Consider the following 140801-nt stretch of genomic DNA (forward strand, 5'->3'; position numbering starts at 1 on the left):
CCACACCACACGCAGGGGTGGCCCGTCCATCTCCCAGCCCATCTGTTAAAAGGCACCTTGATGATACCACTCAGCAGTCTGAAACCAGCTGGTGTTGCCAGGGAGGTGGCTGGTGACCTAGATGAAAGCCGGAGAAACCCACCTTGGCCGGCACAGGGCCCAGCCGCCCTCCTTCTTCTCCTGGAGGGTCCACAGTGTCCCCCAGGAGGGACACGGTTTGCCCTCAGTGCCCACAAAGACTCAAAGGGAGCTCGACCCCTTCCCCCCACATCAAGAAGAGAACATTTCAAAAAGGTTTTTATTTAATTAAAAAAAAGACAGAACTAACAACCCAAAACCAGTAGTAGGTAACAGGATTCACAGGTGCTTAACGGGCGAAACACACAGGGGCTGGTTGGAGAGGGTGGTGGGATGGGAGGAGGTGGGCACAGGCCCCTGCGTCCCCCTCTGGGGACGCAAGGTCTCAGCCTGACAGGTGGCAGGGAGCCAGCTCCGCCCACTTCCCCAGGCGCCCCTGGCTGAGGGGCGGTGCGCAGAAGGGTGGCCCCGGGCAGAGGGTCCGGGAGCCCGGGCGTGGTGGGGAGAAAGGCTGTGAAGACCAGGGGCTCTGAGGTGGTTCTGCTCCCTGCTCTTCTGTCCTTCTTTGTTGGTTCTTTCTACTCTTTCTTGGTCCCTAGAGTGGGCCCCACATTCTCTGCCTGGGACTGGGCGAGAGGTAGGATTCATGGGAACACAGCTCTCTGCATGAAATGACAGAAACTTCCGGGGCAGCAGGGGAGGAGGTGACTTATGTGGAAGAAACAGCACGGCTGCCTTGCTTTGGGAAGTGACAGAAGAGTCTGGGGACCTGGCGGGGTGATGGGTTCCCAGATGTTGCCCCCTTTCCTTCGAGCCCGGGAAGATGGGGTCACAGATGGGGGGGTGGGGCACCAAGGGCGGTCGGGTTGGGGGCAGGACGGGACGGGGTTGGCCCCCAGCAGGGCAGGCCACGAGCCCTGACACTCCAGCATTCACGGCTGCACATGCTTGGACAAACCACCACACAAAGCCAACCTCAACGGGAGGAAGGGTTTCGGGCAAGCGCGGAGGGTCCCCAGCACACCGCGCCTTGGCTGGCCAGCGCTCCGGGGCAGTCAGGCGAGGGGTCCCCGGGGAGATTTCCTCTCCGGGGGTGAAGGAGGATGGCGATGACCGTGACCCAGATCTCAACTCCTGGGGGCTGAGTCCGCCCAGGGGGTCGGCGAGCAGGTGGCTGAGGTAAGAATTCGCTGGTCACTTCTCAGGATGACAGCTACCGGGACCACAGGCGACCGCTCGAGATCGGACGACCAAGTCTCAAAAAGTAAGAAAGGATTTGTCTTTAGAAAGCGCGTGTTTTATATAAAAGAGGGTGAGCTCCCTGTTCCAGAAAGTTTGTCTTCTGAACCCACACTCGCGTCTGCGTTCTCCGCTTGCCTCCGGATGGGAAGAGATGGTTGTGGTCGGAAGGAAACGTCCAGCGCGGAACCGCCGCCTCGGTTCCAGAGCGCCGAGATGTCCCTCCCGCGAGGAGGGAGGCAAACACAGCGCGGCCTTTTCGTCCAAACTGCCCGAACTCCCTCGGCTGAGCCCTTCGGGTGGTGGCAGAATAAATGACAAGAGTGGGTGTGGGGGAGGGGCTGCTGCTGCCGTTGTCTGGACGGAGAACCGGGTGTCACTTGCTCCCCTGGCCTTCATTTGCAACCAGTCACGATCAATAACCACTTAGGAAACGGATGTTTGTTCTGATGTGTTGGCCGCTGTTCACCCTCGGGTCTCCCTTTCTCGAACAGAAGTTCAGGCTCCTGTTGCCAAACGCCGGTGGTGGTGGGGGTCTGCCCCTTCCGCTCCCCAAGAAGGGACAGAGCTGCTCTGAGGAGGGTCCGTGGGGAGGGGCACGGCAAGAGGCCATATGGGCACCTTCTTTCAGACCCGTGGAATCTTCCAGACTCTCAAGTACAGTCAGAGCGCCCTGCCCTTTCTGTGTACGGCAGAAACTTCTAGAAGCAGACCAGAATGCCAAGCCACAGACTCTGGGTTTACCTCACACCCAGGCCAGCGAATGGCCTCCTCCACTGCGGATTCTTCCACAGGCCTTGGTCTCCTCAGGTCGAGGGAAGCCGGCCCCAGGATAGCACAAAGGCCAAAGCACCAGTTGGCCACAGGGGCTTTCTCCTCAGGATCACTGTTATTTCAACAACCGGCCACTGCCAGAGAGAAAGAGAGAGAGAGCAAGAAACAGACAGGAAGGGGGCAAGTTTCGGCTTCCTTGTTTCCCGCTCACAGACCCAGAACCTCAGGTCAAACGGCACCTGACCAGTGTCCAAAGGTCCCCGTGTACCTGGTGAATCCCTCCCGGTGGCCCCTCACCCAGGCAGAGAGGGAGGGCTCTGAAAGCCCGTTCTTCCGGCAAGAATTGTTTCCAAGAGGAGACAATGGCTCGATTTTGTTTTCCCAGGTTGGTCAAGGCCTTGCAGCTCAGGAGATCTCGGAATCCTGGGCCGTCAAACGCCCCTCTGGGGGACAAAGTCAGCCTTCGGCTTCCAACTCCCGTCTCCCAGCGCTTCGCTCCCAGCCAGCCCGTGACACTTTCTGGAGACGAGGGAGGGTTGGGTTTTGGCTTCAGTCCATGGTCGGTCCAGCCTTAAGGGTCAGATGCCCTCCTGTGGGATCCAAACAGCTGTTCTGGGGAGAGGCCGGTGCAGAGAGGGGGGTGGCTCACACGGGGGTCGTCCGCCGGTTCAGCACGCTGACGCGCAAGCCTTCCTGTAGGTCCTGCTGGAACAGGTCATGCAGCTGCAGGAAGCCGGGCTCCTGGTCGGGGCCGTAGCTGGCGGCGGTGGTCACCTTGAGGGGCTCCCTGGACAGCGTGTACATGGACAGCTCGCCCATGGGGATGGCCCCAGTGATCTTCAGGCCCACCGGAGACGCCGCCCTGGACGGAGAGGCCTCGGTGGACCTCGAGCTGGACCGTGAGCGTCGTCGCCGGTACCGATAGCTCGGCATCCTGGCGTAGGGAGACGAGGAGGGGGCCTTGAGGAACTCCCGTTTGGTCTTAAATCTCAACTCTTTATTTTTCTCAATGTAAATGTTTACGGCCAGGACACCCACGGTCTCGGCCACGATGAAGGACAGGGCTCCAAAGTAAAAAGACCAACCGTAGTTGTAATGGTTTTTTTTGTCTTCATCACGTTTGTCGCTTGGGTCACCTGCGTTGCTGGAAATGTAGACGATGATGCCTATGATGTTACTGAGGCCTGAAAGAGAAGCAGGAGAGGGGTGGGAGGGAGGGAGGCAGACGTTAGACCCACAGCTGGACGAGGGACAGGAGGGCGGAGGAGGGGCTGGTGGCCACCCCCCCTTGGATAGGTATTGCTTTATTCCGGTTGCCGACTTTTCTTTTAAGGAATTGGTTTTGAGGTAATAAAGCAAAAGTTCCGATGAGATGTAAAACACAGGCACTTGGCTACCTAGTTCCCCTCCTGAAGGCTATTACTGTTATCTTCTTTCTTTTTTTTTTTTTTTTTTTTTTTTTAAATGTTTTCAACGTTTTTTATTTTTATTTTTGGGACAGAGAGAGACAGAGCATGAACGGGGGAGGGGCAGAGAGAGAGGGAGACACAGAATCGGAAACAGGCTCCAGGCTCCGAGCCATCAGCCCAGAGCCTGACGCGGGGCTCGAACTCACGGACCGTGAGATCGTGACCTGGCTGAAGTCGGACGCTTAACCAACTGCGCCACCCAGGCGCCCCTCTTCTTTCTTTTTTTAAAAAAAAGTCTTATTTATTTTTGAGAGAGAGAGAGAGAGAGGGAATATGCAAGTGGGGGAGGGGCAGAGAGAGATTGGGGGGGGGCAAAGGATCCGGAGGGGGCTCTGCACTGACAACAGGGGGCTTGAACTCACGAACTGTGAGATCGTGACCTGAGCCGAAGTTGGAGGCTTAACCGACTGAGCCACCCAGGCGCCCCTGTTATCTTCTTTCTTATATTATCGTTGTATCTAGTCTCTCTCCCTCCCGCCCTCTCTGTTGCTCTCTCTCTCTCTCACACACACACATCTCTTTCTTTCCTTGCACAATACTCTTTGTCCTCTTGCCTTGTCACTCAACAGTCCACCTGGCAGACGGTTCCATGTCAGGCCACGGAGAGCTGTCTGTCTAAGTGCATGTAGCACCCACTGCATGGATATCTAACCAGGCCTCTGCTATGGGCGTCAGTCAGGTGGCTTCCGGCCTTCCGCCAGGACAAAGTTGCCACGGACGTCCTTGCATCCACACCGCTCCTCACACGCAGGAGTACGACTGTGGGTGTCAACAGCCTATAATTTATTGTATCAACGTGCTGGACCTTTGCTAGCCTGAGAGGTGGGATGTAGTCACCTGTTGTGGTCTTCATTTAATTTCATCTCATTATAAGTGAGTTTGAGTAGAGCCAAGCTGCCTGCACTTGAATCCTGCTTCTGCCAGGGCCCTGGAATCCACAGCTTCTCCAGTGACCCGGGACATCTGGATATGGCTTTGTATGGCTCCCCCTGGGGAAATGGGCAGCTGCGGAGGGCACCTTTGGAGGCCAACGGCCGTGGGCACAGCCTGTGTCTTTGCCACCACGTGACTTCAGGGAAGCCACCTGGGCCACCTGACTACCCCCTCAGAATCTGGGATGATGTGGTTGTGCTCACCGAGCCCTGGGGCCACGGCTGTAGTATGTGGTAGCTGGTGTTATGCAAATCTTTCCCTTCCTCGGGAAAGGAAGGGGTACGGGATTCAAACCTCACAGCAGGGACTTCTTTAGTGGTCCCCACCTTCAGAAATCTGGGGGCTCGAAGGAGGAGAGAGAATGGGGTGTGGCCCTTTCCTCCCACCTCTGCCTCTGGAGGGGACAAGAAGCAAAGGGATGGGGACGTGGCCAAGAAGGAGACCTGACACTCGGGTACTTCTTGCTAACACACACACACACACGCACACCACACACCCTTGACACACATACAGCCCCCCCCACACACACTCACACATTATCTGTTGCCCTGGAAGGACGCAGAAGCGGAAGTAATGTAGAGGAAGGACCATAAGAATCTGGCTGAAAGATTTTGAACCAGTCCCTTAACTGCGTTGGGAAGTCGCCTTCCCTCTCTCCGAGAGACCGTAGGAGAGGACAAGACGCGGTGGGGCCCTGTGAGGCCCCTCCCCATCCTCAAAAAGGAAGCTCGACCACCAACCACCACCTTTACTGGGATTCTCATTATCACCCTCATGGGACTACTGGACCGTTTTAGGATGCAGAGACCAGGCCCATCTAGGGTCGCCTCACCAGACTGGGGTAAGACAAAGGATGCTTTGAAAGCAAAAACACTGATAAGGCGGTGCAAGGAGCTCTGTTAACAACCTAGGAAAGAATTACTGAACTTTGTAACCTCTCTCGAATTTACTTACTAGAAGGCCTAGGACGTCAGGCACGTCCTGCTTCTCCTGACAGGGTCCCTTGTTGCGAGTTTATCTGACCTCTGCAGGTGCTGCCTGGAGACTCCAGGATGCCACCGGCCAAGTTCTGCCCCGTCAAGATTCCCCCGGAGACCCAGGCCGGAAAACCCGACTTCTCCACCCCACCATGTATGTGCACCTGCCGGCCGCTAGCCAGCTGTGAGCCCACTTCCGGCTTGACTGCCTCCACGTCTGCAGTGGCGAGGCATGCGCTGAAGTCTCTCCATCGAGGCCCGGAGGAGTGCCAGCGTCACGCCAGTTAGGAGGGCATGTGTTACTGTCACCCGCAGCTCCGTGGGTCTTCACTGGGTCGCAGAGGGTGACTCTGATGTGCACCCTTGCCCGTTCTGCCCCCTTTCACCCTGTCCTCCTCCGCTCCTTCAGGTCTTGGCTTCCGTGAGTCCCTCGGGGTACCCTCCTGGCCCCCCCGAGGCAGCCAGGCTCATAAGGCGCCGGCACTGCCCCTTTGTGACACTGTGCACACTTAGACTTACTTATTTTTGTGATTGATGTGAAATCCACATGGCACAAATGAGCCCCTTCAAGTGCCCACTTCAGCGGCATTTAGTACATTTACAGTGTTGTGCACCCCACGCCTCTAGTTCCAGAACGTGTTCGCCGCCCCCAAAAGGAGACTCCGTGCCCGTTGAGCAGCCGCTCCCCACCCCCGCGCCAGCCCCCTCGCACCCGGACCTTTGAAGTCAATTACGAGCAACGACCTCGCGTCGGCGCCCCCAGCCCCGCGCACGCCCCGGGCGCGCGCCCTGTACCGGCGGAACGGCTCACCTGCGGCCACGAAGAGGATGCCCGCGCTGAGGACGATGTTGTTCTTGCGGCTGTAGAACCTCCCGGCGCCGATGCAGAGCCCGCCAAGCAGCAGCAGGATGGTGCTGAGGATGGGGAAGACGCTGGAGGCGCGCACGATGCCTGGGCCGGGGCGGGAGACAGAGCAGAGGGCGGTGAGGGCGGCCGCCGTTCTGGGCACGGCCTCGGCCTCGGGCGTGGGCCGGGAGCCCCGACGCTCGAGGCCCTTCTCCTGACTTTGAAGGTTCCCTCCCATCAGGCCCTGCAGACCTCGGCGGGTTGGGAGCTGGCCGGGCGGGGGCAGCCTGACCCCACTCAAGCGACGGCTCAGGCCCGGAGTCACGTCTGCCCACAGCAGGCTCCCCCTGCCAGCCCGAAGGCAGGAGGGCCCCTCAATGGTATCTGGGAGCCCCAGTAACAGCCATGAAAACGCTGGTCTGCCTTCCATTCAGACACCGCACCCTCACCGCTACACTGAGCCTTTCACGGACGCGGTCTCTAAGGAGCCTCTGGAAGGCTGGGAAGTGGTGATGGGTGGCTGAGGACGCAGCCTTTGGCATCAGGCGGGGCTGGGTCTGCTCTGGGACATGCTGGCTATTTTGTCAGGCCGCTTCACTTAACACTGAGCTTCCCCGTTTGTGGAAAGCAGCTGGGAGCAGGGACCCACCTCCTCTGGTGGGTTTTGTGTGTATTAAGAGGCTTAGCACAGGGCCTGGCCATTGCACATACTTCTGAGTGACAGCCTTTATCTCCACTGCCATCATTGCTGTCATCGTCCCCCTCCCCCCCCCCCGCCCCCCCGGGGACAGACCAGGGCCTCCTGAGGTCACGGGGCGGGGTGTGGTGGCTAAACACGGTGGGACATGCGTGGACCTCGCTGTCCAGCCAAGCTGGACTCACACACTTGCTCTGCCACCGACCAGGGCGGCTAACTTCTGACGTCAGTCTCCTCTCTTTTTTTTTTAGTTTGCTTATTTATTTTGAGAGAGAGAGAGAGAGAGAGAGAGAGAGAGATAATGCGAGAGCATGAGCTGGGGAGGGGCAGAGACAGAGAATTCCGAACAGGCTCCACGCTATCAGCACAGAGCTCGACGTGGGGCTCGAACTCACAACCTGTGAGATCACGCTCTGAGCTGAACACGAGAGTCGGCCGCTTAACTGACTGAGCCACCCAGGCACCCCAAGTCTCCTGTTTCGTAACCTGGGGAGACTAGTATTAAATACCTACCTGTAGGGGTTGAATTGCACCCCTCCCCCCAGTAGATATGACCAAGTCCTAATCACAGGTATCTATGAATGAGACCTTATTTAGAAGAGGGTTTTTTTGCAGGTGTGATTAAATTAAGGATCTCAAGAGGACACCATCCTGCATTAGAGTGGGTCCTAAATCCAATGACAAGTGCCCTTGTGAGCAGAGGAAGAGACACAGGCAGGGAAGAAGTCGTGTGAAGGCAGAGGCAGAGATAGGAGTGAGGGGGCCCCACGTCAAGGAGGGTGGGGAGCCGACAGGCGTCGCAGGAGACCCCTGGGCGCCGTGGAGGGAGCCCAGCCCTGCCAACATCCCATTGAAGACTCCAGCCTCCGCACCGAGAGAGAGTAAATTCACAGTAAATTCCTGTTGTTTTAAGCCACCCGGCGTGCGGCCCTAGGAAAAGAATACACTTTCTGCACTTGGTAGGGGCTTAGGGGATATGGGTCCCCCTTAGCATCTGGCTGGAAGGGCCAGGAGGAAGGGAAATGGGGCTTCAGGAGGAGCCCTGAGCTCAGCCTTCCTGATGGGCCTACAGGTCTCCCAGCCCAGTAGAAATCCTGGCGACATGGACCCTTGGTGGCCCCGGCGGGGGATAGCGAGTCGGGGAGCCCTGGCAGGCGCCGACTCCTGAGCCAGCTGAGCCGGTTTGTGGCCTTGCAGCCTCTGAAGGCACTATTTGTCTCCTTTCCTGTAAGCCCACCAGTGTGTGCCCTGCTTCACAGAGGGGGCTTTGTTGGGGGCATTAAATAAAGCTCTTCTCTCCAGCACCTCCTCCTCCTTCCTCTGCCTTCTTGCAGCCGCAGGCTCTGGGAGGAGGTTTCCCGTGGGCTTTGGAAACATGCCTCAAAGCCATGCTGGCCAGAAAATCCGGGGTCAGCTCCCCCTGGAAGCCCCCGTTCTGCAGACGGGTCAGAGGGGCCGGGGAGAAGGGAGCCCAGTGCCTCTAAGGTCGCTGAGGCCAGACCTGGCTCAGAGCCATCCATCCTGCCCACGTCAGTCATGTGCGTGCCTGTCCCTTGCCACACAGGCTCATCCCAGGGCTCTGGATGTGCAGAAGCCAGCTGGGGTTGCCGTAGACAATGGTGCAGCGTGGGTCTTGCACAGAGCTGAGGGACGAGCAAGACTGAGGTCCGGGCCGTGCCTCAAGGCCAAATCAAGCCCTGGAGAGAGTCCGTGTCTTGTCTGGAGCACGGGTACCTCCTTCTCACTCACCCTCAGGCACAGGGGCCTCCCAGCAGCCCTGACATCAATGCTGCGAGCCTTAGCACCCAAATCGGCTCCGTGATGGGAAATGTGGCACCCGGAAAAGGGACCCCAGGACCAGGGTGGGATGGGTGGGAACCTCCCGGGCCAGAGGGGCCGGTGGAAAAGACACAGCAGGCTGTGTGTTTGTGTGTGGGGTGACCGCTCAGACCCCACACCTGCCTGTGGATGTACAAACCAGTGGGGGCACTGCCAGAGCCCCCGGGCTGGGGAGGGGGGAGCCCCTCTGACAGCGATGGAACTCAATGCACAAGCCTGGTTTCTCGGGAAGACTTCAGAATGCATGGTGGGAAGGTTGACTTTGTTCTCGAATTGTGGAAGGCAGGGTGTATGAGAAGCCCGGCCTTGGACCTGTCAGGGTCGATACCCCTCGCCCGGATGGTTAAGCTGCCACTCCCACAGGCAAGCACCGTGGAACCTTCCACGACCTTCTCTGACCCACTGGAGCATCCGCTCCGCCGCTGCAGTGACATGTGTGGCTAACACAGTATCTGGCATGTAATAGGCCCAAGAATAACTTTGTGTTAAATGGGTGAATAAATGAACTCTCATGACCCCTCCTCTCTGTCTCCTGTGCTTCTGCGTAGTTTGGGGGTCACAATACTCTGGGGCCCAGAGGGCCAAATACTGGGAATTGTGGGGGACGGCCGTGGTGACCGTGACCTTGGCCCCCCCCCCCCCCCCCCCCCCCCGCCCCAGTTCGAGGATGTTGCCTGCTCCCTCTGGCTGAGGCTCACAGGTACCTGTACTCCGAATCTCGTTTCGGGGCCAGCTCCTTTTTCCGCCAGCCCCCGAGTGGAAAAACACCCCCTTGTTGGAGGGTTAGCTCTGCCCTCCGCCCCAATTCCATCAGCAGCTTGTGAATGAACCCGCCGGGCCCCCACAGAGCACACTTGAAGAGGGCGTTTCCTTCCCAAAGGATCTTTCGTCTGTGCTGTCCCCATCGATTTGGGAAAATTGCTGCGGGGCCCCTCCTAGCCCTCACGCCCCCCCCCCCCCCACCTCGGGCACCGCAGGTGGAATCTGGGGACAGTGGGAGCCTGAAGCTGGAGGGCAGAGTGTGCTGCACATCCCCGACTTGCCCCTCCCGGTCCTCCTTCGAACTTTCTGCGTCCTGCCCTGGGCCCCGGGAGGCCGCACCATGCACCACGCAAAGGATACTTGGGCTCCGTTGCCTCTGGCTTTGGGAGGAGCGTGCAGGGAAACAGCATTCCCCGAGCCTCCTTCCTGAAGGCTCCGGTGAGGCGAGGTGACTGTCTTCCCTCCTAAAAGCCCCAGCGCCTGCCGGGCAGCCCTGTCCTCCCGGCTTCCCTTCTCTAGGCTCCCATGCCTGCTTTCCTCACCTGCTCAGGCCCCGGAGTGCAAGGGCTCCTGTGGCCACTAGCCCTGCTGCTCTCCCCACCCCCTGCAAGCTTTCCTTAACCCTGACCTCACTTTGCAAATAGTCCTTCACTAGACACCCTTCGTTCACCGCATCTGAGCATGCCGTCTGCTTCCTGCTGGAACCCCAGAAAGCTACATCATCTGACCTCTGGGCCGACGCTCATGAGCCATCCCAGCTGGGCTGAGCACCAGGGGTCGCCCCAGATGGCTGTGCAGGCCGCGCACTGTGCAACTCGAGGGGTGTCGTTTATACCACAGTGTAGGTGAGCATGTGCGTAAACCGCACGGCCATTTGCGGTGGCCCTATGGAATGTCATTTGCTTGCTTCAGCGTTGGCCCCAGAAAGCAGAAAGGAAGGAGAGGCAGGAGGAAGAAGAGAAGGTGAGGGAGGCAGAGCTGGCCAAATTTGTTCCGGTTCTGGGTCTGGCCAGAGCCTCCTGACACTTCCCCAGGCTCCACGGGAACCACACGCTGTACTGTTTGACCAGACGACTCACAACCCAAATCCTTTCTCTTAGAAGAAAACGATCCACAAGCAGGTGCAGAGTGAATTGCGCTCCCTCTGAGGACGCTGCTGTCGATTCTCCATCAATGAAGCCGGGCCCCGGCCCCCGAGGGCGACGCCGTGAGCAGCTGTGTGCGTGTTCTGACTCATGGGAAAGGGGGAAGCGGCTTCAAGGGGTGCTGTCCTTTCATTTCCAGGCACCTTCTGTGGCTGTGGCCCCCTCCTTTCTCCCAGGGTGGTGTTCACAGGCCCAGGGATGAGATCTGGATTTCCCGTGTGGGACGGGTTTGTCCTTGTCCAGTATATGCTGTGACTTCCAGTCTGGGGGTCAACCCAACCACAGGACAGGCAGGGGCAGAGGCGGTGGCTCCCCACCGGACCGTCTGATTTTTCAAGAACAGAATGCTGGGTACGTGGGGGGTGGGGTGGGCGGGTCCAGGGCCGGGAGGGCAATGTACTTGGGGTATCACAGCCCCCTAGGGACGCTTGGCCTGGGCAGGCCTGTGTCTTTAACCTCCTTGCGCCAGGCCCCATGGCAGCAATCAGCGACTCTGCAGCTCGCCGTGACCAGCAGTCCTGGCGAGCAGAGCGCCCACACCGTCACCTGCTCTGGCTGGGCCTCAGTCTCCCCAGGCATGGGCCTGGGCGCCAAGTAACCCCACTGGGATACCCAGCATGCCCTGGCAGCGTTGGACATAAGTCCATCCTCCAAACTAACAATTCTGAATCAGAAAGGGAGAGAAAGAGCATCCAGAGAACAGCACCCCTTCACCCTCACGGGGCCCGTCTTTCCTGCAGCTGCCCCCCTGCCTCCCACACATACAAGGAAAGCGAAAGATGCTTGGCACTTACGGAGGAGATACTCTGAGCTGTCGTGGTCGTAATCATTGTCCTCTGGGAAGTGATTGATCCGGAAGCAGTGGCCTTTATAGATCCCTGGAGACAACGAGAGGAAAAGAACATTCTAAGTGTTCCGTGCGCTCACGTATCCATGGACTCCAGCCCCACGTGCCGCATGTGCGCCAGGCTCTGTGCGGGCCCTGGGCACGGAGAGGGGAGAAATCCCCGCTCTGGCATCCCTGGTCTGGCGCGGGGATGGGCACACAGAGAAGCACCAGATGGAGGGCGGCGTGCCCCAAAGGTGACCGTGGTCTGTGTGTGAACGTGTGTAAGAGTGATAGGCACACCATCAGTCACCAAGCAGGGACAAGGGGCATCAAGCAGGACATGCCATCCCCTGTCCAAGGCGACTGCAGAGCCATCTTGAGAGATGACAAAGAATTTGCCCCTGGGAACAGGTGGAGGGGACTCCCAGGGAGAGGAGGAAGCCGAGAAAAGGCAGGGCTGGGGTCAGAGCCTGGGAAGCGGCGGTTAGTTTGGTGGCTGGACTCAGAAGGCCCCGTAGAGGGGGCGGGGCTGGGGGCCGTGCGGCGGTAGGTATGGGTCTGGGTCAGGGGAGCTGGGATAAAATCTGCCACCATGGTGTCTGTGTCCTTCCCCTTTCTCTCTCTTTTTAATTTTTTTTAATGTTTATTTATTTTTGTGAGAGAGAGACAGAGCACGAGCTGGGGAGGGGCAGAGAGAGAGGGAGACACAGAATCCGAAGCTGTCCGCACAGAGAGCCCAACGCGGGGCTCGAACCCACAAACCGCGAGATCATGACCCGAGCTGACTCACTCAAGGTGATGGAGGGAAGAGAACCTGCAGCCAGAGAAACTTCCAGAAAGGCCAGGACCACCCCCCTGCCTGGTTTCCCTTCCCTACTCTGAGAAGTAGCCTCCGCAGAGAGGGAGGCAGGACGTCCTGGGTACTTTCGTAACTGCAGGAGGAGAAGCCGGTCGTCCCTTCCAGAAGCTATCGTCCAGCTCTCCTAGCAGCTGCTCCCCTGCAGTCTGGGGGCACCCAGCGCAGAAGCGGACACAGGCGGAGAGCGGGGCACACAGGGCTCCAGGCCCCGCCCCGCAGGCTAACCCCCTCGTGCCCGGTTCAGCCTCTCCGCTTCGGCAAGGAGCTCCTCTTGACGACACCGTGTGGCTGGGGTTGGGGCTGTTTCCAACTGGGGCCAATTCTTGCTCTGCAGCTGTTGCCAAGCGTCCTGCTGGCCTCCCGCAGCCCAGCCTGACCTCCCGGTTGGAAGCACAATGTCAGAAGCAGGGTCTGCGCCCGACTGGCATCCGTCTCTCCATACTTCCCATTGAGAGGGCTCAGGGGACACGGCCCTCCCACCCGTTGGCCGGTTAACGGGCCAGACGTTCCCCTCTGTCGATTTCCTTAGCTGCCACCTCCAGAGGGCGGGGGTGCCGGGTGAACACCCCTGCCTCCTGAAGGCCCGCGGGCCTCAAGGGCCATCGGTGGGAGGGCCGGGTTTGGTCAGGGGACGGTGACGCCCCCAGTGGGATACGCTTCGACGGTGTTCTCCGTGCCAGGCCAAGCAAGAACGACCTCATCTCCTCATCTGTAGAATGGGTACAACCACAGGCTTCCTCTCCTGGGGCTCTTGGGAGAATTGCAAGAGGCAATGCTTGAAAGGCACTCAGATGATTCTTGGCCCCTGGTGACGGCTCAGGGAAGGTTCGCCAGTGCTGGACCCAGAAGTCACCCCCCGCCCCTGCTCTCTTCCCTGAGTGCCTGGGGTTGGTGGAGAGCCACGAGACGCTGTGAGGGGCAGGAAAAAGCATGACGGTAGGCTGGTGGTGTCAGGGTGGCCGGGAAGCGGGACACACGGAGGCCAGAGTGGGCCAGTCACGCTCTCCCCCAGATCCCGATTCAAGACGTTCGTGGAAATACAGAGCAAGGGTTTTCCAGGCATGGCTGTGGGCCAGGCGGAGCTCTTGACGCCTTCTCCCTCTCCCCACACACTGTTTGGGGGCTACCTTGTGGGTCTGAACAAATTTACCAAGTCACACACACGCCTGTTGGAACAAGTCAAATACTTGAGAGGCTGACGCGAAAAGGTTAATCAAATCATCTCTTTCCAGACTCGTTTTCCAGAGGCCAACCAGTCTGCTGTGTATCTTCCCACACCTTCCCGTGCTCACACCTACTCGTGAACATGTATGTGAGGCTCTCCCCGCTTTTCTAAGTTTATTTTTTTATTTTGAGAGAGAGAGAGAGCGAGCTTGTGAGAGAGTGTGCAAGTGAGAGGGGGAGGGGCAGAGAAAGAGGGAGAATCTCAAGCAGGCTTCTCCCGCTCAGCACAGAGCCGGGGGGCTCCTACTCACCAACTGTGAAATCACGACCTGAGCCGAAACCAAGAGTCAGATGCTTAACTGGGTGAGCCACCCAGGGGTCTCCGCCATTTTTTTTATTAAAAAAATTTTTTTTCAATGTTTATTTATTTTTGAGGGAGAGAGAGACAGAGCATGAATGGGTGGGGGGGGGGGAGACACAGAGAAAGAGGGAGACACAGAATCCAAAGCAGGCTCCAGGCTCTGAGCTGCCAGCACAGAGCCCGACGTGGGGATCGAACTCACGAACCGTGAGATCATGACCTGAGCCGAAATCAAGAGTCAGATGCTTAACCGACTGAGCTACCAGGTGCCCCACGGTTTGTTTCTTTTTATTGAACAGCAATATTGCACAGCATGGATGTACCACAGTTTGTGACATCTGATTGTTACTAGTGATTATACCTATGATGTTCAGCTATTTCTAATAATGTTGCTATGAACATTCACGTACACGTTTTGGGGTGAACCTAACATTCTCATTTCTCTGGGGTAAATGCCCAGGGGTACAATTGCTGAGGTTCGTTTTATAAGGGACTGATAAATGGATTTTAAGGATGGCTCTATCCCTATTTTTTGAACAGAATTATTCACCACCCTTCACTCCATAACCTGCTTTTTTCATTTAACGACACATACAAAAATCTTTCCAGGTCAGAGCCTATAGATTTGACTTAGAGAAAACCAACTTTTGTGTATTAAAAAATTTTTTTAATGTTTATTTATGAGAGACAGAGCACAAGTGGGGGAGAGGCAGAGACAGAGAGGGACACCCAGAATCTGAAGCAGGTTCCGGGCTCCGAGCTGTCAGCACAGAGCCCGATGCGGGGCTCGAACCCACCAACCACAAGATCATGACCTGAGCTGAAGTTGGATGCTAGGCTGAGCTGCCCAGGTGCCCGAACTTCTATTTTTCATAAAAAAAATAAATTGATACTCATCCAACAGTTGCTGAAAACCCTAGAGAGAAATACTAAAGAGCCTAGGGAAATAAAGCTTGCTCCAACACTGCTAATGTGGAAGAGAAATATGCTTTGGCAGAAATGAGGCAAGAAATATATTTATATATTCCATCGGAAAGCAAAACTCAGGTTTTGAACTGTTAGCTTGCATACAGATGCCCTGGCTCCAAATGTCCCTTCAATTTTGCTGAAATCAAACTCTACATTTAGGAGGGCTATTTTGCATTGGATAGAAATTGTAAGCCGTAGTCCAACATATTGCCTGTTATTTAAGACATATTCTTTTTAGTGGCTGCATAGCCATCCATAGTTACGGAGTATCAGTTCAGCTATACCGTGCAATCCCTTTCTCGGGGCTGTGTGCACACGCTGTCGATCACACGTACATACAACTGTGCTCGGAGATACATTGAATACCTGCATGCAAGTCTCACTCTTCCACTAATAAACTCCTTCCCCTTCCTTTCTTCTCTCCTCCCTTCCTTCCACACCCAGCTCTTATGCACACGCTGAAGGAATGGGCATCACTGTGGTTGAATTATATCCCACCCCACCCCGAAGGATGTGTCGAAATACTAATCATTGGTACCTGTGAATGTGCCTTTCGTTAGAAACAGGGTCTTGAAGATGTAATCAAGTTAAGATGAATCCGGGGGGAGGGGGGCCCTGAACCCAGCGACTGTCGACCTTATTTTAAAAAAAAAATTTGTAATGTTTATTTATTCGAAGGTGGGGAGGGGCAGAGAGAGAGGGAGACACAGAATCCGAGGCAGGCTCCAGGCTCCGAGCTGTCAGCACAGAACCCGACGTGGGGCTCGAACTCACGGACCGCGAGATCATGACCTGAGCCGAAGTAGGATGCTTAACCGACTGAGCCACCCAGGCGCCCCGCCAGGGCATTCCATTTTTCAACGGCTTTAGTGTTGAAGTTCCTGAAAGATCATCTGCCTCCATAAAACTCCATCCACTGGTGCGGTCTATAATCCCTGGGAATAAGACCATCCCTCTATCACGGGTGGGCCCCTCAAATCACTGAAGGGAAGAATTGTGTCCTGCCGGATGGAAGCGAAACTACTTGCCGGCTGCCCGGGATGCGCAGGTGAGGCCCAAAGCTGAGGACAAGGGATGCCCTACCAGCTGCCAACAGCTGGCACTAGATGCTTCCCCAGCCACACCTGATTAACAGGCAGGAAGCTTGACCCCACCCCCGGTCTAAAGAAGGGGGGCTGTGGAGAAGAAGGCACCGCCTGTCTTTGGTACGCGGACAGTGAAAGAGATTGCTCCCTTCCCCAGAGTCAAGAATTTGGGTTATTTTCCCTGAATGAACGTCTTCTCCACATCCAACATCTTCAGTTCCTTCAATCGTGTCTTCACTGATGTCTCCAGGAGGCTTCTCCAGCCTGGCCCCCTGCTCTGGGTCAGCTTCCAACTCTGGGTGCCCAGAAGCACGGCTCCCATCACCAAGCCCAATGTTTCAGAGCACAGTGGAGCCGTCCCCTCCTCTCTTCTGGACTCTATGCTTCTGTTGATGGGACCTGGTGTCGACTCAGGCTCCCAGGAGTTTTTCCTCAAGAACTGACTCACGTTCCCCCAACCTGTTTTCTCTTGAGTGGAGTGTCTATTCCTAAGGACTTCACATTTATCCCTGTCAAATTTAATTTTGTTTGTGTTGGCCCAAGGCATCTGATAGGAAGAAAATTAATGGCTGATGTGAGAGGGAAGAGAGAAAGTCATTTCCAGTCCACTTCACGTGCGTTCTCTCCCTGTGAGCAGGCTGTTTGCCATGTTAGCTATTAAGTGATATTTACGGTGGTTAATTATGACGTCCTGAATGGGCCACACTGCAGGAATCCCGAGCCACTCCTGGGGTCGCCGGCCTGTTCTCCCAGAGACACGGTGGCCCTCTCCCTCCTGAGGGTCAGGAAAACCACTGGGGTGAAGAGGCTTTGTTAGTCACATGGCCCCAGTTATTTCTTCATCTGTAACACTCAGGAATTGGGCTGGAGGGAGGCTCTCCTGCTCTGAGATCCTAGGACTCCTTTGTGTAGAAAAGATATGGGGGTGTGTGCATATGTTAACGCAGCCCTTTGTCTACGGGCATCATAAACCACTTTTGTGAGAGGTATTTCTAAAGGCATAGGAAACATCTGGAAAGAAATATGCTTAAAACATCCAGGGTTTTATTTCTGGGTGATAGGGTTATGTGTGAATTAAAGCTAGCTTCTTTACGTCCCCCCGCCCCGCCACCCCCCCCCCCCAAGTTTCCTACGATGTCTGAGGACGAACCATCAGGGCTTATTGAAGGGAGGAAAAAGAAAGGGAACCTTTGATTCTTAGCGAAAATGTAACAGCCCTCCTGAACTGGCCACAGATCCGCTCAGACGTGGCAGCGGGTTGAGCGGGGTGGGAGCCGTGGGGGCGGGCACGGCGCGAGAGGCATTGTCGCCTCTCATCGGTGAGTATCCCCACTGCCCTCCTCCCAGGGTGTGCCCCCCTCTGCAGCGAGGGCGACCGGCCCCCACGACTTGGGGACTCTCAGCGCTGAAACCGCAGAAAGTCCCAGGCAACGCAGGAGGAGTAGGTCACCACATGAGTCATTTCAGGAATGCTAGCATCTGACATAAGCCTCCGTCTCGGGCCACTCCAGAGGCCTCTTGTAATTAGGGGAATCCCGGACAAAAGAATGGTAGAGGGCGCCACTGATAACGGTGATCATTCGCGTGCTCCTTGATCGCTTGCAAAGCATTTTCCAGAAGTCTGACTTCATCCGATCGTCGCCAACGCTCGAAGCAGCCACGGACACCTGTTGAGAGCACAGACACCCTTTGCCCCACCTCCCACTTGTCCGCCCATCTCTGACTGGCCACTCATGGAGGCAGGGACCAGCTCTGGGCAGGCGTCTCCTGCTGGCACCTCGATTCAGCCACACCGGTTATTTCTTGCTTTTCGCCCTGGGCCCTGGGTCGGCTGCCTGTGGGGGGAGCTGCCCTGCACGCCCCCACGGAGAGCTGGAAGATGGAGGGGTGAGCCCCCCGCCCAGGGTAACCTGGGAGCTGGCGGACGGATGTGCCCGTCTCCCGACCTTGGGGTCCGTCCCACCTGCTTTCTGGGGCGGCTCCCCGCAGGACCCAGCCGAGTGACGGTCAGCTCAGGGACGCCCCGGGCACCGGCTTTCCCTCTGTGTCCGTCCCGCCCTCCCCAGCCTGTGCCCTCTCCCTAGGACCGTCGCCCAAGGCGCACCGCCAGCACGCAAGCCCTGGGCTCAGGCAAGGAGGAAGACGCTCCAGTGCTGAGCGCGTTCTGTGCATCAGCCCATTTCGTCTTCGCCACGTCGCTGCTTTGAAGACGGGAGGAAGAGGCTGAGCGATGTTGGAAGGCCAGCCTCACTGCAGATGCCCAGTTCCGAGCCACCAAGCATTCGGCCTCAGCTGGTGAGTCTTCTTTGCTCCCTTTTAGAGACGAGGCCTGGTGTGCACGAGGCAGAGCGGCGGCCCCTGGAATCCACCTCCTTGGCGTTGCATCCCTGCCGCTCCCTTTCCAAGACCCCTCAGCAAGCGCGGGAGGCGCTTCTGATGCAGTGTGGGCCGCTGGTCTGCCGCCCCGGGACAGATGAGGACGGGCAGCCACACGGCAACCAAGAAGGCGGGGTGGGCTTCAGGGAAGCGGTCTCCTGACGCCCAAGCCACAGGCGATGGGATCTCCAGGCCGTGGAAACGGCCGCTCTGGCTCGGCAGGGACGGCGGGGAGGCGGGAAGGCGGCCTGACACGGCCAGGCCCCTTTGGGCCCAAAGACAGGAGGGCTGTGAACATCCAGCACAAGGGGCACGCGGATGGGGGTGCCGAGTGGGGCTTTTTCTGCACCACTCGTCCCCCAACGGTATTTTCACCGAGGACGCTGTTGTGCCGGACGTGTTCACTGAGCCACAAGGTCTCAGTGAGGCAACGTCCTCGCCCTCACGGAGCAAGGGCCTGGGGCACCGACGACACAAGAAGATAAGAGAAATGACCACTAGTATCGTTTCGGGCGGTGGCAATGGGCTGGAAGGCAGGGGAGGGCACCAGAGGCGCTTGGATTGTAGGCTTCTGTCCTGAAGTTATGGCTGGACTCAAAGCTGGGGTCGGGGGGGCGAGTGCGGGGTCCTAGATGTCCCTGCAGGGCTGTTCAGACACAGGATGGCACGGCACCCTCATCCCCGCCGCCCCCGCCTTCCTGGGTCAAGCTGCCCCCAGCCTGGACCCCAATTCCCGTGGGAAGGGGCGGGAGCAGCTTGTAGGACAGAAACGCTGTATGTTTCCAGGAGGATACAGGCCATTCTGGAAAGGACCCAGGACCTCGGGAAGGGAGTGGAGAGCGGAGGGGAGGCAAGGCTTTGGCCAGGCTGATGGGCGGGGAGGTGGGGAAGAGTATTATCCTCACGGATAAAAAAGGAGTATTATCCTTTTTTTTTAAGAATAGCAGCAAGGATTTACTTAGCGCCGATCAGGTGCCAGGCACTAACTCAAGTACCTGTCGTTTATTAACTCAGTCCATCGTCAGAGTGACCCCGCGAGGTAGAGAGGATAAGACCATTTGCTACTAAGTGTCCTAGCTGGGATTCAAACCAGGGCCGCCCGGCGTCAGGGTCCATGTCCTTGCCTCCCTCACTCTGGAGGCAGGAAGCGGTATGTCCTCAGAGCTACAACTAGTTCCGGTCGGTTGGAGCATGATGTGAAAGTGCGGGTCCCCATCCCCCTCTGGTGGCAAGACAGCTTGTTTTCCTAGACTTTGGGGCGAAAGGCACCGGCTGATACTTGAGGCCGGAGGGTGGGGTGTTCGGGCTGGAGGCAGGGTAACCCAGGGCCCTAGACCGGTCAGGACGGTGGTAGCGGGGGGCAGAGCTTGGCTAAGGCTGGGATTTTGGCTTTTTTTTTTATTTGAGAGAGAGAGGGAGAGAGAAAGAGCCTTAAGCAGGCTCCACGCTCAGCACTGAGCCTCACTTGGGGCTCGTCGATCCCACAACCCTGGGATCATGACCTGAGCCAAAACCCAGAGTCGGTCGCTCAACCGACTGAGCCACCCAGACGCCCCAAGGCTAGGATTTTTGAGGTGCACTGATATGTACACGGGAGACGCTTTGGTGAACAGCACAAGCCAAAGGCACAGAGAGGGGCAAAGGTGTGCAGGGAGGCCAGCCTTAGGTTCTGGAACCTCAGACGGTGTGGTCTGGGTGGAAAGCAGCAGTGGGGGAGGCGGAGGCAGAAGAGGCCGGAACTGGGTGTGGGGGTCCCACTGGAAAAGCTGAGGAGATGGGGCTTTACTGCACGGTCCCCAAGGGGGTGACCCCTGGTGGGCAACAGCCACTCCAGAAGGGAGGCGCATGGGGTGAGGGTGGCGAGGGGTGGAGAAAGGAGGCTGCATAGGGCAATGCAAGCAGTGCACTTCATTTGGGGAGGCCCTGTTTCCCGTCCTTTGATGTGTGTGCAGATGAGGGAGGGACCAGAGGTCCGGCCGGAAGTGACTTGGGCACCATCATGCCAGCTTGGAAGGGCAGTGTGTTCCCATTCCCGGGGCTGCTGTAACAAAGTACCGCAAGCTGGGGGGCCCGACCAACAGAAATTCACCGTCTCTCAGTGCTGGAAGCCAGAAGGCCAAGGTAGGAGAGGGCTCTGAGGGAAATCCATTCTGGGTCCCCCCCTAGCGTCAGCGGTTGGCAGCCATCTTGGCAGTTATCAGCCTGTAGAAGCATCACCTTGATTTCTGCCTTCAGCTTCACACAGTCTTTTCCGTGTGCAAGTCTGTCTCCAAATTTACCCTTTTCTTAAAAAAAAAAAAAATGGTTTTTAACGTTTGTTTATTTTTGGGGGGGGGAGGGGCACAGAGAGAGAGGGAGACACGGAATCCGAAGCAGGCTCCAGGCTCTGAGCTGTCAGCGTGGAGCCCGACGCGGGGCTTGAACCCACGATTCATGAGATCGTGATCTGAGCTGAAGTCGGACGCTTCACCGACAGAACCACCCAGGCGCCCCAAATTTCATAAAGATGGCAGCCATACGGTTTAGGGCCTATGCTCATGACCCCATTATAACTTGATTATCTCTGTAAAGACCCTACCTCCAAATAAGGTCTGACGTACTGGGGGGTAGGACTTCCACATCGGAATCTGAATTCTCCCCCGCAAGCTCCTCACTTTCCCCACCTCCGGCTCCCTTGATCCGTCCCCCCCCCCCCCCCCCAGACTTCTCTCCTGATTTCTTCCACCTCCACGACTGCGTCTCCAGAGAACCCTCCCGATGGCTGTGATTTCCCACTTGGCACACTCTGGTGTCCTCCCACGCGCTGGCCTCTCTCCAGCTGCAGCGAGGCGGGCTGTTGGGAAACCACTTTATGGGCTCCCGGAGAGCAACTGCAGGCTTGAAGAGGCAGCGTGGGCTGGACTGGACTTTCCTGGGGGTGCCCCCGCCCCCCAGCTTGTGAGTGGCTCTCCGTGAGACCCCCCTTAAGCCACCATGACCTTCCGTTTCTTCATCCAGCTTGTGTTTAGTGAGCACCTGCTACGTGCTGGACGCTGGACCCTCGGAAGCAGGAGTGCCTGCTCACCAAAAAACTCACGTCCTCTTTTTAGTGGATGCAGGGCCGCCCCGTCTTCCTCGGCGTCCTTTGCAGTCAGATGCGGCCGCGTGACCGAGCCGGTGAATGGAGTGCGAGCGGAGGTGATGCGTGTGCCCTTTCTGGACAAATCTCTGGAGAAGTGGGTGCAGCCCTCCATCTCCATACCCCCTCCCCCACCAGTCACGCGTGGCTCCACGCGTCGGAAAGGGCTCGAGTCCCCGAACCCGATTGTGGAGGAAAGCTAAGAGGACTGTCCACTTTGAACTGTGACACGAGCGACAAATACACCTCGATCATGTTGAAGGCACTGCCCGTTCGGGTGGGTTTCGGTCGCTGCAACAGCAGTACAAGAAGAGAACAAGGCGGATGTGACCTCTGCCATCCCGGAGCTTTCCAGTTACGTCGGCAGTTACGACTGAGGGGAGAGGTCTGAACGAGGAGTCCAGAGAGCGCTTCGTTGAGGACCTGACCTGGGCTGCCGAGTGGATGTCGGGAAAGCTTTTCCTGATCCGGAAACTGGAGAAATACTTTTATGATCTTTCCGAGCCAGAGTGAGGCCCGATGAGACCCATGTGGGCCAAAGCACTTTGAGAAGGATACACCCTGGTGATGTTGAGGGCGAATATATAGTTTCTCGGGGTTGTCTTCAGACCGGACCCGAGCCTTCCGTGTCCTCTCCACGGCCAAGTGCTTGGGATGCAGAGCCTGGGCAGTCTCTTTGGGCTTCATGACACCTGCCACCAGTGCCTGGGGCACATTTCACACATGTTCTTCCTTCTTTCCACAGCCTTAGCTCAGAGTCATCGCGGGTGCCTCCTTGCGCCTACAGGATCCGTTCGGGATCTTTCCTTTGACGGAGACCTGGTCCGTCCATTCGACCCTTTGCCCATCCTTTCTTTTAACTCAGTATTCGTGGATTGAGGCCAGGCCCCGTGGGAGCCCAAAGACGTGGCTCCTGCTGGCAAGAACTTACAGCCCAGTCGGGGAGGTGAGTGCATACATCACCTGAAAGCAAGTGAGCCGGTGACATGTGCTATGAGGGAAGTTGGCGGGGGGGGGTGGGGTGGGCGGTTCATGGAGTTTCAAAGGATTAAAGAGACGTGCTGGATGGGGTGTCTGGGACAGCTCCGGGGAGTGAGCTTCTGGAAGAAAGCGCACATGGTGAGGGGAAACTGAGGCTGAAAAGGGTAGGCGGGGCTCCAGTCATGGAGGTGTCTGCATCACCCCGTGAGGGGACTGGGTCTCACGCCGTGGGCGCCGAGGCGGCCCTGGGAGCTTTCCTGCAGCTGGAGTAGGCCTCCTCCTGACTAATTCAGGGAGCCCGGGTCCCCGGGGGCTCTGCGTGTCTGTGATCTTATTTCCCGCCTGGCTGGCTGGACGGTGACCTGTTAGGCTTGCGCCCCGGCCCAGGGGCCCCTTGGCGGGGGTCTCCTGTGCCTCCCAGAGGGGCCCAGCTGCTGGGGGAGTGCAGGCTCCGCTCCCCCGGGGTTAACAGTCTCCCCTTCATGCTCCCCTCACATAGACGCCTTGTGAGGAGGGACGCATTTAAACTCTGGCCTCAACTCGCAGCTTCCTGCAGCTGCCAGGAGCGTGAGGCGGGGAGGCCGTTGGGGGACCCGGGCCTCCGCCTGCCTCGCCCCTCGCCCACCGTGGGCCACAAGGAGAGAGCCACGTCGAGGGGTGACGGGTTCCGACCGAGAAGAACGGCTTGCACAGCAACTTGGACCCGGACGGGCCTCCTCCCTCGGCTCTCATCTGCATAACCAGATGGCGGGGGCAGGGGGGGGGGGGCGTGGGGCTCTGTCTCCAAGACGCTTCTTCCTCCTCCATCTCACAGGCGAGGTGAGCTGCGAGGTCCAAAAGGGTGTCTCCCTGGAGTAGCAGGGTGTGGAAGCGGGGCCGGTGGCGCATTTGTGACAGAGGTCCCTCTGGTCGTCGGCAACGGAAGGAAGACGGCACCTGTTTCGACGGGGCGAGACTCCCGTTCAGTGCCTGCTGGGCTCCGTCTCACGTTCCTTCCCCCAGGCAGTGGGGTTCCCACAGAGAACTCTACCTGTGCCCTCACACCCTGTCTCTGTAAACCAGGGACCCGGAGAGCAAAGTTACTCTGGTAAACTGAGGCAGCTCTTTAGACCTGGATTCTAAGGATCTTGGGCTTGCACAGCTGGGCAGTGACTCGGGGTGGGGGAGGATGGGGACAGGAAGGGCGGGCCACGTGCCTGGCGCTGAGCCCATCCCGAGGCTGTGATGTACCTCCGGAGCGTACCTGTGGAGGGTGTCTTTCTCCGGGATGGGTCCCTCACACAGAGTTCTCCCCGGTGGCCACGCTGGATGGCTCTGTCCCCGGCCGGAAATCCTGGGCACACAGTTGGCCCAAGAGCCGGGCCAGTGAGAAGCTCTTTTGAGAGTCCGGATTTGGGATCAAAAGCAGAGGAGACCCAGGGGCCAAGGGACCTTGGGGAGCTCACGACCAGGGTGTCCTCAGTGGCCTGCTGTTAAACCGCCTCAATCCTTTAAAGTCTCTACATCCAATAAAGTCCTCTTTGGGGAGGCAGCCGGAAGAAGTTGGTTTCTGTGGCTGCAACCAAGAGAATCCCAACCCCCAGCCAACTGCGCCTTCATCGGGGGAAAGAGATTCCAACCCAGTTTTTGTGGGCTCCGGGGGCCGGTCATTCTTCATTCTTCTGGGTAAGCGTGCAATGCTTTGGCAAGACACGAAAAGGAGCCCAGGCTCCTGGGAGACCAGAGAGCCCAGGGGACAGGAGGGACACTGCGTCGGCAGACAGGAATGCCGAAGGCCGGGCCCCGTGCTGCCAGGTGGAAGTCGTGTGTCCTGTGAACTTCGCCCTCTCGAGGCCTCAGTCCCCTGGGAGAACCCTCATCAGGCCAGTTAATTATACAGCATCCCTGTTTCCTCATCTATAAAGCAGGGATAATGGACCTCACACAGTTGCCATGAGGAATAAGGAAAGGAGACCGCGTGAGGCCACCATGCAGAAGGTTCCCCATAAATGGTGGTGTCTCCTCCCACCTACTGGTGGCCAATAAACCAAAGTCTCCTCCCCCATGAGCCTTTTTTGAGGACCCCAGAGATGGCTCTTGGGCCCCCAGGCTCCACCTGCCCCCGCACCCTGGCCCTCTGGCAGGAAATGGGAGCCTGGCCTCCCTCACGCACCATCCCGAATCTCTCCTGTCACTTGGTGAGTTCTTCAAGAACCCAAGCGCCAGCCTCACGCCTCCTCCAACCCTTCGCTCCAGGGCGGGCCGGGATTTTCCAGGCTTCCTGCCGAGATTCATAATTGAACAGGGCAGGGAGATTTCCCCAACCAATAGCTCGTTTTCTCTCCTAACACAGGGAAGTAGGGGTTCAGTTATCGTCTCTGTGATTTTTCTACTGGTATCTGCTTCGTAACTGCTGCCTGGATGAAATCTCAGTACCGAGGTTCAGTGTTTGTTTATTTTTTTCTTTCTTTCTTTCTTTTAATGAGGAGCAAATACGGAGCTCCAAGGGGGGCGAAACAGCTCTCTGCAGATTCCAGGCCTTTCCGTTGGTTTGCCTCTGCAGATTTCTGGAAAGTTATGCTCCAATAACTTGAGGGTTTTAATTGAAGGGCCTGGGAGAGGGAAGGAGAATCAGAGTGGGGAATCATAAACTTCTAGAAGGGATCGTTCGGACCATCTACTTCATCCCATACACTGGACACATTAAGAACCTGAAACCTGAGGAGGCAAAGGGCTGTTGCTATGGTGATGGGCTGGTTGGTGACGGGCAAGCCTAGAACTCTGTTCTCTTGACTCTGAGTTCGGTGCTCTTTTGCCCATCCCCCGTTGCCTGCTGTAATGCAAAGGTTCTCAACCGGGAGCGATTCTGCCCCCCAGGGGACCATGTCTGGAGACAGCTTTGATTGTTGTAATTTGGGGGAGCTCAGTGCCACTGGAAACTGGCGGGTAGTTTCCAGGGGGCCAGGGAGGCGACTAGGCATGTTATGATGTGCAGGGCAGCCCCTGCATCACAGAATGATCCTTCCCAGTCAACGATGCCAGGGCTCGTGATGAGGAGGTGGCCCGCACAGAGTTGGGTCCTCCCTTCTCAAGTCCATCGCAGGCATTGCTAATCAATCACAGTACTTTTCTCCCCTGACCACAGTCTACGTTCTTCTCAACGTAGTGCCCCATGCGCTGCTAATGTTTTCTAAAAATTTTTAGCATTTCTTTCTTTTTTAGAAGCAGAGACAGAGCACGAATGGGAGAGGGGCAGAGAGAGAGGGAGACACAGAATCCCAAGCAGGCTCCAGGCTCAGTACTGTCAGCATGGAGCCCGACGCAGGGCTTGAACCCACGGAGCGTGAGATCAGGACCTGAGCTGAAGTCGGACGCTTAACGGACCGAGCCACCCAGGTGCCCCTTCCATGCCCTACTGTTGATCATCTTGTGACCAGATACCACAGAGACGGTAGGTTATGAAATCCTTCGGCTTGGGTTTTAGTCCTGGCTCTATCACACAGCTGCGTGATTCTGGGTGCAAATTCACTTCCCTGTGCCTCATTGTTACCATCTGTGAAATGGGATCATCAACGGGGAAATCTTCAGAGAGCTGTCGGGGGGAGTAAACAAGTTAATGCAGTCTTCAAACTGTGTCAGGAACACTGTAAGTGTTTAAAACATGTGAGCTGTTATTATACTCAGCTCTGCTCTAGTGGTAAAGAGACAGCTGGCCCTACTAGAAGGGATCGGGCCAGGTTTATCTCCTATCAGGACTCACGTGGATTCTCCCTTGTCTGCGTATATGTATGCTACTGCAGTTTTCAAAATGAACAAAACTTTCCTGACTCGGTGACTCTGTTTTCTCCTAGCCCCGTTACCAAATTACAACAAAGTTGTCTCCAGACTGAAAAGGGCTGGCCTCAGTTGAGCACCCACCTCCCCTGCAAAACCCTGTGCTAAGGGTTTCCCGTTTTTTCTCATTAAAGCCTTGAAATAACCTATGGAGTAGGAGCTCCTGTGAACCCATTTAACAGATGAGGAAGCCAAGGCTCTGAGAGGGCAAGTAAGTGCCAGAGGTAACAGAGCCCCAAGCAGCCAAGCCAGGGCTCTGTTCCTATCTGACCCTGGCACCAGAGTTCCCATCACTGTGCCACCCTGCTTCCCTCTCCTGCTTGAGAACAGGACAAGGGACAGAGGAAAGATGGGAGGCAGAGAGAGCCGGAGTCCTGGAGGGCACACAGCTGCCAGGCCACAAGAATTTTCTTTTCTTTTTTAAAATGTTTATTTTTGAGAGAGAGAGAGCGAGAGCGGGGCAGGGGAGGGGGGCAGACAAAGAGGAAGACACAGAATCCAAAGCAGGTTCCAGGCTCTGAGCTGTCAGCACAGAGGCCGACGTGGGGCTCAAACTCATGAATCATGAGACAATGACCTGAGCCAAAGTTGGATGCCTAACCGACTGAGCCACCCAGGCACCCCTCACCAGCATTTTCTGATGGTGCAAGTGAGCAGGTTTGTGGGGCAGGCTCCCGGGAGCACACAGAGTATCCTGGGTGCTGGGGGAACAGCTCATCCTGGGCAGCCAGAAGCCAGATTGAAACCCACTTTTTAAGACCTGTCTCACTGCCTCCGGCGCCTGTGGCCCAGGGCATCAGGTTGAAATTCTCCCTCACTTGCTGGAACCCTGGTGCTTCCAGGTTACTTGGTGAGGATGCACCAAGTCGTGGGCTTAGACAGGCCTCAGAGTGCCTGGGCTAATCAGGCATAGCTGGTGGCCTGTCCCTTTGTCCCCAACCCCCAGAGCTGGATGTCCTGCCTGGCAGCTTTCCAGGAAGGGCTTCTCTAATTTTGGACCCCGTCCCTTCCATTCTCTTTGGAGCCAGAGAGAGCATGTCAATTCCATCCCCCCTGTGCGGGCCCCTCAGGTCCCGGAAGAGAGGCTGAGTATTCACGGCCATCCAGTTCTCCTCAGTTCGGGTCTATACCCACGTTCCGAGAGCCCGCCCTATGCCAGGCTGGGCGCCGGACTACGGCGGGGAGTGAGCCAGAATCAGGGAAGCAGAGTCAGGGAAGCTGCCCATGGCACTGACCCTGCAGCTGAGCCCTGAAGGAGGATTCAACAAGAAGAAAGGCAGGGCAGACACTGCAGACAGAGGGGCCTGCACGGCCGAGGCCCATGGGGAGGTCAGGGCATGTCTGGGGAGATACACGGAGGCTTACGTATGTGGCTGGAGGTGGAGGTGATGGGGAGGAGATGGCAGGTGGTTGGGCCTGGGGGCCGCAGGGAACAGTTGAAAAGTGTACAACCAGTTATCGGACGTAATAAGGTTGCTTTAGAGGGAGGTCTGCCTCTCTCCAGGATTGGAGGGCAGAGTGGAGGCAGGGAGGCCAGCTGGAATCCAGGCTCTGGGACAGGAGCCTCACTCGAGGTCACCCGCTGACTTGGGGCAGAGAAGAAGGATTCCCCAAGGCTAATCTGGGCCCCCATTCTTACCCGTCTTCAGACTAACCAGTGATCCCCTCTGGAAAACAGCCCTGGCTTGGGAGACTTGGCCCCCAGCCTTCACTGGTCCTCCCCGGTCAGTCCCAGAGGCCACGCCCACACCCATCCAGAGCAGGGGCCCTTTCATTCCCAGGCACAGCTCAATCAGCCTCAGCTTCCTCCAGGAGGTCGGAAGCTAAGGCCTGGGGCTTTCGTTTGCATGGAAAAGAAAAAAAGCATATAATACAATATAAAAGTTAGCTTCCCTCCCTCCGAGGCACAGCAGGACCCACAAGGGGGGTGTTGGTGGGCTGGGACAGGGCTGCTGTGAGCTAGTCGCTCACTAGGTTGGAGGAACCCCCCCTACCCCCCCCCCCCCCCCCCCCCCCCCCCGCCATACCCCACCTCGAGGAAGAGAACAGAACAACCGTCATCATGAGTCAAGCAGACCGTTTATGGGGAAGATCAAAGTCAATGGGAAGCCATACCCCAGCTTCTCACCATTAAGCAAGAGAAATGCTGGAAAAAGACACAAAGAGAGAGAAGAGGCCCCAGCTCGCAACAGGATTCTGCTCGCCCGCCCGGAGCCCAGGGCGAGGCCGGGTGGAGGCAGGTGTCGAGGAACCACATTCGTCACCTGATTGGGAAGACACTCAGTGTGTTTGCACGTCACCAATTCCATGCCACCTACAGGGGCTTCTAAATCTATCGCCCACCATCCCTTCCCAGGTCCACCGAAAGTCAGTTGGGGCGGGGGGGCCGGCCCTCTCCCTAATTCCTCTGAACAAAGCCCTCTCTGCGGAGGCCGCCCCGCCTGCCAGCCTGAACTTGGAGGCCCCTCTATCCTAATGGTGCGCAGGTGCCCTGGTTTCTTGCCAGTCTGCGGAGATGGGCGAGGGACACAGGACCAAAGTCTGCAGAGGGGAGCCCCTCTGGGGTCAGCAGCTGCTCCCATGCTAACTACTGCCATCGCTACAATAGTGACCACTCACCACGAGCAGCCAGTGCTTATGGAGGATCTCACTGCCCCAAGCGCTTTATGATTTAACTCGTTTAGTCCTCCTGTCATCCTCTCGCGTGGGTGCTGCTATTCTCATCTGCTCCATTTTCCAGATGAAACGAACCGAGGCCCTGAGAGGTTAAGGGACTTGCCTGGGGCCTGCCCGAATCGTAACAGCAGAGCTGGGATTAGAACCCAGGCAGTCATCCTTCGGAGCCCGCGTGCCTCCATGCCCGGCTGTACCACCATTACAGACCAAAGTACGTTCTGGCACTTGCTGGCAATGGCAACGCAGGGGCGGAGGGAGTCCGACTCCATCTGATGGAATGTTCCATGAGCTACCTGGGCCATCTCGGGAGCACCTCCTTCTCACCACCTTCTGCATGTAGCACGCGGGGCACCCAGAGGGACTGACCACCACGATGGCTGTGTCTCCTTGGAAATGTGTGCTGAAGAGCTCAGCCGGGAGGGAAGGCAGAGCCTGGGCGGAGAAGGATGTGTGGACTGCCCACGGAAGCAATGGACTTGGAAACGGAGCTCGAGGCAAGCAGCGGGACTGGGGGGGCACTCCACGCACCCTCCCAACTTTCCTCTGACTGTCCTTCTCGCTCTCTTCCATGGGCTCCTCCTGCTCCCCCCCCTGCACGGGGTGCCCACCCTCTGTCTGCCCCCATGTCCTGTCTGTCCTACACCCCCGGTGACATCCCACTCTCTGTAGACTGTGACTCCCCAGGCCACACCTTCCCCGATTCCAGACTCGGCGGCCAACCGCCCAGTGGACACCCCCACCTGGATGGCATGGCTCACACTTCAACTCTCATCCCGCCCTTGGTAGCCCTCTGCCTCCTCCCCCTGTCTTGTTGTCCCCACCCTCTGGAGGGTCCTCGCTGGAGGGCGCCTGGGCTCCTCCCTCTTCTTCCCCTGCCTGCATTTCAGCCAGCAGCCAGTCTCGCCACTTGGCTGCCTCGCGATGCTTCAGACCCATCCCTCCCCTCCATCCACATGACCCGCCCTGGTTCGGGTTTGCGTGTCCTTTCTCTTAACTGGTATCCTTGTCGCTGCCTCCCTCAAAGTCACCTGCCAGGGTGACCTGGTGACAAGGGACTGAGAATCTCAAGCTCAAGTCTGCTTGATCCATGGTGGCTGAGTGGCACTGAACTTCCTCTTCCAAAGGGGGTTTCTGTGGGACTGGGGACAGGGCAGGAGGAGTCACTGCTCTCTCCTGGCCCGCTGGTTCCATGCCCACGCAGGAAAGGTGAAGAGAACACCTGCTTCACCCTCCCATCTGTCTTGCCCACCAGCAGGTGAAAATTCCCAGAAAAGGCACAGAGGGCCCAATGACGAAGCCGCAAGGCACCGACAGGTCTAGCAACGGTTGCTCCTTCCCATCAACTCTCCCAAGTCAACAAATCTTGGAAGCACGAGCCGATTGTAATATGACAGATACAACCCATCTAGAGGCGAATCCTTGGGCGACGGTCTGAGAACCACAGCTGGGGACCCAGCGTGACCGGCTGTCAGACAAGCTCCATTTTACCCAACTCTTATAACCCAAGTAAAGACTGCTGCCTCATGAAACAGGCTGAAGTGACAGCAACGAAAGGAGAAACCCAGAGGCCCGCCTGGACCCCCTTTGCAACACCACACACACGGCCATAACTTCCCGGTCGTGACGTTTCAGAAGAAGTGCGGCCCATCCCAGAGAAGGCGCCGGCAAGCGGAGGTGTGGGCTCACGAGCCCTCGCGGGGTCGACGCCTGCACGAGTCTGAGCCTGTCGTCCGCCCCTTCTGACACTTGTCCCCCTGCCCCTCCCCCTTTCTTAGCCAGAGCTACAAAGTCTGCGCTTCCTCAGGCACCCTGGGAAGCCACTGCCATGTGATGGCAAAGCTTTCATTATTCAGTAAGCCATTTTTCCTCCCTGTTGAGATCCAGTTCCCCGGCAGAACCTTTCCCTGTCTGCGGACAGCAAGCTCAGGACCGCATTTCTGGGGCTTCAAACCACAGCTGGAAAAGGAGGCTTGTCGAGGCGCCGGGACCTGGGTCAGCGGCGCAAGCCGTGGCCGGGAGCCAGCACCGTGTCCGTGGAGGCCTGAATATTTTACCTCTAATGGCTCTGAGTTATAGGCTTTATACCTTTAGATACCGGAACAAACCTGAACTGAAGTTGGCCCAGGGGAAATTTGTTAAAGAGAAATAAAGAATGTCGCACGGAGTCTATCGCACTGTGCAAGGTGGCTCTCTCCATCTTCGTTCACGAGGCCACGGATTTGTGGGTAATCCAGGCGGCCAATTGTTCCAGGCCTCCTCACGTCAATGCCATGGCCCCCTGTTCCTTACCCCCATCCCCACCCTGGACGTTTCACTCTTTCACTGGCGACCTGCCCACCAGTCACCCTCCAAGAAGGAGGGAAGGGGCAGCTGAGAGTGACTTTGTGCGGGTACCATGCCATGTTGCCCTTATATTTATTGCTTGTGCCCATTTTACAGAGGAGGAGACTGAGGCTCCAAGAAGCCGGGGAGAGGACCAGGATTTGAACTCACTTATCTGGTTCCAAAGGGCAAGCTTTTTACTTATACGACACCCCGCTTAGCGGTCAGCAGGACTGGGCCACTTGGGGGCCAATTTAGCAGTCAGCTGAGTCCGTTATGGGTTGTTCAGATCTGGTGAACCGCTCAACCCCTCTGTGCCTCGTTTCCCTGCTTCAAACCGCCAGGATAACCGCAGGACCTGCCTCCGAGGTGAGGATTAGGTGAAGCACGAGCCCTCGGCACGGTGCCTGGCGGGCCTTCTCTCCGTGTCTGCCCTCCGTGGAGAAGCACTGTACCAACTTCAGCCCCCGACTCAAGACACCAATGTCCCTGAATGACCGGATGTGTCAGCCTGTGCGTGTGTGGACAGGCATGTGGGTGGGACGGCGACGGGGAGAAGGTGGAGGGACAGGTGTGCACCTGTCACAGGGGCCCGGAGCAGCCCCAGCAGGGGTGAGAAGCTGCCTTCTGCCCCCACATGCATAGGCTTTACTTCCAGCTGCCTTTGTGCCAGCCTCTCAGAGCCCACATCTCCAACTGAGCCCTAATTCACAGGGCCACTGCCAAGGCTCATTAATAAATGAGAGCGAACCTCTCTGCAAATGTCGAGCCCTGGTGCGGTGCTGGACCACCCCCGCCTCGGGCCTCGGGTCCACACAACCCGGAGCCAGCCGGCCTCCTCCGGGTCAGCGAGGCCAGGCAGGTGGCCTGCAGGGCCCCTCGTGGGCGGGCACGGGCTCCCCGACAGCCAATCAAGCCCCGGTGGGCATGCTGGAGGTGGAGGGGGGCGTTCCCTCTGGGATTTCCTTCCAGGGGAGCCCAGAGGCAGCCAGGTTTTGTGGGGGGCCTGTGTTTGCTTGGCACAGATCAGGATGACTGGCTGGAGGCTGAAAGGTCAGCCTGAGTAGTGCGTTTCCAGCTGTCTGGGGGGCCAGAGAATAAAGTAAGGAAAGGAAACGTTCTCACAGTCCTTACTGGGGGACACCCTCCCTGGCCTGGGGACAGTGAGGTTATAGGATCAGCAGACGGGCGTTAGCCTGGATCCCCCGTTCTGCCCTTAGACACCAGCTCTGTTTCAATGCCAGAAGCTCTCTGTCTCTGTCTCTGTCCCCATACAGCTTGATTCAGGGAGCCCGGCTGGAGGAAGCGGGCTACCCACAGAGGTCTGCGTTACATTCTGGGCCCCTGTACTTTCTTTCATAAAGGGCCTCTCAGTGCCCCCCAGACAGGGACCCCTTCTACCTGAGAAGTCCTGCTTGGGTGATGTTTACTTCTACAGTCCTATCAGGAACAGATGCAGCTTTTTTTGGGCCCTGAAGTTTGTGCAATGAGACAGGCCCCCCTAAAGAAAAAGGACACCCAAAATGAGGCAAAGGAAGCAGCCGTGCAAGGGAGGGACTGAAGCTTCTTAAGCATCACGATGAGTCTGCCTTGGGGCGCACTCAGGCCAGGGGTCCCAGGCCCCGGGGTTGATCTTGTTCAGAGAAAGAAATGGGAACTCCGTAGGCCCCCTCCCACTTTGTTACCTTTTCAAGAAGCCTCCTGCCAGACCGATGGCCTTTACATCTCCGGGAGCCTTGGGATGCCTCAGAGGGGCTCACATGGGTGGTTCCTATCTGACCCCCTCCCCCTCCACCTGTGGAAGGCAGGCTGCTTCAAGCTGTGTTCTCTGTCTGAGAATGGTGGGCATGGTGGTGGGCAGGGCCGGGTCCCTTTTGTGTAGTTGCGGGGACTTTCTCATTTGACATAATCCCCTGTGCTTGGGAGATCCGGTGCTAGGTTGCATGAATGAATGAATAAACGAGTGGATGGATGGATGGATGGATGGGGTTAAGGTTTCATGTGGAAGACTACCTCCAAGGTAACTCTTGAAGGATGGATGGAGTTGGGTGGGCAGTGGCTCCCTCTGGGGAGGGTCCCTTGGCATCCCAGCCGGCGTGGCGGGAGGTGAGGCTGGACATGTTGAGCAGACAGTGGAATTTCAACCCGGAATTCTCCTTTGAAGGGGCAAAGAAAGCTCAGTCTGCAGATCTGTGCCTCCATACCTCTGATTTCCGTACGCTTCGACGTCAGGGCCAGTCCTGGTCCTCAGTTTCCTGATTGTTCACCAACACAAGAATCACCAGCATGTGCTTCGAGCCGACGGGTCATAGCCAGGGCTAACACTTGGGGGCTGCGGACAGAGGCGCATTCCCTGTCTAAGTGAGAACACCCTGGCCGGTACGAGATTCTTGTGAGGGTCCTGACAGAACATGCTGAAAGTGCCAGATGGACCAACAGGCGACCCCACGAGGCGAACGACATCTGCCCCCAACCTGCACAGCCCCTGCTGCTCAGCTCAGCACCAGGAGAGGAGGGCACCCTTCCTATGGGATCTGGCCTCTGGGCAGAGGGAACCGTCCCTCCCGCCGTATGCCGAGGAAGATCTTTCCGAAGCATTTTTCGTTTTTTTGGTTTGGGGATCTTCATCTCCAAAGCTACAGTGATTCTTACCATTCAGGAGAAGGCGAGGCGGGCAGCGGAAACGGTGGGGCCGGACACGAGGCTGGAGCGCAGCTACGCCTTCTGGTTCCGGGACCAGGTGCCTCCAGGCATACTGCCCGTGCCGTGTTTTCCACTGTGACTGAACCACGCTTTGCAAAGGGAAAGGGGGGAGCTGCACTTACTGGGCTCCTAGCAACTGCCATGCCTGACGGTTTAACTGATCTAATCCTCCGGGCAGCCCATCGGAGTCTGGTATTATTGTCCGTCCTTGATAAATGAGGAGACTCAGAATCAAAGGGTGTGGAAGGAAACTCTCCAAGCTCATACCCCACGTCAGAGACACAGCCGGGACTCCCAAGTCAAGTTCAGGGGAACTCGGTGGGCAGAATCCTAACATGGTTCCTGAAATCCCCACCCCCCCCCCCCCCCCGTGGTGTGCTCCCCTCGAGTGTGGGAGGAACCTGTGAATTCGATGATGAGCTCACATTATATAAGACCCCACTCTGGCAGGCTGGAGGGGGAGAAGTCAGAGAGCTGTTCCTGCTGGCGGGGAAGAAAGCACGGTGCCATGTTGTGAACCACCAGGGGGGCCATGTGGCAAGTAACGGTGGGCTGAGAGGCCCCTGGCGGGTGGCTAGCAAGAGACCAGGGCTTCGTTGTACGTGGAAACCAATTCTGCCAACAACCGGTCAGCTTGGAAGAGAACCCCAAGTTCCAGAAAGCCCAGCTGGCCCGCACTCCCGATCCACGGAAACCGTGAGATCATAAATCTGTGTTGTTCTAAGCCCCTAAGCTTGTAGGTGATTTGTTAAGAAAAGCCTAGAAAGCTAATACATTTCTCGTCTAAACAAGTCCATGTAGCTTTCAGCTGCTCCGTCTGGTCTTGAAAATAGCCATTGACCCAGAAAGAAATAAAAATATTCATGTTGCCTTGGAAAATTATTTCAGCTCTCTGAGAGTCAGTTTCCCCAGTTGTAAACGAGGGCAGTTAGCGGTGCCGACGTCATAGGGTTGGTGGGGTGGGAGGGTTCAATGAGATGATGCGTATTCATGCTTAGCCTACAGAGTGAGCTCTCGACACACAGCTGCTAACAAAGTCACATTTCTTTTATTTCAGGTTACCCACTCTTGGAGCGTGACGCGAGAAACATTTCGGGAGGCTGGCTGACTCGGTGGTTAGTGGCAAGGCTGAATGGGTTTTCCGGTTTCATTTCCGAGGCCCTCTGTAACAGAGCACAACAAACAGGATGATTTAAAACCAAAGGGATTGATTCTCTCATAGTTCTGGAGGCCAGAGGTCCAAAATCAAAGTATCAATAGAGCTCTGCTTTCTCGGAAAGAGCAAGGGAAGAATCTGCTCCGTGCCCTTCTCTTCGCTTTCGGAGATTTGCCTGCAATCCTCGGTGCACCTTGACTTGTAGCTGTGTCATCTCAGTCTCTCCCTCCAGCTTTACGGGACCTTCTCCCTGCGTGCCTCCTCTTCTTCCAAGGACCCAGCGATGTGACTCACGTCACACCCCAATGCTAAAGACCCTGGGAGCAAAAGGCCCTTGACCCCCTCTCTTCTTATCCAACTCTCCAGCCTCTTCGATGCCTTGCATATGATGGAACCAGAAATGGGAAGCCTCCGCCAACGAATTTCTGCAACCTTCTGGCCTGAGGGAGGCGCTCCCCGCAGTGATGTCCCGTATGTCTCGGGACTGACTGGAGAGCGGCAGGGACCATGCGCAGTTCTCCTGCTGTCGGAGTGGCAAGATTCAAGAGCCAAACGAGTGACGGAGGTGGCAGGAGGCCAGGCTACGTGCGGGCTCGAGGGGCAGATGCCACAAAGTCCCTAACGACGGACATGGATTTCTAAGGAAGACAGTAAAAGCTGCTTCCTCACTTCAAAGAAAAACGGGCGCTGCAGATTCCGGGGCTTTCTCTCTTCCCAGCTCCTCTACCCTCTGTCGCGCTGAGGGCAGTGGAGGAGGAAGGTGCATCTGTCCAACGGCTCCGATGAGCAGACCGACCGAGTCACTCTGAGCCCTGATGCTTGTGCTACAACGTGGTTCTTCCACCATGGCAACGGGAGGGGCTGGGCTGCATGCATCATGGGCTGCAACGTTGCTCTCTCCCTCGGTGCAGACTTGTGGCATGCACAGACCGGGGCGCGTCCACACAGCAGGCAGGTGCCATACGTGGACCAACGATAAACACTGCTCACCACCTACACCGGCAGCTGAGAGGACCGCTGCATCCCAGGGAACTACACCTCCCAGGCTCCTTTGCCCATGGTTTTCTGGGTCGTTTTGCCCAATAGGAGGCTCTGATGGAACATGAGAAGGTCCAAGGAAAGAAGTCAGGGTATTTCTTTCTCTCTTCTTTGGACAGTGTTGGTGACGGCTACTGGATCTCCTCTGGGGGTCCGGTTCCTTCTGGAAAGTCCTTCCCTTTGTGGTCCCAGTTTCCCCCAGGAGCCAAGCACCTGCTGGACGGGCTGGCCTCTGGTAAAACCACCTCCGTGTGTTTTCATTTCATGCAGGGGTGGAAGGTGTTTCCCCTTGTTGCTCACATCTGGATGCCTCCTGATTCCCCCGCTTGGCTTCTCAGCTCTTTGATCACCTGGGAAATCGACTCGCTTTATTAAATTTCCTCCGTCCGAAAGACACAGAGTTGCTTTGGTTTCTCCTGGATGGACCCTGACTGGTAGAGTAACAACAACGACCATTTATTAGACACTTAGAATGTGCCAGCAACTCTTCCGTGCATTATCTCCTTGAATTCTCACAGGGGTAGAGGATAAGGATGATCTATTGCTTCCGTGTTGCAGACAAAGAAAATGAGGCTCAGAGAAGTTCGTTAACTTGCCCAAGGAGAATCCTCCATTTGGGCTCAGCTGTAAGGGAAAGAACACAAGCTTTGGGGCAAATCTCATTTTACCCCCTTGGTAGCTCTCTGAGCTCAGGCAAGTTAGCTCGTCTCTCTAAGCCTGCTTCCTGGTTCTGGAACATTGTCATCACCCCAAGTGAAGAACTTCACTCCGTACCCACTAAGCAGTCACGTCCATCCGCCTCTCCTCTGAGTCCCTGGAAACCATTAATCTGCTTCCTGTTTCCGTGAATATGTTAGACATTTTATATAAATGGAAGGATACAATATGAACCCGTTAAGAGTTGAATTGTGTCCCCCCCCTTTCCCCAAATTCATATGTTGAAGTTCTAACGCCCCAGAACCTCAGGATGTGACCTTGTTTGGAAAGAGCTATTGCAGATCTAGTTAAGAAGACCATTAGGGTGGGTCCCAATTTGATATGACTCATGTCTTTATAAGAAGGGGAAATTTCGACACAGGCACGTGCACATAGGGAGCAGGCCATGAGGGAGATAAAGACCGAGATCTACAAGCCAAGGAACACCACAGATTGCCAGCAGAAGTGGGGTTGAGGGGGGGGGACCACGGAACAGATTCTCCCTCCCGTGGTCGGGACAAACCAATCTGGCTGACACCTTGATCTTGGACTCCAGCCCCCTGAACTGCGAGGCGATGAATTTCTGGTGTTCAAGCCTCCCAGTGTGTGGGACTTGGGTACGGGGCTGTGGCTTTTGTGGCTGGCTTCTTTGACCTCACATAATGTTTTCAGGGCTCACCCATATTGTAGCGTGGCTGGTCTCCGTGTTCCGGGCTTAGCTCGAGAGTGTTGATAGCGAGGGGTCTCTAGACAGTAAGTGGGCAGCGACGTCCTCTCTGCTCAGGACGGAGACGTGACTAGGGTGGGGGCGCCCAGCTGCCATGTGCGAATTCACCAGGGAACGTAGCTGAGGCCACACCTACGGGATCTTGGGGTGCAGAGCTACCCACGTCTCGCTGAGGAAAGGTATCGGCCCGTGTGGCTCCTCTCACCCCCCCCAGAGATGTTCCCGGCTCTCACCTGCATCCAGGGGCTGGGGGTTGCCAGTGTGGAGGGCAGGAGCGTGGCATCCAGAGCCCGACTGCCTATGTGCAAATCCCAATGCCAGCCCTGTCGCTTACAGGCCCTGCCACTTGTGACAGTTACTTCAACTCGCTGTGCCTTGGTTTCCCCATCTGCAAAAAGGGGATCATCAAGTGGTGAAAAAATTAGCGAAGGCACCAGAGCCTTGGTAGGGTCTCGTCCAACCTATAATGGCCTCGCTATTCCCCGTGTGTCCCCGTGCTCTGGCCTGGAACTGTCCTCGGAGGCCGTACTCACAAAGTCTGCTGTTCCTCCCAGGGGTGCTGTCCTCCTTGGTGACACATCGTTCGCCCAGCACCCCACCCCTTGCCGTGATGGGTTCCCCTCTGCATCCCCACATCCAGTCTGTCTCCGAGATGGGTGGGATCTCATCTGCGAGATCTCTGCTCCATCCCATCATCCTAAGTCAGGGACCATCACCCTGGTCTGGACTTTTCCAGTCTTTTCCTATCAGGTCTCCCTGCGTCCAGCCATACCCCGTCCACTCCATCCTCTGTGGCAGAGCCACCGTGAGCTCTCAAAACACAAGTCAGAATCTAGACGCCACCCCCAGTGGAAGCCTTAACGGGCAACTCTTGCCAGGAGGGCCAAATGCCGGGTCCTGAACATGGTGTGCGGGACTCTAGCTTCTGGCCCTTTCTCCACCCCACCCCCCACCCTGATCCCAGCTCCTGGGTTTCCTCTCATATTGGGCCTTTTGTTTCAGTGGTCCCAAATTTCCTCAGCATTCTAGAAAACACCCCGTGTTCTGTGCACCCCCCGTGGCTAGCTCAGGACTGGGGACACGGTAGGCACTCAGTGACTAGGGAATGCCTGTGTGCCTGTGCTGGTACTCTGTCTAGAACCCTCTTCCTCTCACGTTCTTAAGGAACTCACGTCCATCTTTCTTTTTTTTTTTTTTTTTTTTTTTTTTATTTATTTTTGGGACAGAGAGAGACAGAGCATGAACGGGGGAGGGGCAGAGAGAGAGGGAGACACAGAATCGGAAACAGGCTCCAGGCTCCGAGCCATCAGCCCAGAGCCTGACGCGGGGCTCGAACTCACGGACCGCGAGATCGTGACCTGGCTGAAGTCGGACGCTTAACCGACTGCGCCACCCAGGCGCCCCACGTCCATCTTTCAAAACGGGCTCAGATGACCTTTCGTCTAGAAAGACTCCTATGATCACCCCCAAGGTGTCTGAGGGTCTTCCCCTCCCCATCCTGAGTGGTGACAGCTCCCTGAATATGCATTGATTATCACACTTCCACAAGGAATTCTAATGCATTTGGCTGCCTCTCTGTCTCTCCCCTCCCTGTTGGGCACTAATTTCCCCTAGGAACAGGCAGGACTCTCTTTTTCACTCAGGTGCTCAATAAACTGCTGAAGGATGAACAGAGGAGTAAATGAATGTGTGAATGTGCCTTTGTATGGTCAGGTCCCCCCGACTGCAGGCTCCTACATGATCTGCAACACACAGCCAATGGCACCACCTCTGGGAAGCCTTCCCTGACTTCCTCAGACTGATGGGGGTCAGGCCCCTCTGGGATTGATAGACCACGCCAGGGATCCCAGCAGAGCCCTATCCACTTTGGGAGCAACCCAAGCGCAGTCCTCGTGGTGGCCAGAAGTATCCTCTTGGAACCCAGGTGAAAGCCGCTGCCCCAAGCTCTCTGGTGCTTGGGTAAAAGGTCAAATCCTTATTGGTGGCCACAGGCCCTTCTCTGACCAACATCGCCTGCTCCCTGTTCTAGCCACTCAGGCCTCAGAGAGGCTTGAACAGGGCTGTGATGCTTGCTGCCCCCTCTGCCCTAAACGACTGTCCCCGAGACCTCTGTAGAGCTCACCTCCTCACCTCTTGCAAGCCTACTCAACTTCCTCCTCCCAGTGGGGCCCTCCCCGCCACTCTCCTGAGTTTTCTTGCTTATTGTCTCCCGAGACAATATAATCATTATGCGAATTGCTGTTTTGCTCACTGCTGTGAAGGAAACTTTGCCCACCATCTAGAACACTGCTTGGTGAGTACTAGGCACTCAGTAAACGTTGCTGAATGAATGAATAATCTTTGAGTGCCCAGCACTCAGTCTGGGCTCTGGTTTTTAAATTGTCAGTAAGTATTGGGGGGCGGCGAGGAAAAAAAATAAATTCTCAGTAAGTAGTTGATGGATTTGAACAGGGACTCGGAAATACTACTGGTGGGGCACTGGGGGCACATGGGGCAGGATGAGGGCCGGAAGCACTGGTCCTCCAGGCAGGGCAACAAGTGATCTCTCAGAATCCCAGTTACCTGGCCGAGAGAGAGAACGGTTTCAGAGAAGCAAAGTCACTCTTGGCCCCTGGGCCAGACCCTCCTCACCCAAAACATATCAAGCTTCTGCCACCCTTAGGACAAGCCCTTGCTCAGCAGGTGTGCTGGGCTCAGGGAAACATCTCTGTAAAGATGAGGCCTGTGTGGGGTGAGTCGGGCACCCTGGGGTGGGCACAGACTCTTCTCAGAGGAGGTGGGCACAGCACCGTGTACCGAATGGTGCACAATGCAAGTTCAAGTCAAACTCCGCCTCCCCTGCTCTGCCTTCTGAGGCTGACAGAGCCCATGTCTCTGCAGGGTTGAGAGAGTTCCATGAGAGACTCTAGATCAGGAGGCATGCACAAGTGGGAGGCCTCGTCACCTCCGAATCATGCAAGCCCCTGATAGGGGAACATCTTTTTCGTCTAGCGGGCCCAAGCAGTGTTCCCAAAAGGCTGGGTGCAAACATAATTGCTGAATGAAAGAACAAATGAATGAATCACTGAGTCTCCAGAACGTAGCAGGGGCTAGGTGCACAGATTCTCAGTGAGTATTTGTCTGTTGGATTGACTAGACCTGAAGAAAACACAGGCCAGCAGGTGGGGATCAATGGTGGCAGGTAAGGGCTGGTGACAGGCCACCCGAGGGATCTTTGTCACCCCTGTATTTGTTTTTTTTTTTAAAGCTTCTTTCTTTCTTTCCTTCTTTCTTTCTTTCTTTCTTTCTTTCTTTCTTTACTTATAAGGGGGGGAGAGGCAGAGAGATGGGGGGACAGAAGATCTGAAGCAGGCTTAGTGCTGACAGCACAGAGCCCAATGTGGGGCTCGAACTCATGAACCATGAGATCACGGCCTGAGCCAAAGTCGGTTGCTCAACCAACGGAGCCACCCAGGCGCCCCTGTTTTTTTAATTGAGGATAATACACAGAGACCGATCCTGAGCGCAGCTCGATGAACCTGTGTCTACATTCATGTAACTTCCATCCAGATCAAGATACAGAACGTGGTCACACACATGCCTGGGGCTCCCTCTTGCTCCCTCTTGCCCCAGCCAATTCTCCACCATGAGGAGGCACGTCGCTGACTTCCATTGCCCTGGATTAGTTTCGCCTGCATCTGAACTTGATATGAATGGAAGCCTCCGGTCTGATCAACACTGTTTTTCTCTCCGCTTTTTGTGAGCCAGCAGTTGCCATGTGAATGCCAACAATCGGAATCTGGGTGTGAAAGTCTGCTGGCAGGTGCTATCCCCTGCGAAACGCGGGCTGTGGGGGTTTGAAGCACATGGCTAATGTCTCCTTAGAGGAGCTGTCTTGAGCAGAATGATTTTCAGCTTCTCTGCTGAGAGCCCCCGATCTTGAGAGCCGCCTTCGGTCTGACAGCAGAATCTTCCCTCTCCAGGCTGCATGAGTCAGACTCAGAGCCCGGCATCGTGCACCGTTCCGGTCACGATGCTGTGCCCACCTCTTCCGAGAAGCCTGCCGTGCCAGCCCGGCTCACAGCCAGCATCTGGGAACCACCGAGCTGCAGCTGGGGGCCAGGTCCTGCTCTCTCTCGACATCCAGCCCTCCTCGCCACCAGCGGCACAGCAGCCTGGGTTTTGGCCCCTAGGCCCCCAGGCTCCTTATGGACAGTTTGGGATATTTACAGGACACGGAGCCACCCGACGCCTCCTCTCAGGAAGACGGAGGCTGCTCTCTGCCTCGACATGCGGCAGGCATGGGACAGTTTTTCACGCGGGGCCGTGGAAGGAGCTGGAAGCGAGTCTGGGGAGGCAGAGAGCTGGGCGCACATGTTGGCCTGCGTCCAGGCCAGTGAGCCTGCCTTAGTCTCTCCACCCCCGCAAGGGAAGTGTTACACGCGCACGTGCTGTAAGGAGACGAACTCCACAAAGTGCCCACACATTACAGGTTCTCAGGAGTCGCAGCTGCTGCTGTCACAGCTCCGCGATGAAGGGGATGGGATGCGAAGCTAGACCGCCCGACTTCGAATTCTGTTTTCACCACCTGTTGGCTCTGGGGCCTACGGCAGCTTTCTCAATTTCTCCACACCTCAGTTTCCCCATCACTACAGCAGAAGCAGTGACGGTACCTACATCACAGTGAGGAGTAACTAAGTCAGTGTATAGAAAGTGCCTTGGGGGCGCCTGGGTGGCTCGGGCGGTTAAGCCTCTGACTCTTGATCTTGGCACAGGTCATGATCGAGCCCCGTGGCTCGTGGGGCTGAGCTCCATGTCGGGCTCTGTGCTGACACTGCCCAGATTGGGATTGTGCTTGGGATTCGCTGTCTCTCTCTCCCCCCTCCCCCACTCATTCTCTCTCTTTCTCTTTCTCTCTCATTCAAAATAAATAAGTAAACTTAAAAAAAATTTCTAGGGGCGCCTGGGTGACTCAGTCGGTTAGGCGTCCGACTTCAGCTCAGGTCATGATCTCATGGTTTGTGAGTCTGAATCCTGCGTCAAGCTCTGGGCTGACAGCTCAGAGCCTGGAGCCTGCTTCAAATTCTGTGTCTCTCGCTCTCTGCCCCTCCCCCACCCCCACCCTCTCCCTCTCTCTCTCTCTAAAATAAATAAACTTAAAAAAAAATTTTTTTTTTAAATTTCTAAAGAGCTTGGGACAGTTCCTGGCACATAGTAAGCCCCAAGTGAGTGTTTGTGTACACGTGCTCTCTCTTTTTCTCTGTAATATACCTGATTAACCAATGGCTCATTAAATAACTACGTAAATAGTATTAAACCATAGCTGTTATGATGATGAGATGAGATAACATACGGAAAGTTCTGAAAAGGATACATTTAGTGCCTGGTACACAGTAAGTGTTCACTAGACGTTCACTCTTATTTAAAAAAAAAAAAATCGTAATTTGGATCCTACGCAGAGAAGTAGGAGGGAGAGTGTGGGGTGGGTAAGCAGGTGAGAGGAGAGGGCCCCAAGGGCACCCAGGGCAGGGAAATGCTGGTCTGACACTTCATGGGCAGCACAGCACCCTGTGATAAGTGGGGAGGGTCTCCCGAGGGTCTCTGGACCCCAGCCCCTCCCAGAGCGCTCTGTACCAGGAGCCATGCCCGGAAGGCTTGTTGACTGAAAGCCAGAAACGGTCTAGAGAAAACAACCAGGTTTAACCACAAAGAAAACAAACAAACAAACAGAACCAGGTGAATTTCCTTCCCGATCCTTCAGAGATGGGAGGATTGAGGGTGGACATAAACCCCGCTTCCAAGAGCATAAAGGACTTTTAAGGGCAGAAGACGAGGGCTTTGTTTTCAGCTCCAGGAAAGACTGCGCGAGAAGGAACAAACATCACTATCAGAGGCGCAGCGATTTTGATGAGGACCAAGGAATAATCGTTCCGTCTAAGACTGGGCATCTCAGCCTTGGGCCGCTGGGCTTGGGACCTCATGTTTGCCTCTGGGCATCATCTTGCACCGTGATCTTAGCTAAGCCGCTGCCAACGGCTAAAGACAGCACTGATGAGCATCTGGCCGCAGGGACCCCTGGGCACTGACAGGCATCGCCTGGCATTTGAAGGGCCAACTGACTCACTGCCCCAAAGAGCAAGGCGGTAGCGTGCAGGTCACAGTGGGAATCGCCTTTCCTCCAGTATTTGCCGCGCAAAGACTTTTTCTAAAGAATTTACACGAACGGAATTGGCAGTGGAAAATATTTGAGACAGAAGAACCCTTTATTTTAAAGCATTTTGAGGACTTCTTGGTGCAATGAAGCATGTCTAAACTTGCCATAGGGGGATTTTTCGGAAAAGGGAAGAGAAGGGGAGAGGAGGGAGGGGAGGAGAGGGGAGGGGAGGGGAGGGGAGGGGAGGGGAGAAAAGAAAAGAAAGGAAAGGAAAGGAAAGGAAAGGAAAGGAAAGGAGAAGAGAAGAGAAGAAGAGGAGAGGAGAGGAGAGGAGAGGAGAGGAGAGGAGAAGAGAAGAGAAAAGAAAAGAAAAGAAAAGAAAAGAAAAGAAAAGAAAAGAAAGAAAATTCTGTTCAAATGTCACTGGATTCAGATTTTCAAAACCTTAGCCAGCCTGACTCAGGCAGAAAAATCCTCCCAAAGGAACATTGCATGACACAGCTTTTTATATGAAGTATTTAGTTTTACATATGTGATAAAAGTTTGTCAAAGCATATATCTGGGTTTTATTTTCTTTTCGCTCACTTTTGGGGTCAGTTCGGGTACTTTTATGGCATGAGATGGATTTCTAGGGATGGAAAGCGAGTGTGTAAATTGTGCTTGTGGGAAACAAAATCTCAACTATGGACAGCTCACAGAGGCTTTCGTCCAGGAATCAATTTGGTTAGTAGTCAGGGGTGGCGTGTAATAAAACACTGACAAAAGGTGACTGGGCATGATGCCGGGGAGTGTGTGTCTGGATGAGTTGAAGAATAAAGAGAACAAATACCATCAATGCTGAATGAACCCACGTACCCATTCGTCTGTCTGAGGGCTGGAGACTGGACCCGGTGCTTTTTAAATTTAAATATCAGGTTTCTATGTTCCCCTCCACCCCCTGCAACATAACAGAAAATCTGAAAAAGATAGAAGGAGGCAGAAGAAATCACGCCTAGTTCCCACGACCACTACTTTAACATACTGGTGAATTTCCTTCCAATATCTTTTTTCTGGCCTCCTAGAATAAACCGAGCCCTACTCACATCTATTGTACCAGATGACCTTTCCAGGTTCCACATCTATGGGTTTTTGACTCACTCAATTTGCTACTTAATAGAATTCTCCCCATGTTTAATAAACCTCCCCCAAATCACAGACTTGAGATAATACATTTTTATCTACTAAATGCCTCAAGAACTTTCAAAAGCCTGCCTTGAACAGAAAGTAGGAGAGAGTTCGTGTGCTTTAAATATGGCACACTCTTGGGGCACCCGGGTGGCTCAGTCCGTTAAGCCTCTGACTTCAGCTCAGGTCATGAGTTTGTGGGTTGTGGGTTGGAGCCCCGCATAGAGCTCTGTGCTGACAGCTCAGAGCCTGGAGCTTGCTTCGGATTCTGTGTCTCTCTCTCTCTTTGCCCCTGCCCCACTCATGCTCTTTCTCTCTGTCAAAAATAAATAAATGTGGGGGAAAAAATGGCACCCTGCAAAGGGAAAGGGGAAGAAATAGAAATACAAGGCAGAAAGCAAGGGAGGGAGGGAGGGAGAGAGGTGGGAGGAGGGAGAAGGAGGGAGGGAAGGTTGGGGGCTAGGAAGAACAAAAAGCTTGGGACTGGTGGGATGCTCAGAGAAGGGGACCCACAGGTTGGCCGGGTGGGTGTGGTGATTGTGGGGACAGTGGGAGTGGCTGCAACCCAAACAGGGACCCTCGGGACACAGCCACCAAGTAGGAAGAGGAACTGATCCACGTGAAGGCGGAGGACAGGCCAGGGGCCAGGACGCACACCTCCCGGAGGGACCGAACCTCAGGGCCACGGGCCACAAGGGGCCGCCAAGGTGGAAGGACAGAGACCCTGCACGCGGTTAAGCAAACGGGACTCTTCGCCCACCAGGCATCTGGCCTTGCCTCACACGCAGGAATCCGTGGGCAGAAAGACAACAAAAGCTATTTTTCATGCAAGAGGAGTTGGACATCAGGAAAAATCAGAGCCCCTTTGTATGACATGCCAAATTGCTGAAGCGAGAAAATGTCTCGGGCGAGGGCTCAGATGCGAGCCGCGAACAGCACGCTCGCCCAGGGGAACCCGGCCGTCAATGTGCGCTTGTTATCGGGGCTTTTCAGAGCGAGGGCCGGAAGCGAGCGCGGGGCGGCCTCCCCCCATCGCGTGGCAAAGATGAGCTGGTGACACGGCCTTGGCCGGACTGTCTGGCCCCTGGAAGGGAGCCTGGGTGTCCTGAGATGTCCCCGAGGAATCTTCAGGGATCCGTGTTCTTCTCCCTGCTTGTGCTTTGGGGTGGGGGCTCGGCAAAGACTCTCTTCCTCTGAGACCCATCCTCACGGGTGCTGGTGGGGGTGGGGGGACCCCTTCCCGTCGCCCCCACGTGCAGGGCATTCTCTGGGTTAGTAAACGCCAATCACTACCAGGCATTGCACACTTTATTCCTGGCTCATCCCGGCTCCTGTGTGCAAATCTGCACGGAAGGTGTTGCTAACACCCCATTTTGCAGAGAAAGCAACTGAGGCTCACAGACACTGTGAAATGACCGGCTGGTGGCCCCACAGTTAGCAGGAGGCGGAGCCTGGCTTCAAACCCCACTCACTCCCGGGATTTGAACCCTCTGCCCCGCCCCCATGCCCTCCTTCCTCTCCAAGAGGCCGCTTATAACAGCTGCTGGGTATTTCAAGTCCATTGTGAAGCAGATGTGTGTGGAACCCCGCGTGTATTTTCCTCTCTGGATCCTCCTGATGACCCCATGAGACAGGTCTGGTTAGAGTCCCCAGGAGGAGGACCCCACAGCCTGGTGTGGTCTGATGCTCCCCACACCCTGCCCTGTATGATGCTGCCCTCTTGCCTCCTGTGGGGTTCCCCGGAACCAGAGGGTAAATTCCCCAAGGGCTTTCTGTACCCACAGTGCGAGCACGAAGCCAGGCACTCAGCATATGCCCCATAAATGCTTAACAGTGACGGAGTTTTAAGGAATACTGCCCTCTAAGGCAGCCCCTGGCTTTGAGTAGCATTGGGGGTGGCCCTTGGAAGAAAAAAAGACAAGAAACAGGTGAGGTCTGGTTCCAGCACCCACCTCCGCTCCCCACCCCAGCCGCCAATTTCAGTGCAACCCCAGGACCCTCCAGCACCAGCTTCCCTGTCCTGTTTTTCTCATCAAAGCCTCTTCTCAGGGCAGAAGGACACTCAGGAGAGGCTGTGTCATGTATGGGGTCCGGTGCAAAACGACAAATGCAGACCCTCTTGTTCAAGAGTGATCAAGAATTCAAGGAGGGTGTCAGCAGAGCTCTGAACACACAGACGAGCTCCGAGTCCCCAGGTCCCCAGCCCTCGAATACAACCCTGGTGACAACAGTCATTTTACATCCTTTGCACATGACCTGCTACTGGGGTCTGGATTTTTCTAGGACAGTCTTGATTTTAAACAGTCTGGATCTCCCCCCTGCCCCACCAACTCCTCAAACAAGCAAGGAGTGCCGAAATTTCAGGACCTCCGTAACACCTCCTGTGTTACCTCTTACAGCCTCGACAACAACAGAAAACCTGTTGCCTGCTTTTTATCGAGTTTGGGTTCAGAAAATACAAATGTCGCAGTGCCATGGGTCCCGTGGGGGAACCGAAGGCACCGAGGTTCAACACTGACAGCCTGACATCTCATCACAAGGGGGAACTGTTTTCATCCACCCAGCAGATGATTTCCACATCTGTGTCTCCGGGCCCGCCCCGCCTCATCCCTGCAGAGTGGGGTGGTCCCCCACCCTGTGCACTCAGTCCTTCCGTGTCCAGCTCTCCTGTCTCCAGTCCCCCTAGGCTCCTCCACTTCGGTTCTATGTCTCGGGGAATGGCTCCACTGCCTGGGGCGGGTGTCTATCATTGTATCCCATTTTACAGATGAGGAAACTGAGGCTCCGAGAAGCTAGGGAATTTGCCCAAGGCCGCAGGGAATGCAGGGTAGAGCGGGATTCGGATGCACGTCTCTTTGACCACCTTCGCCAGCCCCCGTCCTATTAACCATCACGTGGACTTGGTCCAGATATCACCTTCCATCACTCTTTTCTTCTGGACAGTGAGGCTCCCGATGGGGGCTGTCAGAGAGGCCAGTGGGGCCGTATCTGCAGGGTTCAGACATCAGGGAATAAGCATGACTTGACCACAAGTGGGATGCGGGCCTGTTGAAAGGTGGCAAGCTGGGGAAGGATGTCCTCTGATTACAGATTTTAATTTTTTTAATGTTTATTTTATTTTTGAGACAGAGACAGAACATGAGCGGGGGCGGGGCAGAGAGAGAGAGGGAGACCCAGAATCCAAAGCAGGCTAAGCACCGAGAGGGTGGGAGAGGAGTCGTGGAGAGACCGCACTGGCCACCAGGAGCACATCTGACACGTGAGCAGCCACCTGCATGTGGCTCCTGGCCAAGGTTGTCAGGGTGAAAAGAGGCCAAGCCAATAATGTTTCCACGAAAGGCTGCCTGAAGTCCTGTCCCCTCTGCAGTGCCTCTGTGGGAACCGCCACTGTGTCTTAACAGCACCTTCCCAAGTCTCTTCTTCACATGACCCTGGGAGGGAGGGGAACAGACAGAGGGATGAGGCAGGCAAGAGGGAAGGAGGAGAAAGAAGGGAGGGAAGGGGAGGCAGAAAAGATGGAGGGAAGGATAGGTATCGTTTGCCCATTTGCCAGACAAGCAGATGTGAGGCTCTAGGAGGTTAAGGGACAAGCAGAAGACGGCTCAGATGATCAGTGACAGAGCTGGGATCAGGCCACGGGTCTCCTGACTCTCATTCCAGTGTTCCCACAGCCCAGCAGCCTGTCCTCCTGCATCACAGCCCGGATCCCGCCACCCTGGAGTTCACGGCCGTGGCCCCATTGCCTGCCAGGAGGTGGGAAGGGGGGACGCTCGGCCTGGGAGGCTGCTATCCTCGCCACGGGCACCACCTTGACGGCAGACCCTATGTCGACTCCTAATCGAGATCCCCCGGGTTCCGATTTCATGGTTCACAGCAGCCCCTCGGAGCGGTTCTGCCTCTGCGAGATGATGGCACCACGCCGTGCTCTCCACTGGCCCGAACAACCCCGGGGAGGCCCAGCGTCTCCTACTCCCAGACCCTGGGGGACGCTGAGCGGACCCGGGGCCTCGCTCAAATCGGCTGCAAACTTTTTTCTTCTGGGAACATCTCCAAAGTCCGGGACGCATGGGGATAGGGAGAAGGCCATCCCGCCTTGAATGTCTACAAGATGCCAGGCACCTTGAAGGTAATTCTGCACATAACCCTTGGAAAGATTTCCCATGCGATCTTTGCAACGATCCCAGGGGCTAATATGCCCACGCCCCTGTCTTACCATGAAGGAACTCTAGTTTAGAGGTTGTCTGACAAGTGGCAGAGGCTGGGCTCAAACCCGGGTCTGTGCAACTTCGGGCTGGCCGTCCGATGCTGCCACTTCCGTGTGGCCTAATGGGGGCCCGAAGGGTGAGCTGGGATGGGCGTCCAGCCCTGCGTCTCTCCCCGGGGGGCGAGGAGGTGACAGAGAGCAAGAACGATGGCAGGTGAGCCAGGGAGGCCGAGCAGCTGTAGTTAATCGGTTTTCTCCCAGGCTCTGAGCTGGGCTTGAGTCAAGAGATGCCCCACGCCCACTCCACACTCTCAGAGATGGGACAGTGGCCTGGGAGGAGGAGGGACAACTGGAGAGCACTCTGGAGTACCTCTACGTCTGTGGGCTCTGCGTGGTGAGAGGCACAGGAGGGTGGATGTTGTGTGACAGGCCTCGCTTCAGGTCGGCAATCCTTCGAGGTGGGGGAGGGGGGAGGTCGGCTTCAGTTAAAATCCAAAGCCTGGGGCGCCTGGGTGGCTCAGTTGGTGGGCGTTTGACTTCGGCTCAGGTCATGATCTCACGGTTCGTGGGTTCGAGCCCTGCATCAGGCTCTGTGCTGACCGTGTAGAGACTGCTTAGGATCCTCTGCCTCTCTCTCTCTCTCTCTCTCTGCTCCTCCCCAGCTTGCACCCTCTCTCTCTCAGAAATAAACAAACATTGAAAAACAAGTTATAAAATCCGAAGCTTTACGAGCCGGCGCACAAACTCTGCGGCTCGGGGCATACGTGCTCAAAGAGCCCAAGGAGGGAGCTGGGGCTTGCTTCTTGGGGGAGGCTGGCTTGAAGGATGGACAGAAGTCAGGGGTGGGGGAGAGTAGTGGGGTGACAGAGAGATCCTGATGTTTAGGGTAGCAGAAGCTATCAGAGGATTCTTTTGACCCAGGACCCCAGCAGGGCGGCTCCCAGGCCCCATCCCGGCCCCAGGGAAGCAGGAGGGCAGGAGGAGGCCTGATGCCAAGGCCACTTGAGGCCAAGTATGGAGTCACAGTCTGCCGTCTTTCAGTCGGGGTCATGCAGGGGAGGTGCTGTCTACTTTGCAGAAACCCTGGAGCTTCCCTCAGAGGGTCGTCTGGACCCCAGCCCTGTCCTGACACTGTGGGGTGCCCTTGAAATGCAAAGGGGCAGGGATGGCTAGCATCCAGCGAGAGATATAGCTACCAGGTGAAGGATGACCTTCAGGCCTCCTCACAGCCCCCTACTGGAGGTTGGCAGCTACATTCATCTGGCTCCTGGCCTACACTCAGGAACCTGGTGGAATACAGAGGCCAGGGGCAGGCCCCGAGTCTCCCCAGGGCTGTCCTGACGAGCATCGTATTTGGGGAGCACCTACTCCGTACGTGTGCACTGGCTACTTTCACATCTGCTGTCTCATTATCTTATTTTCCGGACACATGAACGACTCAGAGAGGTTAAGTAACCTGCCCAAAGCTGCACAGCCACCTGGGAAAGCTGGGATTTGAACTCAAGTCCTCTCTCCCCAAAACCTGGCCTCCTGCCTCTACCCCACGCTGCCTTTTCAACAGAGTCTATTAGGATGCAATAGAAGGAAGGACACATCGAATACATTTCTCCCAGGGCTCTGTAACAGAGACGATCTGGCTTCCCTTCAGCAGTGATTTCCTCTATTATGTGCACACTGGCACCTTACAGTTGGTCACGCTCTCCTCTCTGTCCCGGCCCCAGGAAGTTCAGAGACAAGCATGTGGCCCATGTCCAGCAACACGGCCGGCCTTTGCAGCAGGCACTTTGTGTGCTCAATCAGACTCAACCATCACCTTATTTTCCTGCTCTTGTTTCTACTTCTGTCCTAGTGCCTCACCTACTTTGCTTTTTCTTTTCTTTTTTTTTTTTAATCTTGTCCCTTTCTTCCTTGCTCTGTTTTTTGGTTGGAGGAAGAACTACTAACCAGGGGAGAATCACGTGATGTCGTTTTCACAGCTTTGAAAAGTTTCTCATACGGAGAAATTGATGCGTGAGGAAAAGAACGTCTCTCATCTGGCATCATGTCCTGACTTGCAGCTCAGGAGAGATGTTCTCTCGCAGCGTCTCCCGGAGCGCCACGGGGGTGAAACACAAGAATTGCGGGGGGCCTGGGCCTGGCCCTGGGGTTAGGGCCAGTCTGTTCTCTTGGTGAAGCTGTTCCCGGGGATCTGGCCCGTGCACAGGCGTCTTTATTGGAGTGTGTGTTTGTGGGTTAACTGTGACGGAGCCGGTGAGCTGTGCCAACGAAGCCCTAACCAGGCCGCCCCCACACCCTCTCCTGCTCCGGGGGCTGTTACGAACGAACGAGCCAGCCGTGTGACCTTGGGTGAGTCACTTTGCCTCTCCCGCCTCGAGTTTCCTTTGCGTCTTTGCTTCCAGCGTGCGAGGATCAGGGCACCTGAGCAGTTCCCATCCCCAGTGTGGACACATGCTGGGGTGTCACAGGCAAGGTAAGGTGGGTCACCTGCAGCTAGTTATCTTAGGAAGAGAAGGGAAGTGGGCATCACGTAGGCAGAGGCCAGCTCCCCCTACCAGGAGGGTTAGGCTCCCTCCACATTTGTTTTCTCGAAGAAAAGAGAAACAGGTGGAACTCCTACTGGCTGCCGGGAACTGGGTCTCTCCCTTCCCCCCTCGGAAATGACGCTTCCCTTAGAGCAGTGGTTCTCTGCAGGGGGTTGATTTTGCTTCCCCCTCCCCACCCCCCTCCCCACACATGCCCAGGGGACATCCGGCAGCGTCTGAAGTATTTGTGGTTGTCACAGCTTGGTGGCGAGCGGAGGGGGTGGGGGTGCTTCTAGTAGGCAGAAGCCAGAGAGGTTGTTAAACATCCCGCACCACGCAGGACGGCCCCCACAACAGAGAACGATCCAGCCCAAAATGTCGGGGTACTGAGGTTGAGAAACCCTGCCCCCGTGGTGAGGGGTAGCTGATGATGAACCCGAGCCCGAACCCTCGGGGCTGTGATGACTCATGGTGGTCCTCCCGAGTTACTCTCCTTGGTACTTTCCAGCATGCCTCTTGGAGGTGGGCATGCTGCTGGCCAGTGCCAGATGTGGAACCCCTAGGGGTACATGCTCGGTTTCCCTTCTCGACCCTGCTCTTTCCTCCGGACGCAGCACCACTGTCCCGCAGCTGCCGTGGCCCCAGATCCAGGCGGCATCCTGGATTCCTCACCTCCTCCTCCCCATCATTCTCTCCACTTGTCCCCACCTCTGCAGCCGCCACTTGCCCCCAGGCCGCCAGTCTGGTTCTCCGCAACCATGACCAGACCGGTCTCCTGGTGGCCTCCCCTGCCTTCCAGAATCTCCACTTTCCACGTGCAGCCGGAGGATCTTCTAAAATCATAAATCAGATCACTTTACTGTCCTCCCCGAAACTCCCCAGAGCACTGATCCTAGTCCTGATCTCGAAGCCTCTCCTGAGCCCCCACACCCCCATACCCTCACACGGTGATGGAGCCTTGCCCAGCGTCTCCTGCCTCAGGGCCTCAGCTTGCCTTTTCCTCTCCCTGGAAGGTCTCCCTGCAGTCCTCCAACAGCTCTTTCCTGTCCCCTTGACTGACCGCAGCCCTCCCCAGCCTCTCCCAGCACACCCTCACTCTGTTTCCGTCCTAACCCTCACTAGTACCCGAAAGTGTCAGCTTCATGGGAATGCTGGCTCCAGGAGAGCAGAGACTGAGTCTACCCCCTCTGCGGCTGTGACCAAGAGCCTCACACATCTGACACGGAGCGGGTGTTCAGTGAGCACGTGTGGAACAAAGGAATAAATGAATGGATGAATGAATGAATGCATCAATGAATGGAGCCACCCAGGCGCCCCAGGAGACTTATTTTAAAGCGTTGCTGGTTTCCTACTGAGCCTTGCTGAAGCCCCTCACACGGGGGTTCTCCGAAGCTGGCTCTGTGGTGAGGGCACTGAATCAGATCACCAAGATCCCCAAAGTCGTCTCGCTAGGTCAGCTGGATCTAGTTAAAAGGATATGGTTTTCTCTTACAAGAAGAGAGGAAGCAGTGAAAGAACAAAGCAGAGCATTAAGGGAAGGTAGACAAGAGAAGGACTGCCAGGACTCCTGCCTGTATGACTAGAGAGTGAGCACCTGTTAGGGAGCAGGGACAAGAATGCTGATGTTCCCCTCCACATTCGTATGTTGAGGCTCTAACCCCCCACCGCCCGCCCCCTGCCCCTGCCCCTGTGGGATTTGGAGGTGGGGCTTTGGCGGTGAGTGACTAGGTTTAGCTGAGGTCTTGAGGGTGGGATCCTTATGATGGGATTTAGCACCCTTATTAGGAGAGACCCAAGAGCTAGCACTCTGACCTGAGGGCAGAGTAAACTAGGGGACCACCTGCAATCCTGGAAGCCGGCGCTCACCGGGGACCAAACCGGCTGGCACCTTGATCTTGGGCGTCTAGCCTCCAGAACTGTAAGAAATAAATGTTGCTCAAGTCACTGGGTTCATCGCATTTTGCTCTGGCAGCCTGAGCTAAGACAGCCCCTTACTTGCCCCTTCCCAAATCTGTGTGGTTCAAACAAAGGACATCCTCTGGTTGGTGGAAAGCCAGGCTCATCAGTCCGGCCTCCACGGTGATCCAGACAGAAGACATTCTGTGATCCTCAAGAGCTGTGACCATCTTAAGCCTCATAACCTCCATCTATGAAAGACAGATAATATTCACCTCGAAGCGTTGACCATTACAGGAACTAATGCAGTCCTGCCCAAAGGTCAGCCCTAAGGGATGGCTGTTATTATCAACACCGGAGGGCAAAGGGGAGCCCTGGGGAGAGGGGACTAGCTGGGGAAGGCCTGTTCTGGCTGCTCTCACTTGCCTGGGCCTCACTGGACAGGCTGCCTGTGAGTTATCGCAAGAGAAAATGAAAGCAAACACAGGAAAAGTTCCCAGGCTGGGGCCTGGAGCGCAGTGGGTGTGGAAAGGGTGTTATTTGAATCAAAAGCTCTCTGAAGGGTCCTATGTTGGGAGTTTAAGGCCAGCACCTGCCTTGAAAGGGTTCCAAGGGCCCTGGAGGAGGAAGCCCCGCCCCCAGGCCGCTGGGCAAGTGGGCGGGGACTGGGCGGGGCCTCGGCAGGCAGGAGCCCCCGGGTAGTCCCCTACGGCTGTCCCATCTCTCTCCTGGCCCCAGGGCGCAGTACTCATGGTTTCTTTTTCTCTGTGTGCCCTGTTGTGAATTCAGTCTGGGTACACTGGTGTGAGAGATGCTGCCCAGGTGAGGGAGGTGGACATGACCGGGACATAGGACTCTCGCCCTCAGGGTGGAGAAGGTCGAGAATCTCTCTGCACCTTCTCCCCAGCCAGTGCCCAGGACAGAGCTGGCACAAAGCAGGCACGGGGGTCAGCCTGGTGTCAAGGCTGCCACCTTCAGGCTCTGACAGAGCTGTGCGTGTCTGGGGTGGGGGGGCAGCTTCACTTCTGGGGAGCTTGGGAGGGGAGGGGAGGGGCGGGGCTGAGGCTGAATTTTGCCAGGACCAGTTATTCTGGGCCCAGAGTCCTCCTGATGGCAGTGCAGTGTCTGGGTCCCTCATGGACCCTGGCCTCCAGCGGCCCCAGCGAACACCCCAGAGCTAACAGGGGGCATGGAGGCTTGGGCACGCTGACATTCGCTGCTTCCCTCTGGGCCCAGTCACCTCCCCTCCCGTGTTTCCATGAGGTTTTCGTTCCCAGCACACAGTACGTGCCCCATGACTCTTGCTTCCACTCTATACCTTGCCTGATTGCAACACGCATGAGAGCTTGAACAAATGCTGCTTGGTGATACTTTTGACAGAAAAGTCCGCAAAGACTTATTACTCCTTTCCTATGTCCACCAGCCTGGGGCTGAGTGTCGCCAAAGACACAGAGGAAGAATGAGGTGGGGTCTTGGGAAGGGTGGGAGCAGGAGGCTGATTGTGACGAGGATGGGCTAGTCCAGGATGTGGTGGAAGAAGAGAAAGAGACAGAAACAGAGACAGAGACAGAAATAGACAAGAGAGAAGAGGAGAGAAACGGAGGGAAGGGGAGAGGAGAGGGGAAGAGGGGAGGAAAGGGGAGGGGAGAGGAGAAGAGGGAAGGGAAAGGAAGGGAAGGGAAGGGAAGGGAAGGGAAGGGAAGGGAAAGGAAAGGAAAGGAAAGGAAAGGAAAGGAAAGGAAAGGAAAGGAAAGGAAAGGAAAGGAAAGGAAAGGAAGGGAGAGTATGTTATACAATTTGGGCATCACTTGTACATTTTCTCTTCTGAATGCCTTCATGCTGCTGGCAGCCCAACCTCAGAGCTAGGCTCCACTGGGTAGTCAAGTACTTGGTTCTATTTTTAATGGCAACCCAGAAGCTGTTTGGGAAAGGGCAGGATGACATGGTGGGAAGAGCTTTGTTGTGAGACAAAGGCTCAAATCTAGCCCAGCAGCCTCCTACCTGGGTACCTCTGGGTAAGTGCCTTGCCCTCTCTGAGCCTCTGTACCCTCGGCTGCAGATGGGGCTGAAGACAGCACCCTCTCAGGGCTGTTGTGAACGTGCCATGTGGTAACATGCACAGGCTCGGCACTCTCGAGTATTTTGACTTGTCCGATAGACGGGCGGAGGGGTGAGACCCGGCTCTGGGGGAGCAGAGAGAGGCTGGGGCGAGGTCGGCCCTGCTGAGGCTGTCAGACTGCACGGATGCCTTAAACACACAGAGGCCTGGGCTCTCCTGGCCCAGCAACATCATTTATGGGAAACGACCGGGAAACTGAATCCACTGTTTGTGAGTTGCCAGCAAGAGCTTCCGAGTCCCACGGTCACATCCAGGGCTTTGCTGGCTGCCTGCTGCAACATTTCCAGTTTCAGCTCAGAGGTTTGATCTTTGCATTGTTTTCCCCACGTACAGCTTTGGGGTACTTTGCTAGAGAACAGGTGGAAATCATGCATTTGACACACAAAGCCAACACTGGGGTGACCAGACCCCCGGGGAGTGGCTTGGGCTTACTGGGCTGCCTGGACCCCGGCCGGCTGGCAGGTGGAGGCATCGCAGACGTCAGGTGACTGAGCTTTTAGGAGATAAGCTGGCGGCTTCCACCCAGGTCGAGGGACTGTCACGATAAAGCCAGCCACAACAAGGAATCCTGAACCTGCTCTCCTAGCCCTGGGTTGGTCCCAGGGTGTTCTAGCCTTTGGATGCGGCCTGGTTTGGCCCTCAGAACCCCTGACCTGGGGGAGGGGGGGGGGGACAGAGGCAGCTCAGTTCTTACGGTGAAGTCCCCCAGATGGCAATTCCCCACCCTCCCTCTGCCAGCGGAGCCAGCTGCCCAGATCAGCTTGGGGCTCTCTTGATGAACACTGAGTGCAAACGCTCCAGGCAGCTGGCAAGATGCTAAGTGAAGCATCAATCCTAATGAGGATGAGGAATTAATAAAGGAGGCATCCCAGCCACTCTGCAGAGGCCGGGCTTGCCACCGAGGAGGAGTGAGTTAGTACCAGTCTCCGCCGGGAGACTGGAAGGCCTGGGGTCCACGTGCGCATCTGGGTGGTGACAGTGACATGGCTCACTGCGCCACGCAGAGCCTGTGGGGTAGAACGTGGGGGCTCTGCAGCCCCTGTTCTGTGTCTAATTCAGGTGCCGTGGCAGGTAGTGACGTGGGTACATTCTCCAGATGAGAAGAGTAGGTGTTCGTGATCTGAACAACTGCACACCCAAAATGATGTTTTTCAAGAGAAAAGAGGAAGGTGTGATCGTGGGCCCACCGATCCTTTGTGTGCCTGTGTTTGGCAAACTATTGACTGCACATGCCCGCTCCTCCAAGATACCACTTAGCCCTGGCATTAAACTCCAATTGCAAAGGGCAAGGCAGCCTCGCTTGGGAGAGGATGTGGGGGGCGGAGGTGGGCAGGATTCCTGTGCGTGCAGCCTAGGGGGAAGGAAAGGGAGCAAGTTCAACCTCGCCGAGCCGACCCAGCTTTACAAAGCCTCTTTTTAGCTGACTCCAAACGCGGCCAGGAAAAGGGCCATCTCCCCTACCAACCTCCACCAAGATCCAACCCCGCTGAACTATCCGCAGGGGCTGTAGCTGCAGTAAGGCAGCCTAGGTGTGTGGGAGAACTCCCCGAATAACCGAGGGGCGGAGTTAACGCACGGGAAAAGGTTACAGAGAAAGAACGAGGAAACTCTGTCCAAGGATATCTGAAAGGAACGCTCCGCCAACTTCCCCCACTCCTTCTCCGATCTGAAAGCCAAGCCCGAGCGGCAGACCCGTCCACAACCTGGCTGGGACCAGACCGCCCCTCCACAGCCACCTGTTAGTTCCAGTCCCGCAGCGGGGCGGGTGGGAGGCGCAGAAGTCGGGCGCATTTCGCCATTGGAGGCGTCCGGGCCCCCTCCCGCGGAGGGAGCGGTCCCCACAGTCCCGGGACACCCAATCCCGGCCCCCAGAGGCATTCCAACCTTCGAACACCTTCTACTCGGCCTCCTCGCGCATCTAGGGGCGCAGCGCCCCGCCCCTCTTGCCCCGACGGGGTGGCCACGCCCCTCCCAGGCAGTTCTCGGTCCTCGGGTAGCCCCTGCACCCGCCAGTGTCCGGCCGAGGTCTCCCGCAGCCTCCCTGCCGAGGGACCAGGGCCGAGGGCTTGCTCCCCTAGTCGGGGGGGGGGGGGCGGGGGGCCTCGGTGACGCACCCCTCCCCTCCCCACCGAGCAGGGAGGAGCGGGTCGGGGCCCCGTAGAAGAGTAGGCGGAGGAGCAGGGTCTCGGCGGCGTCAAGATCCGGCGACCCGGTTCGCCCCGAGCCGCTCGGAGCCCAGCCTCCACCCCTACCTCTCGGCCCGGGCCTGGAGCTAGCGAGGAGCGGCCCCGGCGCTCCCCGCCCCCGGCCGGCCCCGCCCCAGGATGGCCAGTTCCCATAGCAATCGCACAGACACCGGTTGCCAAGCAACCCCTCCCCCTCCTCCTCCCCTCCTCTCCGGTCGGCTCCCCCCAACCCCAGCCTCCTCCCGCCCCCACTCCATCCTCCACCTCCCCCGGGGGCTCCGGCGCGGCCCCTCGGGATCGCTCCGGTCTCGGGCCGCACGCGCGCGCGTGTGAGTTTCGGCGTGTTTCATTGTGCCTGCGTGCGAGGGGGTGTGCGTGTGCGAGGAGAGTTTGTGGGGTCGGTTGAAGGGACCCCGAGCTGGTGCACAGCTGGCCGCGAGGGGACCCGCCCGTTCGCTCCGGCTCCTTTGTGTGTCGCGCGGAGCCAGTGCCGCGCCCACCCCCTTCCCGGCCGGCACCCCGGGCAGGGTGTGCGTGCGCGCGTGTGTGTGTGCGTGTGTGTCTGTGTGTTGGGGGGTGGGTGGGTGCCCGGGCCGGACGTACCTTCGATGCAGCACACCCGCCACAGCCCCGAGTGGGTGAGGTCGCCGCGGGCGCGGCGGGGCGCGGGCCCGTCGTCCATGGTCAGGTTGGTGCCGTTGCAGATGTGCGCGCTGGAGTAGAGCCAGTAGTCGGTGCCGATGGCGATGGCCATGAGCGAGAAGGCGGCGAAGGCTCCGGCCGTGGTCAGCAGCATCTGCAGCCCGCGGTCGCATCGCACCATGGTGGGCGCCTCATAGTCCGCCGCCCGCCGGCCCGGCCCGCCGCGCCCGCCCGCCCTCCTCCCTCCGCGCGCCGCTCCGGGGGCGCCCGGGCTGGGGTGGGGGGGGCCGAGGGCCGGGGGGCGGCGCCGCGCTGCGCGCTCCGACCCCGCGCCCCGGGCGTGCCTGCGCTCGGGCCCCCGCCGGGGCTCAAACTCCGAGGCGCGGCGGCGAGTGAGGGCTGCGCGGGCCGCCGGGCGGGCTGGCGGCGGAGGCCGGGGGCTCCTCCCTCTCGGCCCGCCCTCCCGGCTCGGCCCGCGCCTCCGCCCCGCGCCCTCCGCGCCTCCGCCCGCCGCCCGCCGCCCGCCGCCGCCGCCGCGCTCCGGGCCCGCGCCCCGCTCCTCTCGGCGCCGCCCCTCGCGCCTCGGCCCCCCCGCCCGGGTTGGCCTCCCCTCTCTGCCCCTCTCCGCCCCCTCCGCCCCCTCCCCCCCAGGCCCGGATTTTCTCTTCCCCCACTCCTCTCCCCTCTCCGCGCTCGCACGCGCTCTCGCCTCCTCTCCCAGGGTTCATTCACATTATTAGAGCGAAGGAAGCCGAGGCACGGGTTCCCCGGGAGGACGGAAGGGAAACCGCGTTGCCAGCCACCTCGCTTACTCAACCCGGGACACCCAGCCTTCCCCTTAGATGGCCCTGGGGACTCTTGCATTTGTGGAGTGTGAGTGTGCGGGTGATGGCCCCCCCCTTTCCCCGGTGTACATATCTGTGCCTTTACCTGGCGATGGATTGTGTAGGCGCAATTTGGAAGTGGGGGTGTCCAAGTCAGATGTCCAGAAGCCCCAGATGTGGGTCACAGCTGACAGACACTGCAGGCCAAGCCAGCACCGCCCCCCCCCCCCACCTCCGGCCACTTCCCTCCCCCACCCGGGTGTCTCCTACCCCCACCAGCTCCTCCAGGGGACCCAGACTTTGGGGTTGAGGGGAAAGAGAGGTGTCAGCCAGAGGTCATTTGGGAAGAACGCAGGATCCCTGTTTTGCAGAGGGGTGATGAGGTCGTGATTGAAGAGAGGGATCCCCTCCATGATTACATTTCTGATGGTCTATTACCTTGAGTCCAGGAACACCCCAGTTGGATCGGATTCAAACCTCCAGCCCCCAGCCATTTCCCTCTTTCTTCTAGCTTCCCCTTGAATACCTTTATTTCTTTTTGCCTTTCCCTGTACACGAGCTTAACTGGCTTTCCCTCACCTCCCTTTATTGCCAGCTTCTGCCTCAAGCCCTGCTGGCTTCACTTAATTGCCTTTGCTGCTGGCATGATCCCAAACTGGACACACTCCCTTCTCCTCGGAGCCGATCCAGGCTCTTTCTCCTTCAAAACCCGGTTCCAAACTCTTCCCTCCAGGAGGTCCTCAGAGACCAGCACCTGGATGTCCCGCGTGCCTTTTATTCATCCCTCCCCGAAGTTCGTGTCGTTGGCATCCTTGATGGCTGTCCTGGACCCCTCAGGAGAGTCAACGAGGTATACCCAAAGTTGCTATTCTTGCAAGATGCAGTTTAAATTTCACCTCCTTACTAACACCTTCCCTGGGCCCCACTACCCAAGGAAAATTAATGACCTCCTCCTGGAATTGCTGGTCTCTCTTCCGTGAGACTGTAAGCCTTTCTCATGTCTGACATATATGGTAAGTGCTGAAGAAATGTTTGCAGGGTGAGAGGTGTTTCTTGTCCCCTGGAAAATGATAGTCTGATTGGGGGAAATCGAGCATATGAATATGACCCAAGATAGCATAGCCCAAGGACCAGACTGGCTGCATTGATTCATATTTGTGACCCCTTCTCCTGCCTTTGGGGTGTCTGTCCATGCCTCTCCAAAGTCTCAGGGGACAAGAGCTGTCACCTCCATTTTCCTGGCACTCACCTGCCACCTGATCTGGGGCTCTGCACACAGCAGGTGTCCGATTATGCCTGGAGGTACACACCAGGTAGGAGATGGCTTGGTCTGCTTAAATAGGGGACCCAGAGTACCCTTACTTACCCACTTGCACCACTCCCAACAGCCCCCAAAGCACCCCTGTGGACCTAGGGTTCCACGAAATATGGTGTGAAAACCAACAGCCTGGGCCAGCTTCTGGGCCCCTCAGGGACATCCCTCGTAGCCCGTCCCGCTTGCAGTCTTCCTCAGGGACTTTGAGAGAAACAGATGGAACCAAGATACATGGATCTTATTTATCCGCAGTGTGAAGCAGTGGGTGAGGAGTGTCCCTCGATCTTTTCTTAGGTCTGGGAGGTGACACATGGGTGGTGGGGCAAGCGATCCTGACCTCACGCTAACCCCATGGAAACAACAGAAATCTTTATTCAGCAGAGCCCAGTTGGACCGGCTCCCACCAGCTCTCAGAGGAGCTGCAGAGGAGAGGAGAGGAGAGGAGAGGAGAGGAGAGGAGAGGAGAGGAGAGGAGAGGAGAGGAGAGACGAGACAGCACTGGACTAGGAGGCCAAGATGTCAGCATTTCATGCTGGCCCCACCGCTACCTAGCAGGTGATCTTGGACAAGCCGGAACCACCTGGGAGAAAGACCCCTCTCCAGTCCCTGCTTTCAGAGTGATTTTGAGGGTCAAAAAAAGTAGCCTTGCACATCGTATACACTTAGTGACCATTTGTGGAATCAGTAGTAAGTGCTCCCCTTTCTACTTTTTTTTTTGGAGACGGTGAGCAAGACACTGTCCAGCGGTTATATATTATTACATCATCTGTTATTCTCACTGTTATCTGCCTTACGACACCTGGGGAATCCGAGGCACAGAGAAGTTGAGTCACTTGCTGAAGTTCTCACACCTGGAAAGTCTTCAGCTCGGATCCTGATGACTTCAGGCCAGAATTTTCCAAGGACGCTCACCAGCCTCTTTGTCCTTGTCTTGTGCTGCTTGATGGTGTTGTTATGTATTACCTGCTAATTTGGGGGAAGGGGACACTAGTGGGGCTTGGCGATTTACCTTTCTATCCGTGGACACCCAACTGGCTACCATGCTGAGTCCTGAGATCGTGAGGGTGTAGACTGTGGAGTCACATGAGGACTTGACCGCCAGTGAAGGGAGCTGGAGCAAACTCAAGACTGTCTGGGGCCGTTCATCATGCCTGGGTGAGCACAATTTAAATCTGGAAATTTCTGCTCAGCCGGATTAGAGGACTCTGAATGGCAGTATTTAACTGCGGCCTGAGGTCCCTGGAGTTTCTCCTGTGTGACATTTCCAGGTCTGAGGAAGGCATGTGTCTTTTGCTCAGGAGGAGGCTCTGGGTTGGTCTTGTCCTGGGGAGGCTGGACACTTGACATCCTTTCCAGGGAGGCACTCAGTGTGAATTCTACTGTCGGGGGAGGAGACAAGTCGTCACGCATATTCCCACCTCTCTGGACAGCTGAGCTGGTGGAGATATTTAGACCTGTCCTTCAAAGCCATCTTTTTCAGCACAAGCCTCTGTCTTTCCCTCTCACTGGATCATGTGGGCAATTACTACAATTTTTCACTTTACTTTGGCTGCGAAGACAAAGCTTTAAAATGAGCTCAGAACCCTCCGACAATCCCAGCTCCAGGGTGAGGCGGCCGGCCGGTGGCTGCGGGAGAGGAATATGTATTAGACGACTCTCGCTGTGTAACGTGCATGTCAAAGCCACTGAGGAAGCTGCATTTGCAGTCAGGGCAAGGAGGAAGGGAGAGGCCCTCCACCAGCGAGGACGGGGTGGGAGGGGGGACGTGGTTCCGAAAGCCTTTATTAAAAGCTTCGCTTTCCCCCTTTGTCCTCCTGAAATAATGACCTTTGTGTATTACTTTTTGTAATATCTCATTTCCGTGCCCAAAGCAGATGGTTCTGCTGATTTCAGAAGACTTAATGGGGGAGGGGGGTATTTGGAGAGCCAGGGAGATATTTCCGGTGAATAGACATAAAGAGTGATTTTGAGTTTCTATAGCCAGAGGTTGGGGATGAGTCTTAGAAGGTTCCGGGGCTTGGCTCAGTGTGGAGGCTTATCTGCGGCCCATCCAAGCTGCTCGGAATCCAAGAAGAATGCCTCCAGATCCTGGTACGGACAACCTCCCCTCCATCAGATTACGTACGCCGCCAGAACGACTTTTTTCTTTTTCTTCCAATTTCAGTAGGCTCCTTTGAGGAAGAGCGCGGATCAGAAAATGCTTCTTGGCTTTGTGTATTCAAGTTTATTCCATTTCATTTGCTTATCACTTCTATCCCATTCAAGGTGGTTGGCACTGGATACACAGCCTTCTTTCTCAGCTCCGCGGTAATAAAGCCGTGGTGTGCTCACTGTCTCCACAGCAGGCCAGCCCCTAGAAGTGCAGAGGGGAAGGGAGGCAGCATTTAATGAGTGCCCTCTGTGCGCCAGTCCCTGCGTGTGCATCGTTTCATTTCATCACGGCAACGACTCCACAAGGTAGATGCCTTTGCCCCCCCACTTTGTAGAAGATGAACTTGCAGCTGAACAGAGTAGGCGCCTGAGCTGGGGTTTGAACCCTGAACACAGCCAGGGTCTGCTGGCTCCCGGACGGACAGTGCTGAGGTTCAGGGTCTTCAGAGTCCCTCTGCCCACATCTGCTTCCTCCCCGGCTCCTTTTTTGTGTTTTTATCCGGAGGAAAGTAGGTTCCAATGACTATCAAAGTCGGGGGAGGGTGGGGAGGTTAAGAAAGAGGCTGAATCTTGCAACCCAGGTGGGATGGAGTGCAGTCCCCATTTCCTGGGTGGGTAGGGTGATGTCAGGGGCTGGAAGCCAGCCTTAGTTGCCCACCCTCTTCCTCCTCCTCCTCCCCTCCCCCCTCCCCCTCACCCCCCACTCCTCCTTTTTGGCTCTTACTCCCAGTGCCTGTCTGGTGCTGGCCCGAGTGGCGGGCAGAAGGCCGCCCCTGCTCTGGGTTCCTCTTAGACCCTCTGCTCCACCCTGTCCTGGGTTTTCTGTTTACTGCCCGGGGGAGGGAAACGCAATGGCCTGCTGTCACTGTTACATAGGGAACAAAGCAGCCAACTGTGAGTGAAGTCCGTGTGGGCTTATTCAAGACCTGTGTGTTTTCAAACTGGATCCCACCAGGAGCTGCGCTCGGTTGCCGGCTGGGCCGTCTCCCCTGCTCGAGTTTGTTCCAGAACCAGCCCCGCTGATGAGCATATTGATATTAATGGCCTGACTTGGCCAAAGCTTCCGGCGCAGCACGCTTGATAGTTAGCCGGTTATTCTGAGAACATTCTTTTCAAAACACTCGACAGGACAAACAGGCCGAGAGGTTCCTTTGTCCACAGCCAGCCTCTGAAACTGAACCGACTCTCAAAGGATTGAGAAGAACACTCCAAGGAAGAAATCGGTGGCACAGGAGGCAGAAACATTTGAAAACGGGGGGTGGGGTGGGGAAGACAGTCAGCGGCTGTGCATCCAGGAACTAACGTGGATCATTTGTGCTTTCGCCAAAGCGGAGCTTTTAATTCCTAAAATATAACAGCCCTGTGCCGGAGCTGGGAGAACAGGCAGCGTTTCATGCAGAACTTTGCAGCTAAGTGCCCTTGTGCGGAGTGCAAGGTCTGGTTCAGGGTCGATCTGGCCACTTTCTGCTTCTGAGGGGCGCTGTGCTTTTCATCTTCTGCCTCTCCGGCTCTCTCGGCTGCCCGCTGTGGGAGGGGGGCCGACTACTCTAGGCCCTTTGGAGCTGTGCTTGCTACTGAGTGGAGGGCTTGCTTTATACTGCAGATGTCTTTCTGGATCATGGATATCAATGGAATGTTTGCACTCTGTCTCCTCTGCTGGCTGTTACCCGCTCATTTTGTTATTGAAGGGCTGCTGGGTCTTGGCCGGTTTTCTCTCCGGGGCTTTTCCTTATGAACAAGGAAAGGGAAGGTCACTGGCTTCAGGGTGACCCAGGTTTCCGGTCGTGCCGCTGTGTGGCCTTGGACTGGTGGCCGAGGCTTTCTGCACTTCTGGGGACCCAAACACCTGCCTCACGGGGATGTACAGATTAAAGAAGACACTGACCCAACAATGCTAATAGCGGGTGTTTACTGAGCATTTCATAAGCACAGGGCTCCATTCTGAATGCTTTACATACCAATGTATATGTACATTATACATAACTCATTTGGTTTTCCCACAAACCCTTTGAGATCAGCATATTACTGATTTCATTCTGCCAAAGAGGTAAGGAAGGCACAGGGAAGGTAAATCACTCACCAAGGGATGTACAGTACGGGGCCCGATTTTGAACCTCAGCTTTCAGACTGCAGAATTCACACTTACAATTTTGATTTGATATGTACTTAATAAATGGTAGCTCTCATGATCTTGCTCATTAATATCTCCCTAACAGTTAAGTTTTTTTTTTTAAGTTTTTTTTTTTAACGTTTATTTATTTTTGAGACAGAGAGAGACAGAGCACGAACAGGGGAGGGGCAGAGAGAGAGGGAGACACAGAATCGGAAGCAGGCTCCAGGCTCTGAGCCATCAGCCCAGAGCCCGACGCGGGGCTCAAACTCGCGGACCGCGAGATCATGACCTGAGCTGAAGTCGGACGCTCAACCGACTGAGCCACCCAGGCGCCCCCCTAACAGTTAAGTTTAAGTGACTCAGTATCCACATCTACCAATCATCACTGACTTCGCAGACTCGAGCCTCCTTCACAAGAGGGGCCAGTCCCTGTTATATCTGTTCCAGTCCAGAGACACTGAATTTTGCTCAGTGGGGCCCTCTCGGTTGGTCCGTTTTGCCCTCTGGGTACCGACAAAGGTGGATCTTCTGGGCGACAAAGACTATTGAAATCATTGCCATCTGTTGCCGGAACTCTCTTTGAAGTCTTGTGGCCGGAGGAGAGCTGGGCCCGAGGCAAGCCGTGTGTAGGACTCAGAGCTGAGGCAGGTTACTCGGTTCTGCCCAGCTACCACATGGCACAGTAGTACCCGCCCTGGGAGAGCCGTCGCAAGGTTGAAAGATGATGGGCGGGGTGTGTGGCCCCAGCTGACTCAGCCAAGGTGGTCTGACATCAGCAGGTGTCACTGGTAGATGCACATACTAGGAAATAAGAAATAATATTTATCATAGGAATGATCGATACATCTAGGACTTTGGGGTCCTCTTCCGGCGGTCCGTAGAATCTCTGGGGTCTTCTCTGATGTGTCCGCCCAGAAGACCCTGCTCCCTGGCATGGCCTCTGTGCACCTCTGGGCCTCGTCCATCCCTCCTCGATCAAGGCAGCACCGAGCAGAGTGAATTCTCAGACACTCCCATCTGGCTCCACACTCGGCTGCATCTGATAACAGACCATTTCCAGATAAACAGGGGAGGCAAAATGAATTGACTTCCTAGAGGAAATAAGTTAAATGCTTTAGATCTTTCTAAACCCAAGGAGAAATATTCTCTGGTGCTCTGTCTGCAGAGAGCGTTGTCACGTGGAAGCTATGGCGCCTCCTCTCCACCTCCCCTCCTGCAGCCCCCACCCAGAGGGGACACCCTGAGGCCGTTCCGCAGGTAGTGGTTCTGAGCATCCTGGAAACGGGTACCGCTTCCCTCGCCTCCCTGACCCACTGCCCCGTTGGGCTCCTCTGCACACCGGATCCCGACCGTCTCTTGTCCCACATGATGGGTTCGTGATACAACGGGATTAGCAGCAGCGCTCTGTTATTGAAATGTTACGTGGGGCAGGGCGCTTTATAACAAGAAAGGTGTTGTTACCCGCATTTTGCAGATGACGAAATAGGCTTTAAGAGGCAAGTACCTCGGGGCACCTGGGTAGCTCAGTCGGTTGAACGTCCGACTCTTGATCTCGGCTCAGGTCATGGTCTCACAGTCCATGAGATTGAACCCCAGCCCCACCTTCTGTACCGGCAGCACGGAGCCTGCTTGGGATTCTCTCTCTCCCTGCTCTCTCTACTCCTCTCCCTGCCCCCACCTGAAAATATATATATATATATTTTAAAGAAGGTAAGTAACTTATTCAAGGTCAAGGCTAGTAAATAGCAAAAACTAGGATTCCAGTCTAGGACTGGCTGTTTCCAGGGAGCACATTCTTCCCATAGCTCAATAGTTCTCAACCCCGGGCCCTTTGACAACGGCCTAGGGGGACTTTAAGAATATACGGGGCGCCTGGGTGGCTCAGTTGGCTGAGCGTCCGACTTCGGCTCAGGTCATGATCTCACAGTTCCTGGGCTCGAGCCCCACCTCAGGCTTCCTGCTGTCAGTGCAGAGCCTGCCTCATATCTTCTGGCCCCCTCTTTCTCTGCCCCTTCCTGCTCGTGCTGTCTCTCTCAAAAATAAATAAAACATTAAAAAAAAAAAAAAAGGCTAGGTACCCCCCTCCCAGAGATTCTGACCACTCTGGAATGGGGTTTGAACATCAATATTTTTTAAAGCTCCCGAGTGATTCCTCATGTACAGCCCGGGAAAGAATCGGGGCACAAAGCCATGATACCTTTGGACACAAGTTCTCCTGACACACAGCCCAGCTCAGTCTCTGTGGTAACTAACTAAATAATGGGGGGGGGGGGGGCTGGGGGCTCCTGGCATCAGCTTGGCTGGCTGTGCCCAGGGTGAGTGGGGAAGGCAGCTGTTAGGCTGGTTAAGATCTGGGAGATTCTACAAGGCTTTCGGTGCCACTTCTAGCCCTGCAACCATGCTGACTTGCCCTGTCCCCAGCGTGGGGCTTGCTGTCCTGCCATTTGTCTGCTTTCCCACCCAGCAGGCAGGAGATGCCCAGCAGGGAGAGCAAGGCGGGGGCGGGGGCTGGGTGCTCTGACTCTGCCTACAGAAGGCCTCCTGGGACAGGAGAGCCTGGCGATGCAGGGACCACACCAGCACCTTCTTCTCCGGCACCTTACCCCCCACTGGTAACTGGAATGTGCTGTGGGGAAGCCGGTCACCCCCCAAGTGGTTTAGCTGGGAGAGTCAGGGAGCTTTGGCGTCAGACTAGAGGGCATGACGGATGGCACGTGGACGGGGGGGTGCTCACGAGGGTCCTGGGCCTGGCTCATACGGGGGCGTTGGAACTGGGGGACGTCAAGTGGCAGACATACTTGGGTCTCTCAGGATGCCCCAGCCCCGTCCACTCCTCCCTCTGCCTCGGCCCCACGCTCCTCCTCCCTCTGCCTCGGCCAATTCCCAGCAAGCCGCCCGCTGCACTTGCCAATGGAGCCAGATGCTGCTTTAGGGAAAATACCTTCTGGAGTTTGTTGTCTGAGCCCTCCCAGCTGACACCCACGGTGGAGAAGATGTGTCAGGATAAATGGAAAATCTCTTCATAAATATTTGAAACAAGGCAAAAAGGAAAAGAAAAAAAAAAGAGCCCCGAATTCCAGCATTTGGGAGCGTCTTAGTGATTACTGCTAACAGACGGGGGTGCAGGTTGCTGACACTCATCGGTTTGTGGTACAATCCCGGGAGCGCAGCCGGGAACCCTGGGCTCGGTGCAGGGGCTGCGGGCACCGAGGGGCCCCTCGGCTTGCCCTGCGGCTCAGGGGAGAGGACAGAGTCGTCCGGCTGGCTTAGTGAAGCCACAGGGCCCACACAGATGCCAAGCTGCCCTTTATCCATAATGCATAATTGTGTCTTTAAACTCGACTGCTTTGGGACTTTATTACGAACAGAGCACAGGCTAAAGTTGGTTCCCGCCCATCTTGGGTCACAGCAGATGGACTCTGTGTCCCGGGGGGGTGAGGGGGAGGATGGTCAGCAGGAGCTGGGCCAGGGTGGGGTCTTTAGAAGACAAAACCCTGGGGTGGACCGTCTAAGTGTGGGAGCCTGTGGTTAACTAGGCAGATGTGCATGAGACCCTTGAAGTCCCCGTATACCTTGCAGAAGGTCCCCTGTACTCTAGAGCCTCTCCGCCCTGAGAGGTGGGTACACGGACCACTCTCCCGTTTTTTAGTGGCTGACACCTTTCAGTTTCCATAGCTGGTGGCATCACAACAGAAGGGGGGGGGGCTTCCCCACAGGTTGGAGTGTGAGAAGGAGGCTGCCCGTGAAGTATGGTGGCTGGGATGAGATGTCTGTCCCCTGGCATGGGATGGGAGGTCACAGAGACCTTGATCAAGACATTGGGAGCAGCATTTTCTTTTTCTTTCTTTCTTTCTTTCTTTCTTTCTTTCTTTCTTTCTTTCTTTCTCTTTCTTCTTTCTTTCTTTCTTTCTTTCTTTTCTTTCTTTCTCTTTCTTCTTTCTTTCTTTCTTTCTTTCTCTTCTTTCTTTCTTTCTCTTTCTTCTTTCTTTCTTTTCTTTCTCTCTCTTTCTTTCTTTCTTTCTCTTTCTTCTTTCTTTTCTTTCTTTCTTTCTTTTTCTTTCTTCTTTCTTTCTTTCTCTTTTCTTTCTTTCTTTCTTTCTCTCTCTCTCTCTCTTTCTTTCTTTCCTTCTTTCTTTCTTTCTCTTTCTTCTTTCTTTCTTTCTTTCTCTTCTTTCTTTCTTTCTCTTTCTCTCTTTCCTTCTTTCTTTCTTTCTTTCTTTCTCTTTCTTCTTTCTTTCTTTTCTTTCTTTCTTTCTTTCTTTCTTCTTTCTTTTCTTTCTTTCTTTCTTTCTTTCTTTTCTTTCTTCTTTCTTTCTTTCTCTTTCTTCTTTCTTTCTTTCTTTCTTTTCTTTCTCTCTCTTTCTCTCTTTCCTTCTTTCTTTCTTTCTCTTCTTTCTTTCTTTCTTTCTTTCTCTTTCTTCTTTCTTTCTTTCTTTTCTTTCTTTCTTTCTTTCTTTCTCTCTTTCTTTCTTTCTCTCTCTCTTTCTTTCTTTCTTTCCTTCTTTCTTTCTTTTTTAATGTTTATTTATTTTGAGAGGGGGGGAGGGGCAGAGAGAGAGAGGGAGACAGAGGATCCAAGGTGGGCTCTGTGCTGACAGCAGACAGCCCGATGCAGGGCTCGAACGCATGAACCATGAGATCATGACCTGATCCGAAGTCAGACGCTTGACCGACTGAGCCACCCAGGGGCCCCTGGAGCAGCATTTCTTCTTGGCCTGTGTATTAGCATTTTCCAGAGAAACAGATATATAAGAGGAGATACATTATGGGAATCAGCTCACAAAATTATGGAGGCCGAGAAGCCCCACGATGTTCTGTCTGCAAACCGCAGAACCGGGGAAGCTGGTGGGTATAACACAGTCTTAGTCCAAAGGTGGGAGGATCAGGAGCTCTGATGTCCGAGGGCAGAAAAAGATGGATGTCCCAGCTCTGGGAGAGAGGGAGAGAGAGGGAATTCTCCCTTCCTCTGACTTTTTCTTGTAGTTAAGGCTTCAGTGGATTGGGTGATGCCCACCTACACTGGAGAGGGCCATCTCTACTCCATCTACTGATGCAAATGCTAATCTCTTTGAAACACCCTCACAAGATGCACCCAGAGATGATCTCTTTTTTTTTAAATTTTTTAATGTTTATTTACTTTTGAGAGAGGGAGAGAGAGACAGAGCACGAGCAGGGGAGAGGCAGAGAGAGAGAGACAGACACAGAATCTGGAGCAGGCTCCAGGCTCTGAGCTGTCAGCACGGAGCCCGACGTGGCGCTCGAACTCACTGCGAGATCGTGACCTGAGCTGAAGTTGGACGCTTAACTGACTGAGCCACCCAGGTGCCCCCCCCCCCGCCCCCCAGAAATAATCTTGTGCCAGTCTCCGGGCATCCCTCAGCCCAATCGCATTAGCGCACAGAATGAACCATCACTGTCTGCCTCCTCTTCAAGCACCTAGATTGGAATAGTAACTGCTTTTGGAAGGAGGTGGAGAGCAGGAGAGCACGGGGGTCGGGCCATGCAACCCCTGCCCCAAGACGGCGCTCTCTTCTCTGTCCCTTTCCCGGCAGGAAGAAGCCCAAGAGTGTTGTCAACCATGAGGCTGGATGCATGTTTACCCCTGGGAGGTGAAGTCTGTCTTTAACTGTGACTCACATTCTCTTCTGGTATAATGACTATGAGTCAGCTCTACCTGAAAGGCTGTGTTCAGGCCACAGGTTCCAGCCAGCCTCAGAGAAACGGATGGTAAGTACAAACGCCCTGAAAAGTCGGCTGGCTGAAAAGCAGACGGTTGGCTTCTGGCAGAGCATCTGAATTACACATGGTTCTTCGGCCACCCAGCAGAACTCACGGGGTTCTCGCTAGTGTCTGGCCTCGGGGTGCTAGACTTCTCTTTGATGAGTAATTAGGAGAGTAAATGAGATCACCCATTCATTTAACTCATTTGGCAAATGTAATGGGGGGAACCGTGGCTCCCCAAAGTGCATGTCCTTGTACCTGGAACCTCTGAATGTGATCTCATTTGGGAAAAGGCTCTTTGCAGATGTAGTCAAGTTTGGGATCTTGAGATGAGATCATCCCGAATTAAAGTAAACCCTAAGCCCCATGACAAGTGTCCTTACAAGAGAATGGGCAAAGACCCACAGGCATGGAAGGCATAGGCAGAGAATGGAGTGACACAACCATAAGTCAAGGAATGTCAAAGATTTCTGGCAGCCACCGGAAGTTAAGGGAGAGGCACGGAATAGAGTCTTCTTCAGAGCTTCCAGAAGGAAAAGACCATGTCAGCACCTTGATTTCAGACTTTTATCCTCTACAATATGAAAACATAAATATGCATTATTTTAAGCCCCCCGGTTTGTGGTGGTTTGTTCATGGCGGCCGTGGAAAACTAATACAATGGACATTTGAAGGCTCCAAGGTGCAAGACAATGGAGTCACCACGCAGAGCCAGAGTAGGGGTCTCAGCTTCAGTGTCACCTGCTCAGAGAGGCTTTTCCAGACCGCCCAGTCTGTGTTGAGTGCCTCTTCCTTCTTTCTTATGTACCTTTCTTCCTAGTTTCACGTAGTGAGTTGAGGGCTGATATGTTTAACGTCTGATTTTCCCACGCTTGGCAAATGCGAAGAGGGCAGTGGCCATTTCTGTTTTATTCAATTCTGACTCTCCGCCCCCTCACGTAGGGCCTGGCATGCAGAGATGCCCAATAAATATTTGTTGAATGCAAATATAAATGAATAGCTTGCTTCTCTGAGCCATAGCGGGGAGCGGAGTAGTAAGGAAGAACCCACATTTGTGTGGCGAACTTCTCATGGGACCCTGAGTTTATGATCTCTTGATGGCAGGCTTGGAAATGTAATTATTTTGTTTTCCTCTCTCATCCGAAAGCCTTGTTTTTAAAGTTTGGTGTGCTTTAAGGGGGTAAATATCATCTTCACCTCTAGGATGGCGGAAAGGAGAAGGTGAGCCCAGTAAAGAGCGTGCTTGCGAAAGTCAAGACCCCCAAAAGGAAAACTTCCTGTCAAACGGAACATTTCAACAACAGTTACATTTTCTTGCAGAAATAATTGGTTGCTCTAGCAACCAGGCCTGGTTCTCCCCCAGAAGAAAAACATAGAAAGAGAAGAGAGGGGTGGGAAGAAGTCAGCTAACTCTGGTCTAAGCTTGGGAGAAGGAGCTGCCCAAATGGGAATTGTTGGGCCATATTGGGAGAGGTCTCATGTTATCAGTATAGAAGGACGTCTGCACGCTTGCCTCGGTTTGGGCGGCCGAGTCCCTTCCCCAGCCTGGTTCGCCACCTCCATTGCCTTCCTGGCTGGCTCCCACGGGCGGCAGAGTGTTCGATGCCCTCTAGACAATGCCTCTTGCCCCTCTCAACGCGGCACACCAACCCCTGTATTAAATGCTCCTGGATACTTGCTCTTGAAAGACACCTTGTTCTGGGTCCTTCGGCAATGAGTAATCAACTTCCAAAAGATTCTCATTGTAGATTCAGATTTTTATCTATATATGGTTTTCAAGAGTGGAATCCACCCACCTGTGCCAGGAGAGTTCACCAAAGGTATCAGAGCAGGGAGTGAACGTGCAGAGGTGATTCTCGATGGTGCATTGGGGGTTCATGGGGAATGGCAACCCACTTACAGGGGAGAAGGGCAGCAGCAGGGCACCATGCTGGCTCGAGGGAGGGTGGGTGCAGGCATGGCTCTTAAAATGAAATGTGCCGGGGCGCCTGGGTGGCTTGGTCGGTTCAGCGTCCGACTTCGGCTCAGGTCATGATCTCACAGTCCGTGAGTTCGAGCCCCGCGTCGGGCTCTGTGCTGACCGCTCAGAGCCTGGAGCCTGTTTCAGATTCTGTGTCTCCCTCTCTCTCTGCCCCTCCCCTGTTCATGCTCTGTCTCTCTCTGTCTCAAAAATAAATAAATGTTAAAAAAAAAAAATGAAATGTGGTGGTCCTGGTCAGCGAGCAGCCCAGCCTTGGCTGTTTTCTCTGAGCGGATTATCCATTGACACGTGAGTCTAGAGAAACACTTTTTTTTTAAGGTAATTAATTAATTAATTAATTTATTTTGAGAGAGAGAGTGCTCACACAAATGCACAAGTGGGGGAGGGGCAGAGAGAGAGAGAGAGAGAGAGAGAGAGAATCCCAAGCAGGCTCTGTGCTCCACACTGAGCCCAACGTGGGGCTTGATCTCACGACTGTGAGATTATGACCTGACCTGATATCAAGAGTCAGACACTTAACTGAGCCTCCCAGGTGCCCCAGACAAGTACTTTTAAGGGGTTTGCTAGTAGCAAAAAGGCACGAAGGACATTCATGCCCAAGGCTGTTGCAGGGTGGCAGTCCATGGAGTTTGTAGGGCATCTGACTCATTCATCTCGTCCGACGTGCATTTATCGAATCGTGTCTTCGGGAGGCTGGATAATGGCTCCCCAAAGAAGCCCATGTTCGGATCCTGGGAACCTGTGAATAATATATCATATCATGTTATAAAGTGGAATTAGGTTGCTAATCAGTTGACTTCAGGATGGGGGGTTGTCGTGGGTTATCTGGGTGGTCACAAGGGTCTTTCAAGTGGAGGAGGAAGGCACAAGAGGGGGTCGGAGTGATACAGCACGAGAGAACCACAGCTGGTTTTGAAGACGGAGGAAGGGACGCGAGCCACCGAATGCAGCTTCTGGAAGCTGGAAAGGCCAGGAGTTGGATTTTCCCATAGAGCCTCCGGAAAGGAACACCACCCTGCCGACACTTGACCTTAACCCTGGGAGACCCGTTTCGGACTTTTGAATTACACAAAGCTAGGATAAGAGGTTTATGTGGTTCTAGGCCCCTGGGAAGGGTCACTTGTAATAGCAGCCATAGGGCCCCAGCCTGCCTTCCAAGTGCCAGGCCCTGCACCAGTTTCTGGGTGGGGGGGGGGGTTGCGGGAACCCCACTGAGGCAGGGCTACTGCCCTCACCAGGTTTCTAGTCCAGAGAAGGGGCCAGCCGGGCAAGTCAACAGTGGAGGCCCAGGAATGTAGGTGGTGGAGTATTGTGGAGATGACAGAGGGCTGAGCTCAGGGAAGGTGCCAGAAATAACTTCTGAAAAATGGACTTGAAGGATTGCCTGGTGAAAGACAGGCTGGGGTAAAGATGTCCAGGATGGAGGGAGGAGATGACCAACAGGGGTGGAGGGGCTTGGAATGCGTTGCTGAGAGAAGCAGCACTGTTAACTAAACCAGGCACCACAGAGTTCTGCTAGGCAGTGTAAACTAAGCTAAGTGCTATAAAACTGAGCTAAGTAGTATAGAACTAAGCTAAGTAGTATAGAACTAAGCTCAGTACTATAGAACTAAGCTCGGTACTATAAAACTAAGCTAAGTAGTATAGAACTAAGCTAAGTAGTATGGAACTAAGCTCAGTACTATAGAACTAAGCTCGGTACTATAAAACTAAGCTAAGTACTACAGAACTAAGTCAAGTACTATAGAACTAAGCTCAGTACTATAGAACAAAGCTCAGTACTATAAAACTAAGCTAAGTACTACAGAACTAAGCTATACTTGACTATAGAACTAAGTACTATAGTACTTGACTATATAGTACTTGACTATAGAACTAAGTCAAGTACTATAGAACTAAGCTCAGTACTATAGAACTAAGCTCAGTACTGTAGAACTAAGCACTGTGAGCTAAGCTAAGAACTATAGAGATAAGCTAGGCACTATGAGCTAAGTACTGTAGAATTAGGTTAGGCACTGTGAACTAAGCTAAGCACTGCGAACTTAGCTAAGCACTGTACAGCTAAACTAAACAGCTGAACTTTTATCTGGAGAGCTGTGGGGGAGCCTCTGAAGCGTTGTGACAGGGGGTTGACATATTTTGATCAACTTGACCAGAGAAAACAGCCGGAAGCAGAGCATGTCAAAAATAGAGCCAAGTTGATCAAAATCAAAGCTTATCCAGTCACTGTGCTGAGAAGGGTCACCCTCCTGGGAAGGCAGCGGGGCCTTTCTCATGGAGCTCTACCTTCTCCATTCAAGCCTCTGAATCCCCCCCTCCCAGCTGAGTCTGGATCCCTCGGTATTTCTTGACCTGCTTCAAAGAAGTGGTCAGAATTCTGCAGACTGGCCCTATCTCCCCAGCCTCCAAACACTTGCCTCTTCCCAGCCGGCAAAGGCACGAGGAATAAAGTCAAATGGAAAACAAAGCCGTGGTCACAGGCGGAGCCCCGTGCCTGCCATCCCTTCATAAATTAAATGTAAACTGTAAAAATTGATTATTTAAGGCCTAATTGCCATTATTTTCTAGTATAAAAAAGCAGGGATGAGCACTGTGATGGGCTATCAGCCAGAATGGAAAGGGGCATTTAATTAATTTCCCGAGCCTGCTGAAAAGCTGTCCCTGTGGAGTTGGGGGCGCCTCAGGCTCTGCCAGGCTGCAGCTGGCTCTGCCAGGCAGGTGCCCCCAGCCCGGAGCCCTTCCCTGGCAGGCCGAGGCCTAGGTGGTGCCCTGGCCCTGCCTGGGGGCACGGTCTGGGCTCTGAGGATGACTCTGGCTTCATGTTTGCACCTGCATGGCAGCTGGTTGGGCAAGTGGGAGGTCAGTGGAGGACCAGAATCTGGGCTCTAGAAGGTGGAAGTCAAGCCCGAAGCTTCCTGTGCTCAGCCCAAGCCACAGGATCTTCGTGTGGACTTTGAGGGAGGAGCCTGAGTTTATGCCTCCTGTGACCCAGCTCAGGGACCCCTACGTCAGCTCCAGTCGTCATAAGCAAGTCCCCACTGTCCTCTCCGGCTCTACTAACTGGATCCTGTCTTGTCATCTGGGTTCCTGGTCATCGTGATGACAATTCCTTTGGATTTAAGCACCCCCCCAGCCCCCCGCTCCCCGCCAAGGCCCCAGGTACTGTCTACATGCCCAACCACCCCACAGTGGTGAGTGCTGTTCCCATTTTATGGGAGAAGCTTGAGGCTCAAAGGGTTAAGCAGTGTCTCTAGTTAGTGGCAGGGTCACAATTCACACCCAGCTTTTTGGTCTGCCAAGCCAATCTCCTCACTCTGTGCCGCTGGCCACTGTCCCCACCTCTAGCCGGCCGTCCCCAATCTGCTTAGGCCAGCCTGAGTGGATCTGAGAGGGGACATAGCTGGGTTTCCCATCTGATGTCAGAGCTGGCTTGTCTCCTGACCTGACCTGCTTCCTACATCCTCACGCGGTTGCCAAACTGAGGAAAACATGTGGATGAAAGCAGGAGCCCTGGTCCTGGCTCTGGGCCCCTCTCTTTCCCTGTCTTTTTCTCCCAACTCCCTTGGGCCCATACCTGTCTCCCCTGCACCCTCCAGCACCCGCGTCCAGAAGACCAGGGCCCCATGTTCCTTCACTCATCCATCCCTGCACACACTGGAAAGCATTTGCCATACTGGGTGCTGAGCTAAAGACAGGGTCAAGGGCCCGTCTGCCTTCGGGAAGCTCTCGGACTAAGAGGGGGGACAGACAAAGCAAGCAGGTGATGACAAATTCTCCGTGACAAGTGCCGTGAGGAGGCAAGGCAGGGGCTGAGGTGTTGGGGAGGCAAGGGACCCTTCCTGGAGGAGGCGGCACGTACACGAACTCCCCAAACGACTGGAACAACACAGAAGAGCCTTCTGGGCGAGAAGCACAGCCCAGGTGCACAGGTCTGCTGCTGGGGGAGGGAGGGCAGGCCCTGGGGTAGCGGCGGGAGGGGAGAGCTGAGGCTGGAATGAACCGAGCTGGGTTGGTGTCTTTTCTTGAGGGCTGTGGGGCGTCACTGAAGGAATTTAAAGGCAGGGGACTGAGCCACACGGCAAACCCCCTTTCAGGGAGAGAATGCTGTCGTGAGTGTGGAGGCCACAGCAGAGGCCCTGGGAAGGGAGGCCCCGAGCGGGGAGGCCGAGGTGTTGGGAGGGAAGGTGCCCGCTGGGCCGGGCCGGGCAGTGGGGGTGGAGGGGTGGGGACAGGTCTGGGCTTATTCAGAGGCTGTGACTGGAGTTTTTCTCGGACAGAGATCTCCACCCAACTAAACTAAGAAGGAAACGGAGGAAGGAAAGTGACCGCGTATGCTCCAGACCCTTCCTCGACCCCCGTCCCTCGGGTCCCCGAGAGACACCAGCTGCCGTTCGCTTGTTTGTTTTTCTTTTTTCCTTCCAGGCCCTGTCTTGAGCTTTCAGGATGCGTCACTCAGAATTGACTGAACAACGCCATCCTGACACCCGTGTGATTCACGGCCCCGGCGACCGGCTCTCGGGAAGCTGGCATGGCCTCTGAGGCCACCGGCGTCTAATTGATTTAATACATCAGCCTAGGAACTGCTGTTTCCTGAATGGAACCGAAAATTGCATTGACGCCACAGCTGCATCGGAGAGGCGCTTACTCTGGCCGTCCAAATGCACGCTGGGAGGAGGCCGGGGTGGCAGGGACCGTTGCCTGAGTTAATAACTGCGCCTTTGATCTGTTGTCTTCTGTATCCTCCCCCGGGGAGAGGGGGGCACGGCCGTGGGAGAAAGCAGTGGGCTGCGTCAGAGGGTGACAATGGCCACTTGTAAGGAGGCAGGTCTCCCCTCTACACCCCCCGCCCCGCCCCCACGCAGCGGGGCTGAGATAATGAATGTTCTATGAGCAGCTCCCCTCTGAAGGGGACTGATTGATTCCGATATTCGTCTTACTGGGTCCCATAATTCTTGATTATGCCTTCTTTTACGCCTTGGGGGACTTGGCACTGTGTCGCTGTGTAACAGGAGGCCTGTGTAATCCACGTGATGATCATTTATCCCCCAGCAGGACAAACGGCGCTCTGTGTCGTGATAAGGACGCCCGCCCGGGGCCCTTACCCTGTCGCTCTCTCCCTTTCCCACCCGAGGCCGCCCGTGGCAGTTCCCAGAGCCACATGAGCCGTCTCCCCCTCCGGGAAGGAGGAAGGGGACCCTTCCCGAGGCTTCCCCGGACAAATGGTAACACGCCGGGGGGAAGTCACGCTTCAAGATGGTCCCCCGGCGGCAGGTGGCTTGAGATGAAATTCACGGAGGGAAGAGAAGACTCCGCTCTGTCTACACACGGGCAGGGTGTTCTCCTTCTCCTGGAGCCGGCCGGGCAAAGTTCCAGGAAGCCAGGTTATTAGGCGGGTTTTCAAAGACTTAGGTCATTGCCGTGACATCTTTCCCACAGCTGACTTCACACGTTCCTGAATGCACGGCCTCATTCATTCACTCACTCATTCACCCCTCTGGCTCCACACGCATTTATCAAGCCCCTGTGGTGTGTCAGGCACTGGGGACACGGAGATGAATAAGGCATGGGGCCCTGTTGTCAAGGAGTGGCTTTCTGGTCAGGGAGGAAGAAAAGAGCAAGCCAGAAGCCAGCCAGGGAGCAGTGGCGCGGGGGGCGCACACAGAAGACGCGGGAACGGAGGAGGGTGCGATGAACCCCGGGGTCCGGGCGGCCTCCGCGCGGGGACGGGGACGGAGGACGCAAAGGCTCGCGGTGCGACACCGGACGTGACGGTAGGCGACTCTCAGCAGAGACTCAAGGAGGGGAACGGCCGAGGCTTGGGGAGCCAAGTCACGAGGGCTGTGCCTGCCTGGCTAAGCAGTTCCGGCTTTATTCTGCGGGCAGTGGGGAGGCGGTGCAAGGTTTGAAGGCACACAGGGACACCACCCAATGTGCACCGTCTGCATTTTAGAAAGATCCCTCTGGCTGCGGTGGGGTGAGGCTTTGCAGAGGGAGATGGGGGGAGCAGGCGACTCTGACCTATGACATGGGCGGTGAACGCGGCAAGGAGACGAGGAGGCGACCTCGAGGCGATAAGATCTCCGGGACTTGGCGACTTATGCGACATGAAGGGGGAGGAAGGGGGCAGCGAGTTTTGCTCCTGGGATCCAGGCTTGGGGGGGCTGGATAGGTGACGTTGCCCCTCTCTGTTTAGGAATGCTTTCCTCAGACGAGGGGAAAGAAACCTAACGGTGACTTAAGCAACAAAGGTGTTAATGACCTCACCTACTGAGGAGTCTGGTGGTGTGCCATCCAAGCCTGGCTTAACATCCCAATGGTGTCATTAAAGATCTAGGATCTTTCTTGTGCTCCCTCATCCTTAATGTAGTGGCTCTTCCCCCTCATGACTGCAAAATGGCTGCTGCAGCTCCAGACATTCAAAGCAAGAAGCAGGGGAAAGAGGTGGCCACGAACATGTCTGTACTCTTTAATTAAGAAAACAGAAAGCCTTTCTATAAGTCAGTGGCCAACCATAGCTGCCAAGAGGCTGGGAAAGTGAGATTTAAACTTTCCAGCGCCAGTAGTGGAGGCAAGGAAGGAAGAAAGGGATTGGGTATTGAGTCAACGGTGTTGCCAACCAAGAGGGAAAAGGGAAAGGGAAAGGGGAAGCACAGCCTCCTTGCCTGGGGGTGAATGAGATGTTGGGGGGGTGGGTAAAGCAGCCTCTGGCCAAAAGACTGATAAGGAAGTGGGTGCTGGAAGGAGGGAGCCTGGTGCCCTGTTTGCCTTACACCCACTCCTTGCCTTTCCCCCTCCCTGTATGTCTGTGTTCCCCCGGCTCCCGGCTCATTCTGCCAGGGAGAGGCACTGGGGGAGATCAGGGGGTCAGAAGGAGGGAGGAATCAGGGTGCTACCCCCCCTCCTGCTCTGTCTCAGCGGTGGGGCTGCTCCTCTTTCCAGGCCCGGCTCCCACCTGCTGGCGTCCCGGTTTCCCCTGGTTGACCCCAGGCCTTCCTCGCCGTCCCTCCGGCCCTACAGTGACAGTGGCTCCCCGATGTCGCCCGTCTCTGGGCTCCCTCGCTATCACGGTTTGGCTTCTCAGCGATTCCACCTCCTGGGTAACCAATTCCTGGATTAAATGACCTCTGCGTTAAATATTCAGAATGACTTACGTTTTCCTGGTTGGACCCTTGCAGAGACACCTGCCTATGAAGAGTCTGGGGGTGGAGGGTAGAGGAGTTTGTTTCCTGATGGAATGGTCACAAGAGGCCCTGATAAAGGAGGTAGAGAGGGAGAGCAGGGGACGGGCGCTGGGTCAGAGGAAAGGGAGAGAGAGAGGAGGCGTCCTGGGGTGCTCAGGGACGAGAGGGTGGAGGGGATCCACGGCTGGAGCCGGGCCGGCGGGGGGCGGTGGGGGGATAGCAGAGGCCTCCAGGCATCGCTGGGGCCTGCGGTCACCTGATATCCCGGAGCCGGTGCTGGTGGAGCTCCAGCCCGCGTTTATGCACAGAGTGAATTCGAGATGGCGATTGTCCAGTGGGCCCTGACTGGCGGACTGAGGGGACGAGGCGGAGCGTCCACGCGTGAGTTCTCTGCTTGATGGCCTATGTTTTTGCTTCCTGTGGATCTGCGGCGACATAGCTACAGAGAGTAGCCGATGGGTGTCTCTGACAAGGCTCAGTGGGTTAAGGCCACAGACTTCTCATGCCATGCCACTTGCCCGCTTGAGATGCCCGCACGGAGGGCACTTGAAGTCCGCGCGGGGGCTCTGCTCCTCTACCCCTCCGGGGACCTGTCTGCTCACATGCGTCCACGAGTGCCATGGCTGCGGGGAGGAAACACGGAAAGCCGTGCGCTGGGTCTTAACGCCTCCACCCGGGTCACCTGCTGCTTCTGCTCACGTTGCCTTGGCCGAAGCAAATCACATGTGCCCAGAAAGAGGAGAAGTGGAATCTTCGTGAACCGACCTGATGAACGCACCCCAACAGAGGCGGCCTGGAACTGCCAGCCAACCACGCTGCTGCCGCTGTAGCTGCTACTCGAAGAGGGGAAAGTCATTCACACTTTAGTAATGTTTAGAGCACCTGCATCGTGGTAGGAGTCCTGCATGAGTTTGCTGGAATGGAAGCTCCACGAAGGCAGGTGTCTCTTTGGACCGCTGATGAATCTCAGGCATCCAGAATAGTGACCCACACATATTAGGTGCTCAGCAAATATTTGTGAAATAAATTATTATTATTTTTTTTTTTTTTAATTTTTTTTTTCAACGTTTTTTAATTTATTTTTGGGACAGAGAGAGACAGAGCATGAACGGGGGAGGGACAGAGAGAGAGGGAGACACAGAATCGGAAACAGGCTCCAGGCTCCGAGCCATCAGCCCAGAGCCCGACGCGGGGCTCGAACTCACAGACCGCGAGATCGTGACCTGGCTGAAGTCGGACGCTTAACCGACTGCGCCACCCAGGCGCCCCTATTATTATTATTTTTAATGTTTATTTATTTTTGAGAGAGAGAGACAGAGACAGAGTGTGAGTAGGGGAGGGGCAGGGAGAGAGGGAGACACAGAATCCGAAGCAAGCTCCAGGCTGTCGGCACAGAGCCTGATGTGGGGCTCGAACTCGGGAACTGTGAGATCATGACCTGAGCCAACTGAGCCACCCAGGCGCCCCCCCCCCCCTTATTATTTATTTATTTATTTGTATTTTTTTGTGGAATGAATTACTAACGCATGAAACCTCACGACAGCCCTGATGAAGCTGGTATTATAATCACCCCCATTTTACAGGTGAAGAAGCCGAGGGTCACAAAAGTTAGTAAATCACCAGAGCTGACCACCTTGACTCAGAGATGAGCCCTGGAGCCCCCGGCAGGGTGGGGGTGGGGGTGCTGGAGAGGTCGTCACCTCTCCCTTGCATGTGCGTCTCTCCTCTGTGGCCACGGACCGCCCCCTCCCTTTACCAGTCTGGAAATTTCACCTGCGGGGGGCGGGGGGTGGGCAGAGTGACTTGACCGGCCCTCGGGGAACTCTCGGGCGAGCACGATCCTCCAAGCCAGACTTTCTGGAGATGAGGGAAAACCCACGCCCCGGGATCGTGACAGCTGGAAAAGGCAGCACCTCAAAAGCTCTCAAAAAGCAACCACGCCTGGTTTTTCTAGGTGCGTTCGCCTTCTTCAGCGGAGGCGGAAGTCAGTGCTTCTAGACCTTCGTCACGTCGCCCAGGCAGGGGATGTCAGCTGGTTTTATCCCTGTGGCTTTGCTCTGCTTCCTGGAGGCAGCACCCAGTCTCCCCCTTGAGGACCTGGTCTCCCTTGGAGGCGCCTGGGCAGGCCCGTCGATCCGGGGGCCCTGCCCTCCGCCGGTCAAGGAGTGGGGGGCTCCAGAGGTTGGTGCCAGCCCCTGACCCCTTCCTGGTGCTGGTTCTCTGGAGAAGGCCTTCCGAGGCGTCCGCTGCCCTGCTCTCGGACCCCTCTCTGGTTCCAGTCCTCGGTGCTCTGAGCACCCCACTCCCTCTCCATCCCATAACCCCTTTCTGCAGAGCTCAGCCAGAGTTGCGAGTCAGGCCGCACACTTGCTACCCAAATACCCAACTGATGTATGCGGGGCTACTAGTTCCAGAGCCGGAGGGCAACTCCGAGGCCATTTGGTCCAACCCTCTGATCCTAGAGCTGAACAAATTGAGGCCCAAGAGCCCATTGGCGTCTGGAGTGTGGACACAATGGCAGGCGGCGGTGAGAGCTTCCTGCGAGTCGGCCGTTTTTCCGAGCCTCCTCGGCAACGCCGCAAGTCTATGTGAGGGCTGGCACCCCCATTTTGGAGACCGGAGGCCAAAGCACAGGAGCGCCGGGCAACTTGTCCCAAGTCACACAGCTCCCCCAGGGCAGGGCCGGTCCCGAGGCCCGAGGTCGGTTTCAGAGCCCCAGCTGGCTTCCCGTGAGCTCCGCCTCCCCCTGTGGCTTGTCCAGGGCTCCTGGGTGCTTCACAGCGTCCCACTGCGGGTACCTGTGGACTCCGTGCTCGGCAGGCTGATATCAGACTCGGCTGGTTCTTTCTTCCCACCCTCCTTCCCTTCCCTGCTCTTCTGGGTCTGGTGGGGTCCCCGCTTTTCTGTTTTGAAGGCTGTCCCTTGAAAGCCTATCGAGCCAACAGGGAATTCAGATGTCAACTGCCAGCCACGTGGGTCTCCTCTGTCACCATGGTTGGGAGACAGGGGCCAGGCCCAAGAGTCCCCGGGGCCACGGCTCTCGGAGCCCTCACAAGACGACTCGGGAGCGGCCCTGACCTTCCCCTCTGGGGGTCCCGCATCAGGCCTGACTAGAGGGCGCACACGGGGGTCGGTCCCTCAGAGCAGTTTCCTGGAGGAGGGCTTGGCAGCGAAGGCCTACTGACCTCAGGGACTGCATCACAGGAGGGACTCACTTCTGCCCCCCACGGAGGCCTTGTCGAGGCTCCTGCTTCCTCTTGCCCTCCCTGCCCTTTCTTCCCAGGGAGCCCCCATTTCCAAGCCTTTAGCCCGGCCTCCCCAAGGAAGGGGACCCTGCCCTCCTTGCTCCCTTTCTGTTACCTGCAAACTCCAGCGGGGCAGGCCTCACCCAAATGCCGGAGGGGCTCTCCTCTTCTCCCAGTTTGCCGCTCCCAGAAGGGGGGGGAGGGGCTCCCAGTCCAGCTGAGAGCGTCGAACCTCAGCCTCCTTCCCGACCGACCCACGGAGGAAGCAAGCCCCTCAGCAGCCGGCTGTCGTCTTTCTGGGGGCAGCCTCGCAGGGGGAGGGGACATCCTTCTGTTAGCAGGGCTTGGTAGTGCCCCTCGTGTAGGCTGAACCCCAGGACTTTGCATCAGGGAACATGGCATGGTTTTCCAAAAGTCAGGGCATCCCTGCACGTGGCTCCTCTGGTGCTTCCCAAGACAGGCGAGCAGAGCCCCGGGGCCGTGCTCTCTTCTCCGGGGATGGGGGTCGTTCGGATTATCTCCCCACACCACCACCTACTCCACAGATACTCGGGGAGGGGTGACAGGAGGCGTGCTGACGCACAAGGCAGGACTCACCTCTGCCGGCACCGAACGGGGCAGACAGGCAGTAAACACGCAGTGACAGGCAGGGGCCTTGAGCATCGTGGTGCAACGCAGTGGGCAGCCGGGCGGGCCTCGTGGCCTCTTTGGGAGGGGACCTTGAGGCTGCCGTCTGGGGAGACTGGAAGTGGTTTAGCAGGACGATCTAGGTGAGGTGGAGAGGGCACAGCGGAGGCAGAGCGTGGGTGTCCCGATGAACGGAACAAAGGTCAAAACAGCCAGAACCCGAGTTCAAGAGGAAGAGGGGTGAGGACATTTAATTGGACACCTAGGAGCTCTAGGTGCCGGGAGAGAAGGTTCTGGAAGGCTGGCCAGATTGTGGGGGTACTTGTGAATCAGGCTGAGGGAGGGATTTGAGTTTTAGGCTGACAGCAACGAGAGCCATGTATTTTAAGCAAATGAGTACCAGGTCCGTACTGGGTAATTCGTGGAGTTGGGATCGGCAGGGGTGAGGCTGGAGGCAGAGAGGCCCTATCAGGAGGTTGTTGTCATAACCACAGGTGGCTTGGGCTAAGGTGGTGGCAAGATAATGGAGAAGAATGGGTGGATTCCCGGGCTATTTAGGAAGTAGAATGAGGAGGGGAGAGAGGAGGGGGAGAACAGTTAGTAAAAAATTGCCTCCTGCTTGGCCCATCCTTGGTTTCCCCTGACTATCAGGGAGGCAGTAACGAGTGTCCCCCCCCCCCTTTTTTTTTTAATGAAAATTTCTTTTTTAAGTTTATTTATTTATTTTTGAGAGAGAAAGAGAGCACGAGCATGAGCGGGGGGAAGGTCAGAGAAGGAGAGAGAGAGGGGGGAGAGGATCCCAAGCAGGCTCCGCAATGTTAGCACAGAGCCCCATGTGGGGCTTGAACTTGCGAACCGTGAGATCAGGACCTGAACTTGCGAACCGTGAGATCAGGACCTGAGCCGAAATCAAGAATCAGATGCTGAACCTACTGAGCCACCCAGGTGCCCCTATGAGTGTCCCTTCCTAATGAAGGGCAGTAGTGACTGAGTAGTGGCTGGGGATCAGCAGCCAGAGGAGCGGAAGTTCCCCTCCCCCACTCGTTCACAGGGTCCAGGAGACGTGGTGCCTCCTGACCTTAAGAACATGAACCCCCTCCCCCCTTCCTCTCCCCTCGCAGAGTCTTCCTCTGTCTCTGCGGATTGACGTGTCGCCCTCAGCGGAGCTCTCCCATCAGCCCTGCGGTTGAGCCTCCCAGGGACCTCGGTGGCCCAGCCTCTGTGGGACATCCTTGGTTCTGTGCTTTCCCTGGGTCAGCTCAACAATGGGCCAGGAATGGCTTGTCTGTGCAAGACGGTGGAGGTCACAGTGAGATACCCCCTCCCACCACTAGGACGTCTACTATCAAAATCTCCCCTCCCCACCCCCCCAAAAAACCTGCAAGCGATGGCGAGGCTGTGGAGGAATTGGGACCCTTGTGGACTGCGAGTGGGAATGGAAAATGGGGCAGCTGCTGTGGAACCAGTATGACGGCTCCTCAGCACCGGGAGTGTAGAACCGCTGTGTGATCCAGCCATTCCCATGCCGGAGATAACGCCCAGAAGAATCGAAAGCAAGGACTCAAAGAACATTTGTACACCCACGTTCATAGCAGCATCAGTCACAGTCGCCGAAATGTGGACGCCACCAAAGCGTCTATCAGTGGACGGATGGGTACATAAAAGGTAGCATATCCATACAAAGGAATATGACTCAGTTTTAGAAAAGAAGGACATTCATGGGAGCGCCTGGGTGGCTCAGTCGGCTAAGTGTCCGACTCTTGGTTTCAGTTCGGGTCACGATCTCCCGGTTTCATGAGTTTGAGCCCCACGCTGGGCTCTGTTCTGACAGTACAGAGCCCGCTTGGGATTCTCTCTCCCTCTCTCTCTCTCTCTCTCTCTCTGCCCCCTCCCCTGCTCCCACCGTCTCTGTCTCTCTCAATAAGAAAAGAAACCTTTTTCTTTTTTTAAAGGAAGGCCATTCTGTTACATACTACAACACAGATGAGACTTCAGGACATGCTAAGTGAGATAAAGCAGTCGCAAAAACACAAAGTGTATGGTTCCCCTTATATGTCACATTCATGGAGACAGAAATAGAACAGTGGTTTCAAACAGCGATGGACTGGGGAGCTATCGTGTTTAATGGGGACACAGACGAAAAGAGTTCTGGGGACGAGCAGTCACGAGGAGTGGACAACAATGTGAATGTGCTTAGGGCCGCTGAACTCAACTCTGAACAATGGTGAAGATGGTCAGTTTCATGTTATGTGCATTTTACCTCAATTGTAAAAAATCAAGTGTAAAAAAAAAGATCATCAGAGGAAAAAAAAAAAAAGTGCGATCTCCTTCTCCTGATGATGCACTACCTGTGTGTAAGATGCTATCATTTTGGAAAGCTGGATACGGGGGATGTGAGACGGCTCTGTGCTAATTTTGCAATTTCTTGTGAGTCTATAAGTATTTCAAAATAAAAATCGAAGGGGGGGCACTGGGGTGGTTCAGTTGGTTAAGTGTCTGACTCTTGGTTTCAGCTCAGGTCATGATCTCACCGTTTGACGGTTCGAGCCCCACTTCAGGTTCCTGGCTGACAGCACGGAGTCTGCTTGGGATTCCCTCTCTCCCTCTCTCTCTGTTCCCCCCACCCCTTCCCTGCTCTCTCTCTCTCTCTCTCTCTCAAAATAAATAAATTAATTAATTAACAGTTTTTAAAAATCCAAGGAAAAAGGGGGGCACCTGGGTGGCTCAGTCGGTTGGGCGCCCGACTTCGACTCAGGTCATGATCTCACGGTTCGTGGGTTCGAGCCCCGCATCAGGCTCTGTGCTAACAGCTCAGAGCCTGGAGCCTGCTTCTGGGTCTCCCTCTCTGTCTGCCCCTCCCATGCTCACACACACTCTCTCTCTCTCATAGTAAACATTAAAAATTTTTTAAAAAAAATCCAAGGAAAAAGGGGGAAATTACAGACGGGTGAAAAAGGAAAATTTCCCTCTGCCTTACCAGCCTACCTACAGACAGTCCTGTCCCACGGCCACCCCAGGAAACCACTGGAGCATCTCACTCACCCTTCTGGAACTTGTTTTGGTGCGTACAAGCAAATGCAAACAGAGCTGATCGTTTTTTTTCCTATTTGGAAACAAAAATAGCATATTAACACCCTTGTTCTGCACTTGGCTTTTTTTTTTTTTTTCATTGAACAATAAATCCTAGAAATCCTTCCATTTCGACACAGACAGCTTTCCGGTTATTTTTATTTATTTTTATTTATTTTTCAAATATTTTATTTTTGGGAGAGAGACAGAGCATGAGCAGGGGAGGGGCAGAGAGAGAGAGGGAGACACAGGATCCGAAGCAGGCTCCAGGCTCCGAGCCGTCAGCACAGAGCCCGACGCGGGGCTCGAACTCACGAACTGGGAGATCATGACCTGAGCCGAAGTCGGACGCTTAACTGACTGAGCCACCCAGGCGCCCCTCCCAGTTATCTATAAATGTGCCTATAATTCCGTGGTACGGGTGTGCCATGACTGATCTGACCTTTGGATGGATGCCTACATTGTTTCACTGTTCCACGCAGCACTGCGGTGGGTAACCTTGTCCACACGCCATTCTTGCCTTCCCAGAAGTGTCACTGCTGGGTCTTTTGCTTACTTATCTCGGGATCAAGGAAGGGGTAATACTTGGGAGGGAAGTACTGGCTGAGGAAGCAGTGTCAGCTTTGCAGCCGGACCGCCCTGGCTTTACGTGATTCTGCTGGTCACGAACTGCGTGGCCCTGGGCAAGGTGCTTCATGGCTCTGGACCTCGGTTTCCTGATCTGAATGTGGGAACTGCTGGGGACCTGCCTCCTAGAGTTGCGTGTCCACGCTCAGCACAGGGCTGCTGTGCTTTTACAGCTATCAGCGCGAACAGATGTCGGAGGCTTCCTCCAGGAGTTACGGACCTGAAAAATGTGCATGTGCCTGTTTTCAAAGGAGATCTCTACCCATGCCACCATGCCGGCGCCCTCTCATGCAGCCGGATCCTGAAACACCCAAGTGGGAGAGCAGGGAGGCAGCCCTCTGCTGGCTGTTCACAGGTTCCAACGTGCCTCCGTCCGTGTCACCCATGCCCAGGGGTTGCTGGGAGCTCCTGATTGCGAAGCTGGGCCCCGTTTCCCAGGGTTGATTGGAACGTGTGTTTACTGCATTCAAAGCTGTCCCAGGGCAGGACGCTCTGCCCTGGAAGGGGGGGGGGGGGTGGTTGGCTTTCTCTCTCCTGCTCGCTATCATAGGGCCTGGATCCAGAGCTGTTTCAGAGGACGTTCTGGTTTCTGCCAAGCAGGAGGATGGGCAAAGTGTGAGATCACGGAGATAGGACCGGGCAGACGTGGAGATGTATTCCAGCTCACCGACGGTGTGACCTCGGGCAAGTCACGTCACCCCTGTGAGCTGCAGGGTCCTTAGCTGTGGAGATCACACTACCCGGCCCCCTGGGGCTTTCCAGGCCATCAGTTCGAGGCAGCAACCCCGAGAGACTGGCGTCTTCAGCAACCCCATTTTGCAGATGGGAAAACTGAGGCTAAGAAAGTCCTATGGTTAGTAAACAGATGCAGAGATCCAGCCCAGGTGTGTCTGGCTCCAGAACCTGGGTCCACCCCACCACCGGCCTTTCCGCTAACCCAAGGACTCGTTCATCCTGAAAGCAGAGACCGCTTGGCCAGCAGGTGGAGAGAAGTCCCTGTGCCCCCGGGGCTTGGAGCTACCGGCCGTCTCTGGCGGTGCGGGCTCCAAACAGGCCGGCTGGGAGTGAGCAGGGGAGACGTACAGTTGGCAAAATACATTAGCATCTTCCTCTCCGCTAATTAGTTTTGTGAAAAATTATTTATTTATCTATTTATTTTCACCAGAGAGCAATTGGGGCTACGGAAATGTGGTGACATGTTTTACATGCAAAGGAAAGGGAAGGAAAATGCCATGCACTGTGAGGTTTAAATCGTGTCCCATGTGGCTAACGAGCAGGGGCCCGGGAGGTCCAGGTGCAGGAGAGTGACGGGTTGGAACATGCATAGAGGGGTCTGGAAAGACGTGCCTGCGGCCAGGACGGTGTCTGCCTCAGGGTCATGTGGCTGATGTTGATTGAAGGCCGTTCCCATGCCCGTGACCTTGTCCGTGCTGGTCCCATTGTTTGGAAAGCTCTTTCTCAGGTCAGCTGCCTAGAAAATTCTTCTCCATCTCTCCAGTGCCAACTCAAGCAGCATCTCTGGGGAAAGGTTTCAGACCTGAGGGGTAGGATCCCTTTCTGGTCCCTCTCTGGGCTCCCTTGGCAGCTATAAATACATTGAACATCTCAGTGGTTTCCAGACTCGGCTCATGGCTGGCATTCGGTAAATGCTAGTTGACGTTGGGACTGCTCACTCGGGGTGACGCCTGCGGGCTGAGTTGGTGCAGGATGGCGTCCCAGAGGAGGGGACTTTGAGTGATTACAGGATATGGCCAGGTGGCAGAGAGGATGGTGCTTAGCCCATGGCACTGGCTGGCTCCCATTCCCAGGGTCTCCGCTACCATAAGTAAGCTTCTCGAAGGCAGGACTGAGGTCACATTAGACACTACATCCCCGTCTTGCTTTAGTGCAGCTGTGCTTTTGAGCGACCTCCCTGGCGTCGGCATTCACTAAATACTCAAAGAATGAACGAGACTTTGTGAATAACCAGAAGACACGAGCCCAGAGGTCAGCCAAGGTGAAGGTCGATGATCTTTGTGGTCAGTCTCTGGGTGATTGGCTGGGCCAGTCCCCTTCCCTCTCTCTGGGTCTCAGTTTCCTCATCTGTTGATTGAGAGTGTCAGGTTAAGTGTGGCCTTGAGGACTCCTTCCGTTCGTTGTGTTGAAGATGGCCCTTTCTAGGTTTGGAGAGCTGCCCACGTTAGGAGTTCCCCTCTCCCCACCCTCGGGTAGAAAGCAGAACTCACTTTCCCAGCCTCCCTGGCGGCTGCGGGGGGTGTCATGTGACCCGCACTCCTGCAGACCCACCTGCTCAAGTCATCCATTGGCAGAGCAGTATCTGGTGACAGAGAGACACCGCTGGCAGTTTATCATTCAGTTGGGGGGGGGGGGTGGAGGTCTCAGGGACAGCGGTGGCACAGGTCGAGGCGGTGATGATGCTGCAGGGCACATTTCTGGCCCGTGCGGAGGTGCCTAAGTTGGTGGCAGGATTATCTTTACCGGGAGCCACTAACGTGCTGCCTCTTCCAAGGCTGGTTCCCTGATGTGTACACGATAGTCCTAATACATTTCTCTTTCCCTGAAACTAGCTGGAGTGGATCCTGGTGTTTGCACCTAAAAACCGTGATGGATGCATCGTCTGACTCAGAGATTCCTCATCCCCAAATAGGGTCTGGTCATCTAAGACCAGGTCTTAAAATAGAGGCACGGAATAGCTACTCTGCAGTTGGTGGTCTGCAGACCTGTTATCCAACTCTCATTACCCGTTAGCACATCCTTCCTGGTCATTTTCAAAAGCTCGGGGAGCTATGTTTTGAAAGCCCTCACTGCTTCAAATCAGCAATTTGGAGAAAATGTCCGAGGCCATGGTTTTGACCTTCACAATTCACTGAGGGCCACAGCCAATGTTACTTAATTTTCTGCCGAATGCATTCGGTTTCACACAGGACCGGAGAGGAGCATACATCCCTCTCTTGGAAACCTCACTTCTGCACAGCCGGGCCTCAGAGCCATGGTGCTGAGCACTGTGGCTGAAAGCAGAGGCTTTGGAACTTGACAGCCCTGAGTTCAAATCCCAGCTCAGCCACACACAAGCTGTGTGACCCTGGCCATGTCACTTACATAACATCATGCTCTAAGTGATATGGTGTATCTTGCTTTATTTATTTATTTATTTTTAAATGGTTATTTATTTTGAGAGAGAGAGAGAGAGAGTGAGCATGAGCTGGGGGAGGGGCAGAGAGAAAGGGAGAGAGAGAATCCCAAGCAGGCTCTGCACTGCCAGCGTGGAGCCCAACACGTGGCTCGAACCCATGAACAGTGAGATCATGACCTGAGCCGAAGTCAAGAGTTGGACACTTAACCAACTGAGCCACCCAGGCACCCCTGTATATCTTGCTTTTAAAAAAAAACTTATCAGTATATCTTGGAGACAATTCCATTTCTGTATATAAGATCTTTCTTAATTCATTTTTATGGCTGCGTATTACTCCGTTATGTAGATATATCATAACTTATTGACCAGGTCCCTATTGATTAGTTTTTCTTAATCTTTTTTAACTTTTATTTATTTTTGAGAGACAGAGAGAGACAGAGCATGAGTGTGGGAGGGGCAGAGAGAGAGACACGCACACAGAATCCGAAGCAGGCTCCCCGCTCTGAGCTGTCAGCACAGAGCTCGACACGGGGTTCAAACCCACGAACCGTGAGATCATGACCTGAGCGGAAGTCAGCCATTTAACTGACTGGGCCACCCAGGCACCCCTTGATTAGTTTTTTCTAATCTTTAGCCAACAACAACAAAAACACATGCCTCAGGATTGTGTATATATGTCATTTTGCACATGTGCAAATCTAGTATTACTGATAATGGACAGTGTGCTTATAATTTTGATAGATCTTGCCAAGTTGACCTATACAAGGTTCTACCATTTTCCTCCCCATCATCAATGTACAAGAACACCTGCTTCCTCTTACACTCTCCAACACTGTACAATCAAACTTCTCTTTCTTTGCCCATCTCCTAGGTAAAATTTGAGATACCTCAAGATAGTTTTTCTCCTATTATGAGAATGGTTTCATTTACTGGAGAGATATTAGTATTCCTCCAGCGAACTTCGTGGTCAAAACCTTTGCCCAGTTTTCTACTGGCTTGTAGGCTATTCTCTTACGGAGGAGAAAGACTTCTGCATACAATGGGAGCTTGCACTCCTGCCTCTTGATCCTCTCTGACTTCCATTATGAAGTCTGGAATCATGGCGTCTGTGGCCTTAAGACTGGGTTTTTCTATCCCCTCTGTGGTTCATTGCCAGTGTTGTTCTTCTTCCAACGTAGGACATCAAATTAACCAAGCAGATCAAATAGTAGGCTTGAGTAATGAGAACTTCTGAAAATCCTAGAGGAAAGGACACATCGATGTGTGGCCTGTTGATGTAGAGCTGAGATGCCCAACGTCTTTGCTGGGTGCGTCCTTTTTACGCTCTTCTAGGGGTAGGCGTGGCTCGTACTGGTTTTTCTTCCCAGAGGCTGCTTGGAGTCATGGGGTGTGTCCTTCTCTACAGTGCAAAGCTTGTCACATTCACGTGCTTAACGCACCTCTGCTAACTTTATTTTCTCATCTTGATCTGCTTGCAAGTTGGCTGAGTGTTACGACGGAGAAAGACTAAGAAATCCAGAGTATGAGCATCGGAATAAAATAGTGATGTGTTTGTTGGGCACTGATCTAAGTGCTCTGACTGTCTCATCTCATTGGAGCCTCTTAGCAGCCCTATGAATCCTGTTTTACGGACATGAAAACCGAGGAGCAGAGAGAGCAAATATCTTGCGCAGCTAGTATGTGAAGAAACCAGGATGCAACATCAAGAAGTCTCAGTAGCTGGTTCTCTTTTATACTATATGATTCACCTTACCCTGTGCCAGCTGAATATTTTTGTCTTTTGTCCTCAGGAGAGAGAATGACTATTCTAGCAATGGCAAATAGGGTTCATCACGCATGCAAACTCTGATTGCTTAGTTGTGGCTCTTGGCAAGAGGTGGTTGATTAATAATGTCTGCCATTCAGAACAAGGAAGTGACAGCCGGTATTCCTCTTATTTGCTGTCTCTGCTGTATTCTATTGACATGTTTAGATCCTGGATTATCCAATCAGCCCCACCTTACCCGGCTGCCTGACCTCTCTCTCCCGTAACATTAACCCTCAGTCTCCTCTCCAGCACCCATGCTCCTCACCTTTGCTTCTCTGTGCCCCCCTCCCTCCAAAATACCACTTCTCCTTTCAGAACCCGATTGCAACACTCCTACCTCCCATGTGAAATAGCCTACGGTCGCCCCCCCACCTTGCATTTCTTTATTTTCTTGGACTCCCTCTGTGTTGTGAGATTCAGCATTTATGTGAATCCACCAGACAGACCCGTTAAGGTAGGAGCAGATGGGCTGGGGATGGGAGAATCCGTGCCTACTCTGTCTCGGTCAACAAATGCTTACGAAATAAATCAACGAAAGAAAGGATGAATGGTGATGTTTCACCTTTGTACCTCTTGCCAACTCTTTGTGGGCAGAGATGGTGCCTTCTAATTCTTTTGGGTCCTTCCCAGCACCACTGTGGTGGACAATAATTTCTTAAAACCTGTGGGGACAGAAACAGAGCTAATAAAACCACACGTTGGTTATTGAGCAAGCTGAATGAGATAGAGAATATGAGTGCTGATAGGGACTCGATAAAGATTTGACTGTTACAAATAGTAACAATAACAATAATAATGTCCCTTATTGATTTAGCTCTCTTGACCGTGCAGCAGCTGTTTATTTCATCTATTACGCAATGTTTCTCTTTCACTGTCAATATTAATATATAATTTATATCAGTCAGTTTTGGCTGTGTAACAAACAACCCTAAAACTTAGTGGTTTAAAACAATAACGATTTATACACTTCAAATGGGTAAACTTTATAGTATGCAATTTATATCTCAACAAAAGTATTGGTTTTTTCAAGCAACAAAGAGATCCTGCTTTTTGCTTAACATATCAGCAAAGATTTTTTTCCCTTTCTTTAAAGGTGATGTTTCATGGATCTCTGGAGCTTCCTGAGGCCCTTCCAGGACGTCCAGGAGATCAAAACTGGATTATTATTTTCAAAATAATACTAGATTTATCCTCCTTTTTCATGCTTATTTTCCCACTGATGTACCATTGACTTTTCTGGAGGCCCCATGACCTGTGATATGGCAGTGCACTGATGCAGAAGCAAGTATGAGAATCTATCATCTATTATTAAGTCAGATGTTAATGAGATTTTCAAAAATGTAAGACCATGCCACTGTTCTCGCTAGACATTTTTTGTTTTGTAAAATAGTTATTTTCCATTAAGTATATTATTTATGTTAACATTTAATACATATACTGTTATTTTAAATGAACTGCTATTTTAAGAATCTCTATGTTTTAATTTCTAAAATGGGTAGTATTGATCAAAGCAATCCACATTAACAAAAGCTCTTGGGATCCTTAATTTTTAAAAGTATGGACCTCGACACCAGAAAGTTTGAGAAATGCTTTATTTTAAAATAATTTTTAAAATAATGTTTATTTGAGAAAGAGAGCAGGGAGGGGCAGAGAGAGAGAGGGAGAGAGAGAAGAAATCCCAAGCAGGGTCTGCACTGTCAGCCCAGAGCCCAACATGGGGCTCTATCACCCGAACTATGAGATCATGACCCGAGCCGAAATCAAGAGATGGACGTTCAACCGACTGAGCCACCCGGACGCCCCGAGAAATGTTTTTGTAAAGCAATGTGACAATATGATCCAAGGTTTTGAAAATGGAGCTTTTTTTTAATCCAGCATTTCCATTTTAAAGTAATTTGTCCTGAGGAAATAATCAGAGATATATCTCAAGATATTTCTGTAAGTTCGTCGCACTATTATTTAAGACAGCAAAATGTGAAAAACAATGCAACTGTCCATCCATAGGGAACTGTTTCAGTAAATTGCAACAATGTAATAATGCAGGGTATAGAGCTAACAAAAAATAATATTACAAAATAGTGTTTATTGGAACAAAAAATGTTCACCATTCATTCATTAAAAAAAATAGAATGCACTTTATTACTTTTTAAAAATGTTTTTAATGTTTATTTATTTTTGAGAGAGAGAGAGAGCATGAGAGAAGGGAGGAGGAGAGAGAGAGGGAGACACAGAATCCGAAGCAGGCTCCAGGCTCCCAGCTGTCAGCACAGAGCCCCACGTGGGGCTCGAACTCACCACCTGTGAGATCATGACCTGAGCTGAAGTTGGACACTTAACTGACTGAGCCACCCAGGCGCCCCAGGATGCACTTTAAAAAGTAGCGTATCCACACGTGCATGAAACAAGGGATATAGAATGTGAACAGTAATACTATGTATTTTCAAAGTATTCTATAAAAACATGTGTTGCTTCCTTAACTGAAAAGCTGGGGGAAAAAACATTATTAAAGACAAAAAAAAAAAAACAACAAACCACAACAGTAATGATTTCTTCAGGCCCCAATTTTGGGAGCTGGCCGTTTAGACCAGGCTTGTCTAAGCAATTCTTGGGTAAGCTGGGTCGGACTCAGCCCATCTTGGCTGCGTCTGGGTCAGATGCTGGCCAGGCGCTCAGCTACTGGATGCCGCTGCCTCGGGGAGCCAGCTGGCTATTGGCTGAGGTGACGCAGGTGACGCACGTTGCTCAGCACCTTGCAGACTAGTCCGGACTCCTTCATATGGTGGCTCAGGGTTCCAAGAGCAGCAAAGTGGGAGGAGCGGAGGGCGCCAGGCCTCTTTAAGTTGAAGCTTGGAAACCACATGTCACTTTCAGGGTATCCCACTGGTCAAGGTAGAACACGATCCAGGGGGTGGTGAAAATCGACAGCTTCGGTTTCTGATGAACGGAGCTGCAGGGTATTACGATGCTTTGTGCAATCTACCCCAGAGTAACCCTGGAGACCCGTTTATTTGACGAGTATTTCCTCTGTGGCATGCACTGTGCTGGGTACCCTGTCTGACCTCAGGGGGGGACACACGCATGTCACCTGATTACAGCTGCACCCACTCAGAGGGCCACACACGTAGCAGATGTTTAGGGAATACTTGTGGGAGGAGGGATGGGACTCCCCCAGCCTCAGCCCCTCCTCTCGACCCCGTAATCAGCCTCTCTCGTATTCCCCCTGGCGTGATATGCCACAAGGCACAAGCAAATCATTCAGACGCAGATCCACATGAAAGCAGATCAGGGTTTGTTCGGGGCGCATAAACCCTATGCTGAGTTGTCATGGGGCGCAGCCTGATCCAGTACAAGCAAAGGACTGGCGGCACCCCTTTATAGGGGAGGGGAGGGAAAAAGCAAAGATCTATTCATTTAGGAGAAAAATCATTATTTTTGGTTTAGACACAAGCAGACACGCATATGAAAAGAATACATTTCTTTGATGTTGCCACTGAGCCCAGGCATTCCAGAAGACAGGCTTGCTAGGCTAAGCTTCACAAACAAGCTTCAGAGGAAGGGGGAGGCCGGGAGGGGAGGAGGGGGAGGAAGGTGTGTGTGTGTGTGTGAGAGAGAGAGAGAGGGAGAGAGATGCACAGCAAAGACACACACACACACACACACACACACACACACACACACAGAGGAAGGGAGAGAAGAAGAAGGGGAGAGAGAGGGAGGTGGAGAGCTTCACATCTCTGAGAATAGAACACAAAAATGCCTCTGAAGATGTTGGTTTACTTTGGGTTTTTTTTATTTATTAAAAAAAGAAATCGATGGCTTCTCCTCCCGGGGGGAAGGTGCTTGGAGCAGCGGCTTCTGAGTCTGTTGCTGCCTGCGTCTACCTCCCTGCCCTGTGCCTTCTGAGGCAGCCACTCGTGGAGGCAGGACCACAAAAGCGTGGCCACAATCTGTGCCACCCAGAAGCCAGACTCTGCCTCGAACCCAGACTCTCCCTCGCAGGGAGAACGGCTCGCAGTAACCCTTAGAATATAAAGAGAAATGCCCAGGGAGGCCCCTGTTCCGGGCTGCTTCTCTTGTGGCCAGTGAAGGCAGAACACATTGGGTTTCTTGTGAGGCAAAGAAGAAACACAGGGATGCAGACTGATCAATTACTCTAGGACGACTGTGTGCAGTGGTTCATCAGCACGGACTTGGGACCCTGACAGTTCCACCACTTACTAAGTGGACAAACTGTGGGCATATTGCTAGACCTTGCCAGCCTCAATTTTCTCATCTGTAAAATGGGGGTAATTACTGTGTCTGTTTAGTGTGTAATAATTGTCTGGCGTGTAATAATTGCTCAATTATTATAGGCTAAACTGTCTGGCATACAGTAATTGCTCACTAAACAGCAATGTTATGAACTGCACATTTGCATCCCCCCTGCACACCCCATTCATGTATTGAAGCCTTAATCCCCTATGTGAAGGTATTTGGAAGTGGGGGCTTTGAGAAGCGATTTGATTTGGATGAAGTCATGGGGTGGGGCCCGCACGATGTGATTGGTGCTCTTACAAGGGGATGAAGAGAAATGAGGTCTCTCTCTCTCTCTCTCTCTCTCTCCCTCCACTGCATGAGGAAGCCAAGGAGAGAACTCTCACCAGGACCTGACCTTGTTGGCATCCTGATCTCGGACTTCCCAGCCTCCAGAATTGTAAGAAATAAGTATTTATTGTTCAAGCCACCCAGTCTGTGATACTCATATCACGGTAACCCGAACTGAGGCAAGTGGCCGTAGGGGCATCAGACATTGGCGCGTGTTAGGACCTCGACGTTCAGGTCTCTGAGAATCTCCTAAGCTTTGGGTTCTCTACCCTACACATGCATACTCCCCACCCACGTCTCATCTCCAGGAGCTGGAGAGTTCCAACTCCAAGGGCAGAATGAAATTGGGAAAGGTGGTACATGTACCTTACCTTTTAGCAACGCAGAGCTCTCTAGAGTAGGAAGTACCTCCCGGGGGTGGTAGTGAGTGTCCTGTCCCTGGGGATATTCAAGCAGAGGTTGAGTGAGCAGTTGGCAAGGATACGTACAGGGGATTCAAAATGGTGGATGGACAGATGCCACCTTTTCAGCTTTCCGGTTCTCTGGATCCATAACCAGGTAAGTAGTGTTCAGTGTTTAGGTAAATATCCTCACAAAGTTTCGCGTATTTAATTTGCCGCTCCCCCCTCCGCATCTGAGTCCTCACAAAATTTCTCCTCTGCGGGAGACCCCCACACCTGTTCCTCCCCTGTGAGCCACCAATGAGGGCCTGGAGACGTCACGTTCATGAGGGCCTTGGAGAAGCTATAGCCCTTGTTTGTTTGTTTGCTTTGTTTTACATTAAAACTAGTACTGTCTTTTCCTTTATGGAAAAAGAAAATTTAACCTGGTGGTTAGGATCTCCAGTCCTATTAGCCCCAGACACCCTGAATGCTAACCCCAGGTTGTGGGCTGAACAGGGAGCCTGAGAATCGTGTAGAGGGCTATTTCCGCTGGAAAACGTTTTCCAAGCTCTGCACCTGTCTTGGGTCACAGTCTGTTGGATGGCAGGTGCTGTCTTATATAGAGTTAGGCCCAGATTTCAGGTTGCTGTCATGAGTTCGGTGCTTGACTGGCCTAGTTCACTTCCCTCTTCCCCAAAGCCATAGGAAGCACCTCTAATCCAGGCCTCTCTTCCAGCATCTTTCCAAACTTGGATATCAGGTCCCAAAGAGCCCCGGGTGGATGAGTCTCGGTAGCTTAGCTCATCCCACGCGTATGCATCTTGTTCCATGCCAGCCTGCTCCCCTCGTCCTACTCCCACAGAAATATTGTGAGCACCTGCTCTCCCAGGAGCTACCAAGTCCCGCTGACCACAGATACCAACTGGGCTCATCCTGACTCTTAAAATCAGTATGAGATCTGCTTGAATCTCCATCCCATCTCCCCAGGGCACTTGCAAATTTCTTCTGGCTCCTGGACTCCACTGGGTTTCCTGTAGTCCCACCCTGGACTCGACCCCAGGATGGAGTACTGCCCTTTCGCCTGGAATCCTTAACAAACAACCAATCACAGGGGCCACCCTACGACCTAGACATTTACTGTGTATTGAGGGTATGGCAAGAAGAGGTTTGAAGTTGACTTTTCTATTTTAAACAGTCCCTTGGCCATGGCCATGAACTTGGGCTTTGTCATCCTGCCACCTTCATGTACCTGATTTTCCACCTTCTCTCCTCCAGGCACACCCACCACCAGACTTCTGCTTGTCTTTAGTCTTTCTCTCCACCCATCCACCCCCTGCGGCTCCCCTTTTCCATCCCAAAGTGGTTGATCCCAGGGTTTTCCCAATCGAAGTTAGTTCTTCCTTCCTGAGGAGCAGCTCTGATACAAGCTGGTGACAAAGGTTTATTCTCCCTCTACAATATCATCTTTGCTTGTACAGAGTAATCAGACATGTATGGGTTCTACCCTGGCTTCTGGGACGGCGGATAAAATTGGGTCTCTGCCCTCCACTGATTGGTCAAGCGCCCCTTGGAAACACAGTTCATTTTCTATGCCAGCAACCACGAAGAAACCAAAGGACAACCAATGGTCCACGGCGCCCCTTTCATTAGGCAAGCCAAGAGCCCGTAGCCTGAATGAGGGGTTAGAACAGAAAATTCATTCCCGTGGGGTTGTGGCTGCAATTTTCCAAGTATTCATTCCAGACACACAAATACCCCATTAAGATGCCACCGTAAAGGGTATGGGGACCGAATGAGTCATGCAATTTCCTTCCTTAGTAAGCTGAGAAGCTATTAGTTTCATCCCAATTAAGGAATCATTATTTCTTGAAACCCAAGTATGCAGGCCTCAGCCAGTTCCCCCATGATTGGCTGGGCTCTCTCTCTCGCACAGTATTACCTGTTAGGTTCAAGGCTGCCTGGGTCACCCACATGGCTCCCCTCTCTCCCTGACCACACTGGGACTTGTATTACGTCTCCACTCCCTTCTGAACAGTTAGGGGCCCTCACCCCAGCCTCTGTGCCCAGGCCTGCCATTTTCACCAATATCTCTTATGTCATAGCAGGACCTCAGCAAGGGAGGAAGAATTAAACTGGTTTTCTCTAAACCAAGGCCATGAGTAGACAACCATTATCCTATGGGGGATGGAAAGCCATTGGAAGCCATTAGATCTGTGCTGTAAGGGGATCACACTGGTGGGAACAGAAAGGAGGGTCTGGATGGGAATATCACTAGAGACAGAAAGACCCATGGATAGATCATAGGATTAGATTTGGCTGCAAAAAAAACAACAACAAAAAAAGCCAAAATAATAGTAGTTTAACAAAATAGACTATTTCTCTGTCATAGTCAAGCAGCCTGGAGTGGCTTGGATGGCTTTTGTGGCTCTCATGGCATCAGGGACCCAGGCTCCTTCTATCCTGTTGTTCCTTCATAAGTGGCTTCCCCTCCCATAGTGGTCCAAGATGGCTGCTGGAGTTCCAGGCATCACATCCACATTCCAGTTAGGAGGAAGGAGGAGAGGGGAAAAGGAAAATACATGTTCTCCTTTTAAGGACAATTCCTGAAAGTTGCACATTATCACCTCTGCTTATATCCTTTTGGGTGGAACCAAAGTCACGTGGGTTTCACCTTGCTGCACAGAGATGCTAGGAAAGACAGTCATGTGTCTGGCCGAACACCAAGGGTTCTGCGATTGTGGAAGAAGAGGGAGAAGAGAAGGTCTGGCTTCAGTTGGGAGTGGCTTTTCTGCGCTCTGTTACCTTGGCCAAAGGCAGCCACAGGAACACGCTTCCCTTTCTCCCTTAGATGGCCTTCTCTCCGCACACATATCAGTCTGTAGAATCCTGGCACCTGGTGGGTGCTTTTGCTCGCCAGCAGGATGCTCCTGAAATATGTCTTCGGCCCCAGTGTTGGGCCTGAGGGTTGGGGGGTGACGCTACCCCAGCTGGGCAAAGCAAGGCTCAAGCCAGGCCTTTGGAGAGGGGTGGGTAGCATGCTGGGTTTCTGGGCATAAGGAAGTCGTCCCCATACGGCGTGTCTTGAAAACATCAGAGCAATTTAGGAGCAGACTTGGTGGGGGTTTGAGGGTCGTATGTGTGCGTGTGTGTGTGTCTTTCTGGAGGGGGGCAGGTCTGAGGGGTCTTGTGGGTGAGGGGATGAGAGACTGAGCTGTGTGTGTGTGCTGCTGGGGAGGGGTCAGGTGTGTGAGAGGCCAGGGTTCGTGAGGGACGAGGTGTGTGTGCCCTTCGTGTGTGCACCTGGGAGGGGTTTGGGGGATCAGTGTGTGTGTGAGTGTGTGTGTTTGTGTGTGTGTGTGAGAGAGAGAGAGGTGGGGGGACAGAAGCAGCAGCACGGGAGGAGCAGGAGGAGAGAGAACACACGTGAGATTCAGGGTCTGGGGGTCCCGTGGTGACTCAGGGTCTGTAGATAAATGCGGGACTTTTTTCTCGCTCTTTTCTTTTCTTTTCTTTTCTTTTCTTTTCTTTTCTCCTTTCCTTTCCTTTCCTTTCCTTTCCTTTTCTTTTCTAAATTCTTTTTTATTCTATTTCATTAAAATTTTTTTTTAATGTTTCTTTATTTTTGAGAAAGAGAGAGACAGAACATGAGTGGGGGAGGGGCAGAGAGCGAGGGAGACACAGAACCCGAAGCAGGCTCCAGGCTCTGAGCTGTCAGAGTGTGTCTCCAACTCATGAACCTCAAGATCATGCCTGAGCAGGAGTCGGATAGATGCTTCACCGTCTGAACCACCCAGACGCCCCAGGACTTTTCTTAAAGTGAAAACCGTTGGGGTTTGGGGGTGATGCTCTGGTAGAGGATGGGCTGCTCGCTCCAGAGGAGGGGGGCTCCTGATGTCAGCCTGTGCCCGGAGGGCACGTTCCCTGCTGCCTCCTGCCCAACCGCCCCCCACCCCCCTGCGGGGACAGCAGCAGGAGGGACGTTGATCCCCTCCTGCTTCCGGTGCGCAGCCAGAGGCATTCAGCAGGGCGCAGGCTCCCTCTCGTGGGCCATCCATCCGGCCAGTGGGAGCGGACACAGCGGCAGGGGTGCTGGGGGCTGGGGGCTCTCACCCCAGCCCTGTCCCCGGGCCTCCTCCAGCCCCGGGTGCGTGTGCCCTGCGGAGCCTGAGGTGGCCACAGTGCCTTGCAGGATTGCCCTTCCAAAGGGCTCCCCTGTCAGGCTGCCCTTTGCCCCCTCCCCCTTCACCCCAGCCAGCCGGGAGAGGTGGTGAAATGCTGCACCAGTAATCAGCGACACCTGCCAGCTTCTTAGAAATTCCAGAATCTCACCTCCGCCCCAGCCCTCCTGAATCAGAACTTCTGGTGGCAGCGAGGCTCCCGCAGTCCGTGCAATCAGCTTTCTGGGTGATTCTAAAGCAGGCTAAGGCTTGCAGAGCAGTGCTCTAGGTTGCCTGACAGAAGCACCGTGGCATGAGGTAAGTTGCCCATGATTTCGCTCATTCATTCATTCACTGAAGATTATTTGGAGTGCCTAATGCCTGCTGGGCACTGGGCCTCCGTCATTAGACAAACCCCCATCCTGTGAGCTTATACTGAATATAGCTCAAAATTCAGAAGCTTAGAAAGCAAAACGCACACTGTGTGCAAAGATGGAGGAAATTAGACCGGAGAGAGGAGATACCAAGTGTCCAGGCTGGGGCTGCAATCTTCAGCGGGCCAGTAAGGGAAAGACTCGAGGAAGTGAGAGGAGGGCCCGTGCCAGGCAAGTGTTGGTGGAAAGAGAGTTTCAGGGGAAGGAAGCAGTTGGAGCAAAGGCCCTGGGGCAGGAATGTTGAGAGCTAGCATGACTGGGAGGCATAACAGGAAGGAGGTCATAGAGGTGCAGGTGCAGACTTAGGACTGGCTCCTACCTTCCCTTGGCCTCTGTGTACCCCCACCCCCTTCACCCTCAGATGCTGGGCTTGTGTGCCTAGGGGCCACCTAGGAACGGAGCCCTGATGTCACAGAAGTCTTTTTGTCTTGCAAAGTTGAAACTCTGTTGATTAGCTACTCAGCCCCCACCCCAACCTGGCAACCACCCCTCTACTTTCTGTCTCTGCGAAAATAAGCAGAGCCAACTTAGCATAACGTCCCCAAGGTCCGTCCACGCGGAGGAAGGAGTCGGATTTCCTTCCTTTTCAAGGCGGACCGATATTCCATTGCCCGGTTGGGCCACATCTTGTTCACCCATTCTTCTATCGGTGGACGTAGAGTCTGACGTATTTTGAAGCTAGAGCCAGCGGATTGGACTGGGAGAGGGTGAGGAGAAGGAGCTGATGACGACTCCCAAGGTTCGGTCTGAGCGATGGAAGGATGGCCTTGACATGACCAAGATGGGGAAGACTGGAGGGAAATAGCTTGGGGGGGAGGGGAGGGGAAGTTCAGTTAGGGAAGGTTCAATGACTTCTGTCCGCCAGCTCCCCTGGGGGGGATATGTCCCCGGCCAGTTGGGGCCCGGGACTCAGGAGGGAGGCCCTGGGGGCAGACACCTGTTCTGAGGTGCTGGTATGTCTCTGGATGTGACCTACAAATCCAGGAGACTGGGAGGGCTCCCAAGGAGCAAGGACAAAGAGGAAAGATCCCAGAACGGAGCCCTGGGACCCTTTGGGGTTTGGGGCTCTGGAGATGAGGGGGAATCAGCAAAGGAGCTGGAGACTGAGTGGCTTGGGAAACGGTGGTGTCCTGGAGGCCAGCCAAGCGGTGATGCGTCTCGAGGAGAAAGACTTAATGCGCTCGTGTGACACACATGGGCTCCAAATGCCGTCCTGGAGGTTGCACATTGGAGCTAGAAACGTGGAGCCCTGCGGTGACTCAGTAAGGGCCGCATCAGGGCAGCGGTCTGGGTGCAAGTGTGACAGAGAGGCGGGAAGGGACAGCACGCAGCTCCACCCTGAGGGTGAGGGTGGGGACGGGCTGGCACTCGGGCCAGAAGAGAAAAGCCCGGAGTAGTCACCCAGGTGGGTGCAGACAGCAGCCTCGGGGCCTCATCCGGCAGAGGTGGCCCCAAGCCCCCCACGGAGGTTCCTGGTTACGAGTGCGAAGTGTGTCCGTTCCCCAGGGCTGCAGTTCGGCCAGGTGAGCCGTGAAGGGAGGGGTGACAGGGAAGCAGCGTGCGGCCCCAGGGAGGGGGTCCGGGCACAGAGCAGGCGGGGATGGCGGGGCGTGGTGGGGGCAGAGCTGAGACGAGAAACCAGGCTTCCAGCTCCCAGACCGGAGTTTGCGGGGAACCAGGCGAGGCTGCCGCCCTGTGGCCTGGCACAGAAGTTCCCATCCAACGCGCACGGTGTCCAGGGAGAGGCATGAAACTCACACGACAGCGGGGGTCTCTCCTGTGCCCTCTGGATTGTGCCAGGCCCGGCGCGAGCATCTTGAATTCTGGAGCCTCGGCATTGGTGAAGGGGTGCCGCGGGCTGTCCCATCTCCAACAGGGAGCCCGACACACGGTGGCCGCGCACTGATGTAAATTGGTGTTTGTTGAACGAATAACAAACGCACTCATTTCCGCCCTTCAAGTTTTTAGTTTACTGGTGATCTTCAACCTGTTGTGTCTGTAGCAATTCTGAATGTGAAGGTTTAAGTGGAATCCCTACCACAAGGAATTAAGAATTTGTCTAGGGGCGCCTGGGTGGCTCCGTCGGTGAAGCGTCCGACTTCGGCTCGGGTCATGATCTTGTGGTTTCTGGGTTCGAGCCCCGCGTCGGGCTCTGTGCTGACGGCTCGGAGCCTGGAGCCTGCTTCGGATTCCGTGTCTCCCTCTCCCTCTGCCCCTCCCCTGCTCACTCTCTGTCTCTGTCTCTGTCTCTCTCTCAAAAATAAACGTTAAAAAAAATTAAAAAAAGGAATTTGTCTAAGTCCCACTGTGTAAGTGAGCAATATTTACGAGGTGCTCCCAGTGCCATCTAGCTGCGTCTCACGGCGTCACTGAAAGCCCTCACAATTGCGGCATCATTCATTGCTGTCACCCCCTAGTGCTATGAGAGATAGCTTTCCCTTTTCTCCCTCGTTCTGCAGAGTCATCCTTTCTTCCGGGTCGGGTCTCAAAGTTACCATCTAAGGAGAAAATACCATTTAATAAAAAATTACCCTTGAAAATGATTGGACGTGCCTAAGAAGCGTAAAATTCCAGTTTTGCTTACGTAAACCTCAGCCTTGACGTGCACAGGTGGCATATTTGGTAACGTGTCGCACACAATGACATGTTTTTATGCAAAATAGCAGTTACGGTATTTTTGGTAAGATAAAAGGGCAAAAAGGCAGAATTCGTCTAAAGACTTAAGTCAGAGTATTTACAAGGCAAAGTTCTCACCTGTCCTGGCAAAGTCAACATTCCTCTGTCCCCGGCCTTGGGTCACCTTTCGGCTGGAGGTCCGTACCCCTCCCTAGCATCAGGGAGCAGGACCCCCTCACCTCAATGATTGGCTCCGTCGGGGCAGAGGTGGGGGTGGGGAGACGGACACTGGGTCCCAGGTCGCTGGACGGAAGCTCTCTGGGTTCCCACGAATCCAAAGCAATTGCTTCATTCTGGAATTCTGGAGCCTCAAACCCTGAGTTTGGAAAAGAGGCTCTCTGTCGAACTAAAATATTAACAAGTGCTGAAAACTCTGCTCCCAGGCGCCCTCCAGCGCTGGTGCAAAGTCGTGTAGACCAGGGACTCCCGACTGCCTGACCACAGACCCCCCCCACCCCTCCCGGGACAGAGAGTGTCAGTCAGGGTCTCAAAGTCCTGGTGGAAAAGCAGCTCTCCCCACAGAGTAAATGCGGTGTCCCGGGAGTACACAGATTGGTGGTTTTTGAAATCGTATCCATGCTGTTGGGGACGAGTCAACTACAGATTTATCCCGAAGCACCAGGGAATTCATAGCAGCTTCCGTGGCTTTTTAAACTCTCAGTCGCCACATACTAACCGTGCAACCACCCTGGGCAAGCAAGGCCAGCCCCTTCCAAATCTAGGACGCCCTGGCCCCAAAGCTGCAGAAAAGTGAGTTTTCCCCAGGCTTCCTCTGCTCTGCTCCCCCATCAAAAAGTCAAACCCATTGTCCTTTTACTATTTTATTTCTGTTTTTAACTATTTATTTATTTTGAGAGACAGAGAGAGAGAGATAGCGAGCAGGACAGGGGCAGAGAGAGAGGGAGACACAGAATCCGAAGCAGGTTCCAGGCTCCGAGCTGTCAGCACAGAGCCTGACGCGGGGCTTGAACCCAGAACCGCGAGATCATGACCTGGGCCGAAGTCGGACGCTCAACAGACTGAGCCGCCCAGGTGCCCCAGAGCTGTGTCCTTTTGCATTCTGAGTTTTCAGGATGGCGTTTGTTGGACAGGACAGCAGATGGAGTTGGAGAGATGTGGAAATCTTGTTATCCAGGTTGCCCAAATGCTGAGTTCCGCTGTCTTCCACAGAGAGGACCCAGGGAAGATGGGAAGGAGTCATTCTTGGTCTTACAGTGTCCCCATGGTCTTACGGTGTCCCCGTGCTCAGAAAAGCAACCCCATGGTGGACTTCGGAATCTTTCAGCCTTTGGAATCTTTCGGCCTTTGGAATCTTTCAGCCTTTGGAATCTCAGCCTCGGCTTTCGAACCTTGTAGGCTGGGTCTGCCCTTCCCGTTCTTACTCCCAGCCAGACTTCTAGAAGCAGATCTTTTGCTTCAGGAAATGCAGGCTGCTGTCTGGACAGCCGGGCTCAGCGGTCCTGCCCAAGTCCCCACGTGGGAGCAGAAAAATACCTATTTCTGCAGGTTGTGAAGTGAATTTTGAGGAACAATTGCAACAGACAATATGTCTGCAAAGTTCACTTTGAAATTTATATTCATGTCGAAACCTAAAATGGCTCTGCAAGTAAAGCCTACTAATTAAAAAATGGAAATTTTAAAAATGCAAGAAGACGGCATGAGAGAATAATCTCTCCTTTATTTCCCCCTTGCCTGCTAGCTAAATGATAACGCACAAATGTAGTAGAAAGTACTGAGAGAATCATACGCATTATTCAAATTTGTCTTAGAGCAGCTTTTAATGAATGAAACCGTTGTATGAATGGAGGACTGTGTTGTACCTCATGGATGACACCTGCCCCCCTGGGGGGCAGGGACAACACCCCAGAGGGCCATCCAGGAGACCTCGCTTCTGGTTCAGGCCCGTCACACCTGGTGTGGTCTTGCTCAGGTCAATTAACTTCTCAGAGCCTGGACAGGGGTGGGAGGTGGGTTTATGGTCACCGGGGACATTTCCAGTGTTTGTTACGAAGATTCCATTCTTGGACAAGCAAATACACACAGCCACGGGTTTCTGGAGTCCCTTGGCAACGCACCCCAGAACTTTAGGTGCAGCAAGGGCATGGCTTTAAGTAACATCTGATCTCCCAGTAAGAGAATTCTTCTCCTGTGTCCAGAACTATCAAAAAGCAGCAGTACCTAGCCAGAGGTCAACAACGTGATTTGATGTTCCACGGGTTTGTCTTGATGATAATTTTCTTTTCCTTTTAGTTAAGTTTATTTATTTATTTTGAGAGAGAGAGAGAGAGAGTGAGAGAGAGAGGCAAAAAGAGAATCCCAAGCCGGATCCGAACTGTCAGTGCAGAGCCCAATGTGAAGCTTGAACTCACGAGCTGGTGAGATCGTGACCCCAGCCGAGATCAAGAGTCAGGTGCTTAACCAACTGAGCCACCCGGACGCCCCTTGACGATAATTTTCTACTTCTTTGGTGCCTGATATTGGATTTCCACTTACTCTATGAGGTTGGCAGAGACTTGTTTTAAATGACATGTATTTAAGCGAACAAGTGATTTGGTTTATAGGAGAAAAATGTTAATAATATTAATGTGACAGGTGGTATCCAGATGTGGCCAAAAAAAAAAGGCGGGGGTCTTGTGCACACAAACACAGATACACGTGAGGTTCGGAGATTTTTATTTCCTTATTTAGGGGGTTGTTATTTATTTATTTGTTTACTTATCTAGGGGTTACGAATAGCCACTGCACTGTCTCTGACTTGCAAGGGAGTTTTAAAAGGATTGTGTCTACTGTACCTGTGAAGGTTGAAGTCACTGAGTTTTGGGGATCTGGCTGGCCCAATCCATTCAGTTGCTGGATCTGGCCACTAGATGGGGCTTTCTCCCTCTGGGTCCGGACAACCCATGGTTTCTCACTCTGAGAGGCTACCGTTCTCTGAACTTAATCCAACCCTTTATGATTAATAGATTCCACAACGTTCCTTACCACTCAAGCCTCCAGCCAAATGTCAGCTCCTTAGAGACCTCTCCCTGTTTCCTTCCACCCGAGCCTGTGTTATCACTGACATTGAGCTTGAACCTAAGTTCGGTATGTGCTGAGGTGCTTTTGCTCTGTTCTATCCCCAGCCCGGTCCACTGGAAGGTAGACTCCTCGAGGGCAAGGGCTCAGGCCAGCACAGCCTCTGGCATTCGATAGGCGCTCATATATTGGCTCAATGAGTGAGTGACCCTTCCGTGGAACTCGGGTGAAGGTGGGCAGGCGACCATGAAGGTGACAGGCGTTAAGAAGGTGATAGGTGAACTTGATTTCAAATATCAGCCTCCTTACGTGCTGGCAGGTGGTTTGGGACAAGTAGTTTGGATTCTCCAAGACTACACCTTCCCGTGTATGCAGGAGGGAGAAACGGGTCACGTTCATCGGCTCATTCTGAAAACTAGGTGGGAGATCATTTACATCAGGTGTCGGATCCAGCACCTGGCGCGTTGGTTGGAACCTGACAAATGCTGAGTGGTTTCCCAGCCTCTTCTGGGGAATGATTCAGAGTAAACACAAAAGTCACGCTACCAGAAATACATAATTGATGGTGCCTGGCTGACTCAGTCAGTAGAGCTATACGACTCTCTCAGGGTCGTGAGTTCAAGCCCACCTTGGGCATGGAGCCTACTTAAAAAAAAAAAAGAGAATTAATTTAGAATACCTGGTAGAGAAGGACAGACGCAGGCCCTCGTGAACTGGTCTCTGGCTTGGGCAGAAGTTTTGACTTGACTTTCTGTTTTCATGGAAAATAGTTCTGTAAAATGCTCCCTCCGCCTTCCAAAAATACCAAATAATATGCACACAGTCATAATCTGGATCCCCATCCCAACCCTAGCCTCCGTCCTTTATGTCTGTCCACCTCCTTCTTGCTCTCTTGGGCTTCTCACAGTTTCCCAAATCTACTTCTACAGCTTTTTCACATGCAGATCCCCCAGCCTGAAAACATCCACCTGAGACCTTTCCCGGGAGACTCTCACTCATGCATCAGGGCGGGGTTTAAATGTCACCTCCTCAGGGAAGTCCTCCCTGGCCACACACACACACACACACCCTCCCTGGGTCAGCCACTGTGCTAAGGCTCTTCTGCTCAAACCCATATTTACTTCCTCAGTGTCTAGCTTTCCCATGATTCGTTGACTTGTAACTTGTTAGTGGACAATATCTACAAGTCGCAGTGGCTTGGTTTCCGGCCACAGGCAGAGGATCTGCGGTGACTAGACGCCTGCACCAGAACAGCAGGGTCGACATGCTCTGCCCCAGAATATGCCAGAGCCTGCATCTGTGAGATGGGTGTTTCCATGCCAACCGGTGGGGCCTCGGTGAGGAGCACCCGCTTTCCTAAATGCCCTCCCCCCCCCCCCCCCCCGGTTAATTACGGATGTGCCTCTATTAAGGCAAGAAACTTGTTTTAAAGTTACGGTGCGTGGATTCGTAGAGCTGGGTCTCTGCTGCTGAGAAATGCATTCTCAAAGACAGAAGGACTGTAGGAAGTGGGCAGTGCATTCCCAGATTCAAGGTTGGGAGCCCAAACGTGGGAAAGCCTGCGGCACTTGCCCTCATTCTCAGCCTCCTCTCCCCCCGGCCTCGGACACCTGGGCTCAAACCCTGGTGTCCGGGGCTGCCCTCTCCCCGCTGCCTCTCCCTCTGTCTTGGCCCCTTCCCTGCCCTCTTCCTCCTTCCCAGAGTCCATCGGTGGTGAAAGCATTTGGAGGTAATTGCTAGATTCTCTAGATTTTTTTTTTTTTTCTTGGCTAGAGACAGTGGGATTTGAGAGCAATCTGCAATGTTCTGTGGCCAAAGAAGTGTCTCTGTACGTGTTTGCAGCTTAATTATCAGCCTCCTGATTGCAGTGTCTTCCCATGGGACACACCTGCTCTGCCTTTAGAACCTTGGCATTTGGAGTGTATATGCCTGTGTGTGTGTGTGTGTGTGTGTGTGTGTGTGTGTTGTAGCTTTTTTTTTTTTTTTTTTTGCTACACATTTTCTGTTTGTTCAGATAAATGTGTTTAAACTCTGGTGGGCTGATGGTGCTTCTTCTTTTAAAAGAAACTAAGCTTATTCATCTGTGGACTGCTTTCCCAAAGGAAATCCCCTCTTCTCGTAAAGAATGGGTGCCAGAGATTGCGAGTGAGAAGTGCTGTGCAAATATCTTCCCTTTCTATCACGGCGCCCTCTCTGTGTTCGGGCACACCAGCCGACTCCCTGGAGCTGGGCTGAGATCAAGCTGGAGGGTGTCTCCTCCTCTCCCCAGGCTCCCCAGTGCTATACCTCCTGAGCCTGAGCCCCAGGCCTCTCTCTGCCCCTTTGAGGTCACCAGGAATCCACGGGAGAAGTCTTCGGGGCTCGGAGCGAATGGAGACATGTGACTTTGCTAGATGCTGTTCCCTTCTCCTTCCATAACGCATCCACCAACCTCTCTGAATCCACCTGTCTGGGGCCCCCTGGTCCACCCACAGCTTCTTCTTAGTCTCTGCCTCTCGGCCCAGCCCCTTGGGTCAAAGCACCTGTTGACCACTCTGCTGGGTTCTGGACACCAACCGCCTTTCTGGAGGCTTCCTCCCCCTTAGCTCCCCATTCAGCAGCCTGAGAGCCCACCTTGCCCCTTCCGATCTCCATCCTGAATTCCTAGAGCCAAGCCCTCACCTACACCAACACCCCATTTGTTCAAAATTTACTGATTAAGCAAGTTGTTGGTCCCTGGATTGGTCTATGTTGAAAGTGACTCCTGTGTTAGATACAGATCTTTCAAGAAGTGTGATGACAATAACTAACGTTGATTTTGCCCTTACTCTGTGCCAGATCCTGGCTAAGAACCTCACACAGGTGTCTTCATTAATCCCCACGACAACCCGTGGAGTGATTCTTAATATCTTTTTGTTCTGTGAGGAAGGGAGAGTGTGGTTGGAGTCTGGAAACCAACGCGAGCCATCTGACGTCGGAGCTTCCAGAACTAACTGAGACGTGCCATGCCCTGAGCGCTGACCTCCTCGATGTCCCCTCCATCAGGTTCTCACACTTGCATTTGGACGGGTCTGCTTTGAGATCACTGAGTGAACACGTGGACAGTGTCTTCCGTTGCGATCGGTCGGATAAAGCAGGGGACTTCATCGTCATAGTCTAGGGTGGGAAGGGGAAGTCAGCGGGACTCAGCTCTTCGGGGAGTCACCCCTCCGTCCCTGCCAGGCCCACCCAGTGGGCTACACCTGGACCAGTGGACAGCCTCCCTCCTTCTCCTCTTCACCCCCTGTGCTGTGGCCTGGGAGACCCTTGTCAAAATCAGCCTGGCTTGGCTTACCCCAGGGCCTCCAAAATGATGTCCGAAGTCTTAAGCCTGGAATTCAGGGTGCTAAGTCTCTGACCCCCACCTATGACTCCAGTCTCAAGCTCTGGGCTCCAGCCTCTACGAACTCACCGTCTGCAAATACACCAAGCTCCCCCACACCTGTGCAGCGACATAGAATGCCCCTCTTCGACCTGGGGGGCTCCCCTTCACCCTTCACCTTTACAAAGAGCCCCATTAGCCCTCCCGGTCACTCCCTCCTTTAGTTCATTGTGGCCTCTTATTCGGACCTCCACGGTCTCACGTGGGTGGTAGTGATGTGTCAGGGTTAGTTCCTAACGGCGAGGATTGCATTGGGTGGTGTAGGGCAATGTCCACCTTTGTAGGAAATAACACTAAGAATTCCAGGTGGAAGGGCATCAAGCCAACAACTCACTGGCCTTGGGCTGTGGTCCCCAAACCCTGTGCCAAGGCGTCCCAGAACACTGTAGTGGACCCTTAGAGGTGCCACAGGATGTCTTACGTTTTTGAGGGAAACACGGAAACATTATGAAGCCTCTATTAACACAGCAACTGTTAATCAACCCGAATGTCTATCTGTTGGAGATGGGCACATCCATGCAGCAGGCCATATGTGGCTCTGTGATGATTGAGGTCACAGGAGCCCCACCTAATAACGGGAACTATTAGCTATTTCCTTTGACCTAGGAGCCCCAGAAATCATGACTGGGACCCCGAGGGTGCCACTTGCCACGCAAGTTTGGGAACCTCCAGTTCAGAAAAAAAAAACTTTGTTCTGGCTTTGCAACCTTCTGTAAATTTCACATTGTTTCAAAATAAAATAGGAAAGCACCGAGGTTGACTCATGGTCCTTATGGAGGCTTATTTTGTGGACAGAAGTCTCCCCTGCCTCCTAAGGCAGCAACACACTGCCAGGCTTTAACAGAAACTGCATGAAACCAGGACTGTGGAACAGAGGCGGGTGGCAAGCCTCCGAAACTGCAGTCACAAGCCACATTGTGACACATCCTTCTGCATTTCTGCACGCAGATGTGCATTATTCAGAAGAAAATGCATGTGAGGCCGTGTCAAAAGCATGAAGGCACTCGGCTTGTTCCGGTCTATTCCAAGGACATGTATTAAAGAGGAAAATAATAAATTGGCCAGAAGAGGGCAGAGTTGTTAGCTTTCTTTTTTTTTTTTTTTCTTCTAGAGCTGGGGAAGCATTAGAAATTTGAGGGGAAAAAAGTGCTTCTTTGCATGTGCAAATTCTATATTGAATGAACAAGTGCAGAATTTGATAATGTAAAATATTGACATTGGACTCCCAAAACCAATTTTCCAGATAAAGACTGGCTTAAGGACTGCTGGCCTGAAAAGCACCTTAGGTGACAGGTTTATGCCATTTTCTTGACAGACAAATGCACGACGCCCACATCAAGAAAGGGGTGCAGTCCAGCATTTGGTGCTGGAGTTTTGAATCAATTCTGGAAGTCACATTTAAAAGAGACATTGCGGGGCACTTGGGTGGCTCAGTCGGTTGAGCGTCTGACTCTTGGTTTCCACTCAAGTCATGATCTCATGGTTCGTGGGATCGAGCCCCGCATTGACAGCTCAGAGCCTGCTTGGGATTCTCTCTCCTTCACTCTTTGCCCCTCCCCTGCTCATCGCATAAGCTCTCTCTCTCTCTCTCTCTCAAAACAAACAAACAAACAAACAAACAAACATTAAAAAAAGAGAGACATTGCAGTTTAGAGGGGCTACAGAGGGATGGCAGAATGTTCCAGAATCATACATAGCATAGCACTTGCAGATTGGGAAAGGGACGTGGACGGAAGAGGTGACCAATCAGTAGGGACTGAGAACTATTCCCAGCTGTGAAGCTGCAAAGCACGGTTTATCTGGTGTGGCTACTTAGGTCAGCGAGAAACCCGGAGATCACAGTGGCTTGAGGCAGGAAAGAGCATAGGCTACCTGAGTTGTCCAGCTCCAGGGCCAGCTCTGAGGGGGAAAGTCAAGTGACACCGGGGACATCAAGAGCAGACTGTCTGAGATGCCTGGACAGGGAGGCACCTGTCTGGGGTGTGAAATCAGTGCAGAAGTGAGCTGCCTTCATTGGAGTGGGGGGCGGGCAGGGGAGCTCCCCACCTTAGCTTATCCGGTGTGAATGCCCACCACTGGCCCAGCTCGGGCTCCTTGGCCACTCCTTGGCCAGAAGGGGAGCGGGTCCGCCGGGCAGAGGAATACACAAGATGTCCTCCGTGGCAAGTTCCTGCAGCTGCCTGTGCATCCCGCCAGCTCAGCTCACCTGCAGGCAGCCCCGGGGATCCTGATTTGCTCAGCGCTTATATAATTACAGCGACATCCTGTTGCGCGTTCCTCTGGAAGCCGACCGAGAGAAAGAGCTGGTGCGATGGCAATTGTCCACCTGGCGCGGTATCGGGCAGAGGAGCAGCCCAGCCTCGACCCCGAGGGGGCGCTGCACACAGAGCAGCTGAGCTGGCCTGGGGGAGCGGTTCCCAGCTGGGGCAGTCATTGCAGGTCAAAGAAAGGGACTGATGGCTGCGGGGATGACAAGTCCTTCACGGAGGGTGGGGCCGGGTGGTGCTCACGGTGGCCACCACTTGGTAATAATAGTTGTCATCATCATCGTCGCCGTCGTCATCCTCTGCTCTGCTCACCTGTGAGCTTCTTGAGCCCAAAGGGACAGGATCTGGGTTTGACCACTGGTATCCTCATCCCGGAGCATGGCTCTCGGGAAGACCCTCAATGGCTATGTGCCCACCTTCTCTATAATCCTCTGTTACGTTTCTAACATGTGACGTAGAGGCAGGCGTCAGTGCTCCCAGGGCTCTGAGAGGGGAGGCAACCTGTCTGACCGAGGACCAGGCTTCTGCCTTGAGGACCGGCCCTGTGTGATGCAGTGCACCTGCTCCCTCGATGATGAGGCCACCCTCGCCGGACAAGCTGGCCTGGTGACCAGAGCTGGGCTTGGGCCCCACTTTCTGAGGCTCTGGTCTTTCCGCCATGACCTGCTGTCCTCGCACCAGCGTGGCGGCCTCTGCGTGGGCCCCTTCCCTCCTGCCCTGCTCCCCTATAAGGGGCTCTGGCCCAAGCCTGGCCTTGGGGCTGACCTGGGGCAGTGGCCAGGCCACGAGCAGGGACACACGGGACTCACTTGGGACAGAGCCAGCTCGAAAAGCCGTGGTGCTGTGGGCAGGTGCCTGGATGGGAGGCGTCCATAGAGAGGTGGAGGAGGAGGTTGGGGAGATACCCGTCAGAGGAGCAGTGGAGCAGAATGGCAAAGGGCAAAGGTTCTGGAGTTGGTCAAACCTGGGCTTTCATATCTACAAGCCAGTGGCCATTAAGTTAACATGACCTCTTTAGGACTCAGTTTGCTAATCTGTCTGATGGGAATAACAGTACTTCCTTCATTAGATTGTTCCGAGGATTAAGTGGAATTTCATATGTAAAGGGCCTGGCACATAGCAGGTACTGAAGAAACCTTAGTCTTCATCCTGTTCTTCTTTCCCAAGGCAACAAAGCGGTTCCGGGAGCTTGCGAGATGGAGGTGGGGCTCTTTCCTCTGCAACATCTTAGAGAGAGGAAAGGAGGAAGAACCAAAGGAGCAGGAATAGCGACAGCCCTATGTTTAGGGGGCACAGAAACGCACGGAAAGTTCCAGATTGAGCTACTGTATAGGAATAATTATGGCTGCTATTTTTATGCATTTGTTTAATAACGTTAATTTGGCGACAGCCTGATATTATAACATCCTCTCCCACACAGAGGTGGCTTTCACTCCCTGTTCTCCAGAATCCATTTGTAGTTCCCCCGATGGGTTTGGGCTCAGGAGCTGGTGAGTCACAGCTGGAGGGGCCTCCAGGAAAGTCCCATCTCCACGTGGGGGGCGGGAGCTCCTGACAATGTCACCCTGTGACGGGAGAACCTGAAACTCACCCAGCCTTCCAGGGAATGGCCTTCCAGCCTTGCCCTGGGCCTCTCCGAAGGCTGGCAGAGAAGTGGCCATTCTTGAGCCGTTTAACCAGGGTGGACTTAGAGGAGAACTCATGGTGGCTAATGGCCTTGGAACAGAGGAAAGCACAGGGGCCAGAGAGAATCATCGCACTAAAATTTACAACTTGGAGATTTGTGTTGAAAATAGAGATAACGTCAAAGAATGGTTTCTGAGTGAGGGCTGGCAAAATGGTACCCCTTAGTGGATGTTTTGGCTGAATCAACCCAAATGTCCATCGGTTGGAGACTGGGCACATCCATACGACAGGGCACATGCAGCTACAGAACAGAGTGACAATCAAGGTACAGAAAGCAGAAAGCAGATGAGGGGACGTTTCTCTGGAACTGTATTCCAGCTCGTCAATGAAGAAAGAATAGTATTAGAACACTCACATTTTGCAACCGCCAATGAAATAATGGATCCGGACCATGACTGTCAAGGGTTACTAACTTCACGTCTCCCAATTTCAGATGTCAAACTTAAGGTATTCTTGAAGTGTGTTATTATTGGCTTTGTGATTAAAAAAAATTTTTTTTTAACACTTATTCATTTTTGAGAGACAGAGTGTGAGTAAGGGAGGGGCAGAGAGCACGGGAGACACAGAATCCGGAGCAGGCTCCAGGCTCTGAGCTGTCAGCACAGAACCCGACGCGGGGCTCGAACTCATGAATGGTGAGATCATGACCTGAGCTGAAGTTGGACGCCCAACGAACTGAGCCACACAGGTGCCTCTCGGTATTGTGATTTTAAAAGAATCTGAGCGTATATAGGTAACTGTGACGTGCTTTTAGAGGAAATGATGTGATGTTTGGGGTTTGCTTCTAAACAATCAGGGGTTGGACATGTGTTCATCCTGGTTGAAACTGGGTGATGGGTGCAGGAGAGCTCACTGTACTATGTTGTCTACTTTTGAATAAGGTTGACATTTTTTAATTTTTAAAAAATTGTTAGTTTTTTAAGTTCATTTATTTATTTTGAGAAAGAACGCAGGGGAGTGGGGCAGAGAGAGAGGGAGAGCGAATCCCAAGCAAGCAGGCTCCGTGCTGTCAGCACGGAGCCCTACGCAGGGCTCGAAACCATGTACCGTGAGATCATGACCTGAGTTGGACATTTAATCAACTAAGCCACCAGGCACCCCTGGCTGACATTTTTAAAAACTCAGCAGTGTTTTTAAAATAGTGGATTTGTTTGGGTAGTGAGGCTATGCATGGTTTCTTTCCCTGCTCTCATTTGTCTGTATTTCCCAAGCTCTTGAAGATGAACGTATACTCTCACCTGCAGAAGGGGACCTCATAGCACAGTGGTAGGAACCTCGGGTTTGGCATCAGACAATCTAGTCTCCAGTTCCCATCCTCTGAAGACCGCTCAAGGACACCGCCATTTTCTGCTGTCTCTTCCCTTCCCTCCCCGCTACTCTTGGGAGAATTAACCCTCCTTCTTTCATGTTCCCAGATTATGAGGCTGGTCCATTCATCCACAGAAGATCTTTGATTGGATGATGTGTCTTCCATGCGAAACTGTGAGCTCTTAGAAGGCTCAGAGAGTGTTCTTCTCGGATATGTGGCTGCAGGTAAATCACTTACCTTCTCTGAGTTTCCTCTGCTGGAAGAAGGTATTATAATGCTCCCCTCGTGGAGTAGTTGGTGCAACCCACTAGATGACAAACAAGAGAAAGCTAGATAAGCCTATGTGGTTCTTAACTAGGGACACCCTGCCTACCCCCTGCAGAGAACAGCATCTGGAGACATTGTTGGTCGCCACGATGGAGGATGAGGTGCCACTGGTGTCAACGGGGTAGAGGCCAAGAACGTGCTAAATATCCTGCAATGCACAGGACAGCCCCCACAACAAATATCATCTGAGCCAAACTGTCAACGGGGCTGCCATTGAGGAATGCTGGACTGTTTTAGTCGGGGTAGGGGGGGCGGGGAGTGGAATATAGAAGCATTCATGCTTTGCCTGTGGGAATGGAAACTGTGGCCTCCATTCTGAAAAGCAACTAGGCAGCGTTTGGTCAAATTAAGTGCACACATACCCCGTGATGCATTCCACTCTTTGGTATCCCAAGGCAATGGCCACAAGGTCTGTAAGGTCTGGGTGATGAGCTCTTGACTCTGGCCTCTTAACCCCATTTTTGTGGTGTCTGTCAGTGGGATTTTCACCGGGATTTAGGCAAAAGGTGGTGATTAGAGGAAATGGACTACAAGTTCGTGGAGAAAAACAGAAGCATCACGACAGCAGTGTTAATGAAAAAGCAAGAAAGGGAATGACAGACATAATGTGAAACCATTTATTCGAATTCACATTACATGCAAAAAAACTCAACAACACACATTTAAGGAGCAACAGATAAACAAAAAGTTACCTTATGAAATACATTTGAGTGGTTACTCATGGGGTAGGAGAAGAAAGGAAAAACACATGCATAAATAAAAAACCAAGAGCCAAGCCTTTGTGGACCAGTGAGAGACCAGTTCACGTACCATGAACTAGAGAGTGTAATTTTTAAAAAATATTTATTTACTTTTGAGAGGGGGGGGGCGTGTGGGTGTGAGCAGGGGAGGGGCAGAGAGAGAGGGAGAGAGAGAATCCCAAGCAGGCTCTGCACTCTCAGCACAGAGCCCCAGGATCTTACAAACTATGAGATCATGACCTGAGCCTAAATCAAGAGTCAGACACTCAACCAACTGAGCAACCCAGGCACCCCCAGAGAGTGTAATTAACTCAACTCTGCTCTAGGGTTTGGAATCCATAAATAAAATGAAATGATGTAGGATAAACTGCTTGCATAGATGCTGACATAATAGTAGTTACTAAGTAAATGGTAACAATAGCTAAAATAATACATTAGTACTAATTTAATTATTATTAATAGTCTAACAGGGTAAATTATTACGAATGCTTTGATCATTTTCTCATCTCTTTCTTTTCCCCCCCAATCCCAGAAAGAGAATCCACCATTGTTTCTACGGACGCACTGAGGGAGAATACAGAGTATCTTTCCAAGGGGACAAGCTGGAAGGAAGTCCTTGGAAGAGGTCAGGGAGAACAGCCAACTCTGGGGACAGTCCCCATCCTGGGAAGGAAATGAACCAGGGAGTGTAATAGGTGGGATCCTAGAGTGGTTGAGACTAGAGTCCCTCACAGGCCCAAGACAGGTGTTTCTGAGGCCATTGGACACCAGGCATGGATGTCCTTGCCTCTGCAGGGACCCTAGCGCCTACCCTGGGCTGGGCTGTGGATTTCCAGCTGTCCGATGGCCTCTGTCATGCCCTCCCCATTGGGATTTTGGGCAACGCTTGGAGACACTGAACTTCCCGCCACCCAGTTGAGGGGGGTTGGGGCTCAAGGTCAGACTTAATTTGATTTAGAAAAACAAGGTGACATTTGTCACACTTAAGTAGTGTTGGAGTAAAATTCATTTGTGCTACACTTTTTTCTTTGCACTTCACGCAGCCAGCAGCATGGGAGCTCACACATATGGTGTTTCAGGAAACGTTCTGTTGAGCAAACGGAAATATTCCCTCCTCCTCTCCAGCTGGTGGGCTTCAGACTGTCAAGGCCTCCCTTTCCATGTGCTTGTACCGGCTATTTGCTTCACAGTGTCCTGGGATTCAGCCTGGAAAATGGGGCCTGGAGGACAGAGTCCACTGAGTGCTCATGGCCAGCATCTGAGGCTGACTCCCCAGCACTATGAGGATCAGGTCATTGGGCAACTGGGATGACGCCAGTCACACTCTCACCAGTCAGGCCAAACATGGGCTGTGAGCCTTCCTCCAGGAGCTGTCAAGAGGAGAGAGGGCAGGGGCGCCTGGGTGGCTCAGTCAGTTAAGTGTCTGACTTCAGCTCAGCTCATGATCTCATGGTTCGTGGGTTCAAGCCCCGCGTGGGGCTCTGTGCTGACAGTTCAGAGCCTGGAGCCTGCTTCGGATTCTGTGCCTCCCTCTCTTTCTGCCCCTCCCCTGCTCGCGCTCTGTCTCTGTCTCTCTCTCAAAAATAAACATTAAAAAATAATTAAATTAAAAAAAAAAAAAGAGGAGAGTGCAGTGAGGGACCAGCATGCAGGAAAACGTGGAGCTGTACATCCATTTCCAACATTGGTTGTGTGAAATAGTAGAAAATACACATGGTGGTCTCTTCTCTGGTTCCTGGCACAGAGGTCCTAAATCCCTTGGAATTTCCTGGGTGATGGGAGAGTCTTTTGTTTGATGAGGCAACCCTGGGTGGGATCCTGGATAGCTTCAAGATGGGGGCTAGTCACCAGAGAGACCAAGGCATGATTAGAAGCCTGGAATTTTCAGCCCTACCCCCCATCCTGCAAACAGGGAAGAGGGGCTGGAAATTGGGCTAACGATTGACCAGGCCTACATGATGAAGACTCCGTAAGAATCCCGAAGGAGGAAATTTGGAGAGCATCTGGGTTGGTGACCACACTCATGTGCCCAGAGGGTGTCACACTACAACTCCACAGGGCTACAAGCTCCGGTGTTCAGGACTCTTCCAGACCTCGCCCGCCCTGTGTATCCCTTCATCCACCTGCTCATCTGCATCCTTATCATAACCTTTATCATCTAATAAAGTGGGAAGTGTAAGTGTTTCCCTGAGTTCTGTGAACTGCTCTAGCCAGTGACTGGATCCAAGGAGTGAAGTCATAAGAACCCCTGATTTGTAGCCAAGTTGGACAGAAGTTGGGCGTAACCTGGAGACCTTCTTGTAGTTGGCATCAGAAGTGGGGGACAGTCTCACAGGACCGAACCCTCTTAACCTGTTGGGTCTGCGCCAACTCTGGTTAATGTCAGAGTGGAATTGAATTGTGGGACACCCAGCTTGGTGTGGGGAAACCGACACGCATCTGGTGTCGTAAGTGCTGTGTGTGAGTGTGAAGGACGAAGCAGTGAGTTTTTCCAGCAGAGATGAGAGTAATAAGTGGAGAGCTTTCAGGAGAATGGCACCTCACCATTCTTTCCCACTTATTGAGACCTTTTCTTCCCCATCAATCTTTGAACGGGAGCCTGGACTAGTTCTCTGATTATGGAAGTGGACGCTTTGGCCGTGTGGGGCATTTAGAACTGCAGGTAGCAACCAATTAAAACAGGGCTTTCAGAGCACCGCAAATATCATCTGTGTGGTTATGAGCAAGCCCCCAACCCTCTTTAAATGTCAGTGTCCTTTCACGAACCGGATTGACAGGGCTAAATGAAGGAATGCTCGCAAAACCCCTACTACGTGCCAGACGCTCTGAATAAGGGCTTTACATGCACGCCGATGATGATGTCTGGCGATGACCCCTCTGCTGAACTCGTAGGGCCTTAGACTGACATTCACAAGAAACCGTGTCTTGATTCAAGATGGTGAATCCATTTTCCCCGAATCTGCCCCTGACCTCGTAGGACACCATCCAGCCTTGATCATTTAGGGCACTGAGAATTGCTTTGGATTTAATATGTGGTACTCACCTGGAGCCTCTTGGGTTGGTTTAATTTTGTCTCTTGGCCATTTTGTTAAGACAAATAACAGACAAATAAGACAAATAAGATAAATAGTCCTGAGGAGGACTTTTACCTTTTAAACACATAGTTGTCGTCTTTTAAAAAATAGACTCCATAGTATTTTCACACGGATTCTATCGTGTCTAATACGGGGTAGGAGGTGGACGTGTGGATGTGGGTGGACTTAATATAAAAATTGAGCCAAGTCCAGTCTGCTGAGAAGACTGTCATACATGGTCTCTTTGTTGCCTGATCAGAAACCTCCAAAGCCCTCAAGCCTTGTTCTTATTATGATTGCTGAGTGTGAAATGAATTATTCAAAGACCAGTGATGAAGACTGGTTTAAATTCTGTGTCGGAGCCCTGAGACTGTAAGGTCATTTCTGAGCATCTAAGGCCTACTCAGAGCCAGAAGTCCATCCCTTGGCCCTGAAAGTGGGGGCAGAGAGAATACTGGCTCCAGAATGCTGAGCACTGCTGTCCTCTTTCTCAAAGGCAGGCCCTTCCTGCATCCTGATGAGTACCAGCTCAGCAGGGAAAGGGCCCAGGAGCAGAGAGGCCGGGAATGTGCCCATGGACTTGACATCTTGCCCATGGCATAGCCTTATCTAAAGAGGCAGGGTCTGCGTGGGTTGGGAGGGAGCAAGGAAGATGCCTGGGCCTTTAGCCTCTCTGGTTGCCCACCCAGGATCATTTCCCCTTCTTTTCCTCTACTTTGTTTGGGAAGCAGTGCTCCCCGACCAGACTCAGAAGGGGCTTTATCCTCAATCTGAAGGGGGAAATCCTGGTAGATCGAAGCCAGTGGTTATCAACTCTGCTTTCACACGAGAACCACCTTGGGAGCTTAAAAAAAAAAAAAAAAAAAAAAAAAAAAAAAGCTCATGTGACTGGAACCCAGTCCCTAGAGCCTAGAGCATGGCACAGTCTTGACATCACCTGGAAATTGTTAGAGAAACAGTCTCAGTGCCCAGCTCAGAACAAAATCAGAATCTATACCTGGAAGAACAATTGGTCAAAGCCAATCATAGTGCAGCACATTGTATTTTTCTAAGGTGGTTGCCACAACAGATTCCTTTCTCATGTCCCTGTCTTCACAACAGGACTTTGACACGCATCACGTCTCAAACTGGCAGGATCTGTGTTCTCTCCCCTTACATTTGGGTGATCTGGTGATTATGATGGAAAGGACACCAGATGACATCCAAGGTTACTTCAAAGAAAGGCAATACTGCCTGTCTTTTAGGATGTTCACTCTCAGACCCCAGCTGTCATGCTCCAAGGAAGACCAGGCCTTGTGAAGAGACTGTGCATAGGTGTCCCAGCCGACAGCCCTGGCTGTGGTCCCGGTGGACATAATTGCCAGACAAGTGAGCAAGGAACTTTTGAAGATGATAGTCGCTGACTCTAACCCCCTGAGAGATCCTGAGTGAGAACCATCTTGCTGAGCCCAGTCAGCCCCCCAAAGTGTCAGAAATAGTGATATGATTGCGATGAAGCTATTGAGGTTTGGGGTAACTCGTTATTTCGATAGATGACTGGAGTATGTGGTCACCCCTTCCCTTTGCCAGATGGTGGTTTATCAATGGGCACATGACCCCAGAGGTGGAGACTTCTGGGAAATTGGTCTTTCTTCCTAAGAAAGCCACGGAAGAAGAGATAGTCCTTCACTTCCTTCTGATGTTGTTGTATCTAGATAGGACCCTTGGGATTGCTGCCAACCTGAGGATAAAGTCAATGGCGGCACCCCCAAGAGATGGAAAGAACTTGGGTTTTTGATGGCATCATTGAGCCCATGAATTAGCCAGTCCTTGGACCCACACCTACTCCTGGCCTTCCTGACGTGAAGATAAGAAATACTCCTATTGTTTAAAGCAGTTTGAGTCAAACTATTACTTTTGCCATTGAAATGACCTATTCGTTGCAGCGCATAAGCCAGAATCTGATCTCCACCGGCTTTAAAAAGGGAGGATCTCGAGGCCAAGGTCAGTGAACAATGGGGTATCAGATATGTCCCCCCAAAACTGCTCCTTGCTGGTGAGGAGAGAGCCAGAGGAATGGGAAGAAAGCCCCTCCCAGGCTACGCACAGGATGAGGGGTTGGAGCGGGGCAGGGCCGGGAAAACACGGCAAGTCAGCTAAGCTTGGGGCATAGAGATGGTGACTCCGAACCAGTGCTCAGCCCTGAGCCAGTACATCTGCTCCACCGGGCACCCCCAGGATTCCCATTTAAGTTGTCACTCAGGCTCACTCCTTCCCAGGGCAGAGAGGCCGAGGAGGCTGTCCATCTTATGGGTGGAGAAACTGAGGCCTGAAATGTGCCACTGGTTTTCCCGGAGGGGGTAGCTGGAGGCTTGAAGCCCAGCTCCGAGGTGGAAAGGCTGGGTTGGGACTCAGCAGAGGAAGCCACGGATCCTATCCCCGAGCCCTCAGCCCACTGGGATAATCGGCCAGCATCTCATCTGCCAATCAAGGCCAAGACTGAGCTCCTGATGACATTTCTAGGATGAGCTTTTCCAGGGAACTGTCAGTTCCCTCCCCTCACCCAACTCCCACCTGGAAACTTTCATCTCCTAACAGACATAGTCACATTTTGGGTACCTTTCAGCTGGGAAAGACTTTTCTTGCCCTTCTTTTGGCACCAAGGTGGTGCCTCTTGACCTTGAACCCCTTGGAGGCTCTTGACCTCCGGAGTTGGCTCACCAGGGCCTCACTTCCCATAACGCCATCCAGGGGAGCAGACGCTGGATTGAGAAGCTCCACTGCCTCCTATTCCCATTGGCTGAGAAGGGGACAGCTGAGTTCATCCTTGAAACCTCCCTCCTCTCCCCTCCGGCTGTTCTGGGGCCTGCCATTTGCATTCTATCACACACAATCTTGGTCTTCCTTGAGGTCCCCCGAGTACGTGCTCTCTTAGCTAAATTCTGCATTCTTTGGGGGTGTCATCTGGGTGCCCCTGGCAGGAGGCAGAGGCTGGGGGTCTGTCATTTGAGCCTGGTTGGATTTTGCCTACAGAACTTACAGTCTTTTGAGCTGGAGACAGAACCTGCAGATGACTTTATCCAACTCCCTCGTTGTATGAATGATAAAAGGAGGTCCCTAGGCTGCTGACAATACACAGAGCGGGAGCAGTGCCCTGCAGGGAACTCAGGTCCATTGCCACCCTGGAACCAGCAGAGCAGAAGCCTCGCTGGATGCAAACACCCAAGGGCGGGCGACCCGGGCAGAAAAGTCTGGCTCAGAAGCAGACGGGGAGATCGGCCTTTAGTACACATGAGGAAGCCGAGGCAGGCAGTTGTAGGTGGGAATCCAGCAAACAGAATTCTTCCAGAAGGAAGGGCCTGAGGCCCCAGCGCCCATCCTGGGTCCTGGGGGGGGGGGGGTGCGGGGGCTTTGGCCCAGCTATGGCTCACCACCTTCCACCCCTTTGGGGAGAGTCAGGTCTGCACCGTGGCGGCCTCTGAGACTCGGTGCCATGGCTGACTTCACACGTGCAGTGCAGGCTGGGCCCTGGCCCATCTGGCACGTTCGGTGGAATCCACTCATTCACCTGTTCCCCACTCACGGAGTGTTTGTGTTCCAGAGGCTGAGAAACTTCTCAAGGGTTGTGTTAGCATGGGGGCATGTATTCACCGAGTGTAGGATACCTGCCAACACTGGGGGGCTGCAAACGTGCTCCACGCACTCATCGGGGAGACGGCTTCGGCTGGAGGGACAGCCTGCGAAAGAACAGAGCCCTGGGCGTGGCCGTACACGTGCGTGCATGGGTGAGCAGGGATGCGCCGACTCCCCCTACTCCTGTATCTCACAGCTACCCTGCAATTCTTCTTTGTAAAGTTTATGCATTTGCTTTGAGAGAGAGAGGGTGGGGAAGGGGCAGAAAGAGAGGGAGAGGAGCCCAAGCAGGCGCTCACCGTCAGAGTACAGCTCAACGAGGAGCACAACCCCACGAACCGCGAGACCATGACCTGAGCTGGGATCAAGAGTCGGATGCTCAACTGACTGAGCCACGCCGGCGCCCCACCTACCCCGCAATGCTGAAGATGGAATACCATTTCCCCGGATCTCATCTGCCCTTTGTCCATTTAAAGTGTCAACTTGGCTGGGCCATGGTGCCCAGATTATTCTGGCAGTTTCTGTGAAGGTGTGTTTCAGATGAGATTGCCATTTATGGCAGCGGACTTTGAGTAACACGGATTCTTTCTTAGCATGTGCTGGGCCTCGTCCAATCAGGTGAAGGCCTGAATAGAATAAAGACTGACCTACCCCAAGCAAGAAGAAAATCTACCAGCAGATGGCCTTCAGACTCACACTGCGGCTCTTCCCTGAGTCTGCAGCCTGCTGGCCTCCCCCATCTGATTTTGGTGATTTTGGACTTGCCAAGCCTCCACCACCATGGGAACCAATTCCTTAAAATAAATCTCTAGGTGCGTCCTATCGGTTCCGTTTCTCTGGAGAACCCCAATACACCACTTTTATGTGGGGAGAAAGGAGTTACCCAAACATTAAGGAAGGCCCCCCCCACACACACATCACTGAGAAGCTGGTGGCACTTGGGGATTTGCCCCCAAATGCCTCCCCATCAACTCAGTCCACAGTCCTAATAACACCCCATTCCTCTGAAGGCCATCTGGTGGGACAGAGGGTGTCACGGAGTCCCCCCCCCCCCCCCCGGGGCAAGGAGGAGGCTGGTGAGTTCCATGTGGGAGGGAGCCAGCAGTGGAATTATTCCTGCCCAACCACTGGTGACCCTGAGTGCTTTTACTCCCCAATTTATCAGACTTCAGTTCATTACCCTCCCTCTTTAAGTGTTGGAGGGGGAGAAAAAAAAAATCTCATCAATGTGTTTTTTTGACTTCTTGAGGAAACAAGAGATCAGCAAGGGCATTGGGAAAGGAGCCAGATTATGATTTCTGAGTTGAGATTACACAGTTTAATATTTGATTGTGGGGAGGCTGCAAACAGACCCCCAGTTCTGAGATTCGTGTGTGGACGGAAAGGAAACCATAATGGTTCCACAATGATCGATAACCTTCCCCCCTCCCGCATGAAGGAGGACGATGACCCAGAACCTGTTCATAAGAGAAGCAGAAGCTGTATGTTCCCAAGGTAAGAGCTTCTTGGTTTAGCAAGCCCAGCAGCCAGGCCAATAAAGGCCCATCCTAATGATGTCAGGCAACAATCAGCTCGTGTTTAGGCGTGGATTCTATTTTTTCCAGGTGCACAAACACAAGCTCAGTACAGTGACAGAGAAAGGGAAATGAGGGACAGGGAAGTGCATCTTAGGAGGGTAATCACATTGACAAAAACCAGAGAAGAGCACATCTAAACAAGTGGTCCAGTTCGGAAATGCTACCTACTGGTCTGCACGTACACTAACCGATGCCTCTACTGCGGAGAAGAATGTGGTTTCCGTTTTATTCTGTAAACAGTAACCAGAGTGCGATGGTCATGTGCAAGGTGCCAATGGACTGGAAAGTTGGGTTGGGTCTATAGTTGCTATCAGTTTCAAGGCAAGGATTGAAAAGTCACGTATGATGGCATTCTGGAGCTTTCTACACGAGGCTGAATCAACAGAGTTGGGGGCGGGTGTGTGCGAAGTGGGGGGCTTGAAAATAATTTAGGCCAAGCCCCTCAGAGCAGATGGGGCTTGCCCAAGGATCCGTGCTGAGTGAGTGGCTGAGCTGGGACCAGAATCACCTCCTCTGATCTTCTCTACTGTGCTGTGAAGCAGGTGTTATAATCCAGCTACGAAGCAACTTGCCCGTACCTGTTCAATTGTGTGGCCCCCCAAAGTAGTGTGTTGAGGCCCTCACCTCCAGAACCTCAGAATGTGACCGTATTTGGAGACAGGGCCTTTACATGGTGATGAAGGTAAAACCGGGCTCTCTTAGGATGGGCTCTAATTCAATCTGACTGGCATCCTTATAAGAGGGAATGTGGACACCAGGGGTGGGCACACAAGCAGAAGAAAGACCCTGTGAGGACACATCCAGAAGAGGGCCATCTGCAAGCCAGGGAGAGAAAGCGAATCTGCTGACGCCTTGATCTCTGACTTCCGGTCTCCAGGACTGTGAGAAAATAACGGTCTGTGTTTTGAGCCATCGGGTCTGCGGTGTTTTGTTACGGCAGTTCTAGAAAACGAATAGACTGTCCTTTCCAAGTCCGTACCCACAGATGTGTGGGTTTTGGTACAGCTTTCCAGGGCCCACGTGTTGCCCGCGGTGGCCCTGCGAACCTGGAACCCAATGCTATCTTAAAGAGAGCAAGAGAAAGACCGAAAAGCTGGCAATGCAAAAAACACACGGCAGAGAGCCTGGCTTTGTTTCGCTACTCACAATCTCAGAACCGGAACTACACACGCTGAGAAGATGCCTGGAGAACTGGGGTCACATCCTGCGGTGCAGGATTTCCCCACCCGCCCCGCTGCATTTCATGGAGAGGGCCTGGTACCCCCCAGCCCAGCTTTGCTACTAGGGAAACGGGCATCACCATGCCTCCTCTGGAACCATCTAGTTGCCGACATAGGCCCCAGCCAAGTCCAGCAAGCGGATACTGCCCTGTGTTAGGATTAAAGGGCAACCCCCAAATGTTCACAGAGAGCGGCTGGATCCTTCCAAGTCTGGCTTGTTTAGACTCAAAATGCACCAGGTGTTGGCAAATCCAGCTCCAAATCCCAGGCAGCCTCTTTGAAAGCTGCCTTCTACTTAGGTGGTATAGATGTGTGTCTATAGGATTCTATTTTAGGGCCTTGGACAGGAAATACTGCCCATTTGAGCAGGGACAGTATCCCCAGGGCCTGAAATAGTGCCTGATGGTACCAACTGGGACCAGCCAAAGTCTGAAATTCTCCTTGTCAGAGTCACTTCTTGGGTTAAGGCATTAAAGACCCCTGTTAAAAACGGTATAGGGGCCATACATATTAAGACATCATCAGCCATTAACACCTCTTTGTGACTTTCTCAGAGTAGCCTCAGAATCCCCGCCCCCCCAACTTAGCCCGGTAGGGACAAAGCTGGGGCAGCCGAGTCCTGGTGGGAAGAGAGGGCAGAAGATTCACAGCCTATGGGGTGGAGGGGGGCAGGGAGGACAGGACGGCGTGTCGCGCAGACCGACGTGGGTAAGGAAAACGGATAAGGGATTTCACGAGGAACACTGCTTGGCAATTCTGAACCAGCCAGACCTCCGTATGAGATTCACCTTTCGCCCTGATGGTCCAGAACACGAACACGGGGGCCAGGCTAGTTGGTAGGCACACAGGTCCGGCTGGGTCTGTGTAAGGAACTCGGCATCTCAGAGCTCGTCTCGGCCTGGGGCCACGGAGGAAGGTGTGTGGGGACAGATAACACAGCTGGAACAGCCACGTCTCCCAAGGAAGGGGAGAGCCGCAGGAGTGATTGGCACCCGAGAGGCGGGGCCACGCCCACACTCTCAGCCGATCAGCTTGTCCGCTGGCTCCAGACTCCTGACCCCACGCTGGGGGCAGCTAGAGCCGCTCTTGGGGAAGCTTGGAGACGACACGGGTCAAGGGACAAGGGACAAGAGCGAAGCGTGGTGGGGGCAGCCTGGGCCTGTCAACCAAGGGCCTGGGGCTCACAGACCATCAGGGGAGCATGGGAAGGGCCGTCTGGTTGTCCACAGTCCAGGGAGGAAGGCGGTGAGGCTCAGCAGGGAGAGGATGACATCTGGTCATAGTCGGGGCACTTGAGCAAGGCTGGGTAGTTGCTGTTCATCTGCAGGGAGGCGTCGCTGGAGATGTCAGACGGGCTGCGGCCCCGGACCCAGGCGTCCGGGTGCAGGAACTGGCCTGAGTAATCGGAGCAGTTGCTCAGACGGGGACGGTAGAAGCCGGGGTGAGGCCTGTACATGTCCTCGGCGGTGTACCTCTTCATGAACAGGTACACGGACATCACCCCAGCGCTCTACAGTGAGGAGAGAGCAGAGGAGAGCTCACTGCCGGGGGGCCTGGCCTTGCTCCCCAGCTGGGGCCTGCACAGGACACAGCCACCAGAGCAGCTGGAGCTGGGAGGGACATGCATGCGGGCACAGAACTGGGATGTCCTGCAGGAGCGGGCGGGGGTGAAGAGAGTGATACATTCCGGGGAGGAGGAAGGGCAGCGAGTGCGTCCCCCACCCCCCCCCCCCCCCCGCCCCCGCCGAGTGTCTTCCTGTCCCGCCCCCACCCAGCCTGCTGGGGGAAGGTTACCTCTGTCAAAAGGAAAGAGATGGCAGCAAAGGCAAACGACCACCCATACTTGTAGTTGAAATAGGTCTCCGTGTCCCTGGTCCTGTTGAGCATCTCATCGTTGATGCTGGAGATGTACAGCACCAGGCCCACCACCAGAGAGAGGCCTGGGGCAAGGGCAAGGGGGTGCTTAGGGAAGAAGCCCGGGGAGTTTGCTGATGGGGCACCCACCTCCCCTTGGGGTTCAGGAAGGAAGCTGTGGGCCTTGTGGTAACAATGGTCTCCTTCTGGACTAGAACGAGAGTAGGAGCTCTCCTCCTAAAGACCTTGTTGAGACCATGACCTTCTAGAAAGTAGACAGTTGCTAAGAAAGCTCCCCATCCAGCCACCTTCTGGGCCAGGGAAGCCCCGTGGGTCTCAACCCACCTGCCCACTACGATGACCTGTCAGACATACTTGCCTGAGCCCCATCCCTGAACATTCTGAGTCACTTGGCCTGGGCTGGGCCCCTGGCACTGTGCTCTCTTAATGATAATGTGAAGTAAGGGTGCAGACCACTGAACTAGCACGTGGCTTTTGCTAAACTGAGGAATGAGACGGGCTCCCTTGGTAGAGGCGGCCAGGGCGTCCAATCCCTATCTCCAGCAGGGGGTGGTGACCTCCTTGTGGAGACCAAGTGGCCCGTGGTCTTCACAGCCCAGCTGACCGTGGGTGCGGCATACTGAGACTGTAAGGCAGGAGAGGTTAAGCCAGAGTTTGCCCAGATTCTGGCAAGCGTTAAATCAAGAGGCCAGTGGGGCCCCAACTCCTGTGCCGTGGTGCAAGTGACTGCCTCAGGCATTCAATTAGTTACTGTAACTGAATCAGGACATAATTAATTACTCTGTTTTGAGCTGGTCAGGCTTAATTCCACTCACATGATTAAACTAGGGCATCTTGTAGGGGAACATTAAAGGAAAATAGGTGTGATTCAAGCCTTCCTTGGTGCTTAACTCACATTGGAATCATTGCTGGCCCAAGGGAATCCTCGTTATTGTTATCATGAAAACAACTTCAGGTGGCCCAGTTCACTCTGAGATTTCTGATCCCGTTGCCTGCTTCTGAAAAACTTCAGGTGCCTTGAAGCTACTGTACAGCCTTGACTATTTTAAGTTCATAGAAAGGTAAAGGAAAAGTTTAACCCCTGAGTCTGTACCTCTTAGACTAGGTAGAAATATCACCATGCAGAGGGCAGGACACTGCAGGTGCTCAATAAATATGTGTTGGATTGATGGATGGAAAGGTGGATGAATGGATTAATAGATGGAAGAATGGATGGAAGATGGATGGGTCAGTTGAAAAAAAGATGGACAGATGAGTGGAAGAAAGGATGGAGGGAGAAAAAAAAGGGAGAGGAAGGAAGGGAGGGAGGGAGGGGAAGGGAGGAGAAGAAAGGAGGGGAGGGAGGGAAGGAAGGGAGGGAGGGAGGGAGGGAGGAAGGAAGGCGAAAAGGAAGGAAGGAAGGAAGGAGGGAAGGAAGGAGGGAAGGAAGGAAGGAAAGAAGGAAGGAAGGAGAAACGGAAGGAAGGAGGGAGGGAAGGAAGGAGAAAAGAAAGGAAGGAGGGAGGGAAGGAAGGAGAAAAGGAAGGAGGGAGGGAGGGAAGGAAGGAAGGAAGGAGAAAAGAAAGGAAGGAAAGAGGGAGGGAAGGAAGGAGAAAAGGAGGGAATGAAGGAAGGAGGGAAGGAAGGAGAAAAGGAAGGAAGGATGGACCCTCTAGCCTTTGGGATGCCTCCTCCCAGATGTTACACAGACACCTCAAACTCAGCATTTCCTACACTAAATTCACGAGCTGGGCCCAAATCTGCTTCTTCTCCCGTGGTCCCTAGATCAACGATGTGGCACGTCATCCACCCACTGCCCAAGCAAGAACTTGGCACCACCGTTGACTCTTCCCTTGAAAACCTAGTCCTTGTCCTGTTGAGTTTACCCTCCAAATGTCACCTGAATGCTTTCACTCCCTCTTCTCTCCTCTCATCCCCTTAGTTTGGGCCACCGTCACCTCTCTCCTGTGCCACCAAAATAACCTCTCACCTGCTCTCCCTGCCCCTGTCTTGCATCCCCCTCTCCCTTCATTCCCCAGGTGGTCATTCCCAAATCCCCAAATATGATCATATCATCCCTCAGCTCAACATCCTTCTGAAGTTTCTCACAACGTCCAAAATCTGTAAGGCGACCTCACATCCCATCTCTCCTCCCACCACGTTGCACCTTCCCCCCCCCTCCCCCCCGCTCCATCCTCTCTCTTTCCTCCAGGCTCCCTTTCCATCCCCACCCCGAACCTCACTCTTTTACCTAATTCCTACTCATCCTTCAGCTCGCCTTCTCCTGGTCGTCTTCCCTGATCAACCCTTGGTCTGAGTTTCAGCCACTGCTCTTGGCCCCATAGCAGTTCTGGCTGACTGCTATCATAGTCCTTTTTCTGCTGTGTTCAAATTCACTGTCTACTTGTTTAGATCTCCCACTATGCTGACCTTCTTGGAGGCAATGATGCCAATACCAGAATAAAGTCTGGTAGATATCATGAATGAATGAATGAAAGAAAGAAAGAACGAAAGAACGAAAGAACGAAAGAACGAAAGAACGAAAGAAAGAAAGACAAAGACAACCTGGTGTCAATCCAAAAAGATAGATCCATATTTAAGGGACCTGGGCATGGGGTGCGACTGGAAAGTGAAGGGGACAGTAGGAGTCTCCTGTAGGATAGCTCAGGGCTGGGAGTGAAGGGGCCAGTATTCCAAAGGCAGGTTGCACTTTCTTGCAAAATGAGGAAGAAATACCCCCTTCAAAAATAAGTAGGCTCACTACTGGTGGAACTAAGAAGCAAGAGGTGGTAACAGTGAGGCGTGAGGAGACAGCCCAGGCTTGTAATCCCCACTCTGCCCCAGGTGAGCCTGTTAGGTCTCTCCTCTCGCAGGGTCATGGATGGACGTGAGGTCATCAGCGGTGTCCCTCACTGTGACTCAGTTCTTCCTGGGGCACTAACTCAGTGGCTCCAGGGCCAGGGGTTGATCCACAGCTGTGATCAGTACTTCCCAGAGCAGAGCCATTGATCAAGAGTCCAGAGTGCACGAAAGAAAACAGTACGTCTTACCTGAGAGAATAAAAAAGATGCCGGAGACAAAGGCCAGTATAGTCCTATGGGGACGGATGTGTCCGATGTTGCTCAGGATAAACCCAATGAACATGAAGAAGAGGCTGACCAGAGGGAATGGTGTGGCCGAACGAATCATTTCTAATCGAGGGGACAAGAGGATACTGTCAGCTTCCCACGGCCTTACTTCCTGCTCACCCACCCAGTTCAAGTGTTCCTGGAAGTGTTTGCCAACCGGTCCCTGAAGTCTTCTGGCTGGCCCAGTTCTCTGGGCTCCATACCCTCCTTGGGGGGCCTGGGGACCTCCCAGTGCTGGCAGGGTTTCTGTCCCTGAGGAAGGGCTGGGAGGTCTGATTTCAAGGGCCAACATGTTTCTGTCTTTTCTCCCAGCACAAACTACCAGGCATCCAATATGGCAGCTGTGGAAGGGCCTGGTCACCCTTCTCACTTCCTCTCCTGGGGGTATTCTCCATGGGCAAAGGCATCTATCTCTGAGTGGTGCAGGAGACACTTCCTGGCCTTGGTTTTCCTCAATTTTGGGAATGGTCTGTATATTAAATGTATCTGATCTTTGTCCTTGGTTCCTGAGAGATGACCTCTATATCCTTGAAATTTCCCAAGTGATAAGAGTGTCTTTGATATTCATAGTGGGCTCCCTGACTACACCGAGTTTCTTCCAATCAGCTGACTCAGGATGGGGGCTGGAAAGACCAACCATGGGATTAGAAGTTTAGGGGTTTTGAGCCATGTGATACAGGCCCGACTCTGGGAAGAGGAGGGGGAGATTGTGTTCAGTCATGTGGTTGATAGCTCACTCAACCTGCCTCTGTAATGAAGCCCAGTAAAAACTCGGCCCCAAAGCCTGGTTGTGTTTCCTGGTTAGTGGACACATCCATGTGCCAGGATGGTGATGCGTCCTGATCCCGTGGGGAGAAGACATGGAGACTCGGCATTCAGTACCCTCCCAGATCTCACCCTACGTGCCTCTTTATTTGGTTGATCTTGATCTGTATCCTTTATAATAAAACTGTGATAAGTATAGCACTTTCCTGAATTCTACAAGTGGTTCTAGCAACTTTTTGAACCTGAGGGGGGTCACAGGAACCCCTGACTTGTAGCCAGCTTGTCAGAAATGTTGGTGGCCTTGGTGACTTCCAAACTTCCAGCTGGTGTGTGAAGTGAGGGCAGTCCGGTTGGGGGCTGAGAACTTAGACTGTGACTTTGTGCTAACTTGGAGTGATTAGTATCAGAATTGTATTGCAAGTTCATACTGGTGGAGGCGGGTGGTTCAGAATCAGCCCTGGTGAGGCAAAGGCCGTGAAGTCAACCTTCTTGGGGGCCAGAGAGTTTGCGTTAGCTCCCTGAGTGCTATAGCTTGAATGCTTAGGGTGGAACCCTCATGGCTGGGATCAATGCCCTTATAAAAGAGACCCCCCAGAGCTCCCTCTCCCCTTTATCTGCGTGAGAACACAGCAAGAAGGCGCCGTCTGTAGCAGGGAGGGGGCCCTCACCAGAACGTGACCGTGCCGGCACCTTGATCTTGGACTTGCGGACTCTAGGACTGAGAGAAATTTCTGTTGTTGATAAACTACCTGGTCTGTGGCATTTTGTTCCAGCAGCCCGCACGGGCTAAGACACGAGGCAGAATGCCCTCTCCCTTGCCTGGGTCACAAGACCGTCATCACCACTGCAAGAATAATTGGCAGAGTGAGCTCTGGTGAGCTCAGGCCACACCGCCGGCTGAGTCAAAGGGCGTTAGCTCTTGCAAAGCAGCCTGGTCGCCCCGACTCTTCCCTTCGCCCTGCTCTGCTCTGGGAAGCCAGTGACCCAGGTCAGAAAGTCTGAGGCACCTACTTAAAACATTGACGGTGGACTCTGATGTCAGCTGGGTGTTCATGGGCATCACATACTCTATGGTGAAGCAGCGGCCCCGCTCCTCACCTGTGAAGACAAGAATCGACGTTTCCAGGTGATTCTTGAAACGCGGACGGGAAGTTAGTACATTCAAATGGGGTTCCCAGCTGCTTCCGGGGGCTTTGACCCACAGTGTATTTGCACCTGGGCTGGATCTAACCCCAGGGCGTCCCATCCCTGGCTGGTGACCCACATCTTTCCTGCAGACATCACATCCCGACATCACATGTTTCCTACAGAAGCGCCACTGTGAAGACGGACCCACACATCAAGAGTCACATGGGAGGCAGACCGCCCTGCAAACCGGAGGTTGAATAACACATCTGGCGGCCGTCTCGTTGCTCCGGGGCAGGCTCGGCCGACGATGGTGCATGGCTGGCTTAGACTCCCCAGGGTGGGTGTCATGGAACAGAGCCCGGAAAGCCTTGTCAATCATTTTGGAAGCCAAATACTAGGGACTTCAAACGCTGCTTCACCTGTACATGTGACCATGTGATCGATGCCACATAGTCTAGGGCGGTGGGAGGTGAGGTCAACGTCAGGTGCCATTCCCAAAGCAGACACAAGTCACCGGGAGGCCAGGCTTCAGGGTGCTCTCCCTGCTGAATACTGGTGGGCACCAATCACCACCCCCATCCTCCAAAACCCCGCTTATTATAAAGGGACCACATGCTCCCTCTGCCCAGTGTGCACGTAGGTGACAGGGACCTTCAAGGATTGCTCAGTGACCACACTGTGGCAGTTCCAGCCAGCTCAGGCTTGCGGCCAGTCACAGAGTACGGAGATGCCCCTCCTGTGCAGGTGGCTCTGGGCCATGATAAAGGGATAAAGGCCAAGTGCTGGGAACGGCAACTCGAGGGTTCCAGAGAAGTCCCAGCAAACTGGAGGGAGGCCCAGATAGGCGGGATCCGAGCCTACACCATCTTGCAGATTTGGAAGGACCCGCATCTGTGTTTTCTCTTTCCCACTTCATGGGGTTGGAATAGGAAAACCGCTAAGTAGTTCCCATTCTGTAAACTAGCGGATATATGTGACACTGAGTCACGGAGACTCACTTCGCCTCCCCGGATCTTCACGTAAGGTTGGAAAAGTAAGTCCTGCCTTGGAGTGTTGTGGGGAGGCCCTGAGATGGAGAAGTCCCTCAACAGTTCCAGACCCGCGTGAGGCCACCTCGTCCAGCCTGCGAGGTGCAGTTCGGGGAAGGCGTGGTTACAGTCATCTTTCAGGTGAGGACACGCAGGTCCCGGGGGCATGACATCGTGACTCAGGGCTTGAGTTTGGAACGGGCCCTGGTCGCTGCAGGGAGCGCCACCCAGAGTTGACGAGGACCGTCCCTGGTGAACCGCCCCCTGTCCAGCAGGGGCATCTCCTCCCCGTGGGAAGCCCCTCGGGCAGGTTTTCCAAGGGGGCACAAGCCGCCCCTCTCTCTGCGGCCAGGCTGTCCCGACCTGGGGTGCCCTTACCTGCGAGGAAGCAGACACGCCAGAGGCCGGAGTGCAGGGACATCTTGATCTCCATGCTCTGGTTCTGGGGCAGGACCACGCCCTCCTCCAGGTACAGCCAGTAGTCAGTGCTGACCGCAATGCCCAGGAGACCCAGGCCACAGACAGCAAAGACGCTGCTCAGCAGGGTCAGGGCCTTCCTCCCGCAGCCACTCATCTTCCCAGAGGTCGCTGGGCGGCCTGTGGCCAAGGTCCCGCCAGCAGGAGGTGCGCTCTGGAGGCAGAGAGAGGGTGGGCCGGTGGTAGCCACCACGGCTCTGAGCAGGCCAGGACGAGGGGTCTTCGGGAGGGAACTAAAGTCAACCCTTTACGAAAAGGCACAGGGGCGCCTGGGTGGCTCAGTCAGGTGGGCATCCGACGTCGGCTCAGGTCATGATCTCACGGCTCATGAGTTCGAGCCCCGCATCGGGCTCTGTGCCGACAGCCCAGAGCCTGGAGCCTGCTTCGGATTCTGTGTCTCCCTCTCTCTCTCTCTCTGCCCCTCCCCCCCTCAAAAATAAACAAACATTTATTAATAAATAAATAAATAAATAAATAAGGCAGAGGGGCAGGGAAGGCATCTTGGGAGGGTATCTTCCTCATGGGCTCTAATCAGCTGCAGCTCTGGGTCAACACAAGTCACAAGAAGCCACACCACAGTCCAAACCCAATGGGCCTCCTAAACCCACCTCATCAGAAACCATCCGACCTTGGCGGCCCAGCACGTGGTATTGGCAGGAGCCAGCTCTGAACCAGCCAGAGACCAAGCATCTACACAAAGTGAGCCACGAGCACAGCTACCGATTCCTGCCGAGGCCAAGGCCCTGGGCTCAGAGCTGGGTAACACAGATGCCGGCTCTGACGGAGCCCACGGGCCGGCTCAGAACGGAACTCTGGGTTAATCTAGAAACATCCAGGGAGCATCTAAAAATCCCTAAGGCCTGGGTTGCCAGCCTGAGAGATTCTGGTGCAACTGGGCTCATGTGGGGGCCGTGGTATCTTATAAACAGTCTGCACGATTCTAAGGTAAAGCCCAAGTTGAGAACGACTGACCTTTCCTACTCAAAGTGTGACCCACGGACAAGCAGCATCAGCATCACCCCGGAGCTTGTCAGAAACGCAGAATCCCAGGGCCAATTTTCTTTTTTTTTTTTAATTTTTTTTTTTAACATTTACTTATTTTTGAGACAGAGAAAGAGCATGAACGGGGGAGGGTCAGAGAAAGAGGGAGACACAGAATCTGAAACAGGTTCGAGGCTCTGAGCTGTCAGCACAGAGCCCAACGCAGGGCTCGAACTCACGGACTGCGGGACCATGACCTGAGCCAACGTTGGATGCTTAACCGACTGAGCCACCCAGGCGCCCCAAGTTTATCTATTTTTTGAGAGAGGGAGTGAGTGGGGAGGGGCAGAGAGCGAGAAGGAGAGAGAGAGAGAATCCCGAGCAGGGATCTCAGTCCTGGGCCTGAACCCACGGACCGCGGGATCATGACCTGAGCCGAAGTCGGACGCTTAACCGACTGAGCCACCCAGGCGCCCCTCCAATTTTCTAAACCAGAATCGACATTGCGACAAGACCCAGATGAGCTGTGTATCTATGGACTTCTGAGAAGCTCTGTGCCAAGCAAACACGCAACTATGCTACAATGTAGTCAGTGCCATGATAGGGAAAGCCCAAGATGTAATGAGAGCCCCGAAGAGGGCCACCTAGTGGGGCTGCAGGGTGCAGGCACAGTTCTGGAAGGCTGGCAGCCCCGGAAACTCTGACAGTGTGTCTGGCCTGAGCCGGTCAAGCCTGCCATGCTGCCTGGCTGTCAGCACCTTCCATTGGCCCTTTGCAGTAATACAAAGTCAAAAACGTTGAAATAGGACCTTGATGCCCACAAAGAGTCAGGTGCCACAGCACCTGGGATAGGGAGGTGGGGTCACCGAGCTCAGGGCCCTGGGGGTGATCCAGCGGCCCTTCCCAAAGCATAGCATCATCCCTCAGCTGAGACATGGGTATAATCTGGCTGAGCCAGCTGCAAGGGGACAGAAGCCACACTCAGGTCAGGAGGCTTGATTCGTCTGTGAGGTCTGAGCTTGCTGTAGGAGTGGAGAGAAGGAAGACAGGGAGAGAAATGGGTGCCCTTCACAAGAAGGGGGGACGTCCTGACCCTAGTTCCACAGCACCGGCCCTGCCCCCTCAGCTGACTGTCTACAGAATAAGCCCCACGCCGGTTTCCTGGAGGTGTGTGTGTGTGAGAACACGGAGAGAGGTTAAGAAACTTGCCCAAGATTGCTGAGCCGGCCGGTGGTGGTACCTGCATTTGAACTTCACCCTGCCTCCTTCCTGAGATCTTGACTGTTCCGTTTCTGTGAGTGTTTTCCAAAGTGGGTTCCACGGAAGCAAAGGCGCCCTGCCCACCAGGCTGCAGAGCACAATCCTTCCCGTACTGGCTTTGACAGAGGAGGGGAAAAGAAAATCCCAAACGGCCAGCCCCACCACCGAGCCACGTCATTGTCCACTCAGTGGGGTGGGCAGTAGAGCAGGATGGCTTGGCTCCCGGTTGGGTTACAAGCATCTAACAGAGCACCTACTGTGTGCGGAGCCCTGTGCTGGCTGCTACGAAAGAGGCAAAGGGAGCAGAGGCTTTGTTGTTCGCAGAGTTCACAGGCTGGAGAAGTATGAAATGGCAGCATCATGACTGTGACCTAAAGGGGGTGGGCAGGATCATAACAGGCAGAACCCAGAACTCTGGGTTCCCAGGGGGGGAGGTAGGCTGCCTGCAGGAGCCCTAGGGAAATGGCAGGTGGGCGGGGTGGTGACGTGGGACAGATAATAACGAAGACTTCCATAGCAATTTGCTGGGTACTCCCATGTGAGGCTTGCAAAACTCCAAAATCTGCCAGAGGGAATGGAATTGGTACCCCGCGGGTGGCTGGCAGGTAAGGGCAGGCGAGGAGAATAAAGGGATTAGATCCCCAGTGAGAATAACAGCCCCGGATGTTGCAAGCGAGAGCTGGGAAACCTGGACTCAGCCTGGTCACTGACTCGCTGTGTACGGTTGAAACAGTAACCTTTCTGAGGGCTATTTTTTTCTGCTATGTAACACAGAGGAAGAGAATAACAGTGAAAGCTAAAGGGCATTGAATATTTATGATCGTTAGGCATTCTGCAAAACGCTTTAATCTGTACAGCTCTATTACCATCCCCATTTTACAGGTGAGCAAACTGAGGATCAGAGAGGTTAAGAAACTTGCCCAAGATGGCTCAGCTAGCAAGTGGCGGTGCCTGCATTTGAACTTCACCCCGCCTCCTTCCGAGACCTGACTTGTGCTTCCTCTATGAGTGTTCTCCAAAGTGGGTTCCATGGAACAATATTCTAGCAAAAAGGACTCTGGTGGGGGAAAAAAGGGCACGGGAAGCACTGCATCTAGGTCTTGAAGAGTCACCTTGCGCACTAATATGTTATGGGCCTGAAAAGCATGTTTAGTTTTGCTCATTGCAATGTTTTCCAAACTTCTGCCTCCACAAAATGGCGCCTGTTTCCGTGACACCCACTCTGGGAACAGCGTTGCCCCCCCCCGCCATGAAGAATGCTGAGCTCTAACCTGCCCACCCCACGAACTTGCTGGGGGATTAAATGCAGCAGGAGATACGACAGCGCTTTGTAAGGAATTATTATCACACAGCAAAGGGCTAACAAGCAGACAGACCCGAGCTTCTGAAACACGACAGCTAGTGCCTGGCTGGAGCTGAATAGCCAATTTTAACAGTAAGCTTGACAGACAAAAAAAGATTTAGATCTTAGAGATTTGGGGAGAGGAAAGTAGAGAGGAGATTGGATCTGAAGCTATAAAAGCAAGAAATAAAAGAGGCTGAAGTTGACCCAGCAGCCCAGCTCTGTCCTAGGAGACTCAAAGCCTGCAATGCGCTGGGGCAAAGGGAAAAAGTCCCCTTCCAGAGTGTGTAACAAATTTATGGAACGCTGCACAGAGCGAAAAGTGGTAATCTTACTCCTTACACCGTTATTTTGATGCTTCGGTTATGAAATTATTTACTTACGAATAGCTAATATCATTGGCTGAGGACTGGAAAGGCCCCTTGTGTATAGTAACTCATCAGGATTTCACGACAATCCCGTAAGTAGGTGGGATTAGCCCCATTTCACGGACGGGGAAACTGAGGCTCAGACAGGTTATGTAGCCTACAGGACATCACAGGTGGGTGACAGAGTACGGATTTAAATTTAGGTCTGATTCCAAGGTCTACACTCTGGCTACATCATCTCCCTACTGAAGAAATAAACGGGTTCAAGAAGTTTGGGGTGAAGAGGCACATCCAGAGCAGGTCACTGGGGAATCTAGAAATGTACGTAACACAGGATTTTGGGAGATTGTCTTTGTAAACAACCAAGTGTTACACACGGCTGTCTCCTGCCCCTACTGGGTTTACTTCTAGGGGGTCAGCCGGCATATCTTCTCATATTGAGACGCATACTCTAACCCAGCATTTCCGATTCCGAAAACCACCTTTTAGGGCGAGAAGACTAACCCACGTACTTCCCTCAAAGCACATTTAGGAAAATCAAGGTCCGTATGAGAGATTTACCTGGGATCACACAGCCAGTTCGTGGAGGGACAGAGTGCGAACCGGAAATCTTCTGAACGTTGATCCAATGCTTTTTTTTTTCTCTGTGCTGCACGGAAAATCGTAAGGCAGAAGGTGAAAATTATTGAGATGTCCCCCCATGAACACCTTTAGTTTACTGCTTCCCACTCTTTTTCCCGTGTGACAATCTTCTAGCCAGTGTCTTCAGTGGGCGGGGCAGGGACGGCAGTCCCCTGAAGGCACTCTGGTCTGGAATGAATTCCTAGTTCCCACATGATCAGGTCTTTGCTTTTCTTTGGTTACTTCTCCTCGTGAATCCTGTCCCTTGTCTACAACATCCATTTGGTTTTTCTCACGGGGGAGGCAGACCTTTTATACAAGCCGCTGACGCCCGATGAGACGCTGACGCTATAATATTGAATGAAGAAAGCTGGGGGTATAAAACCACGTTTGCCATGAGCTCAACTACGAAAAAAATTCATAGACTGGGAAGAAATGAACCCAAATGTTGACGGTGGATACTTCCAGGTCACAAGGTTAGATGTATTTGATTTTCTCTATACTGTTCTGCGCTCGACAAAGCTTCTAAAAACAAACAAAACAAAACAAACCTATACCCAGGGAAGAAGACCAAAGATTAGAGTCCCCAATTGTCCAATCACTGCCCTACGTAAACAGAAATGCAGGGTCCCAGTTAATTTCCGGGCGAGAGATGCCAAAATCTAGTGGCATCCTTTGGAGGCTGGGGCCCAGAAGCATGGCGGCTTGGAGCCTTTGAAGATGATTTCCCTGGTGCCATTACCTCTATGAATCTGCTTGTTAATTATCAGGAATTAACAGTCGCTAATTATCATCTGTGACTAGCAATTAGGGAGAAATGTCTCGCGGAGATTAAATCACTAATGCCACATTTCCCTGCCCAAGCCAATGATGAAGCACGTAGGTGCTCAGAGATAGGTGAGCTTCTAGACAGGAGTGGGAGACAGCCCAGGTGGAGAACTGGGAGTGTGGGGGGAGTGGTGGACAGGGTTTAACTGGGGAGAAGGAGAAAAGAAATGGAAGAAAAGTCCAACGCAGAATCCTGGTCTGTTTCCCACTAACCCAGAGAAAGCCCCATAGCACTTGATGAAGGGTTTGGGGTGGGGGTGGGGGTGG

At 53.8% G+C, this 140801-nt stretch overlaps 2 protein-coding genes and 1 long non-coding RNA gene across 3 annotated transcripts; all 3 read right to left on the reverse strand.

Moving 5' to 3' along the window:
* Positions 1–322: 322 nt before the first annotated feature.
* Positions 323–58680, reverse strand: CACNG4 (calcium voltage-gated channel auxiliary subunit gamma 4). Its single transcript, XM_042916191.1, has 4 exons — positions 58461–58680; positions 11555–11638; positions 6282–6422; positions 323–3275 (listed from the first exon to the last, which is right to left on the reverse strand). Exons 1-4 carry the CDS (start codon positions 58678–58680, stop codon positions 2737–2739), a joined length of 984 nt encoding a protein of 327 aa, XP_042772125.1. The 3' UTR covers positions 323–2736.
* Positions 58681–110288: 51608 nt separating this feature from the next.
* Positions 110289–111452, reverse strand: LOC122207180. The gene is made up of 3 exons (XR_006196706.1): positions 111364–111452; positions 110856–111002; positions 110289–110677 (listed from the first exon to the last, which is right to left on the reverse strand). It is a non-coding gene; the product is annotated as an uncharacterized LOC122207180 (long non-coding RNA).
* Positions 111453–127470: 16018 nt separating this feature from the next.
* Positions 127471–139718, reverse strand: CACNG5 (calcium voltage-gated channel auxiliary subunit gamma 5). The gene is made up of 6 exons (XM_042915861.1): positions 139647–139718; positions 135036–135288; positions 133513–133599; positions 131659–131799; positions 128549–128694; positions 127471–128264 (listed from the first exon to the last, which is right to left on the reverse strand). Exons 2-6 carry the CDS (start codon positions 135229–135231, stop codon positions 128007–128009), a joined length of 828 nt encoding a protein of 275 aa, XP_042771795.1. The 5' UTR covers positions 135232–135288; positions 139647–139718; the 3' UTR covers positions 127471–128006.
* Between the last annotated feature and the right edge of the window lie 1083 nt (positions 139719–140801).

The sequence above is a fragment of the Panthera leo genome, chromosome E1, assembly GCF_018350215.1.
Source record: "Panthera leo isolate Ple1 chromosome E1, P.leo_Ple1_pat1.1, whole genome shotgun sequence".
In the NCBI taxonomy this organism is placed as follows: Eukaryota; Metazoa; Chordata; class Mammalia; order Carnivora; family Felidae; genus Panthera; species Panthera leo.

What these genes read in the sequence shown, in the direction of transcription:
- CACNG4 (XM_042916191.1), bottom strand. Translation starts at nt 58,680, where the DNA reads ATGGTGCGATGCGACCGCGGGCTGCAGATGCTGCTGACCACGGCCGGA. An exon ending in CAGCTCAGAGTATCTCCTCC is followed by an intron (nt 6,423 to 11,554) that starts GTAAGTGCCAAG and finishes GCCCCGGCCCAG; the next exon opens with GCATCGTGCGCGCCTCCAGC. An exon ending in CATCCTCTTCGTGGCCGCAG is followed by an intron (nt 3,276 to 6,281) that starts GTGAGCCGTTCC and finishes CTTCTCTTTCAG; the next exon opens with GCCTCAGTAACATCATAGGC.
- CACNG5 (XM_042915861.1), bottom strand. Translation starts at nt 135,231, where the DNA reads ATGAGTGGCTGCGGGAGGAAGGCCCTGACCCTGCTGAGCAGCGTCTTT. An exon ending in CATCTTTTTTATTCTCTCAG is followed by an intron (nt 128,695 to 131,658) that starts GTAAGACGTACT and finishes CCCTTGCCCCAG; the next exon opens with GCCTCTCTCTGGTGGTGGGC. An exon ending in TCTCTTTCCTTTTGACAGAG is followed by an intron (nt 128,265 to 128,548) that starts GTAACCTTCCCC and finishes TCCTCACTGTAG; the next exon opens with AGCGCTGGGGTGATGTCCGT.